The sequence below is a fragment of the Nomascus leucogenys genome, chromosome 4 (assembly GCF_006542625.1).
Source record: "Nomascus leucogenys isolate Asia chromosome 4, Asia_NLE_v1, whole genome shotgun sequence".
Taxonomy (NCBI): domain Eukaryota; kingdom Metazoa; phylum Chordata; class Mammalia; order Primates; family Hylobatidae; genus Nomascus; species Nomascus leucogenys.
Genome location: NC_044384.1, coordinates 56,855,167 through 56,999,345, shown reverse-complemented (window position 1 = coordinate 56,999,345; position 144,179 = coordinate 56,855,167). Strand labels below are relative to the sequence as shown.

Below are 144,179 nucleotides of genomic sequence, written 5' to 3'. Positions count from 1 at the left end.
TGAAATACCCACATCCCTATATTCCTCTTGGGATAACTTTATAGCCTCAAAATAAATCTCCCTTTTTTGTTGTTGGCTAAAGTAGCTCATGTTAGTTTCATTTGTGATTAAAATAATTTTAACTAGATTTATATAATATACACATGAAAGGACATCATAAATAAATAGCAAAACCAGACAGTTATTAGAAGTTTTAATCTGGGCTGCTATTCCAGGGGGGACATTTATACCACAACAATACAGTGAATAAAAGTACTGCCTCATTTTTCCAAACTAGTGTCACATAGAATACTTCACTCAATATTAGGTAGGGGCTAATTAAGTATGCTATAAAAAAGAGTGTTTTGAGGTCAAATACATTTGGAAAATACTAATACAGAATAAATGACTTCTGAGCAGTTGGGGGGAGACTTTTTTTTAAGGGGAGTTGACTATAAGACCCTTTCTTCCCACTGAGTGGCAGAGAAGAGAAGGTACATTATTGGAGGGAACTTAAAAGGTAATTACTTCAACAATAACAAGTTTACACTTGTTACAAAAGTAGCTAAAATAATATAATATCAATGTAAGGACAAAATCTAGTTCATCTCTAAGGCAGTATAATGTAATGGTTAAAACACATGATTTCTAGAACTAGGCTGCCAATCTCTCTGTAACTATTTCCTCATCTCTAAATAATACTTACCTCAATGCTTTGTGAGAATTAAATGAGTTACTATATGTATTAGTCCGTTTTCATGCTGCTGATAAAGACATACCCAAGAAGGTTTATTGGACTTACAGTTCCACGAAGTTGGGAAGGCCTCACAATCATGGTGGAAGGTGAAAAGCCAGGAGGAGCAAGTCACATCTTACATGGATGGCAGCAGGCAAAGAGAGAGCTTGTGCAGGGAAACTCCCGTTTTTTAAAACCATCAGATCTCATGAGACTCATTCACTATCACGAGAACAGTGCACGAAAGACCCGCACCCATAATTCAGTCACCTCCCACCGGGTTCTTCCCACGACACATGGGAATTATGGGAGTTACGATTCAAGATGAGATTTGGGTGGGGACACAGCCAAACCACATCACTATATAAAAAAGTACTTCAGCTGAGCACAGTGGCTCACACCTGTAATCCCAGCACTTTGAGAGGCTGAGGCAGGCAGATCACATGAGGAGTTCGAGAACAGCCTGGCCAATATGGTGAAACCCCATCTTTACTAAAAATGTAAAAGTTAGCCAGGTGTGGTGGTACACGCCTGTAGTCCCAGCTGCTCAGGAGGCCAAGACACGAGAATCACTTGAACCTGGGAGGTGGAGGTTGCAGTGAGCCAAGATTGTGCCATTGCACTCCAGCCTGGGTGACAGAGTGAGGCTCTGTCTCAAAAAAAAGTATGTCAAAGTGGCAAACTTCTGAAAATGCTAGTTATTATTATGAAGAAGCCTCCCTAAATATCTGTAATTTATCAACTTCCAAAACAGACTGAGAACTTCCTAGATTTTATATATCAGCTTAAAGAAAGTGACCCATTCAGGGCCAGGCGCGGTGGCTCACGCCTGTAATCCCAGCACTTTGGGAGGCCAAGGCAGGTGGATCACGAGGTCAGGAGTTCAAGACCAGCCTGACCAAGATTGTGAAACCCCATCTCTACTAAAAATACAGAAAGTTAGCCAGGCGCAGTGGCAGGCACCTGTAATCCCAGCTACTCAGGAGGCTGAGGCAGGAGAATTACTTGAACTTGGAGGGCGGAGGTTGCAGTGAGCCAAGATCGTGCCACTGCACTCCAGCCTGGGCAACAGAGTGAGACTCTGTCTCAAAAAAAAAAAAAAAAAACAACAAAAAAAAAAGTGACCCATTCAGAATGAACCAACTTGAGACACAGAAGAAGACTGGCCAGTGACACTACAGAAGGCCAAAAAGTCAAGAACTCTGATTAGAACCAGGACAAAGGGTTTTAAAATATGCTGTTGCTGTTGAAGGAGTTGGTAGTTAACCTAGAGCCACGACTTAGCTATAGCTTTATAGTATTTCAATTTTTTATGTATAATTATTTTTATCATGTTCTGATTCATATCCCATTTAGATGGTATTAAGGATATATACTGTACCTGGGGACAACCACTTATATTTGCATGGCTGTCACATCTCCAAGGTCATGTTAACAGGGCCTAAATAATTGTTCTAATTTAATGTTAACTCACTTTTTAAAAAAATTTGTTTATTTTTAGTAGAGACACATCTCTCTATGTTGTCCGGTCTGCTCTCAAACTCCTGGCCTCAAGCGATCCTCCAGCCTCAGCTTTCCAAAGTGCTGGCATTACAAGCTAATATTAACTTACTTTAATCATGTGTAGATGACCCTTTTCTTAACTGAGATAATGACTTCGACTTTGGTTTCAGACATTTTTTGACCACTATTACGCAATTTCTTTTTAAATTTTATTTTATTAATCTATTTTTAAATTTTAATTTTAATTTATTTGTATTTGTATATATTCACGGAATACAAGTATGACTTTGCTAGACTGATATATTGTATCATGTAATTTCTTAAGCTAATAATGCTTATCAGAATTATCTCAAATAGTTTTTTACTCTTGGAGGTATAGTAAACTAGTATTAACAAAAATAAATCCTCTCAAATCTCAGAAATGATGTAATTATATACCGAAAGATACCCAACTGGGCTTTTCTTTGTCATTTTAAATAGCAAAAGTAAAACTCAAAATAATTGGTAGAATATTTTAGATATTTCAAAAATATGGAATAAAATTATTGTGATCAGAAATTCTACTTCAAAATATAATTATTTTGTAAAAATTGAGTTTATCTAAAACCATAAAAGTTATAGTTGTTATGTTACATTTGCTTACAATTTTCCTTGAGAATAGGATTCTGTTACCTCACCCCCAAAATTATTTAATTACAATACTGAGATATGTAAGGGTCCATCAGTTATTCTGATCCTATAAAAATTATTTAAAACACTTACAAATGTGAATGCAGAACACTATCTTCCACATAAAAGTTTCTTGAGAGCTCTCCATATTTTACACAGAATTTTTCAGCTATATATGACCTTATAAGCCAAACATTTCAACTCCCTCATTTTAAGCAAACTGAAAATCACAATAACGATACCCAAAGTGACAGAATAGAACTATAATACAGACCTCCAGCTCCAAAGTTCTTTAGATATTTCTTCTGCATTTCATTAATGGTTTTATCCAGGTTTGATTTTTGTGTGTGTGTGTGTGTGTGTGTGTGTGTGTGTGTGTGTGTGTGTGTGTTTTTTTAAGACGGAGTTTCGCTCTTGCTGCCCAGGCTGGAGTGCAGTGGCGCAATCTTGGCTCACTGCAACCTCTACTCCGGGGTTCAAGCAATTCTCCTGCCCCAGCCTCCCTAGTAGCTGGGATTACAGGCATGCATCACCACACCTGGCTAATTTTGTATTGTTAGTAGAGGCAGGGTTTCACCATGTTGATCAGTCTGGTCTTGAACTCCTGATCTCAGGTAATCTGCCCACCACGGCCTCCCAAAGTGCTGGAATTACAGGCCTGAGCCACCAAGCCAGGCTGATTTTTTTTTTTCATTAGAAAAATTGCTTATATAAATCAGAATACAAACGTTTTTTTTGTTTTTTTTTAAGACAGTATCTCACTCTGTTGCCCAGGCTGGAGTACAGTGGTGCAATACAGCTTCCTGCAGCCTTGACCTTCTGGGCTCAAGCAATCCTCCTCTTCAGCCTCCCAAATAGCTGGGACCACAGGCACAGACCACCACTGCCAGCTTCTTTATGTATTCTTGATATAAGCCCTTTATCTGATATGTCATTTGCAAATATTTTCTCCCAGTCTATGGCTTATCCTTTCATTTCTTAACTATGACTTTTGAAGATCAGAAGTTCTTAACTTTGACAAAGTCAAATCTATGAATTTTGTTCTCTTGAATCATTCATTTGGTGTCACATATAGTAAATATTTGTGTAACTCAAGATTACAAAGTTTTTATCCTAAAAATTCTGAAGTTTTATATTTTATATTTAGAACCATGATGTAAGTTAACAGTTGTATAATGCATGGATAGTTCTTTTTTATGTAAACATCCAATTCAGCACTATTGTTGAAAAAACTCTTTCCTTTCTCCTGAATTATCTTTTCACCTTTGTCAAAAATGAATTGGTCATATATGTGTGGCTCTATTTCTGAACTCTCTATACATTCTTACTCAATTTTTATTGTCTATGCCAGTACCATACCATTTTGATTACTGTGGCTTTATGATAAATCTTAAAATCATGTAGTGTAATAAGTGGTGTGCTGAAACTGGCTTGCACCCATTCACAAGAACTGATCTTCTACATCTCTTCCGTACCCTGTGTTCAGTGATGTCACATTAGTAGCTTGAAATCAGCCATGGTGTATTTACACCACAAAAGTATTTCCAGAGAGCTAGTTGTTAAACATCAGCACACCACTAATTATTCACTATTCACTATTCACTATTCACTATTATTCTCTAATTTATTCAAAGTTGTTCTGACTTGGCATTTCAACGTAAATTTTAGAATCAACCTGTCAATTTATACAAAAATGCTAGGATGTTTACTAGGATTGCATAAAATTTATAGATCAATTTAGGAAGAAATTACATCTTTTTTTTTCACAGGGTCTCCCTCTGTTGCCCAGGCTGGAGTGCGGTGGCATGAACACAACTCACTGCAGCCTTGACCCCCTGGGCTCAAGCAATCCTCCCACCTCAGCCTCCCAGAGTGCTGGAATTGTAAGCATGAGCTAGTATTCCCAGCCAAGAAATTACATCTTAAGAAGAGTCCTCCAATCCATGAACCCTGTATCTCTCTCTATTTGAGTAGTCTTTAATGTCCATCAGCAATATTTTACAGTGTTTAGTTACAGTTCTCACACATCTTTTGTAAAATTTATACCAAAATATTTCATAATTTTTGGTACTACTCAATATACTATTATAAATAGTATTGTTTTTCAGATTTTAATTTTAGATTATTCACTGCTATTATTTATTATTGTTTTTGTATATTGATCTTGTTTACTACAAGCTTGCTAAATTCAATTATTAGTTTTAGAATATTTTTTGTAGATGCTACAGAATTTTCTACACAGATACTCACGTTACCTGCAAAGACAGTTTTACTTCTTCCTTTCCAGTCTACACGGCCTTTTATTTTTTCTTGCCTTATTTGTCTCAGTCTTTCACTATCCCCATTAACTATGATGTCAGCTGTAGGTTTTTCATAGATGCCACTTGTCATAATGAGTGAATTCCATTCCTAGCTTACAAATACCTTTTATCAGGAAAGTCTGTTAATATTGTCCAAAATTTTTTTGCACCTATTGAAATAATCATTGGCTTCAATTTGCTAAAATTTTTAGAATTTTATAACTATTTCATAAGAAATATTAATCTATAAAATTCTTTTCTTGCAATGTCTTTGTTTAATTTTGGTATCAGAGTAATGCTGGCCTTATAAAATGAATTGGCAGTTATTTCCTCCTCTTTGATTTTCTGGAAAAGTTTGCATTAAATTGGTGTTATTTCTTCCAGGAATGTTTGTAAGAATTCCAGTGAAACCACTTACCAGTGAAACTCTTGGCTTGGAATTCTTTATGATTAGGTCTTTAACTACAAATTAAATTTATTTAATAAATAAAAGGCTATTTCTTCTGGATTAGCTTTGATAGTTTGTGTTTCTCAAGTAATTGTGTCTATTTCATCTAAGTTGACTATACTGGCATAAAATTCATAATATTTCCTTCTTACACTTTTAATCTGTTGCATCTGTATTGATATCACTTCTTTCATTCCGAATATTCAAAATGTGTGTTTTCTCCCCCTACCCCTAATCCTATCCTCTTTTTTTTTTCCCCTAATCAGTGTGGCTAGAAGTTTAAATCAGTTGTACTGATTCAGTCAAAGAAGCAGCTTTTGGCTGTACTGATTTTTTCTATCTCTGTCTTCAGTTCATTGATTTCTACTCTAATTTTTATTATTTTCTTTCTCTTCTTTTTCTGGTTTCTTAAGGTGGAAGTTGAGGTCATTGATTTGAGATCTTTCTTTTTCCAACATAGACATTTAATGTCTATATCTTATTTAAAACACATTTAGTGTTATAAATTTCCTTCTAAGTACTGCTGTAGCAACATCCCACAATTTTAATATGTTGAATTTTCATTACCATCTAGCTCAAAATACTTTCCTGTTTGATTTCATCACTGACCTATGAGTTATTTACGAGTGTGTTGTTTAGTTTACAAATATTTGGGGAATTCCCCACACATCATTCTGTTATGGATTTCTAACTTAATGCCATTGTCATCAGAAAACATACTTTGTATTACTTGAATCTGTTTAAATTTGAGACTTGTTTTATGACCTAGAATATAGCCTAACTTGGTCAATGTTCCATGTGCACTTGAAAAGAATGTGTGTTTTGTTGTTTTAAAGTGATCTACAAATGTCAATTACTTCTAGTAGGTTGATAGTGTTAAGCCTTCTACATTTTTACTAATTTTCTGTCTACTTACCCTATCAATTATTGAAAGAGGAGTATTGGAATCTCCAGATATAATTACGGGATCTAGTTACAAATTTTTCCTGTATTACTTTCAGTTCTATCAGATTTTAATTTGTGTTTTCCATTTGTATCATTAGACACATGAATGTGTACAATTATATTAGGTACCCTTGATGAATTCACCCTTTTATCATTTTGAAGTGAGCCTTTTTATCCTTAATAATATACTCTGATCTACAACCTATTTTGTCTCATAGTAACATAATTATCCTTTGATTAGTGTTGCCATGGTATGTCTTTTTTGGTCCTTTTACCTTTAACCTATTTGGTTTTTTATGTCTAAAATATGTTTATTGCAGGCAGCATACAATTGGGTCTCACATTTTTAACCAATCTGGCAATCTTTGTGAAATCACTAAATTCTACCTGGGTTACTGACTTCCTTTCTACTATCATATCTTTACTTTCCAATATCTGTTTTTTGTTCTCAAAAAGTTCTACTTTTGGATAGCCTTTCTGTTCTTGTTTTACACAATCAGTAACTTGTCTTATTTCTTTGAACATATTAAGATAGCCAATTTAAAATACTATTCTATTCTCTGCATTGACTGCTTTTTCTACATTCATTTTACCTGTTGGTTTATTTTCCTCTCTCTTTTTCATGTTACATGCTCTCTAATCAGTCATTGATTTATGTTTGGGTGATGTTAACTGATAGACTTAACATTAGGGTAGGATTTCTCAACTTTGGCCCTATTGACATTTTGAACTGAATAATTATTTTGGGGAACAGGAAGATGAGCTTCCCTGTGTACTGCAAGATGGTTAGCAGCATCCTTGGCCTCTATCCCCAAGATGCCAGTAGCACACCTCTGCGCATATCTTTAGTTATTACAATCAAGTATCTCTCCAAAGATTGCCAAATGTCCCCTGTGGGGGGAAATCAGTCCTAGTTTATAACCAATGCATTAGGGTGATCAGGGTCTTGAGAGTTTCTCAGAGAAGTTCTCCAGTTTCCTACTTTGTGAGTGAAGAATATGAACCTAGTCACTAGCATTTGGAAGCCAAGCAGATGAACAGACATAGGTATCTCACCAACCAATACACAGACTCTGACTTAATCTCTCTGGTAGGCAGAATAATGGCCTCTCACAGATGTCCACATATCCTAATCCCAGGAACCTATGAACATGTTATGTTACATGGCAAACGAGAATTTAGATAGCAGGTAGAATTAAGCTTGCTAAAAAATTGACCTTAACAAAGGGAGATTATCTTGGATTATTCAGTTGGATTTAAATATAGAAGAGGAGGGCAGGAGAGTCAGGGACAAAATGATATGATGTGAAAAATCCATTGCTGGCTTTGAAGAAGTAAGGGAGCCATGAGCCAAGTAATGCAGGTGGCTGAAAGGAGCTGGAAAAGGCAAGAAAACAAAATTTCTTTCTAGAGCCTCCATGAAGAAAGACAACTCTGCTGACATGTTAATTTTAACCCACTGAGACTCATTTTGGACTTCTGACCCCTGGAATTATAAGATGATAAATTTGTGTTTTTTTAAACCACTATATTTGAGGAAATTTTGTTATAGAACCAATAGGAAAAATAATATAATCATTTTATTTCAGTATGGTGCTTTAGCATCCACTCTCAGCTCTGCTTAGTATTCCCAAATCTAGAACAAACCTGAGATAATCTCTTCTACCGTGAATCAACAAGTCCTATCTATGTCTGTCAAGGTCGAAGAATCCAGGCTTATTTGTTGAGATGGGACCTACGGAGCAAACTGTTGCTTAAACAGATTTTCAACCAATCCTTCCATTCCAAGCCCACTCTACTCCCCAAGGCTATTTAAGGGTACCTTGTACCTCCAAATCCTGAATTTTTCCAGCATTCTGTAGTAGAGACAGACATGCTTTTATCATGGCAAGTAGTTAGACTTCCTCTCTATTCTGCTAAGTCACCACTCATTCTCATTCCTCCTTGCAAAAATACATAGACGTCTCTTATCCACTATCTCTCTCAATCTTTTTGATCTTTAAGGGTTCATGCAGTTTTGGTTTCTCTACTGTCATTTTACTGGGATTTCAAGGACAACAGAAATAAACAAGTTCAACTGCTATGTTTAACTAGTTTTATTTTCAGCTGACATTTTATCAAGCCCTTACTGTGTATCAGATTTGCAGATAAACCTTTTTATAAATTATTATTTGAATCTTGTAATAACTCCAGGAGATAGGTACTATTATTTTGCTTCCCATTTTATAAATAAAACTGATGTCTGATTCAGGTGACAAGGCTAGGGTGGAACAGAACTGGGATGGAACCCAAGTCTTTATGACTCGAAAGCCAATTTGCCTAGACAATTATGTAATCTTGTTAATTTTTCAATTAACAATTCACAGGTTTTACTCTAGATTAGGGGTCAGCAAACTATGGCTTACTAGCCAAATCTGGCCTGCCACTTGTTCTGTAAAGTTTTATTTGAACACATCCATACCAATCGTGTGGAAAAAAGCACACTCAAACTCAAAGTACTTTTTCTATTCTCTCACTCAACAACAAACAATTAACACAGAAGACTTCTGCAGCCAAATGTGTGGAGATTTTCCCCTACCAACAAGCAAGCAATGAATTCTGCAGCAGATACCAGGTAGGTATCCTCCAATTTAGTTCTGACACTATCTACCCAGAAATCAAATTCCACAAGTTGGGGCTCAGTACCAAAAGACTGCCCCCTACTTCTGATGTCAACAACTCCTGGGTTATTTTTACCTGTGCTTTTAACTGATTGGTTATAAATTGGGGATCCCAAGACCTGCTCCTTGGATTTGATTAATTTGCTAGAGCAACTCACAGAACCGAGGGGAACCATTTGTGTTTACCAGTTTACAGTAAAGGATGTTGCCACAGGTACAGATGAAGAGAGTCATGGGGTAGGCACGTGAGAAGGGGTGTTGCACTTCCATGCCCTCTCCAGTGCACCATCCTCCAGGAAGCTCCACGTGTTCAGCTATCAGAAAGCTATCGTGTCCTTCGGGTTTTCATGAGACTTCATTACATAGGCATGATTAAACCATTGGCCATTAGTGATCAATTTAACCCACAGGTTGTGGGGAAGGGCTGAAAATCCTAAGCCCCTAATCCTGCCTTGGTCTTTCTGGTGACCAGCCCCCATCCTGAAGCTACCTAGGGGTTGCCAGCTATCAGTCAACTCATTAGCATCCAAAGACATCACTTTGGAGAGTAAGGATTTTAGGAGTTGTACACCAGGAAAAAGGGTCAAAGACCAAACACATATTTCACAATATCACACCCATTTAACTGACTATTGTCTATGCCTGTTTTTGTGCTACACTGTTACAACCTAATAGTTGAGACAGAGACAATCTAGCTGACTCTATTAGTCTCTGCTCCTTTAAGGAAAAATCTGCTGAACCTGCTGTAGAAAATAACCTTATTACCAAGTTTTGAGTTCATGGTGTCCTCATATACTTAACACTTTTGTTACTGTTATCAAATCAAAGGCACTATTTTTATTGTTCCTTTAGCCTTTTGTTATCCTGCAGATAGAAATCTTTGGCCATGGTTTAAAAAGAAAAGTCTCTAAACCCATCTCCCATGTGAAGTCTTCCCCATACTTATAGTCATACTCACTCCCATTTCTGAGCTCCCATCTCAATTATTATAATTATAGTATTTGATGGAGTTTGATTCATATAGTCATTACTAGTTGTGATTCCCCTGAGATCTAGCAAGTGCATAACTCTGATAAGCATTTATTAAGTACCTTCTAAGTGTCAGTCAGTGTTCTAAACACTAGAAATACAAAAATAAAAATGGCAACTTTTGGTTCATATGTATTCTTTTTAATTAGGTATAAAAATAGAAAATAAACTGAGCATGGAATATGTGCCTATGGTCCCTGCAATAATTGCATCAGAATCACTAAAAGTGCTTGGGCAACATTCCTATTGAATGTTGAAGCAGAATCTGTGGCAGTTAGGCCCAGGAATCTGTGCTCTTAATCAACACTTCAGATGATTCTTAAGCACAAAAGTTTCAGAAACACTATGTCAGTAGACAGGAAATACTGCTTCTAAATGTGCAAGTATTATGAGAGAGTAAGAACAAATCTCACATGATCTCTCTTAATACGAACCAATTTCTGTCAAAATGTAATGTTTTGCTGCTCATTTCTTCTTTCCAAAAGTTTACTAGACATGCTTAATCGAGAACTTTGATGTTGCTCTCATCTTTACTAATTTTACTTACATTGTGAACCCTGTACCTGGCACAGTTCTTGAAACATAGTTGATATCAATATTTTGTGTTGAACTGTTGAATATTCAGAGCAAAACCTCTTTAAGTTGTCCCTAGTATGTAGAAGCAGGAGTTTTTCCAATTTTAGACTGGAATGGTATGAGGATCATTTGAGAACAAGGAAGATAACACACCCAGGCAAATGTTTGGTCAACCTACACCTTGTTTCTGTCCTTCTAGAAATGCTTCCTTCTAGCTCTCAAGCCCACTACCCTGTGAGGAATATCAATCTCTCTCCTCAAGGCTAAGCTAGATCAAGCAAAGCCAAGCAGACTAGTGGAAAAGGTCAGGCATTATAGGATTCATCTTCATCACAGGTAATCTATTTCTAGAGGCTGTAGTCAGCAGAACGCCCTAGAATACATGTTTAAAAGGATTACCTACCTCTGAAGATAATAGACCACTTGCTTATATATGTCTACCACGAGAGTCTTATAACAATGGACTCTTGCTATACCTGACACAGATCTACCCCTCCCACTAGAACTCTGAATTATTTTGCTGGAGGCTACAACTTTCTGAGTAGTTTGTTGGGAGTTGACGGGAGGTGGGGATAACTCACCCAGTACAAGCTTAGCAGAGCTGAGCCGCTGCAGCACGTTGGGCTAGCCTTTGAAACAGACTGGTTGGACAGGTTCTGGATCTACAGAAGAACCGGTTTTACTGGCCTGTTGTGCCAACATATTCTGGTTTGATTCCATGTTCCACAGACGGTAGAAACCTGCCCAGCCAGTTAAATGAAAGGCATATTAGGTTATCCATTGCACACAGTATATAGCTTAGATGCAGCAGAACTCTTCCACATAGCAGTAGCGTCTAGCAAACCAGTGTGGTCCAGAGAGGTGGTGTTCACTGATTTAATGTTTAAGTTCATAGCTTCAGGGAAAGTGAGCAGTGAAACAATTTCTCCTTTTCACCAAGAGCAGAGGTTTTCTAAATAAATTGAAGGGTAAGTATATTTTTAAAATTTCTCAGTTTTCTATGCATTTTGGAAAGTTAAATTAAGAAATGATGTTTAAAAAGATAATCAATTTTTAACATAGTAATACCTGCATTATACTTTTTCTGTAAAGCTAGATATTGTTTTATAACACTTGTGTTATGTTCATTGATTTGTTTGCATAAAGGTTATTTGGTATATAATATTCTCTTACTATGCTTTTTTGTAAGTTGTGCATGGCTATAGTCATTTTAAAAGCTGGACTGAATAATTTTGCCAAATAAATTTCACATATTAATGATTTATATTAAGCCATCTACTTCTTTCATAATGTAACTATCATGTTTTATAGGCTGTTGCTATATGGTAACAATTTTATATGGTAAATCTAATTGTGGATAAATAATAATTGCCTTTTTAAGGCCAAAAAAAGCATTGGCCGGCTGGTGATCCTAAGTACATTCATTAGAGGAACAATTCACAGCAAAAATTGAGGAGTGTGAAAAACAAAGATTGTGGAATCTGGTAACTGATTAACTATTGGAGCTCAAAAGCACTTGCTGAGCTGAATAGAAAGGAATGAAGACAGGTTTTGTCATGCCTATTAGGTCTGAAAAACTTTTTAGGTTAAAGAATACTTGGATCTTCCTTTCATTTATATTAAAAATCTTCCTTTTATCTCTCTCTTTACGTAATCCAATTAATTTATTTTAGTAGTTTGTATCATGTAAAATGAAAGCTACCAATCCCTTCAGATTTATGTTGGCATATCATCCTACCCCTTTATTTACTGATATTAGATTGAACTGAAGCACATGTCTTCTGGGGCATTTAATTTAACATAACAGCTGACATGTGATTTTATCTGGGAATTTAAAATTTTTTTAACATACTATACTGAATGCTTTCCTGTCATCTTAGTGGGACTTTGCTTTGAGCTGAGCAAGACTGATGCATCCTTTTCATTGTCCCTAGGGTTCCTACTTTGTCACTATGTTCAAACTCAAAGGCTATAATATTATTTTCTACCTCAAAGGCTATAATATTAGTTTTCTTAGGATGTTGACAAAGAATACATTTAAAAGTGTGAATAAATGTTCAGATGAGATTTCATTTTTTGCAGGGAAAACCCTTGAATGCTTCATAGTCCTATTTCTAGGCAGTTCTGCACAGAATTTCTGGTAATCCAGGTAAACTGCTGAAAAGCTATGTAATGTTGTATCTGCAAAAGCAATGTGCTGATTGAGCAAACCAATATTAATTTTATTCAGCACAAATTGTATTTTGACAAGTTTTTGGTAATATGGATCAAAACTTTCAACTGGCTGAATTTTTCTGAATTTACTACATGAAACCTAGTTTTCAGGTAATATATACATACCAGTAGAGCACACTGTTAGTATTTCTGGTGAATATATTATATATGGTAATTTAAAAAATTTAAACCACACCGTGTTTAAAACATAGGGCTTACTGTTTAAAGATAAATTTAACTTGGGATTCTAATTTATTTATTGAGCATTTTTTATGTTTATGGTTTTGAAGAAAGCTATTTAGGAACTAGATATACATTTTATATAAAATCCATGGGCAAAATTTCAACCTTAACTCTGTATTTTGGGAGAGGATTTTACAGTTTTCATTTAATGGAATTTTCATTTTCAAATATATGTAAGTCCTATTAAATATTACTTTCATGTATTTTCCATAAATTGAGTCCTTTAAAATATTGATACATTGTGATATTTTTGTTAAAACTGAGGATATATAAATTTGGCAATCAAATTAGGAGTGTGTATGTATTTTATACAGACCAACATACTTCAGTGCCTAGTCAAAAAGTATTCCACTCATTTAAAATTTTTTTACTCTTTTAGTCGAGGATGCATTTCTTTTTATTCCTAGCCACACAATTTCACATAACTCCTTTTGTCAACAATGCTAGCTTTCTTAATAACGGCAACTTCTTTCCCTCCTGAATATCTTCACGTGTTTTCCACTAAAAGCACTTAGAATTATGTCAGTTTTTACCTGAGGGACATTTAAAGAATAACCAATGAATCCAACACCTCATTTTTGAGTTAAGAAATGAAAAGCCCCAAAATATAGCTAAGTCACTATTATATAATCTAAGGGTAGATCTGGGGCCAGAACATCCAGGTTTCCTGACTACCACCAAGACCAGTAATTTTTCCACTACCCTACATTGACTTTTCTGAATACTACATGAAATCTAGTCTAAAAAGGTAAAATTATGTTGTATAGTGTGTTAATGAATCTTTGGTGAACTAAGAAATCACTTGTTTTTATATTTTAATCTATATCATTATTGCCCCAAACATTTTTGGGACAATGGCTGAATATATATGGCATTGCCATTGATAACAAAGGTGACTACCACTTCAAACCCTAATCGCTTAATGCCATCATATAATTTTGTTTCAAACTGATGAAGGCCTCACTTTCTTTCATATTTGCCCAACTTGTGGATCCCGCTCTCATTTTCTGACTCAATATGGCTTTAAGCTGCCTCAACTGTCTATTTTCTTAGTATGTATATATTTTTGTATTATTTTAGTCATTTTTATATGCTCATAATTTAGGATTTGCCTAAGTTAATATAGTATTCTTAAAATTTGGTTAGAACTGACAGGAAAATTATGTTATGAAGATAGAAATTGCAGGACTTAAAAACCCATCTCAGAGGTGACAGAAGCTGTTATTGAAGGGTTAAGCTTTGCACACAAGTGCTCAAAGAATGTTTTAAACATTTTTAATTAGAGGAATTCCTAGGAAATGTGATTACAGAAAGTTGGAGAACCAAAGGCCCAAAATTTCAATTCTGATTCCTGGTACTAAATGTTAATTCTACTAATTACCTTATCTTATCACAGGTAAAATCCTACCTGGGAAATGCTTCTAAATTTGGTCATTTTAGTTCAGTCCAAGTGGACTCTGAAAAAAATCACTTTTATTTGTTTCTTAACTTTACAAGAGAAAAGGCAGTATACTGAAAAGCATGTGAGCTTTTGAGCCAAATTGACATGGGTCTGAATAACTCTGCTACAAATTACGTTCCCCTTGGAAATTATTTAACTCTCTGAGTTAGCTTTTCTCCATCTAGTTAAGGAAGTTAAGGAAACTAATACCATTCTTTCAGATCTGTTGGAAGAATTAGATGAGATATCATGTAAAACACTTCACATAGTTCCTAGAACATAGCAGGTGCTCAGCAAATGTCAGTATCCTTCTTATCCCTTTTATAGACTATATAATACATTTCAACAAATAGCTTCGGTATTTGCTGAAGTATTTCAGTATTTTCTTTCAGTAAGAGAAGTCAGCTTTAACTTAGGATATGCACGTTTTTGTCAGAAAGATAAACATAAAATCAGCAATCTTGGAAGGCATTAAGATATAATGTTGGGGCCGGGTGCAGTGGCTCACTCCTGTAATCCCAGCACTTTGGGAGGCTGAGGCAGCCAGATCACAAGGTCAGGTGTTCGAGACAAGCCTGGCCAATATGATGAAATCCCGTCTCTACTAAAAATACAAAAATTAGCCAGTGTGGTGATGCGTGCCTGTAGTCCCAGCTGTTCTGGAGACTGAGGCAGAAGAATTTCTTGAACCTGGGAGGCAGAGGTTGCAGTGAGCCAAGATCGCACCACTGCACTCCAGCCTGGTCAACTGAGCAAGACTCTGTCTCAAAAAAAAAAAAAAAAAAAATATATAAAAATATAATGTTGGAAAATATTTTAAACTTCTTAAATTTAAAAAATCAGAAACCCATATAATCCAATCCAATTAAAAATTCACTTCAAAGAAGTCTTTGTTAAAAGTATTGTGAGAGTAGTACACCAAGATGATTAAAAGCCTTAAATACTTTTTAAAACTTCAATTTCAATAATCTGTACTAATGGAAGAAAGTGTGACACGGATAATTCAAATGATAACGCATTCATGCATCAAGTAACAACAAGGATACATTCTGAGAAATGAAAAATTAAGTGATTTCATTGTTGTGTGAACATTATAAAGTCCACTTACAAAACCTCAATGGCAGAGCCTACTACACACCTAGGCTATATGGTATGTCTTATTGCTTCCAGGTTATAAACCTGTACAGCATGCTACTGTACTGAATACTGTAAGCAACTGTAACATAGTGATAAGTATTTGTGTATCTAAACATATACTGACATAGAAAAAGTACAGTAAAAATACGTGGTATTATAATCTTATAGGACCACTGTAGCATTTGTGTTCCACTGCTGATCAAAACATTGCTATTCAGTGCATGGCTGTACCTTACTTATGCCTTCTGAGTTTTCCAATGGCTGTTTTTGTCTATTATTTAACATGACATCAAATTAATTGGCCAAGAATTTATTTTCTTTCTTTTTTTTTTTAGACAGGGTCTCACTCTGTCACCCAGGTTTAGCCTCCCATGTAGCTGGGACCGCAGGCACATGCCGCTACACCTGGATAATTTTTTTAAAGATTTTTGTAGAGATCTGTTCTCCCTATGTTTCCCAGGCTGATCGTGAACTCCTAGCCTCAAGCAATCTTCCCACCTCAGCCTAAGAATTTCTATATGCTCTAAGGATTGTGCTTTTTCTACTACCAAGTAAATTATTCTTTCAGGACTCTGGAATGTGTTTTCTCCTACAAAAAAATTCCCTTCTGAATTAAATTTATTATAGGCTAATATTAAATTATATTGCATTATTTTGATAGCAAGTAATGATGAGCAGAGTGAGTCCAAAATGTATAGAGCACAAGAAGATAGAAGATGATTTAACATTTTCTAAAGATAATATTAAATTAACCTCAGACTGATTAATTGATTAGGGAATGAAGCCGATGAGCAAAGACCACAAAGGAGGGGCTTTTTGTGAAATGTATTGGTCAGAAGGGAGTTCAGAATACCACGACAAACATTCTGAGAGCTTGCTTAACTAAAAAGAGGTCAATTGAAACATCTTCCAATGAATGAATAAAGAGCAAAAAATTGGTTTAGAGTTAACATTAGAACCAACTAATAATCCATTTATAACACAAACTGATCTTATTGAGCTCTTGTAATCAACTTTAATTTCCTGAAAGATGTTTAATCGCTTTACGAAAAGCTTTCTGCTGATGCTATAATTTCAATTTAAGTCCATGCTAAAAGAATCTTTTCACTTAAATTGTAGACACTGTATGTAGACGGTGTGCAGAAAGACAAAAGCATCATTTCACCAATTTAGCCCACTAATTAATCACATATTCTTTTTTTTTCTTTTTTTGAGGGAGAGAGTCTCGCTCTGTCACTCAGGCTGGAGTGAAGTGGTGTCATCTTGGCTCACTGCAACCTCCGCCTACCGGGTTCAAGTGATTCTCCTGCCTCAGACTCTCGAGTAGCTGGGATTACAAGGACATGCCACCACACCTGGTGAATTTTTGTATTTTTAGTACAGATGGGATTTCACTATGTTGGCCAGGCTGATCTCAAACTCCTGACCTTAGGTGATCCACCCTCCGTGGCCTCCCAAAGTGCTGGGATTACAGGTGTGAGCCACCACGCCCAGCCTAATTAATTATATTTTCTTATTAAAACTATTTTATTAGCTACATAAGCAATTTTAGCCTATGTGACTAGTCATTAAAATTAGTATTTAATTTGCATTTACTTTTAAATGTTTACAGTAGATATTACCACAAACAATTGCAAAGAAGGCAGGAAAAAACCAAAAATTTTAAATATGTTTTTAAAATGTTCTGGTGGGGAATGGTGGCTCACACCTATAATCCCAGCACTTTGAGAGGCCACGGTAAGGGGACTGCTTGAGCCCAGGAGTTCAAGACCAGCCTGGGAAACAAAGTGAGACCTCTGTCTCTACAAAAAACAAAAAATAAAAAATTACCTGGGCACAGTGGTACAGGACTGTGGCCCCAGCTACACAGGACACTGAAGCAGAAGGATCACTTGATCCTGAGAGATCAAGGCTGCAGTGAGCTGTGTTCACACTACTATACTCCAGCCTGGGCAATTGAGTGAAACGCTGTCTCAATAGATAAATAAATGGTTTTATACAAATAGCTAATTTGGATAACTCAAGACTAACAACTAAACTGTCTATAAATCCAAAACAGGGAAATAGAGTACATAACAGTTCATTGTGTTAAAGACATACAGCATTAAGAACAACCAGAAACTATTATCTTAGAAGTTATGTACCACTGACAAAGTGAAAATGTAACTTGAATGACAAATTTTTAGTTTCAAAGTTATATCTCAAATCTATTTCCTTGAAAGTTCTTTGCCTATCATATCTACAATGATTCAGATTAGGAGTGAGAAACACTTCCTTCCAACATGAAAATGTTTTAAATCTAATGAATTTCTCAATGACTCTTGAAATATTAAGAAATATAAGATTGATTATAACTTTATGTAGCTAATAATACCCAAGAGTATTACTACTATAATAACGTAGCAGTGTTTCTCAAAGCGCGGTCCATGACCATCTGACTCACCTGGAGGAATGCCTATTAAAAATGCAGATCGATAACTCCATTCCAAACATATCACATTAGAATCTCTGGTTGGTAGATCCTAGGAGAGCAGCAAGAAAAGATTCTTCTGCCTATAAAAGAGAATGAGCAAGTGAGTGAATCTTTTCAAATCTAACCCATTAACATTATCAGAAAAATAACCTCAAATGCACATGTTCAACCAATCTTGGGTCATTAACATTCTTACAAATGACTGATAAAATTAATCTGACTGTCCCATCCATGCATGCAAATTTTTAAAAGTTAAAACTTCCATTAATAATTCAAAAATAGTGAAACAGAAATCTCAAGTTTCCCCTTTTAGTCTAGGTTCTCCATGGACAGTAAGAGCCTGAGACCTCTGGCTTATGTGTGAGTTCTTTATTTGGGAAAGCACCCAGAAACAGGAGTAAGGGATTAGTGAAAGGAAGGAAGGCCAATACAAAAGTTCATCCTTGAGTTCATCCACCACTATGAGCAAACAGGGCTCAAGCCCAGTATCTTCTTAGGAGCCATCAAACTACCCCAGAATAGCCTATCAGAAGACACAAGAGAAGAGTACTTATCCACAACTTCTGACTTCCATCAGTTAAGAGTTGCAGCATGGGTTGCTAATTTCTTACACTTTCAAGTTGCATACTTGTTTCTATTGGCTTCAGAGAAGCTCCTAGGACAGAAAGTCAGGTGAGGGACTATGAAGTTTCACCTGCATGAATGTGGCTGCCACTGAAATACCTGGAGCAAGCAGGGCCCAAGACGTGTCCGATACATGTTATAGGACAAACGTGGTCAAACTGCTTTTCCTTTAGTTTTATAATTCTAATACAAAATACAATTAAAATAGATGTTCTGATAAATGAATACAGCAATTTCAAATGGAGAAGAAGGAACTTTAGCCTATTTTTGTCCGAAGTATTTGATCCATTCCCACAAAACCTGAGATGCACTGAAACTTGATCTTCTGTGAGAAAGGTATTTTCTAATAAACTTCAATTTATTTCCTGAATTTGCTTGCCAATTTTTAAAGGGCCAAACAGCAGCAAAATGGACAATTAGTATGTACTCTGTAAATACTTTTATGTTCAGCATTGATCCAAAGACTTTATTGTTTAAGTTTTTACACTAGTAAAATTATAGTAAAAACAGATTGACTACATTGGACCCTCAAGTAACACTTTTCATTACAGTGAAACACACAATTTTGAATAGTACAAGTTTGTCTTGGACTGTGTCCAAGAGGGTCTAGTTACAAGAAGTAATTCATTATAACCTATAATGTGATCCTGAGGCTTGGCTCTGAAAAACACATTATATGAAGGCTCTAGTCAAGCAGATTAAAAATTTAAAAACTGAACAGTTAAACAGTACTTTAAGTAAATACCATATTTGTATAATATGTAAACTTAGTTCAGAGAAAGTGAAGGAGAGATAGGTGCAAAGAAAAAAGAAATCTGACTAAAAGCACATCATCTTTTTGTTTAACTTGAATTTCTGTTAGAATAATTAAATGTGAGTTTAAAAAAAAATAACACTATCTCCTTAGAAGTTAGGTAAAGTAGCTAATGAATTGAATAAAGATGAAATAGGAAAACTGAAGAGTGCACAGCAAATACAAAAAAGTGGAGACACACGCTGCTGAAAAAAGCCCAATAATAACAGATATTATTTTTTTGAGACAGGGTCTCACTCTTGTCACCCAGGCTGGAGTACGGTGGCAACATCTCAGTTCACTGCAACCTCCACCTCCCAGGCTGAAATAATCCTCCCACCTCAGCCTATGGAGTAGCTCAGACTACAGGCACGCATCACCATGCCCAGCTAATTTTTATGTATTTTCTGTAGCAATGGGGTTTCCTCATGTTGTCCAGTCTGGTCTCAAACTCCTGGGCTCAAGCAATCCGCCTGCCTTGACCTCCCACAGTGCTAGGATTACAGGCATGAGCCGCTGCACTTGGCCAATAAATAATTTCTTATAACCACTAATTCTGAAATAAATGAAGAGATTAGTTTCTCCTTCCTATATAATTTTGCCATTGGGTTAAATGATTTTTTAAATCCCTTGGAATATAATAAAACTAATGACAACAACCATATCATAATACTCTCTAACTTACCTGAACTCAATTATGTAAATCAAGATAATACATGTAAAAGCATTTAACAATATAGTGTAATCCTTTCTATAATTATAAATCTTTCACAATTTGCCTAGCAATTCAATAGTTTCACTATAACTATACAACTTCAGCCATTGAAGAGATCTGATTAGCTGTAGCTCTTAAATCTATCTACCATTAACAACAGTTTCTTACATTGTTAGTTTCTTACATATATATATCTTCTCTCTCTCTCATTTAATTCTATCAACAATCCTGTAAAACATTTAAAATATATATTATTACCTTCATTTCATTGATCAACAACCAAAGTACAGAGAAATTAAATTATTTGCTCAACAAGATTAGAATTAAAAATTAGAATTCATTCAGCAAATTAGATGGTGCAGCTGATGCCTTCCCAATATCAACTTATACAAACACATTACTACACACTTGCAGTTATAGAACTCAACAATGATTCCCCACGGTATAGCCTTTGCACATGCCTTCTGCCTGGAAAGCCTTCTGCCATTCTTCTCCCAATAGGCAAGCTGCTTCAAACTTCTCTTAATTCTTCTTTAAGAAATTTCAAATATATTATTTCATTCTTACAACAACCCCTTTGAGCACAGTGAGTATTAATATCCTTTCAGTGAGGGAAATAAGACTTGTCTAGGAAACATGCAGATAATCAGAGATAGGGTCAGAATTTAATCTCTCGTCCTATCTCCCAGCTCAGGACTCTTTCCATAGTACAAGAAGGCTGGGAATATGGCTATATGCCAGCATTGATTGTAGAATATGATCACAATTTTTTGGAGCACTTCCTACTCTATCCCTTCTGAGATTACAACATAATTTAAGACCCTTCAATCTACTTGATTTTAAATTTAGTACATGAAACTACTCACAACCAGGGCTGGGAAAGCTAGTATAACCATTGTTCTAATTCTATTAGAAGTAAATTTATATTCATTCCTCAAATGTACATATCTATTATAAGGCACGTAAAAAAGCATATGTGCCAAAAATGCTAAGAAATAAATTAGTCTAAAAAATGAAGTGAGATGATTCTAATAGGTGTTTCACTCCAATCCTGACTGAGAAAGTCCGGTTTATTTTCAACTCTGAGGCTAATTAAATTACAATCAAATGTTAAAGTACTTTTAGTTACCTCCTACAGTGTAAAGTGTTTTTTAGTTTGTTTTTGGTTTTTTTTTTTGAGACGGAGTCTCACTCTGTCATCAGACTGGAGTGCCGTGGTGCAATCTCAGCTCACTGCAACCTCTGCCTCCCTGGTTCAAGCAATTCTCCTGCCTCAGCCTCCTGAGTAGCTGGGACTACAGGTGCCCACCACCATACCTGGCTAATTTTTGTGTTTTTAGTAGAGACGGGGTTTCACCATGTTGACAAGGATGGTCTTGATCTCTTGACCTCATGATCCGCCTGCCTCGGCCTCCCAAAGTGCTGGGATTACAGGCATGGGCCATTGCCCCTGGCCAAAGCTTTTTGGAGTAAAAAGAAAAATGTACTTGCTCTGTCACCCAGGTTGGAGTGCAGTGCATGGCTCACTGCAGCCTCATCTTCCTAGGCTCAAGAGATCTTCCCACTTCAGCCTCCTGAGTAGCTGGGACCACAGGCATACACACCATACCTGGCTAATTTGTTTTTATTTTTTATAGAAACAAAGTCTCACTATGTTGCCCAAGCTGGTCTCAAACTTCTGGGCTCAAGTGACCCTCCTGCCTTAGCCTCCCAAAATGCTGGGATTACAGGCATGAGCCACTGCACCAGGCTCTGACCATATGGTTTACAGTCATCCAAACCAGGACATTTTTTAAAGTAAAAGGGAGCTCTATTAATAACTAAGCTATTAATTATTAATAGCTTATCATTTTATTCTAATAATTATTATAGCTCTATTAATAATTAAAGGGAGCAATAGGAATTAACCAGGACTGTCACTGGTAAGCTAGGACATACGATCACCTCACATAAGAGGTCTACTGTAACTGAGAAAACGAAGGAAGCTTTTTTTTTTTTTGAGACAGGGTCTCGCTCTGTCACCCAGAGTGTGAGCAAGGCTCACTGCAACTTCGACCTCCTGGGCTCAAGCAATCCTCCCATCTCAGCCTCCCAAGTAGCTGAGGCTACACACAACACTGAACCCAGCTAGATTTATTTTTATTTTCTTGTAGAGACAGGGTCTTGTTATGTTGCCCAGGTTGGTCTCAAGCAATCCTCCCACCTAGACTTCCCAAAGTGCTGAGATTGTGGGCATGAGCTGCTGCACTTGGCCGGAAGCCTATCTATTTCAACTTTAGTATCCTAAACAGTCCACAAAAACAAACTGTCACCAAGAGTATGAATTGAATTAAAACACAATTTCACTGTACATTTTTAATCTTTCTGATTATAACGTATATAAAACTGAAAACATTTCTAGCTAAAACTCAGGATCTCCTCTAAGAACTGAACTTTGAACATAAAACATTTTTAAATTTTTTATTTTACCTTTGGAAAAGTAACTATCAAAGCTTCCTTAAACTTAGACTAACATGGATTAGGAAAAACAAAAAGCCAATATTTTAAACAAAGTCTATTTTTCTCAAGCATAATTAGAATAAAGACCAAAAAAAGACAGTGTGTTTAAAGATATATCTGTAATCTGTGAAGCACATAATTACATTAAAGATCACAACTATTTGCTGGCAGTGAATAAATCCATCAATTCACAGATGAAAAAAATTAGTGTTTAAGATGCGATGATTTTTTCAAATGGACAAAGCAATGAATATTAAACATGTTTGCTTGTGTGAACCTATCAAAGAATTCTTTAATTAATAGAATCCAAATGTCAGTGACTTGTTCCGACGGTTAGCCCTTCATAATATTTTCCATCACTGTAAATAAATATTACTCCCACAGCTTGTATCACGGTAGCATTATACATAGGTACAATGCAGTATAATACTTTATTTAATAGATAAAATGGTAAAGATTCGTTGTTCGAGATTCTCAAAATTATATAAACTTTTTTACTCTACAGTCTTAGTGATCACTCTTAAACTATCTTATTTTTTCAGCAGTTAAGTTCTGAGATCTTTATAAGTGCCAGGGTTAGAAAAAAGGCCTATGGGCTAACCACCTAACAAAATTCCTGGGCTTCATAAGTTTATATGAATAGATATGAAATATTGTCCAAACAGCCACTGCATTACAAATAGATGACATGGAAGAAACAGGTGTCCCTTTCCATTAATAAGAAATCATTTTGCCGGGTGCAGTGGCTCACACCTGTAACCCCAGCACTTTGGGAGGCCAAGGCAGGTGGATCCCTTGAGGTCAGGAGTTCCAGACCAGCCTGGCCAAAATGGTGAAACCCTGTCTCTACTGAAAATACAAAAATTAGCCAGGCATGGTGCCACATGTCTGTAATCCCAACTACTCAAGAGGCTGAGACAGGAGAATCACTTGAACCTGTGAGGCGGAGGTTGCAGTGAGCCGAGATCGTGCCACTGCACTCCAGCATGGGGGATAAGAGCAAGACTCTGTTATCAACATAAATAAATAAATAAATAAGAAATCATTTTGCAAATAACAGATCAACAACATTCTTCATCACCCCATTATAATTTAAACCTAGGCAACTATGAATATACTGTTTAACCTTCTTTATCAAGTATAAAGAGATAGTTCCTAAATCAGGCAAATTATGTGCCAGTAAAACCTTGGCCATTACTGACGGGAAATGAAGCAGTTTGGTGAATGATGTTTAAAAACAAATAGAAAACTATTTTAACAGCTTAAAAAGGGAAACGAAGAAGGTATGAAGTCCAATGTAGCTAGAGTGAAGATCAAAATAAAGCTTCCTTATCTAAATTGGAAATTGGCCAGGCTACATGAGACTAATCTTTCTAATTAAAAAGCAAGGTATACTCTTTAATGTCCGTTATGAGCATTTAAATGAACACCTAGGATATTGTCAAAATAAAAACTGTGACGCTGACACCTTCCACCAATGTTAAGTATATATTTTTATACAATTATAAAACTTCTCAACCTGGAATGTTGGCACCATCAACTCAAATCATAAACAAAACATTTTGGCACTTGAGGCAAGATCACTGATTGATGTATACTCACACTCACAAACAACACTTGCTAATTACTGTAAATAACTTTTAAAAAATTGAATCAAGTGTTCATTCAAGTTAACACAAATGTTGCCAGTTAAGATACTTTTCTTTTGTCTTAAAGTTTCTTTCCCTCACCTCTCAAACAGCCTTTTGTTGTGTTCTTAAAATAGTTACGACGGCAGGTATAACAATTCACCCCAGTTTACCAGTATTGTGTGTTCATGTCAGAGATACTGGAGAGTTTTAGATAATCATAAAGGATTTAATCACTTATGGTATAACAATTCACCCCAGTTTACCAGTATTGTGTGTTCATGTCAGAGATACTGGGGAGTTTTAGATAAATAATCATAAAGGATTTAATCACTTACTTTTTAATTTGATGCCTGGAGACACAGGCACTTAATGCTGGGTGGGGATGGGATGATGCAGGGAGTGGGAGAGAGATGGGAAATGCCCAGCACAAATAGCAGAAATAAACGAAGAATCGGATACCCATGTCCCAGTTCCATCCTGCTTCTTTAAGTAAATCACACAACCTCATTTGTTCACTCATTGATTATATTATATATGCTGGGCCTGCGCTGTACAATACAGTAGCCACTAGTCACATTCAGACTTGAGAACTTATAATGTGGCTAGTCTAAACTGAGATGTGCTGTAAAGGTAAAATATATAACAGATTTCAGAGACTTAGTATGAAGAAAAAGAATGTAAAAAGTCTCATTAATGTTTATATTGATTACGTTTAAATAATATTTTCGATAAATTGGGTTAAATAAAATATATTAAGTTAATTTCACCTGATTTTTACTTAAAATGTAATTTTTAGAAAATTTAATATTACATATGTGGCTCCGTGGCATAGTTCTGTGCTAAGACTCTAGTAAAAAGTAGGAAAGAACCCAGGAGGCAGAGGTTGCAGTGAGTCGAGATTGTGCCACTGCACTCCAGCCTAGGCAACAGAGTGAGACTCTGTCTCAAAAAATTAAAAAAAAAAAAAGCAGGAAAACAGGGTCAGGTGTGGTGGCTCACACCTGTAATCCCAGCACTTTGGGAGGCCAAGGAGGGTGGATCACCTGAGGTCAGGAGTTTGAGACTAGCCTGGCCAACATGGCAAAACTCCGTCTCTACTAAAAATACAATAATTAGCCAGGCGTGGTGGCAGGTGCCTGTAATCCCCGCTACTCGAGAGACTGAGGCATGAGGATTGCTTGAATCTGGAGGGTGAAGGCTGTCTTAAGCTGAGATCACACCACTGCACTCCAGCCTGGGGGACAGAGCAAGACTTTGTCTCCAAAAAAAAAAAAAAAAAAGTAGGAAAACAGAAGAATAAAGAAAGCACAGTCTGACATCAAGGAGCCTAGCTGAAGATTAAAAACACAAAAATAATTCCAATATAATGCTGTTAAGTGCAATGATAAAGATATATATTGAGGACACGGGAGAATGAGGAAGGCCATTTGAGAAAGGTTATAGAAAGGAAGCATGAAGACAGATGTTAGGTTAGTCTCCTGAAAGAGGTAGTGCCTGAGCTGAGACTTAAAAGAATAAGAAAGATGAAGTGTAACAAATGGGGGTGAAAGTAATTCCAAGAGAAAAACATTGTATGAGCCAAGACTAAGAAACAGCCAAGGGAAGGAGAGAGGAATAAAAGCAGTTTCCTGTTGAAAGAGGAAAAGAGCAAGGGGTACAGCAGAGACTGTGCAAGGATAAGAGCTTGTGTGACATTTTAAAGAAACTGAATTTTAACCTTTAGGCAACAGCCTGTTTTTTTTTTTTTTTTTTTTTTGAGACACAGTCTCGCTCTGTTGCCCACGCTGGAGTGCAGGGTGCGATCTCGGCTCACTACAACCTCCGCCTCCTGGGTTCAAGTGATTCACCTCCCTCAGCCTCCCGAGTAGCTGGGATTACAGGTGCCTGCCACCATGCCCATCTAGTTTTTGTATTTTTAGTAGAGACAGGGTTTCACCATGTTGGCCAAGCTGGTCTCAAACTCCTGACCTCAAGTGATCCACCCGCCTCGACCTCCCACAGTGCAGGGATTATAGGCGCAAGCTACCGCACCAGTCTGGCAATAGTCTTTTGAAGATTTTTAAGCAAAGGAATGCCAGGATCAGAAATAATGGTTTAGATGTTGGGCAGCTGTGAGACTGAATTAAGGTGAACAAGACTGGAAGCAGGGAGGCTGTTGCCTAGGTAAGAAATATCAGGGCCTAAACTAGGGCAATAAGTGAGATTGGAAAGGAAAGCACTAATTCAAAATTATATTTAAGAGGTATCATCAGCAGAATATAGTGCCTGACTCGTCCTGACACCATGGAAAGGAGTTTGGATTTTATTCTAGGGTGATGGGAAGACTCTGAAATGCTTTGAGCAGGGAGTGTGATTTTCTGATAGATTTTAAAGAACCTCTCAGACTGCTGTTGGAGAATATACTGTAATGGAGAACAGAGTGGATAACAGATTATTTATTTTTTTTAAAAGGAGGATATTGCCATAGAAGAGGTTGATGGTAGCTTGAACCAGGGTGGACACAAAGGTGAGAAGCAACTGGATTGTTTGGTGTGTGTGTTGTGTGTGTGTGTGTGTTTGTGTGTGTGTGTGTTTTTAAGAGACAGGTTCTGGCTCTGTCATCCAGCCTATACTGCAGTTTCTCAAATCTCAAGTGAGCCTCCCGTGGGCCTCCCACAGCGCTGGGGTTACAGATATAAGCCACCCTATCTGGCCTCAGGTTGTAATTTTAACTGCAAATGGTATTGCCTAATTCGTAGGGTTGAGAAAGAAAAAAGCAAGTTTAGGAAGATCACACTTGTTGAGCTCAACTGTCTTGTTTAATCAGGAGGCCACGTTGTCCACCTAGAGTGAAAATATCTTCAGAGGCTTGAGGACTGAAAACTAGTAAAGGTCTGGAAGACAGCAGAGAAAATAAAAAGAGCTGAACAAAGGCTATTTTAAGGATTAACTGATGCCCTGCATGAAGTTTGAAACCATATGACTTTAGTGATATCAGTCTAACGTGATATGTCATTTTCCCTTCACAACACTCAACTACCCAGCTGCAGGAGTTAAGCATAGATTCTAGAAACTACAGGATTTCATTTGTAAATGGCTTGAGTTAGATGACTTTTAAATCTACGAGTTCCAAAACTTTACTTTTAAGAATCCTAGAGTCTGTACTGCTATCACACAATTTATTTTAAATTGGTGCCTAGATATACATAACGTAAACTTACCATTTTAACTATTTCACTAGTTTATTTAAATTCAACATTCCAGCCAGGGGCCTCCAATAGGTGTGCTGGGACATTAAAAACCTAGCCCTGAAGGTGGCAGCACTGGGCCTGAGGTGACGGTAGTCTCAACTTCTGTTGCCACGGGATGGAAGCAGCCTCATCTTTTCATTACAATATATAACACAAGTGTTCATTTTCTAAGCATGCTGAAATTGAAATAGTTTGGGAAGTACTGTTCTAAGCCACAAAATATGAGAAACCCAGTATTATGAACAGTTCAAAATAACTGCTTCTGTTAAACATCTGTTAAAGATGTTTTTTCAGCAGATCTTTGGAACCTCAAAATTTATTCCATGTGGTTCTTAAAGCTTTAGAACCTATCTATGAGGAAGCCCGCCATTTCCATTGTTAAAGTGGCCATATAAAATCTCATTTAAAAATCTAAGAATTTTGAATGTACCCAAAGGTTTCCATTTACATAGAAACGGGATCCACCAGGGAATGCCCATTTCATTCATTCATAGAATATTGATTTGGTGGCAGACACTGGGCTAGTTCCTGGAGATAAAAGGGTGAACAAACCTTTTTTATTTTTTAAATTTTAAGACAGGGTCTCTCGCTCTGTCACCTAGGCTGGAGTATAGTGGCACAATCATAGCTCACTGCAGCCTTGAACTCCTGGGCTCAAGCGATCTTCCCACCTCAGCCTCCACAGTAACTAGAACTAGAGGCACGCACCACTGTGTCCAGCTATTTTGTTTTGATTTTTAGAATAGGAGACAAGATTTCACTATGTTGCCCAAGCTCATCTTGAACTCCTGGCCTGAAGTGATCCTCTTGCCTCAGCCACCCAAAGTCTGGCCCAAGACATGGTTTTTTATCTCAAGAAATTTACAGTCCAGTGGGGAGACAGAATTAATTAAATAACTAAAACAATAAAAACTGTAAGATGGGGAGGTTACATGGTACTGTAGGAGGATCTAGTAGAAGAGAATATTGAAATAAGATAAAAACATGATTAGTAGATAGCTAGGGCAAAGAGTGGGGGTAGGTTTGGTGGAGAACTCCAGGCAGAGACAATAGCATGCAATGGCCTAGGAGACATCAAAAGTCTAGGGAGACCAGAGGACAGAAAATGTCTGGAAATAAAGCCAAAGAGGTAGTAGAGGCAATTCAAAGGGGCTTCCTTCACAGAGTAACTGGAAGCCACTGAAAGGGTTTAAGCAGCATAGTGTCATTAACAGATTTACTTTTCAAGATCACAGTAGCTGCAGTATAGAGAAGTGCTCTCAAAGTAGACACAATTTAAGGTGGAGGAGGGAAGACGTATTTTTATTCTATTTTTTTCATCATTTAAAAATGCTTTTAAAATGGATTATAATCATATTAGCTAAGAAATACTAATTATGGCTAGCTTTTGGGCACATAGTATATATCTGAATACTAAGCAGTTTACATATATTCATTTAATCTTAATACCCTGTGAGGTTGGTACTATTCTTATCCTCAATTTAAAGGTAGGTAAAATGGGACAGCGAGCCTAAGCAGTCAGTCCAAGGTCACTCAGTAAGGAAGTATGAGAGGAGGATTTAAACCCAGATGTCTGACTTCAGAGACTGTAACTTCATTAGATCATGTACCATTTTTCAACAGTACATGTATGTAATTTAAAATTAAATATATATATGGAGAATAGATGTTCAAATTTTTTTCTGTAACACCAGTGAAAAAGATTTAGGAGGGGTGGTTGGTAGCGTGGTTGTGGAAAGGAGACTAGCAGTAGACTAGGTAAGAAATAACAGTATCTTGGATTATGGAGGTAGTGATGGAGAGAAGGGGATGGATTTAGATGTTTAGTAAGTAAAATTAGACTGGGTGATGGCTTGGATATGGAAGTTAGGGATGAATAAAGTGTCAAGAATGACTCTGGTTTCTGACTTGCATAAATGGATTAGATAGTGAGACACAGGGAGAGGCCATAGGAACAGGTTGGGTCATTCTGCTCAGTTTTTCTTTGGACCACAGTACAGACCACAGCACACTGCTCTTTCAATACTCTGTTAAGTGACAAACTTATTACAGGTTATTTCTGTCATAAACATAAAAGCTTCACTCTGTCAATTATGTTTCCTATGTTGTGTTAAAAATTACAGTCAAAATTTCATCCATTTGTGGAGTTAAGTCTTATAAAATGGGGAAGTGAATGATAGTTGCTGTAACAGGCTAATAGAAGGTTTGGCACCCCTCTTCTGTATACTAACTTTTTAAGTTATATTTATTCATCCCTTAAGATGTGGGACAGGTGGAAAAATTACCTTTGCATTTTGTATTTATGATTTTCTAAGTACTAAACTTTTAAAGCCTGTTAATATTATCCCTTCCCAGGTCTTAGAATGATTACACAAAAGTACTGGACTGGTTTAAAAGATATTTGATTCTAGTCTATTTTGTTCATTTGCAGAAATTTCTAGTGGTCTAAAAACGATTCTTTTAGAAATCAGGAGAAATAGGAATACCTACTATCGGTTTGAATCTCAAACGAACGGCCACAAGAAAACTGGACTTTTTTAAAAAAAATTATCTAACAGCATGTTGTCCCAATACATAATGCTGAAGGAGATTCCTTCTCGTTTCAAATTCGCCAGAAACCTCCCGTTTAACCTCAGCAAAATACAGATCGTTTTGATCTATGGCGTTACCGCCCAACCCTGTCAGGTCACATCACTAAACTGCAGATAACAGCGACAAGGCCGAAAACTGTTAGACGGATCCGCGTCCATATCCCCCAACAGTTAATTTTAACTCTTCATTCGGTACAGGTCACTCTACACATGCTTCCCTGCAAAATGCTTAAGTTAGACACACTGTACAGATAACTTCCACAGAACCCCAAGAGCTTGACGCTCCGCCGACAGAACGGCTTGAGCTTTCCCCAGCGCATCTCAGAAAAGCTGTGGCGGTCGCCAGACTCTTCGGGTCGCTCCCGGCAGTTCGGAGGTAGCGCTCCCCTCCCCAGCCATCGCCCTCCGGGATGGGCCGCACCAAGGAGCCCGCTCCTCAGCTAGTGCACGAAGTGCGCCGCCGCGCTGGGCAGCGGGAGGAAGGGGCGTGACGCAACTGGAACTCCCGCGTGACGTCGCGCGGGCTCCCGGGCGGGGCGGGTCCGGCCGCCTCCGAGCCCGGCCGGCAGCCCCCGGCCTTAAAGCGCGGGCTGTCCGGAGGGGTCGGCTTTCCCACCGAGGATTTGGCACTCTGCTGAGGGAAAAGGGCGAAAGAGAAAAGCGAGCAGCCGTCCCTTCACAGCCTCAGAAAGTGCTCGCTTTCCTTCGGGGGCTTTCGCGAATCCCGAGGCAATCTTGGAGGCGGTGAGTAAAAGGAATTCTCTTTACCCCACCCGGAGCTCTGGGTCGTAGCGGCTGCTTCTGGTCTGGAGCTGCGCGCTTGGCGAAGGGCTCCCGGGGTAGGGGGTGGCCCCCCGGCTCTGGGGCTGTGCCTGAGGAAATAGGCCGGGCCCGAGCTACACTTGGTGGTGGTGGACCGGCGGGAGGACGAGCGCTAACTCAGGACTACTTCTGGGTCTCCCGCGCGGGCTGAGGAAGCGCCTTTCACCGCCAAGCCCGCCCCGCGCATGCGCCGACTGCGGCTCTCGCGCGCGCGCTTGGGAGATTTTTTTGGCCAGACCCTCACGCGGAACCGGCGCGGGCACCTGGGGAGAGGCGGATGGAGAAGGGACCTGGCTGGAAAGCCTTTGCCCAGCTGCTCTGCTCCGCCCATAAGAGGACCCCTGAAATGTCCCGTGCAGTTTGTTCAAGTCCCCTGTGTGACGAGATGTGCCTCTCGCCTTACCCATGTGAGAATACCTGTGGTGTGGCAGCGAGTATTTTGGTGAGCACCTGCAGTGTGGTGGTTTATACTGAGGAATATACACAAATGTATTAAACAGTTACAGGCCTTTGAGCCCATAATGCAACTTGAGAGGTAAGACGTGGCGTTCTGAGAGATTGAAAAATGTACATTGTCGTCGTGCTTCGAATAACGGTTCATTGCAGAGAGAGATGCTAACAAAAAGTGCTGGGCATGCGGGGTAGGTGGAAAGGGTTTTGCGAGCCAGAATTTGCAAGTTGAATGTTTTGTTTTTATGTTTTGTTTTTAAAGCACTGTACATCACTTACTTGAAGATAGATACGTAAAGGATGCTTATTTTACACTCTTGGCTTTAAACGAATATGTTAATACTTTTTCGATCATTAAAGTAATTAAACCTTCATTTTAAACTGTTGATTTAATAGAAATCGTTTATGTCTTCCTTTTTTTTTTCTTTTTTCTGCAGAGAGGTATTTTTTTCTTTATTTTGTTTTTTTAATACTTTAAGTTCTAGGGTACATGTGCACAACGTGCAGATTTGTTACATATGTATACATGTGCCACGTTGGTGTGCTGCACCCATTAACTCGTCATTTACATTAGGTATATCTCCTAATCCTATCCCTCCCCTGACCCCACGGCAGGCCCCGGTGTGTGATGTTCCCCTTCCTGTGTCCAAGTGTTCTCATTGTTCATTTCCCACCTATGAGTGAGAACATGCGGGCTACAGAGAGGTATTTTACAGTTACTGGTCTCATTACTTGATTTCCATCCCTGACATAGCCATGTCCCAGCTGTGTGACCTTGGACAAGTCATTTACTGCCTTACGCGTCTTCCCCCAACTCTAAAATGAAATTATAGTAGCTGTCTTACAGAGTTTTTCTGAAGGTTAGGTAGAATATAAATATTCTATAATATATAATTATATATTAAATAATATATAAATACAAATATTAATAATAATATTCTACAGCAGTTTCTGGTATGTGGGAAACAAATGGTGACTTTTATTCGCAATTATATATATGCCCATTTGTTTATCTGTTAGAGTTAAAAATAGAATGAAAACCTCTTTGGAAACAAAACTGATGCAGTGCACCTAATTCTACTTTTAAAAACTTTTTTACAGAAATAAATGTACACAAGAGAAATACTGGAATTATGAACCCCATTGTATACCCATCCACCCAGCTTCAGAAATTGTTGAAGTTCAGCCCTTGTTTCATCTCTTCACCCAACATCCATCATATTTAGTTTCTGCTGATTATTTTTTAAAAGTCTAATCACAATTTTTGCAAAGCTTGATGGTTTATTTTTGTAGCTCTTTTACGGTTCACCAAGTGGCTTCACATATACTCTTGCTTCCTTCAGAATTACTGTTTCAGCCCCTTCATCAGAGACCTCAAGAAACGGTTAGCAGGAAACAATCAGTTTGCACACTTGTTAGAAATGATACTACTTTGGCTAAGGAGCCAGATGTGAGGTTTAGTAGACTTGCTGATCACTATGCTTTTTAAGTTGTAGCTAATTAATGGTTTCATTTTAAGGACACATATTAAAATATTTGCTAATCCATTCAAACTTCTTAACCCATTGGTTTCTTCAAGGACTACGTAATAATCATTCACCTTTATTCTAAGAGAGGCATGAAGTAACGTTACCCTAATTGTCTTATAACTCTAAGATGTTTCTGTATTCATAGATCTTTGCTGTGTTTATATCTTACTGACTTCTCTTGTTTTTGGAAAGTTATACAGATCCTTATCTGTGTTAATACATCAGTCGACTGTCTCTTTTATAAAATACATATAGATACGTGTATATATGTGGATGCTTGTTAAGTCAAGACTATCTTAGAATGTTTTTCAGTTTTGGGCTCAGTATATTGTTGCACCAATTCAAAAGTTAAAAAAAATTTTTTTTTTTTTTTTTAATTGAGACAGGGTCTCTGTCGCTCAGGCTGGAGTGCAGTGGCACAATCTCCGCTCACTGCAAATTCCACCTCCCAGTTTCAGGCAATTCTCCTGCCTCAACCTCCCAAGTAGCTGGGACCACAGGCACGCACTACCACACCTGGCTAATTTTTGTATTTTTGGTAAAGATGGGGTTTCACCATGGTGGCCAGGCTGGTCTCAAACTCCTGGCCTCAAGTGATCCACCCACCTTGGCCTCCCAAAGTGCTGGGATTACAGACAAGAGCCATCTCCCTCAGCCAAAACAATAAATTAGTTTATAGTGGTAAATTAATATTGACCATGAATGATAAAAACCCCTCAATATCGGAATCCTTTCTCTTTAACATAATTTAGATAATTTCTTCCTCTAAGAGAAATAAGAAAATTTGCCTGAAAATTTACCTTATATAGCCAAACAACTGAAATCAGGACTTTTCTCACCATTATCATCTTTCCTTATTCTTTCCTTCCCCTCCCAAATTCTAAAAATGATTGATTATAGGTAAATAAGGAAATGGTAAATGAGGATATCTGGGCTTGTGTTTCATCCTGATTTCAAAGTACATAAAGATAAATGCAAAGTTCATTTATGTTGCAATCTGTCATTTCAGGTATTTGACCTGTCCAAAGACTACTTGATGCCTCTATAATGTAACAGAAAAGGTCAGAAAATATTAAGCAAGTAGAAGTGTGGGGCATATTAAGCAAGATGAACATCTCAGGAAGCAGTTGTGGAAGCCCTAACTCTGCAGATATATTGAGTGACTTTAAGGACCTTTGGACAAAACTAAAAGAGTGTCATGATAGAGAAGTACAAGGTAAAATCTTTTCTTAAATACTTACAGCAGTATTTTGTTGAGATTGTAGTGGCTTTGTATACTTTTGTATGACAGTTCTGTTTATTTTTTCTATTTCAACTTTTAGGTTCGGGGGCTACACGTGCAGATTTGGTACATGGGTAGATTGTATGTTGCTGGGGTTTGGTGTACAAATGATTTCATCACCCAGGTAGTGAGCGTGGTACCCCATAGGTAGTTTTTCGATCCCCACTCTCCTCCCACCCCCCGACCCTCCACCCTCACGTAGGTCCCAGTACCTGTTGTTCCCCTCTTTGTGTCCATGTGTACTAAATGTTTAGCTCCCACTTATAAATGAGAACATGCAGTATTTCTGTTCCCTGCTCAGGGTAATGGCTTCATCTGTATCCATGTTGCTGCAAAGAAAATAATTTTGTTCTTTTTTATGGCTACATTGTATTCCATGATGTATATGTACTTTTTTTTTTATTCAGTCCACTATTGAATTTTGTACATTTAATGACCATCTTTAAGTTCAAAGATATCTTCTTTTTTTTTTGAGACAAGGTCTCACTGTGTCACCAGGCTGGGGTGTAGTGGTGTGATCACGGCCACTGCAGCTTCAACCTCCCATTTTCAAGTGAGCCTCTCTCCTGCAGTTGGGACCATAGCCACATGCTTCCATGCCTGGCTAATTTTTTATTTTTTGTGGAGTCAGGGTCTCACTGTGTTGCCCAGGCTGGTCTTGAACTCCTAGCCTCAAGTGATCCTTCTGTCTCTGCCTCCCACAGTGCTGGGATTACAGACATGAGCTACTGTGCCTGGCCCAAAGATCTCATTATTTATGTATTTATTTATATATTCATGTATTTATTTATTTACTTATTCATTTTCAGAGAGGGTCTTGCTCCATTGCCCAGGCTGGAGTGCAGTGATATGGTCACAGCTCACTGCATCCTTGACCTCCCAGGCTCAGGTGTTCCTCCCACCTTAGCCTCCTGGGTACCTGGGACTATAGGTGTGCACCACCATGCCCAGCTAATTTTATGTATTTTTTGTAGAGACAGAGTTTTCCCATGTTGCCCAGGCTGGTCTTGAACTTCTGGGCTCAAGCAGTCCACTGGCCTCAGCCTCCCAAAGTGCTAGGATTACAGGTGTCAGCCACCATGCCCAGCTGATCTTTTTTTCTTTTTCTTTTTGAGACAAGGTCTTGCTTTGTCACCCATGCTGGAGTGAGTGGTGCAAACTTGGCTCACTATAGCATCAACCTCTCAGGCCCAAGTGATTCTCCCACCTCATCCTCCCAAGTAGTTGGGACTACAGGTGCACATACCATGCCCAGCTAGTTTGTTTTTTGTTTTTTTTTTTTAAACTTATACTTCACCGTAGAACACCTACCTAGTTTTTGTATTTTTTGTGGAGACAGGGTTTCGCTATGTTGCCCAGGCTGGTCTCAAACTCCTGAGCTCAGGTGATCTCCCGCCTTGGCCTCCCAAAGTGCTAGGATTACAGGCGTGAGCTGTGCCCAGCCAGATCTCATTTTTAGAGGACATTTACAATTGTAGTTTTTGTGATTCATTTTTATGGTCAAATTTGTGCTTTTTAACCACAGAACATAGTTTGTATACAACTTGCTGTTATTTACTTGTGGTAATATGTATGAGATAGTGGAAAAGATACAGAATTTGTTGACTGAAGACCTGGATTTGAATTCTGATTCCATTTACCCACTTTCTCTGTGATCTTAGCCTAATTACCTAACCTCTATAAATTCTTTATAGAATTTTCTTCTATAAAATTCTTTGCAGGATATAGACATAAAAATACTACATAAGTCATTTGACAAACCTGTAGCACTGAAATACAAAAGTGAATGACAGCTTACCCTCAGACAGCCTGCAGTCTTAATAGAGATAGAGTTGTGTAAACAGATATTTACAATACAGTGAAATAACAGTTAAAAGGTTTTTATGAAGTGCAAGGAGTTTATAGAGGATTAAGCAATTGTGGTTGAGATTCGTAAATATTATTTGCGTTAAAAGATACACCATATGAAGCTAAGCTCAAGGTTTTGATACTAAATTTTAATATGCTTTAATTCTGTAACTTTCCCTATGTATGAGAAATGCTTCATATTACATTTGTTTCTCGATTACCTATTATAAGTTTAATACTGCAGTGCTTTATAGCTGTATCATTACACTGGAGTACTGTTAAAACATAACCTGAATCTAAAGTGTAGTATGTGGGTCTGTATTGGAACTTTCTTATGGTAGGCCGGGCGCGGTGGCTCACGCCTGTAATCCCAGCACTTTGGGAGGCCAAGGTGGGTGGATCACCTGAGGTCAGGAGTTCAAGACCAGCCTGACCAACATGGAGAAACCCCGTCTCTACTAAAAATACAAAATTAGCCGGGCGTGGTGGTGCGCACCTGTAATCCCAGCTACTCAGGAAGGCTGAGGCAGGAGAATTGCTTGAAACCCAGGAGAATCACTTGAACCCAGGAGGTGGAGGTTGCAGTGAGCCAAGATTGCGCCATTGTACTCCAGCCTGGGTAACAAGAGTGAAACTCCATCTCAAAAAAAAAAAAAAAAAAAAAAAAAAAGAACTTTCCCATGGTAAATTTAGTTTCTGGCAAAACTTCTGGTGATACCCTTATTAATTAATGAGTTTTGAAATATGAACAACCCCAAAAGTATTCTTTCAAGCCCCAGTATTCATGGAGACACAAACAAATGTTCAAGAAATGTTTTTTGGGCACTTACTATTTGCCAGACTTTGTGAATAAGAATGAATCCTATATAGTGCTAGCTTTAAGGGAATTTCTAGTCTAGAATTTTAATGCAGTATACTATGCTATTATCTGAAAACATGAAGGAAGAACTGAGGGTGTGTGTGGTTGCATGGGGAAGTGGGTTTGTGCATGGTTTATGTCAGACCAGGCTTGATAACTGATTAAGCCTAATTAGCCAGGCAAAGAAGATGGTGGAAGGCGAGGGAATTTTCTGAGTAGAGAGAATAGCACATGCAAAAGTTTGCAGATAAGAGCTTGATTTTATTCAAGGAACTATGGATGGTTAGGTTTAGTTCTAAGAGGAAATGGGATGGGAGATCGGAGTTTTGAGGGAGGTGGATAGGATATGATGCTAGAAATGTACATAGATCCATGTTATGTAAAATGGTATGTACTATACTGAAGAGATTGTCATCTTACCTTGACTTTAGGACAGATTTCTCTATTTCTGCAAAAAATGTTGGGATTTGGGGATTTGGGATTTTGATAGGTAATGCATTGAATCTGTAGATTGCTTTGTATAGTATCGACATCTTAACAGTATTGTTTTGTAGTCCATGAACATGGGATACCTTTCTATTAGTGTCTTCTGTATTTCTTTTTAAGATTTTTTAATTTTTAATTACTAATTTTTAGAGATGAGGTCTTGCCTCATTGCCCAGGCTTGAGTGCAATGGCACAGTCATGGTTTGCCATAGCCTCAAATTCCAGGGTGCAGGCAATCCTTCCACTTCCACCTTCAGAGTAGCTGGGACTATAGGCATGCACCACCACCCCTAGCTAATTTATTTTTTTATAGAGACAGGGATCTCATTTTGTTGCCCAGGCTAGTCTCAACTCCTGGGCTCAAGCGGTCTTCTGATCTCCTTGGCCTCCAAAAGTGCTAGGATTACAGGTGTGAGCCACCACACCTGGTCATTCTATAATTTCTTTCAGCAACATTTTCTGATTGTCAGTGTACAGGTTTTTTGTCTCCTTGGTGAAATGTATTCTTAAGTATTTTATTCTTTTGATGCTACTGTAAATAGAATTTTCTTAATTTGCTTTTCAGATTGTTCATTGTTAGTGTATAGAAATACAACTGGTTTTTGTGAGTTGATTTTATATTCTGCAACTTTCTTGAAACTCTTGATTTCTATTTTTGTTTTTTATGTTTTGAAACGGAGTCTCACTCTGTCACCCAGGCTGGAGTGCAGTGGCATGATCGCAGCTCACTACAACCTCTGTCTCCGAGGTTGAAGCAGTTCTCCTGGCTCAGCCTCCCAAGTAGCTGAGACTACAGGCACGCACCACCACTCCTGGCTAATTTTTGTATTTTTAGTAGAGATGGGGTTTCACCATGTTGGCCAGGCTGGTCTTGAATTCCTGACCTCAAGCAAGCTGCCCATCTCGGCCTCCCAAAGTGCTGGGATTACAGGCGGGAGCCACTGTGCCTGGCTATTTATAGGCTATTAATTTAATAGAAATAAAATATTTGACAGATTTCTTCTTCCTATTCTTTGGTGTTACAGGATCTTCATGAAATCCCTATTTTACAATGAGGAAGCATCAAGAAACAAATGATATACTCTTTAATAGGAACAATATGCCATATTTATCAAATTATAGAATATATAAAGCTTGCAAATATTATGTAATAGATAATTCTTTTAAAATGTACTCCTCATGGTTATGTTCTAATCACATTCCCACAAAAGTTTCTATACTGTGAATAACTTTAAGGGAGGAATACAGTAATTGTTGTATATGATAAAGTCCATGTGTTTTATGAATGTTAGGTATTGGATATATGAGCTCATAAGAGAAGATAATCTTTGGTACATTATGTTGATGATGCCACTTTCCCAATTTCAAAACGGATTCTTAAAGGTATTAAATGAATAAGTACTATTTTTTAAGTAGATATGTCATTTTAAAACGTTTTGGTTTGGGCCATGCCTTCGTCAATATGTTCCACATAGTTCCATATAAAATTAGAGTCTCTGTGTGATAACATCAAAGACATGCCTGAGGGGAACTTAATTTTTTTTAAGGAGGTGGGGAATCCATTTGTAGAAACCAGTATAGGAAGCTGTTTGAAAGACATCAAACATGGACTTGTCTGGACATTGCAGGTTTTAAGGTATATATAGGAATCAAAATTGACTCATTACTTTTAAAGCTTCATGTCAGTAAAAAATAAAAGAGCAATGTTGGGAATGGTAATATTTGAGATACATAGTTTTTACTTAGCTACAGAAATGCACCCATAGGAACTTGCATGCATCTGAATGCTCTGCTACATGTGTTTAGAATTTTTTTTGCATCTTTTGCCAAAACAATAAAATGATAGCAAAATATGACAGTATGTGCACTGATCACAACAATATAATAAACTGCATCCATGTCTTTTAAAACTAGACAAGAATAGACAAAATACTCTAATTTCTATTAGAGACTAGCAATATGCAAACCAGACCATTTTTGTTGAAAAATTCTGGAGTCATTTATGACCAGTTTTTATATCCTTTAAGATAATTGTATGCTTTTATGATTGTATCATTTCATGATATGTTCCTTTTGTGACAAATGCTGCTAGTATCAGTATCACAGATTGTTACTGATAATATACAGTGTTTATGCTTTAAATTCAGAACTCACAGAATTTAATGGAAACTTCAGAATTCTTTAAATTTCAAAAGTCTTAAAGCGTATTTATTTGGGTACAAAATTTTATTGCCTTTAAAAATCTTTTTCAGTATCAAGTTTATTATCAAAAGCACAGGTAATAAAATAGAATTTAAAATATTTATTTTCAGAATACCACTATTTTAATAAATGATCTTTTGTCTATGCCAGCGTCTGCTATTAACATCTAGCTAATATATTTTCTGTGTCTAGTAAATATGGTAATCAGTTTCAGAGAAAACTAGGCAGGTTTCGTGAGGCAAAGTTGGAACACCTTGAAGAAATGGGAAAGTTTGGGGGCTCTAATAGGACAGGATAAATATCTCTTGATTCATTTTTTAATTGCTCCATTTATTTTCTGTACATAGAATCAAAAATTCTAAAAAGAGAACATTACCTTAAGACTACACAAATTAACAGTGAAAGGAATTGTGCCACTCATTATTAAGAATGCTGTCAGGCTGGGCGCAGTGGCGCACACTTGGGAGGCCAAGGCAGGAGGATTACTTGAGTCTGGGAGTCTGAGAGCAGCCTGGACAACAAAGCGAGACCCTGTCTCTACAAAAAAATTTTTTTTAATTAGCTAGGCATGGTGGTGTGTGCCCGTGGTCCCAGCTACTTGAGAGGTTGAGGCAGGAGGATCGCTTGGGCCTGGGAAGTCAAGGCTACAGTGAGCCGTGATTGCACCACTGCACCCCAGCCTGGGTGACAGAAATCCTATCTCAAAAATAATAATAATATTAGTAGTAGTAACTCTCACACCTTTTATTTTTTATTTGCATTCACATCTGTAAATAATAAAATCCACAAAAATTAATTTACCCATTTTGAGACAATTAAATCTTAAGCAAAGTGAGCAGAGCTTAAGTATGGCCTTGGAATTTAAGTAATTTGTTAGGCAATTATAGAAATGCTAGCAGTAGTAGTTTTGGTTGAAGTTTGATTACTTCATTTGTATATAAAGCCCTCACTGTCAAGAAAGTGATGTTACGTGTATTATTTATAATTCAGAACCATAAATAACTTGTTTAAAATGACAGTACATACATTTTATATATATATACATGGTTTGTTCTGGGTAGAGAACTAAAATAAGAACATAGCAGTGATTTTTGTTAATGCATAAGGAATTCTTGCCTCATTTCTGAACTCTTAAATTTGCTTTGTTTATTATAATATACAGACTCTTGATTGTTTCATTTCCTCCAAAATTTATGTATGAGTGGGTGTAGGGTTAATTGTAGCACAGTGCTTGGTCTTGTGAACACTGTTTCCTCAATAGGTATCTTAGGTTGCCAGTGTTACAATCCCAGATACCTTGTTCAACAGATTACCTGTTCCTACAGGAGCCACATTGTTGTATAGCCTCATTCCTTCCGATGGGTGTGGAGCAGGATTAAAGCACACTTTATAGGGGTTCTAATTGTAGATTCCTAATTGACTTGGTGAATAGCAAATGCTAAAATTTAAACACACACATACACATATAAACCTGTTTCAGGGTGATCTACGTGACAGAACAAATGCCTCACAGGTGTTGAATGCTTGCTAGATAAAAGAGTAGTTCTTCCCCTGTTTCCCAAGGATTTTCTTTTGAAGTTTATATGGATTTTCTATCTCATTGTTTCTTTTCTTAAAATGGTTTGTGGCAAGAATCCATTTCATCTTTGGCTGCACTTTTCACTTCTAAAGGCAGAACTCATTGTTAGAAGTCAGCCAAAATTAAAAACAAAAAAAAATCTGTCAAGTAAAATTTCACACATTTTTGAGAAGGGAAAAAATGTGCATGGATGCACCACAGGTTTTGGCTTTTTAAACAACTCACTTATTGAAGGATATTTGGGTTGTTTCTAATGTTTGGCTAAGACCGCTGTGAACATTCAGTACAGGTTTATCCGTAATATTTTTTTCACCATCTTATTTATAACATTTTATTTATTCAAATTATAGAGCATAGAATCAAAGATAAAATGTGTCATATCAGTTGGACATTTTCTAAAGGTGAAATTGGAGACATAAGGAAAAAATGTAACATCCAAAAAATTCTCCAGGGCCTTTATTTTTCCACAATATATAGATTTCCTGGCAGTAAATCTACAATGGAGGGCAATAAGAAGAGATGACTTCTTCATTAGTGTCTATGTGACCATGGTTGGGAAATGTATATAGGTTTGTTTTTAAAATTTCTATTTGTCTAAATTATGTTATCCAAAAGATTGTATCAAGTTTAACAGATAAAGAAAAATTATGTTCTTAGAAATGATAAATATTAATGTTTCTACACACATATATGAAAAATTTTTCTGATTTATAACTCTTAGGATCTGTGAACTACTAAAGGCACATAGTAAATATTCTTGGATTCTTCAGGAATTAGTCAACTAATAACTATTTATTGGTAACTAATTTCCACCAGATAAAAATTCTTGAGTAGATCTATAATTGGGTAAATTGTAGAATAGTAAAAGCACTGATTGAGAAATTAAAGAGTAAATATTGCGGGCTTTTTTCCCCTTTATGTTAGTCACATTGTAGAAAATAGGGAGCATAGAGAAAATAGAGGGCAAAGCAATATTCAACTAGAAAAAAAATTTCTAGTTTTTTACTATTTTAATATTTGATTAAATAACTTTATTTTATTTTATCTTATTTTATTTATTTATATTTTTTTGAGGTGGAGTTTCGCTCTTGTTGCCCAGGCTGGAGTGCAATGGCGGGATCTCAGCTCACTGCAGCCTCCGCCTCCCGGGTTCAAGCGATTCTCCTGCCTCAGCCTCCCAAGTAGCTAGGATTACAAGCATGTGCCACCATGCCTGGCTAATTTTGTATTTTTAGTAGAGACGGGGTTTCTCCATGTAGATCAGGCTAGTCTCAGAACTCTTGACCTCAGGTAATCCGCCCACCTTGACCTCCCAAAGTGCTGGTATTACAGGCGTGAGTCACCACGCCCAGCTGATTAAATAACATTTTTAAATCAATATTGGGTATTATAATTTTTACAATTTTGCTAAGTAATTGTTTTGGTTTGACTTATATTTAGTTGCTAATGATGTATGTATTTTCATATTTGTTCAGTGACTTTTTTCTTTTGTTAATTACTGTTCATGAAAATTAGAAATGTCACCCTGTTTTGTCCATATCCTTCATTGCAGTTTCAATGCCTGTCAGTCTGTTTTCTTCTCAGTAACTACCTGAGTCCATAGGCAGTGGTCTTCTCTTATGTTTTGTGTCACACTTAATTAAAATTAAAAATTCATGTAATAGATATCTTGAAATAAAACATTCATGCCTTTTGTTAGGTACTTTTCCATAAGGAATTTTGCTCCTAGTCCAGGACTTCCTACTATAGTCTAGTTTAATCCCAGAAGATTTGTGCCTACATAAACACCATTGCTGTTAGCAAATACGCAGGCTACGTCAGAACATAGACCTTCATTTATAGTGAACTTCTAATTATATGCTTACCCTGCTATTAGAAAGGAAATAACTTACTTTAGATGGGGAAAATGTTATTCCATGTGACTGTCATATGATAGACTAAAAGCAATATGTTGCAGATATGCTTTTGTGACTGCAGGGTACAAATAACGGGCATATACTGTTAACTAATGAGACCTGGTTTATTATTTAGAGGCCAGACTGATGTGACTTAATAATGTAGCATTTGACTCATAAAGGAACTGTTGTAGAAGTAATACCTTTTCTTTTTACTTTTCAGGTTTACAAGTAAAAGTAACCAAGTTAAAACAGGAACGAATCTTGTAAGTATCAGTATGTAATACTCATGTGTTATTTATAGAGTAGTTGATACTGATGTCCAATTTGACATTTATAGAGTAGTTGATACTGATGTCCAATTTGACCTTAATGTCTTATTTATAAAAAAATTAGCCCTACTTAGTATGGGCCTTGGATAGTCAGCAGCAATTTTTTTTTCAAACTGTAAACGAAAAAAAATAATTTTGTAATTTTAAGTATAGCCTTAGTTAATTATGTTTATATTGTAATGCAACTTACATATGTAATCTTTTCCCATAAAGTATTAAAATGACAATTGATCTGTTGTCTCATTTTGATTTGTCAGTGGAGTTCTTTTTTCAGCCATAATTAACACCTGGAATTCAACGTGCTACAAGATGGGGAGCAGAATAATTCTGGGATTTCTAAACTCATATGAATGGAAACTAAATGGGAATTTTAGACTCCTTTTAGGTAGTTTGAAATTACTCGAAGATTCCTTGAATTGTTTTGCTTATAAAGTTCTAAATCAGATCTGATTTTTTAAGTTTCAGAACATATTTTACTCATGATTCTCTAGAGCTTCCACATTCAGGAATCTGAAACAGATGGCAGAGTAGCTTTGTAACACTTACTAAGAAAATTCTCTTTAGCTGCTGAGAAATTTAGAAATTCTAGAATATAGGCTACTCACCTTCAGATAAACCCTTGTTTTCTTTTAAAATTTTTTTAATTAAGAAATTTAAAGAATTGTAAAGACAAAAAAAATTTTCCAGTTGTGCAACACTGTTTTCATACTTTTGATTCCTTATCACAAAGTTTCTTTGTAGAGAGTATAACTCGAGCATAATGTTTTGTCCATTTTATTCATGGTAATTCCTATCTCTCCCTATAGATTGCCCCGCCCCAGCCCCCATATATGACATTTGATTTAAAAGTAATGAAAAAATTGTTGTATGTGCTGCATTGTAAAAGAGACAGGAAGGTTTGTTATCTTATTGCAGTTACATTTTCAAATACAAGTTTTACCCAGCTTCCTATGCTAGTTATATTTAAAATGTTCAGTTACCTTAGAAAGACAGAAGGCCACCAATTAGGAAAATGATACTGAGTTTTTAGTAAAATGCTGCTAATGGCATTGAGCTTGCCTTAGAAATGAAGTTAGTGATTGGTGTAGTAATAACTCTAACTTAGGATGAGGTCCAGGGTAGACCTGTCTTTAATATATTAGACACTTCCCTGTTTTTGAAATTGCATGACTCTTTTTGCACTGTCTGGAATTCATCAATTTGCTTTCTTAAAGACCTTGTTAAATTGTTTCTGCAATTAGTAAAAGCTCTTTATGTTACCACTTTCTTGACCTGAATATCTTATTAAGTAATTGAAGTTAGTTTTAACTTTAACTTAGGTTATTCATCTACATAATAGTTTAGCTTTAAGACAAATACTGTCGTGCTCTGCGTTATTCTAAATAGAACAGTAATGGAATATATGAATATGGGCAAATCAGATAACTCAGAGTTCTGTTCATCATTTAAGAAAAAACCCTTTGCTATTCTCACTCCTTAAGAGTGAAAATGTATATGTGTGTAAATCTTCAATGTGCGTGTAAATCTTCAATTTAATATTTACTGTATTTATGATACAGATTATTTAAGTTAAATGCGTGTAAATCTTCACTTTAATATTTACTGTATTTTATGATACAGATTTAAGGTAAATATTAAATTTGAATAGATGTTGGCAGTCTGTTTTAGAACATGACTTTAATCACACCTCCAGGTTTAGACAAGTTATCTGGTTATATTTACCAAATAGGATCAGTGAAAACCTGGGGTTCCTTCTGAATTAAATACATTTTCTAGAAGTATTAGGAAATATTTTATTTATTTATTTATTTATTTTTGTTAAATGAGAAATGGCCAGGTTAACAAGCTTCAATGATGTATTACTATCTCTTGTTTTCAAGTTCTCAGATGGCCCTACATGCTACCGTAACTATATTTGTTGTATAGCAAGAAGGTGTTGCGCTCACGTGTATTGGTTTTTCCATTAATATAAACTGTTCAACAAATATTTAAGAAATATCCTCTATATTTGATATCTGACATTTTGACTTAGTTGTTTTACTCATCTATTTTGGTGCCAGTGACACTATATTCTAGCCACTTTGACACAATCATTTTGACATCTACTTTTTATGACAGACTGATTTGCCACTCTGATTTGATATTTTAGACCCTTCAAGGGACTGGGAGAAGGTGTTTGAATGACAGTATTATCTCATATTTTCAGCTTCAAGATGATACAGAAAATCCTAATCAAATTTCTAATGGATTTTCTTAGAATTAAAATATGTGCATACTATATATAATAAGGTGATTTTTAAAAATAATGATAGAGGGATAAAATATGACAACTTTGGAAGGTAATCAGGTTTAAGTAGAAGAAAATTCTCGTTGTCTTTGTTAGTTTTTTCTCACTGTAAAGTCATAATGGTAAACACTTAACATAGAGCCTACCGTGTGCCACACTGTTCCGTATCCAATACGTACATTAATACTTATTCCTCAGACCTTTTGGAGTAGATATTAATGTATCCACACTTTGTGAGGCACAGAGAGTTTAGGTTAATTGTATCAGGTCACACAGCTGGTAAATGAAGAGCTGGACTCAAACCCATTTTGCATCTGGGCATAGGGTTCGTGTTCTTCCACTTCACTGTAAGCTCTGACTTAAAAGCAAGACCAGGTAAAAATTTTAAACAACACAGAAATTAGTAAAATAGAAAGTGCGAGTTCCCCATAATTGAAAGAGATGATATGAGTAGAGAAATATTATTTACAATAATAAATATATGCAAAATAATAAAATAATATACATTTTGATAGCTATTTTGACAAAGTTGAGTCAATAGTGGCATGATACTTTTATGGTATGTAAGAGCTCTGCAGAGAAAATTCTGGTATAATTTGAACTGTGATTTACAAGATATTCCAACCTGACCTTTTCGTTGTTTTGTTTTGGTAAAAGAAATTCGTGATATAAACACAGTGGAGCTCTTAGAATTATCCTGTTAAGAGTATTTTTATCTGAAAAACTTATTTATTTTTTGACCTTTAGAGATGCACAAAGACTAGAAGAATTCTTCACCAAAAATCAACAGCTGAGAGAACAGCAGAAAGTCCTTCATGAAACCATTAAAGTTTTAGAAGATCGGTGAGTCTGGCAGTTAGGTCTTGAGTAAGAAGTGATTTCCTCCATAATAAGGAGTACATTGACTTTCATTTGTAATTCGTTTTGGGATTGAAAGTGATCTTTCCCACAGCCTTCTCTCACCTTTGAATGAATATGAAAATAAGAATCTGTTCTTAAAGATTTTCATTAATTCTGAGATCACATCAGTTTACCCTTTGAATGATACCTTTATCTGGTGTTTGATGTAGTGGAAGCTCAAGGGTAGCAATGTTCTAATTCATTTAATGCTTTAATTCCAGTTTTACTTCTAAGTAGGTGGAAACTGCTTCACAATTCTGTTTCTGTCGTCTTTTCTTGCTCTTGCTGTTCTCTTTTCTTCTTTGCAAGTTTCCTCACTTGGAGGGAGTCTAGGGATCTTCTTTCTGAGTATTCCTGAGATAATATTATCACTTACTTCCATACACAGACTTCTTTCTTTCCCACTCCTGTGAGGTTAACACTGAGGATTAGAAAAAGCTTCCAGCATTTGCTGTTTTCCCTTTTCTGAATTGTAAGTGCTATTTAGGACCCATAAACTACCTACCTACTATAATAAACAATATTCCAGCCAAGCGTGGTGGCTCACACCTGTAATCTCAACACTTTGGGAGGCTAAGGCTGGAGGATCGCTTGAGGCCAGATGTTCAAGACCAGCCTGGACAAACAAAGCGAGACCCTGTCTCTACAAAAAATTTTAAAAGCTGAGCATGGTGGCCTGAACCTGTAGTTTCAGCTAGAGGATCACTTGAGTCCAAAGTGTTTGAGGCTGCAGTGAGCTATGATTGCACTGCCGCGCTCCAGCCTGGGTGACAGAGCAAGACCGTGTCTCCAAAAAAAAAAAAAAACAAACCCACAATATCCCATACTTTCTTTACAGTTTCTCTTTTTCCAGGGTAGGCATAGTGGCTCATGCCTGTAACCTCAGTTCTTTGGGAAGCCAAGGCAAGAAGATGATTGCTTGAGTCCAGGAGTTCAAAACCAGCATGGCAGTATAGCAAGAACTCATCTCTACAAAAAATTAAAAATTAGCCAGGCATGTGACTGGAGTCCTAGCTACTCAGGACACTGAGATGGGAGGATTGCTTGAGTCCAGGAGTTTGAGCAAGCTATGATTGTGCCATTGCACTCCAGCCTGTGTAACAGAACAAGACCCTGTCTCTTAAAAAAGTTTTTTTCTTGGTATTTTTGTATATGTTACAGAAGGGTAGGGTGATTTGAGTTTGTCTCTACCCTTTTAGTGGTGAAATAATTTAATATGCTTCATATATGCAAACTGAAATTGAGTACTTTCTACAACTACCAAGTCAATGGATGCACATTTGTTGGAATAGGCAGTGTATTGTGGAATAAAGACCTGTGTGCTTTAGAATCACATATGTTTTTGAATTCCAGCTTCACCCTGTGTTCTTAATTCAGATTCCACAACAAATATTTGAGTCCTTGCTGTCTTAGGTGTTGCTCTAGGGGGCTAGGGATGATACTTTTCCCAGTTTGTCATGGATTAAATGAGACAGTGCAAGTAACAATACATAACAGAAGTTGAATAAGATTTACATATCTTAGTTGGTGAGTATGATTTAGCACTCCTGTCTGTGCATATATTTAATTTTCAAAGGTTGGAAGTGAGCCATACGACAAACAAATGAGACAATTTCAGATTATAAATGCTATGAAGAAAATAAAATTGAATTATGTAATTGAGTAACCACAGGATCTGTGTAGAAAAAAAACCAAATGCAACTTTTCCCACTGTACTCGTACAACATGCTTCAGACACCAGATGTGAGGAGGAGTTTCCCCTACCAACAAGCAAACAATTAATTCTACAGCAGACACTAGGTGGGTGTCATCTTAATTCAATTCCTACACTGGATATGGCATCAGGTCCCACAGGTTGAGGGCTTTGTCCCCATGACTGTGCCCTTCCCTCAATTCTGATGCCAATTGCAAACCCCAGGTTGTTTACTCATGCTTTGGACAGATTCTAAATTGGGGTTCCCACAACCCCCTCCTCAGGTTATAATTACTAGAGTGACTCACCAAACTCAGGAAAACATTTATATTTATCAGTTTATTACAAAACATTCATTAAAGGATACAAGTCAACAGCCAAATGAAGAGATACATGGGGTGAGGTCTAGAAGGATCCTAAACACAGGAGCTTCTGTCCCCATTTAGTTGGGGTGCTGTCTTAACCGAGACTTGATTGACAAAAAGGAACCATCCACTTGAAGAACTAGAGACAAAAGGAAATAGAACAGACAAATGTGGAAGTCTAAGGTAGAAATAAACTTGAAATATTTGAGGAACAGAAAGTCTACTGTGGTTCTAGCTTGATGAGTAAAGGGGATGAGTGATAGGAGTGAAATTGGAAATCTAGTGGGGCAACAACTAGATTTCTTAGGGACATAGGCAAAAAGTTTGGATTTTAATTGTGATGGAAACCATTTAAGCAAGGGAATAACAAAGGGATATAAATAGGTAGCAACAGCCTCTCTATCCAAAGGGAAATGTCAAGTAGATAGATGTATATGTGAGTCTAGAATTCAGTGGATCTCTTAAGGACATCTTTGAATATAGTATAGGAAGAAAGAAGAGGTCTTAGGGCTGAATCCTTTGGCATTCCTGATTAAGGTTTAATGAAGAATAAGGACCCAGCCGCAAAAGATTGACAAAGAGAAACTATTAAAATAGAAGAAAAGCCAGGAACATAGGGCTTGACCACTAATAATACCTTCTTTGCAGGGCTATTTTGAAGTTTAAATGAGATAATGGAAGCAGCAGTACATAATAGATATTTAATAAGACATGTACTATCTCCTAACTGGAAGATGATTCCAACTTTTAGCACTCTAGTCTGTGTTATATAACACAGCCATGTCTAGGCTGTCTAGCTGAGAAGCCAGGAAACTAGAAAGCCATCTCTCCCACTCACCCTTTCCCAGGTCAGCATTGGAAAGGAAATCATTAGTTATTCATCTGTAGTGTGGTGAGGCACTTCCTTCTGTTCTCTCTGGATATGTAGTAAAGGATTTTAGGGAACATATCTCTCTCAGCCTTTAACTCCAGCCATTGAAGAGCTTCCTTCTCTTATTTCACCACGTTTTTTTCTCTCATTTCTACCATTACACCACTTTCTACAAGCAGTGAGGTTGGAGTGAGTAATGGCATTAACGCCAAGAGATTAGGAATGCTTTTTGTTCCATGATTCCTATGTAAAGAAAATTTCAAGATTGGTATTAATAACTAACTATGTTAGCCTGAGTTCTCTGAGAAGCAAACATCAATAATACCTTGGACACTGAAGAGATTTATTGGGAAAAATACCTGTAAGAAATGAGGCAACTGGGAGAGCTGTCAGACCCTCATGCCTCTAACTCTGTGAAGAAGAGAGGGAAGAGGATACTGTACTTGTAAGAGAGCTTTGACAAGGCTAACAGGGAGTCCTGGAGCCATAGTTGCCCTGCTTTCCTCGTTTATGGCAGGATCTGACTATGGGAGGCCTGGTGTATTCACCTATGTGGACAGGTGAAGGATTTCACAGCACAGAAGGTGGAGCCAGGGATTTTATTCTGCTACTGTGGTAGGAGACAGTAAGATGACTGGCCGACTTATATTGACTTCCAGTACCCTTCCTGTTTAGTTGTTCCTTAGCAAGTTGTTAAGGCCCAAAATTATTACACTCAAATTTACCAGATAACATTTTCATTATGTTTTGCTTGAAACATTGGCTTAATACAATTGGCTCTCCATTTCATCACCAAGATAGTATTATTCATCCTGCGCCTTGAAGACATTGCTTTCCAGTGTCTTCAAAGCACTCTTCATTTTATGGCTTAAAGTTTGAGCTTCCTGCTCTGGTAACCTTTGCAGTCTTGTACTTACTTTTTAAGTAGTTTTTCTTCTCCAGGCCGTTTCAGAGAAGAAATCAGTGGATGAGTGCCTCATCTCCTTCCCGTTAAATTACTTTCTTTTATGTAGTCTATATATATTTTTTTATTTTTATTTTTCCCTGTATTAGTCCATTTTCATGCTGATTTAAAGGACTGCCTGAGATTGAGTAGTTTATAAAGAAAGGAGGTTTAATTGACTCACAGTTCTGCAGAGCTGGGGAGGCCTCAGGAAACTTACAATCATGGCAGAAAGGGAAGCAAACACATCCTTTTTCACATGATGGCAGGAAGAAGTGCCAAGCAAAAGGGGGATAAGCCCCTTATAAAACCATCAGATCTCATGAGAACTCACTATCCACAAGAACAGAAGCATGGGGGTAACCACCCCCATGATTCAGTTACCTCCCACGGTCGGGATTATGGGAGCTGCAATTCAAGTTGAGATTTGGGTGGGGACACAGCCAAATCATATCATTCCACTCCTTGCCCCTTCCAAATCTCATGTCCTCGCATTTCAAAACAATCATTGCCTTCCCCACAGTCACCTAGAATCTTAACTCATTACAGCATTAACCCAAAAGTCCAAGTCCAAAGTCTCATCTGAGACAAGGCAAGTTCCTTCCACCTGTGAGCCTGTAAAATCAAAAGCAAGTTAGTTACCTCCTAGATACAGTGGGGATACAGGCATTGGGTAAATACACCCATTCCAAATGGGAGAAATTGGCCAAAACAAAGGGGCTGCAGGCCCCATGCAAGTCCAAAATCCAGCAGGGCAGTCAAATTTTAAAACTCCAAAATGATCCCCTTTGACTCCATGTCTCACATCCAGGTCATGCTGATCCAAGAAGTGGGCTCCCACAGTCTTGGGCAGCTCTGCCCCTGTGATTCTGCAGGGTACAGCCCCCTTCCCAGCTTCCTTCACGGGCTGGCATTAAGTGTTTGTGGCTTTTCCAGGTGCACAGTGCAAGCTGTTGGTGGATCTGCCTTTCTGGGGTCTGGACGATGATGGCCGTCTTATTATAGCTCCACTAGACAGTGTCCCAGTGGGGACTGTGTGGAGGCTCCAACCCAACATTTCCCTCCCACACAGTTCCACATGGTTGGGGAGGCCTCAGAAAACTTAAAATCATGGCGAAAGGGGGAGTAAACACGTCGTCCTTCTTCACATGATGGCAGGAGGAAGTGCCAAGCAAAAGGGGGAAAAGCCCCTTATGGAACCATCAGATCTCGTTAGAACTCACTATCAGGAGAACAGCAGCATAGCATTAACTGCCCCCATGATTCATTTACCTCCTACCAGATCCCTCCCTCCTGACTTCAAGCAGTTCTCCCACCTCATCCTCCCAAAGCGCTGGTATTGTAGGCATAAGCCACTGTGCGCAGCCAGTTGATATATTTAATTGTTAAAATTATGTCTTTTATTCTGCATTTCTTAAAACTAATTATTTTCTCTTTAATATCTATTCTACCTGTGGTGGATGCCATGCTGCTTTGGTATTTCTCGTTCTAAATATTCCCTTGCCTTTCATTCCGTTCACCTTTACATCCTTACATACATGGACCTGTAATTCATTAGGTGGTATTAATTTGGTGGCAGGGAGTCAGGGTGGGATGAGGGATATGTAGCTCATTGTTTTGTAGACTTGCTTTTGCTCCCCTTTCTTCAAATGCAAATCCAAAATTTCCTCTGGGCACACTTAAAGATTTATCTCTTGTTTCATGAAGCTCCATTTAATTAAGCTGAAGATCTGTTTTTTTAAATACAGTAGTTAATATGTATTGAGGATTCACTTTGTACTTAGGCATCTAGCGCTAAATCTTTCTATTAACACTACAGGATAGATGATAGATCCATTTTGCATGTGAGGAAACTAGCTGGCAAAGAGCAAAGAAACTTTCCCAGGACCACATAGTTAATACATAATTAGGTTTATATCTTTTTTTTTTTTTTGAGATGGAGTCTTGCTCTGTCACCCAGGCTGGAGTGCAGTGGCGCAATCTCTGCTCACTACAAGCTCCGCCTCCCCGGGTTCACGCCATTCTCCTGCCTCAGCCTCCCGAGTGGCTGGGACTACAGACGCCCACCACCACGCCTGGCTAATTTTTTTTTGTATTTTTAGTAGAGATGGGTTTTCACCGTGTTCGCCAGGATGGCCTTGATCTCCTGACCTCGTGAACTGCCCACCTGGGCCTCCCAAAGTGCTGGGATTACAGGCGTGAGCCACCGTGCCTGGCCAGGTTTATATCTTAAATCCGATCCCCGCTTCCATTTTTACTATTTCATGATGCCTCCCCTTTATATTGTCTTAATTTTATTAATGTTATATAAATTAATTACATCTTAAATGATCATCTCAAAGTATTAGTGCTTGACCTAAAGTTTACCAAAACAGACACTCTGAAATATCAGGTCTTCATCATTGCCTATTATATAGTCTGTTTCCTTGGAAGGTTTTTGTTTTTGTTTTTGTTTTTTTAATTGTTGCTAACTAAATACTACTTTTAAAGGACTAAGTAGGTAACTTTTGGTGAATTTCCGCCTTATTTAAAATTTTGTTTTAGTTCTATGTCATATGTAAGAATGATTAGAGTAAGCTTTAAAAATTTGTGCAAATTAACGTTTTGCTGAGACCTTTAAAAAGCAACATGTATTTTGTTAATTTTTTTTCTTTTGTTCGGTCGTTTTGTTTTGTTTTTTTTTGTTTTGTTTTGTTTTGTTTTGTTTTGTTTAGAGACAGGGTCTCACTCTGTTGCCCAGGCTGGAGTGTAATGCCACCATCATAGCCCACTACAGCCTCAAATTCCTGGGCTCAAGCGATCTTCTCACATCAGCCGCCCAAGTAGCTAGGACTACAGGCAAGCACCACGCCATGCCTGGCTAATTTTTTTGTTTTTATAGAGACTGTCTTGCTGCGTTGATCATAGGCTGGTCTTGAACTCCTGGCCTCAACTGATCCTTCTGCCTTGGCCTTCCACAGTATTGGGATTACAGGCATCAGCCACTATGTTCAGCCTATTTTGTTAAAATTTCTCAACAGTAATTCAGCCTACTCTTCATAAAACAAAGCAATTCTTAGTATGTTAACGGGAAAACACTGAGATATTTCAATGAAGGGAATTACCTAGTAAAAGTAAATTAGATAATAAAAAGTTCTAAGTTCTAATTTTATATGGCTCATTTATGTTTAATTATTATGTTTTATATTATGTTTAATAATTATTATTATGTTTAATAATTATTACTATGTTTAATGACGATATTTACAGACTTTCCTTCAAGGAACTAAAGTATTTCACTAAATCTAAGAAATAGTCACTGTGCTGGAGAAGTAGATAGAACGCACTTTTTAAAAAAATCTCAACAAAGAAGTTAAAACACAGTTGTCTAATAGAGTTTAATATTTTTTAAAGCATTTTGGCAGTCAGAGAGCTCATTTTCAGATGTTGTTAAAAGGAAAATTGATACTTATAATCAAGAGATTTACGGTTCTGCAACTATTTTTCAAACACTGAAGCAAGTATCCACTTTTGTGTTGCCGTTATTCATAGATTTGAATTTAAACATCATATTCTTCAGGAGACTTTCTCTAACTTCCTAGACTAGGTTAAGTTGCTGTGTGCTTTCATAGTACTCTGTATTTCTGCTGTCACAGTATGAATGATACTTTGTTGTAATTACTTTTTTTTTTTTTTCTTTTTTGCCTGTCTTTCTCTGGTAGACTATAAGCTTTTTAAAGAAATGGCATTACCTTCATCTCTGTTGTATTTACAGCACTGAACACATTGTAAGTAAACAGTGAAACCATATTGAATGAAAATGAATAAATGTCAATAAATCTTTTTGGGATATAGCAAACAATTGAGCATAATTGTTACTCTGATAAGTTTTAGTAGCAAATGGAAGCTTTTATTTCTTCATCCTTGTGAACTGGAATAAACTCAGAATGCATATTGCTTTCTGCCTTTTGTGGAATTGCTCTTTTTTCCCTTTACCTGTTACATAGCTACTGAAACTGCATTCTCTTTTGAAATTGGGAGTGTTTTTTCTTTAGCAGCAGTGGAAGATAGGCAAGAGGAAAGCAATGGAACCATGCTGATGGAAACAGGAGCTAGCACATTTTCTTGCATCTATTTAAATTTAAACTAGGATCAGCAATCAAAAATTGACCCTTTTTCACAGATACTATTATCAAGAATGGTAGGTGATAAGAAAAACTGAAAGTAATAAGCTAGGGAGTATTGCTTCATTTTGTAACCATCTAGCCAGTGATATTTTAAAACTCCCTCTCCTGTATTTGAAAAGTTATTGTTTTAGCTCTTCTATTTTACCTTTCAACCTTAATGTATATATTTAGGTCTTTGTTTTATATTGCTTTACCTGTAAACAGTTTCCCTGTTCTTACCATTATGTTACAGGAAGATACTGGTTTCTTACCCTTTCCTCTATCACTTTTCCACTCTTTCTACCCTCTGCCTTTGATCAGCTGAACCTTTACAATATAAATATGGTCAAGGTTGACAGTAGTTATATTCTTTTCTATTACCAGATTTCAGTCTTTCTTGTATTTTGTTTATAAGCTGATTCTAGAAGTTGGAAAATAGTAAACTGAGTTTATTTATTGACTGTATAAATATTCACTGCAGAGCTAGGATTGCATTTCTTTACATATCTGATGTCATGGCCTTTCTGCCACTCAAGGAAATTGTTTCTAATGTCCAGATCAAATACATTGTTTTTTACTTTGTCCCCAATCAGTTGTTCAAATCAGCTCATAATTGTGTTATGATAATGACTTATTTACATGTTTTTTTTCTAGAACTTCTCACTACCCTTTTTCATGTTGAGACAAGAACTATGTTTCCTTACATCATTAATATTATTTAAAGCCTTAGTTATTCTACTCATTCATTAATGTTTTTTTGTTGTAGGTTTTGTTTGTTTGTTTTGAGGCAGGGTCTTGCTCTGCTGGAGTGCAGTGGCGTGACCTTGGCTCACTTCAGCATCTGCCTCCCAGGCCCAAGTGATCCTCACACCTCAGCCTCAGAGTAGCTGGGACTACACGTATCACCACACCTGACTAGTTTTCTGATTTTTTTGTAGAGACGAGGTCTTCCTGTGTTGTCCAGGCTTGTGTTGAACTCCTAGGCTCAGGCAATCCTCCCACCTCAGCCTCCCAGAGTCCTGAGATTACAGGCATGAGCCACTGTGCTCAGCCAGTTCTTTTCCTTGAAGAAATATTTCTTGGGCTAAAAAACTTTTTGTACTAATTTAGGTCATTCACTTTCTAAACTATTCTGGAAAGCTGTCATTCTGGATTTCTCTTCATTACATCCCTGCATTAATTCAGTTATTTCATTTCTTTCATGTTAAACAGTCAGCAAATACTTATGAACCACCTGTTTTGTTCCAGGCACTGTTTTAGACCTTGTGATCACCAGTGAATGTGATCAATAAATGTGGGCCTTTCTATTGGTTTTTTAAGCTCATTTTGTCACAGCTTACCCTCAAGTAACTGCTGAAAAAGAAGGCACAGGAAGTAAATTTTCAAAGGGTCCTTGCGTGCTTGAAAATATTTTTATTCTACTGTTAAATATAGTTGATATTTTGACTGGATATAAATTTCTAGGTTTAAAATAGTTTTCCCTGAAAACTTTGAAGGCATTTCTCATTGTTAGCACTCCAGTGCTGATACAGTCTGCCATTCTCGTGTTAATTCTTTTGTAGGTAACAGATTTTCTTTTCCTTTCTGCAATTTTTCCTTGTTCTGAACCTTCGTGATGCTCTGTGTGTATGTGTTTCCTTCATTGCGCTGGACACTCAACCTGTTAACCTAAAAACTAGCATCTCAAAGTCTGGTAATTTTTTTCTGCCACTTTCTCTATTTTTTAATGGTCTCTCTTTCTGGAGCACTTCTTAGTCAGAGACTGATTTTTTATCATCTTTTCTCTTATTTTCTATTACTTGTTTTTCTTCCATGTTCTGTGAGATTTCTTTTATTTTCCAACCCTACTATTGAAGTTATTTTGACAATCACGTACGTAATATCCAAGAACTTTTTATTATTTGTTGATTGTTGCTTTATATATGTGTGTGTGTGTGTGTGTGTGTGTGTGTGTGTGTGTGTGTGTATACTCTTGTTTCATGGCTGTATCATTTCCCAGATTTTTCCAGGAATACTAGATAGGTTTTGCTTTTCCCCCTCAAGGTCTTTTGGTGTGGTAAAAATCTATATAACAGGAACTTTCCTTTTTTTTTTTTTTTTTTTTTGGTTGTTGTTGTTGTTTTGACAGAGTCTCGCTCTGTCACCCAGGCTGGAGTACAGTGGTGCAATCTCGGCTCACGGCAAGCTTCGCCTCCCAGGTTCACGCCATTCTCCTGCCGCAGCCTCCGGAGTAGCTGGGACTACAGGCACCCGCCACCACGCCCAGCTAACTTTTTTATATTTTTTAGTAGAGACGGGATTTCACCATGTTAGCCAGGATGGTCTCGACCTCCTGACCTTGTGAACCTCCCACCTCGGCCTCCCAAAGTGCTGGGATTACAGGCATGAGCCATCATGCCCAGTCGAACTTTACTATTTTTAAAAAACAACTTTATTGAGATAAAATTCACATAACATACAGTTTACCAACTTAAAGTGTACAGAGGCCGGTGCAGTGGTTCACACCTGTATTCCCAGCATGGGAGGCCAAGTAGGCAGATCACTTAAGCCCAAAAGTTCGAGACCAGCCGGGGCAGCATGGCAAAACCCTGTCTCTAAAAGTACAAAATTACCCAGCATGGTGGTGAGTGCCTGTAGTCCCAGCTACTCAGGCTGCTGAGGTGGGAGGATCACTTGAGCCCAGGAAGTCAAGGCAGCAGTGAGCGGTGATCATGCCACTGCACTCCAGCCTGGGCAAAAGAGCAAGACCCTGTTTCAACAAAAAAGACAAATGATTATCAATGCTTACATTACAGTCTCCCTTTATAAAAAAAAATTTTTTTTTCTTTAGACAGTCTCATTCAGTCGTCCAAGCTGGAGCGCAGTAGCATAATAATAGCTCACTGCAGATTCTCCTGCCTCAGCCTCCCAAAGTGCTAAGATTATAGGAGTGAGCCACTGTGCCTTGCCTATAAAAATTTTTTATAATGTAATTTTTCGTATCCTGAAATGAAATTTAAATGATCTACCTACATACCTAATTATTTTTTAAATATCACAACTATATAGAGAAAATTGATTTGTGATATATCAGAATGTAAATAATATGGGTATGTCTGTTCTAAAAGATGAATTGTTGAGGTACTTGTTCCTTTGTATAAAATGATCATTAATGTGACTGATACAAGTATGTTTATTGATGATTCAAATAACACTAACTGCGTTTTTCATCAGTGACATGATTTTTCAAAATTGTAAGGATTATTGGTAAATAGGAACAGTTCCAACAGACCTAATCATTTTTGTTTGTTTAACTAAAGTTTTACTAGCTCCTAGTTTAACTTGTAAAAAGCATTATATGTATGTGACTAGTAATCAGCAAGAAGTGAGGAAAAGTGAATGACAAAAAAGAAAAACTTGCATGTGTAGTTAGGACATTAGCATCAATATCAGATGCCTGTTAGCTTTGTTTAATTCTTCTCTTAGCTGTGAGTTTAAGCCAGACTTAAAAGCCAAGCATGAGTGGAAGAGCTGGAAGCCCAGCTATACGGGTAGGAAAGCTAAGCATGTAATGAGTGCTGATGATGATACTTATTGCAAGCCATAGATGGCTCCATAGGTTCAAGGCATACCATACTTCTTACACTCCAGAGTGAGTGGTAGGGCAAGTGTATATACTTTAAGTACTCAGGCATTAGATTTTCACTGTTAACAAAATGGCTCAATGTAAGGATAAGACATGAAAAGAACATAGGAAGGAGAAGATGAGAGTGCCTTGTTCTAAAGCAAGCCTGTCTAACCCACGGCCTGTGGGCTGCATACGGCCCAGGACAGCTTTGAATGCAGCCCAACACAAATTTGTAAACTTTCTTAAAACATTATGAAATTTGTTTGACGTTTTTTTTTAAGCTCATCAGCTATCATTAGTGTTAGTGTATTTTATGTGTGGCCCAAGACAATTCTTCTTCCAGGGAAGCCAAAAGATTGGACACCCCGTTCTAAAGCTTTAAGGATCGATCTGTGAAGAGAAGCTTCTAAGCAGATTCCTGGGCCCCATCCCTGCAGATTCAAATTCAGTTGGTCATGGGTAGACTTACAGATCTTTTTCCTCTCTTTCCCCCTCCCTCCCTTTTAAAGCTGCTCAGGTGGTTTTGAGAAATAGCCAGGTTTAGGGACCACTGATCTATTCAACATGTGTTTAAAAGTACCTTCCTAATTTCTGGGTGATCATCTTTTCTGTGCTTAAACATGTTCAGTGACAAATGAAATCACTCCCTTCTTAGGTAACATATTCCATCCTTAAATACTGTAATTGGAAAGTTTTCTTTATACTAGGTGGCTATCTGTAGAATTGCTGCCCGTTGGTCCTAGTTTTAGTCCTTTAGATCATAAATCTCTTTCACATGATTAACTTTTCAGATATTTAGACAGCTGACAGCCCTCAGTACCTTTCTGACTTTTTTTTTCTCCTGCTGATTTTCCTCTTTATTTTACTCTACTGAAGTTATACTGGCCTCCTTGACATTTCTTTAATAGTCCAGGCACTTTTCAGCTGTAGGAATTTTGTACTCTATCCTCATTCACCTGTAACAGTCTCTTGCAGGTATTCTTAAAACTCACTCCCTCTCATCATTTACATCTCCTCTGAAATGTTAACGTCACAGTGAAGTTTTTCTTCAATAGCCTATTTAAAATTACACCAGGTTCCCCAACCTAACTGGGTCTTCTGTCTCCCTCTGTGATTTGTTTCCTCCCAAAGCACATATCACCTTGTTTTTTTTTTTCTTTTTCTTTTTTTGAGACAGAGTCTCACTCTGTCGCCCAAGCTGGAGTGCAGTAGCATAATCTTGGCTCACTGCAACCTCTGCCTCTCGGGTTCAAGTGATCCCCCCCAGTTCACACACATACACACCCCCTCCTGTCCACCCCCCTACCTCAACCTCCCTAGTAGCTGGGACTACAGGTGTATGCCACCATGTCCAGCTAATTTTTCTTATATTTTTTGTACAGACAGGGTTTCACCATGTTGGCCAGGCTGGTCTTGAACTCCTGGCCTCAAGTGATCCACGTGCCTTAGCCTCCCAAAGTACTGGAATTACAGGCATGAGCCACCGCACCCAGCCCCAAAGTACATACCACCTTCTAATACGCTATACAACTTACTTTACTTTCTCTTTTTTTTTTTTGGTCTATTTTTTATTGTGTCTCTTCTACCAGATTCCGAGTCAAACAATTGTACTGTTCTTTCTCATCTTTATAGTTTCAGCCAAAAGAACAGATGTTCATTCAGAGTAGGAGATCAGCAAACATAATGAAGTTCTCCTTCTTTCCAATTTCCCCTTCTTCAGAAGCAGTCATTTTCAGTTCTTCATATTGTTTTGCTGTTTACTTCAAAAATCTCTTTTTAAAAATGTTTATGGGCTATTTACAAATTTTTCTTGACTTAGGTGTTTTTTTTTCTTTTTTCTGCTTTCTACATAGATGCCATTCCCATTTCCCTCTTCCTCCCATATAGTGTATAATAATTTTGGTTAGATCACTATTCAGTTTTTATTTTATGATAATGTAAATGCAGTTCAAAGCTGAAACATACTATAAACTGTGATTTTTCTTGCTGTGCAAATTTCTACTGTCCATAGTGTTTATGATGGACCTTTTTTTCATATGCTTAGTGTTCTTACCAACCACTAGTTCAACCACAACATTCCAACATTTATCTAAATATATCAAGGTGTTTAGATGGGTTATATCTTCTGTCATTTCACTTTTTGAACAGATCTGTCTCGGAGGCTCTGATCTGCTTCAATTTGGACTCTCCTCTTTACCTGCTATGTAGTGGTCATCAGAGGTTCCTTTTACTGCTTTTCTTTATCATATATCTAGGACTTCTTTTCTATTTTTTCTTATTTTGGTAGAATGCCTCCTCCAGTAGATTTCTGAGATGGAGTGTATGAGACCTAAAAAAAGTTTATTTTAGAAAATCACACATATATAAAAGTAGACATAATAGTATAACCAACTCCAGTGTACCCATCACTTGGTTTCAACAGTTAATTAACTGTGGCCATTCTTGTTTCATCTTTGTTCCGATTAGTCCCTCCCACTACCATTTTGAGACCTTGTCTCAAAAAAAAAGTACCATTGTCATGCTTAAAAAAAAATTAATGATAGGAGGCAAAATTTTTGAGATTTTTACATGTCTGAAAATTTTTGTTGAAGTAATAGTTGGAGAATATAGGTTTAGGTTGGAAATAGTTCTCTTTCAGAATTCCAAGTCACTTCTTTTAGTTTCTAATGTTGCTGTTGAATTCCCACACTAAGTTCTGAGTTTTCTTTTTTCCCCCACAATCCCCCACCAAAACAGTGCTGTTAGGCTTTGTTTGTTTTTGAGATGGGATCTCATGTTGACCAGGCTTGTTTAGAACTCTTGGCCTCAAGCGATCCTCCCATCTCTATTCTGATTTTTTATCTTTTCTGTGTACTCTTTTTTTAAAAAAAAAAAAATTTCTTCTGAAAGCTTATGGGCTCTTATCTTTGTTTGCAGCATCCAGAAATTCCATAATGATGAGTTCTTTTGTATAGATCTGTTAACACCCATTGTGCTGGAGACTTAGGTTTTGTTTTTTTATTTTTCTTTTCGATCCTTTAAGTGGTGGGCCATGTTCTTGATTTTCTTCACTGTTCCCCACACTGCCTCAAATCCCCTCCTACGCTTCCTTGCTTTTCCTGGAACTCCTATTCTTTAGATGATAGACCTTCTAGAATAATTGCCCAGTTTTATCTTTTCTATTTTCTCTTTACTTTTTGAGTATATCTTCTTAGCTTTACTTTCTTACCTTCTATTTATAGTTTTGTCGTTCTTAATATTTTTAATTTTTAATTTTTTTTTTTTTTGGTTTTTGTTTAAATAGTGACAGGATCTCACTATGTTGCCCGTGCTGGTCTTGAACTCCTGGCCTCGAGCAATTAATTCTTTTGCTTCAGCCCCCAAAAATGCTGGGATTACAGGCATGGGCTGCCACACCTGGATACTATTTTTAATTTCTAAAGTCTCTTTTTTGTTCTCAGAATATTTCCTTTTATGGCAATCCCATTCTCATTTTATAGTTTTCACATCATTTCTTACCTCTAGAATATAGTATGTCCTCACTTAACATTGTAGATAGGTTCTTGGAAACTATGACTTTAAAAGAAATGACCTACAGCAGCCTTTGAATAACATCCTTTCCTTTAACATCATTTCACTTTAACAGTGAGGGGGAAAAATTAGCTTGCTTATACATCATTTAACTTAAAGTCACAGTTTCCAAGAACCTATCAATGATGTTAAGTGAAGGCTTACTGTATTCTTTACAATTTGATGATTGTGATTGTGATAGCGTTGGCATTTTTTCTTTTTCTTTCTGTATAGCTTATTATTTCTTCCAGATTTTTTCTTTTTTTTTAATGTTTTATTTGCTATGGTTTCTTATAATTTATAAGCATTTCTCAGATGCCTTTTGATACTTGGTTATTTGTTATATTTAAGAGATGAGAATAAAGTAATTGGAAGCTCTGAGAGCATGGGTAGAGCTGTAGACTGTGAGCTTCTCTGTTAGAATGGTCTGGCTGGTCTGTTTCCTTGAAGATGCCTTAATGTCAGTATTTTTAGGTCTTTCCTGTCAGATTGGTCAGATTTCCTAAAGAAGACTCCTTAATTCTATTTTCTAGAATGTGTAATAGGGCTGACTCCCAGTGTTCTTGGAGCCAAGTAGATGACGAGGGCCTAGGCTGGAATCTGAGAATTTGGTGTGTATATATATTCATTTCATTATTGTACTCCTACTCCTAACTGAGCCTCATGGCTCCCAGACCAGGCGCTCTCTGTTTTAGGCTGTCTGGATATTAAACCTCCAGTCTGCTGCTGGGATGTCAAAGGGGTAATCACTTGACTGCTCAGAATATAGGAGAGAATGTTCATATAATAATTTCTTTGAAGCAATTGTGAATGGGAGTTCACTCATGATTTGGCTCTCTGTCTGTGATTGGTGTACAAGAATGCTTATGATTTTTGTACATTGATTTTGTATCCTGAGACTTTGCTGAAGTTGCTTATCAGCTTAAGGAGATTTTGGGCTGAGACAATGGGGTTTTCTAGATATACAATCATGTCATCTGCAAACAGGGACAATTTGACTTCCTCTTTTCCTAATTGAATACCCTTTATTTCCTTCTCCTGCCTGATTGCCCTGGCCAGAACTTCCAGCACTATGTTGAATAGGAGTGGTGAGAGAGGGCATCCCTGTCTTGTGCCAGTTTTCAAAGGGAATGCTTCCAGTTTTTCCCCATTCAGTATAATATTGGCTGTGGGTTTGTCATAGATAGCTCTTATTATTTTGAGATATGTCCCATCAATACCTAATTTACTGAGAGTTTTTAGCATGAAGAGTTGTTGAATTTTGTCAAAGGCCTTTTCTGCATCTATTGAGATAGTCATGTGGTTTTTGTCTTTGGTTCTGTTTATATGCTGGATCACATTTATTGATTTGCATATGTTGAACCAGCCTTGCATCCCAGGGATGAAGCCCACTTGATCATGGTGTATAAGCTTTTTGATGTGCTGCTGGATTCGGTTTGCCAGTATTTTATTGAGGATTTTTGCATCAATGTTCATCAAGGATATTGGTCTGAAATTCTCTTTTTTGGTTGTGTCTCTGCCAGGCTTTGGTATCAGGATGATGCTGGCCTCATAAAATGTGTTAGGGAGGATTCCCTCTTTTTCTATCGATTGGAATAGTTTCAGAAGGAATAGTACCACTGGTAGAATTGTACCTCTGGTAGAATTCGGCTGTGAATCCATCAGGTCCTGGACTCTTTTTGGTTGGTAAGCTATTGATTATTGCCACAATTTCAGAGCCTGTTATTGGTCTATTCAGAGATTCAACTTCTTCCTGGTTTAGTCTTGGGAGGGTGTATGTGTCGAGGAATTTATCCATTTCTTCTAGATTTTCTAGTTTATTTGCGTAGAGGTGTTTGTAGTATTCTCTGTTGGTAGATTGTATTTCTGTGGGATCAATGGTGATATCCCCTTTATCATTTTTTATTGCGTCTATTTGATTCTTCTCTCTTTTCTTCTTTATTAGTCTTGCTAGCGGTCTATCAATTTTGTTGATCTTTTCAAAAAACCAGCTCCTGGATTCGTTAATTGTTTGAAGGGTTTTTTGTGTCTCTATTTCCTTCAGTTCAGCTCTGATTTTAGTTATTTCTTGCCTTCTGCTAGCTTTTGAATGTGTTTGCTCTTGCTTTTCTAGTTCAAGGAGAAAAAACCAAACACCGCATGTTCTCACTCATAGGTGGGAATTGAAGAATGAGAACACATGGACACAGGAAGGGGAACATCACACTCCGGGGACTGTTGTGGGGTGGGGGGAGGGGGGAAGGACAGCATTAGGAGATATACCTAATGCTAAATGACGAGTTAATGGGTGTAGCACACCAACATGGCACATGGATACATATGTAACAAACCTGCACATTGTGCACATGTGCCCTAAAACTTAAAGTATAATAATAATAAAATAATAATAATAATTTCTTAAAACGTGCTTTTAATCAGTCACTCTCAGAACCAATTTTTGATCCTTTTGGGAATTTTACAGCGTGAATCAGGTTGGTTCTAGGTCAGTACTGTCTAATAGAATTTTCTGTGATCATGGAAATTGTTCTAAATCTGCACTGTTCAATATGGTAGCAAGTAGATATGCGGCTGCTGAGCACTTGTCTGCAACTGAGAAGCTCAATTTTTATTTTATTTATTTAAATTGAAATAGCCACATGTGGCTGTGTCTACCATACTGGACAGTGCAATTCTCAACTTTTCCCATCATTGGCTTAGGATTTAGCATTCTCAGGTCACTTTCTATTTGCCCACCAGCTGCCTTGCTTTCGTTTTTTTGTTTTGTTTTCTCTTCCATTCTTCTTGTCCTCATGTGTTTGTATCTTTAAAATATAGATATATCTTTACTGTAATTTTATGAGATTCTAGAAACGAGCAGAAATAGTTGCAAGTGTTGACTTTACCATCTTTAGTTAAGTGGTGTTCTTTATACAGTGTGATTTTAAGGCTTCTGATCTAATTCCTGTCTTCAGACTGTATTCCACTTAAATCATGATGCCTAGCTGTATGTTCATTCATTCTAGAAATTCTGATTCTATTAATGCTACATATGACTTCCTATCTTTTGTTTTTACATCTGTATCAACATTGTTTCATGTGAGTTTTACTTTTGTATAAAAAGGTCTGGGTTCTGGCCAGGCACGGTAACTCATGCCTGTAATCCCAGTACTTTGGGAGGCCAGGGTGGGAGGATCACTTGAGCTCAGGAGTTTGAGACCAGCCTGGGCAACATAGTGAGACCCCATCTCATTAAAAAAAAAAAAGAAGAAGAAAAAGAAAAAAAAAAGTCTGTGTTCTTTTATTTTGCTTTGCTTTAGTTGTATACTTTTCATGTTTTATCTCTAACTTATTTTAAAATTCGTGGCATATGCTACCATGCTGTGACTTCCACTGACTTCCACAGACACTTAAATACTATCTTTTTTTTTTTTTTTTTTTTTTTTTTTGAGGCAGAGTCTTACTCTGTCACCCAGGCTGGAGTGCAATGGCGCTATCTCGGCTTACTGCAATCCCTGCTTCCTGGGTTCAAGCATTTCTCCCACCTCAGCCTCCCAAGTAGCTAGGATTACAAGCATGAGCCACCACACCCGGCTTTTTGTTTTTAGTAGAGGTGAGGTTTTGCCACATTGGCCAGGCTGGTCTCTTAACACCTGACCTCAGGTGATCTGCCCACCTCGGCCTCCCAAAGTTCTGGGATTACAGGCGTAAGCCACCATGCTCTGCCAACACTTAAATACTTATTATCTTATTGGCTTAGTTATTGACTTGAAATTATTATCTTTGGGCCAGGTGCAGTGGCTCACGCCTGTAATCCCTGCACTTTGGGAGGCCGAAGCAAGTGGATCACAAGGTCGGGAGATCAAGACCATCCTGGCTAACGCAGTTAAACCCCATCTCTATGAAAAATACAAAAAATTAGCCAGGAGAGGTGGCGGGCACTTGTAGTCCCAGCTACTCGGGAGGCTGAGGCAGGAGAATGGCGTGAACCCAGGCGGCGGAGCTTGCAGTGAGCTGAGATTGCGCCACTGTACTCCAGCCTGGGTGACAGAGCAAGACTCCATCTGAAAAAAAAAAAATATATTATCTTCGAATATATTTCCTGAATTCTTAACGTGGGGTATGTGTCTCCTTTTTAACTGTATTTTTTTCTGATTAGGTAAATAATGAAATTGGAAAATGTTTCAAAAATATGGAAAATGAAGAAGAGAAAATCTCCCATAATACTGTCACCTACAAGATAACTATTATTAACATTTTGGAATATAACTCTCCCTCACCTGGTTGTGTGATATATGTGTTTTTCTCTTCAACAGTCACAAATAATTAGTAAAAGCTATTTTGTATTTGTTTGTTTTTTTTTTTTTTTTTGAGACGGAGTCTCGCTTTGTCGCCCAGGCTGGAGTGCAGTGGCGCAATCTCAGCTCACTGCAAGCTCCGCCTCCCAGGTTCACACCATTCTCCTGCCTCAGCCTCCCGAGTAGCTGGGACTACAGGTGCCCGCCACCACACCCAGCTAATTTTTTGTATTTTTAGTAGAGACGGGGTTTCACTGTGATAGCCAGGATGATCTCGATCTCCTGACCTTGTGATCCGCCCGCCTTGGCCTCCCAAAACAGGCATGAGCCACTGTGCCCAGCCTGTAATTTTTTTTGTTTAATACATTGTGAATTTTTACTAATAATTTTTTAATGCCAAAAGGAAAATATGAGGTGACTTTTTCTCCCTTGTATTTCTTGACCTTTATTCAACAATATTGACAAAAAAAAAAAAGTTTTTTTTTTTTTTGAGTTGGAGTCTTGCTCTGTCCCCCAGGCTGGAATGCAGTGGCATGATCGCAGCTCACTGCAACCTCCACCTCCCGGGTTCAAGCAATTCTTCTGCCTCAGCCTCCCGAGTAGCTGGGACTACAAGCGAGCACCACCACACCTGGCTAATTTTTGTATTTTTTTAGTAGAGATGGGGTTTACCATATTGGCCAGGCTGGTCTCGAACTCCTGACCTCATGATCCTGTCGCCGCAGCCTCCCAGAGTGCTTGGATTACAGGCATGAGCCACTGCGCCCTGCCAATATTGACAAATAAATTTTGATGAATTTAATTTTTCATCAAAAATATTATTGAACACTATGGGTGATATGCTATGCTGAGCAAAGCAGCTGCAAAGTTGCTTCAGGTATAATTCTACCCCTTGGTATTGGACTAGAGTTCATATTTTGACCATAATAAATTAAAACAAGGTCAGCTTCTTCAATAAGTTCCCTTAGCATGAGTTTAAAATTGGCAGATTTTTATAGAATTGCAATCTGAAGAAAATGGTGGTAAAACATGATTTCAGCCTATGTAAGAATATGTTAAAGGTATAATAACATCATTAGTCTAGTTGATTTTCACAGTATTTGCCAAGTCAGTTCCTTAAATCTTCATAAAAGTCTTGGAATTCCAAAGAAGGAAATCTCTTTTAGTGGATGAAAAATACTTTGTTTTGTTTCATAGGTTAAGAGCAGGATTATGTGATCGCTGTGCAGTAACTGAAGAACATATGCAGAAAAAACAGCAAGAGTTTGAAAATATCCGGCAGCAGAATCTTAAACTTATTACAGAACTTAGTGAGTTTCCTTTCTTCATTTATTAATTATTTAAAGTATATAATGTATTGTTGTTAAGACCGATTAGTAAATTGGTTGTAATTAAATGGATGGTTTACATGTATTTTTCCTTATTTAGTAAAAGTTCAAATGTCCTTTTTTGTACTTTTTGTAGATTTAATCTCATGCTTAATTTAGTAAGAAATAGGGTACAAAAAGGTTGTGCAAATGCTGTCCACATTGGTCTTAAGTCATCAGTTGTAAGACAAGAAGCAGGTGGTGTTTTTTTTTTTTTGGACGTGTCCATATTTGCTGCTTTGGTTTTATCTTTATTTCATGTAACCTTAATACTTAGTAAAGTTAAATACAAAGTGGACAATTTATTGTTCTACACTTGTTTTCTCTCTTGGTATTTATGACACACTGTTTTCATAAGTATACTATTTTCAGCTTATTCTCCTTACCTATTGAGTGTAGAGTTTTTCTGCATTCTTAGCTGCCTTCTTTTATTCTTTTAATACTTCTGTTAACCTTATTCTCTTATAACTATTTATTTCTTTTGGTGGCCATTACTTGGATTTCCCATAAGCAGCTCACAGTCAATTTATTCAAAATATAATTAATTATCTTCTTTTCCAAACTAACTCTGTCTTCTATTTTTTTCTGTTAATTATATTGCTATCCTCTGGTTATTCAAGCAAGAATATTGAATATATGCTCATTGTTTTTAAAAGAGGTAAGAAAGAATATAGCTTTATTCTGCTCCCAGAGGTAACTACTGTTAATAGTCTGATACATATCTGTCCAGGTCTGGGTTTTTCTGTCTCTGTCCCTTGTTAGACTCCGCTTCCCTCCCTTCTCTTTTGAATTTTAATGGGATCATACTATACTTTGTGTTCTAATGTGTTATTTCACTTTAGACTATGTCTTGGAAGTCTTTACATGTTAATATGTCTATAGATTCTGTGGTGTATATGGGTGAACGTGTGCATACATTTATTTAGGAATGTAAGAATATTATCAATGAGTAGAAAATTGTTACATCTCAATAAATATGTAGTTGTTCCTTGTCATGTGTAGGGTATTGGTTCCAGGACCCTGACACATACCAAAATCCTTGGATGTTCAAGTACCTTATATAAAGTCAAATAGTATTTGCATATAACCTACCCACATTCTCCTGCATACTTTAAATCATCTCTAGATTCCTTATAATACCAAGGAACGCATCACTTCATTTGTGTGAATTAAATGTAGTATTCGGTGTCTGGCAAATTCAAGTTTTGCTTTTTGGAACTTTGTAGAATTTTTTTTTCCCAAATGTTTCCCATCCACAAATTTAGAACTCACAGATATAGAAGGCCAACTGTAGTTGAGATCCATAGTCATATTATTGTTAGTACTACTGGAAATAATCTCCAATAATGTCTACATATCTAATAGATTTCCAGCAACTTTATCTAAAATAGAGCCAAAAACTCCAAGCAAGCAAAAAAGCTTGTCTAGGTGTTAAAGTATAAGACAACGTTTTTTTAAATGGCTGCATTGTATGCCATAGTATAGGTGTCAATTTTTTAGCTATTGTCACTTTAATGGACTGCTCAACTTTTTGTTTGAATGTTTGAGAATTTTTTTCTTACATCCTCTTCAGATTTGGGCAAAAATGTATTAATAATATTCAATCTGGTGGGTGAAGAATGATACCTTTTTAAAATTGGCATTCCCTGTTACTGTTCCAGTCAAGTTTTATTTTATATGATCGTCTTCTTGGGTGAATGGCTTATTTATTCTTTGCCCAGTCTCAAATTGCCCTATTTGCTGTTTGTATTTTTTAATTTAGTGAATAACTAAGAGTTATTTATATATTATGGAAGGATTATTACACTTTGGTAGATATACTGTGCATATATTTTCTATCTTGCTATTACCTGTTGACTTCATTTTATAACTACTTGACAAGTGGAAGTTTTGTATATTTTCTTACCTTGTTTAGGAAGGCTTTCTCTATCCCCAAGAGTATAAAAATATTCTCCAATTTTTGTACATATGATATATATATACACACACACACACAGAGACATAAATTTGCATATTTAATCCATCTGGAATTTTTAACATGGAATGTGAAGTAGAAATTTACCATCTTTAGAGTTTGCAGGCATTCATCCTCAAGCTTATTGTCTCATCGTCAGAAGATGGCAGGTTTTTTCAGGCCTCGTGACTGCATTCATACAAGAAGGAAGAAGCAGCAGCAAAAGGCTGAAATGAGCATGCCAGGAGAGTCTTTAAAAAAAAAAAAGCTTCTTTGAACACCTACCCAATAACTTTTGCTTCAGTCTCACTAGCCAGGAACCACCCCGGCCCTCCAACTCACTCCATCATTGGAAGATGACTAAGGATTTCCGACATCTTTCATTAGCTTTATTTTGCTGCAGATTGTCTGGGTAAAAATATTTGCAAATAGTGACAACTTCATCTTTTCTTTCAATTATTTTTAGTTTCTTTTGGTGATTGTTTTTCTTTACATACGTTATTGGCCTAAGGGGCTTTAAGATACTGTCCAGAATAGCAGTTGATACATAAGGGAAGACTAGACTATATTACATTTAAGTGTGCTGTGGCCTTCTAGTAGATACGTGAAATTAAGTTATGGATATTTCCTTCTGTGCCTCTTTTGCTAAGTTTTGCTTAATAGCATCTGTTCGTATAGTGAGTTTTACTGATAACTTTTCTAGGGTGAACCAATGTTTAATTTCTCTCTTGTTTTTTTTTTTTTTTTTTGAGACGGAGTCTCACACTGCCACCTAGGCTGGAGTGCAGTGGCGTCATCTCTGCTCACTGCAACCTCTGCCTCCCAGGTTCAAGCAGTTCTCCTGCCTCAACCTCCCAAGTAGCTGGGATTACAGGCGCCCACCTCCACACCCAGCTAATTTTTTGTATTTTTAGTAGAGACGCGGTTTCACTATGTTGGCCAGTCTGGTCTTGAACTCCCGACCTCGTGATCTGCTCACCTCGGCCTCCCAAAGTGCTGGGATTACGGTTGTGAGCCACCGTGCCTGGCCCCAGTGTTTAATTTCTAAAACAGACAGGCTTGATATGTTAATGTTTTAATTGGGGAACATACATTTAAATCATCATTTTGTTCATTCAGTTTTTCTACTATCAAGGTTCTGTTACGATCCAAAGAATTAGGGCAGGCGCGGTGGCTCACGCCTGTAATCCCAGCACTTTGGGAAGCCGAGGCGGATGGATCACGAGGTCAGGAGTTCAAGACCAGCCTGGCCAAGATGGTGAAACCCCGTCTCTACTAAAAAAAAATACAAAAATTAGCCGGGCATGGTGGCAGGCACCTGTAATCCCACCTACTCAGAAGGCTGAAACAGAGAATTGCTTGAACCTGGGAGGCGGAGATTGCAGTGAGCCAAGATGGCGCCACTGCACTCCAGCCTCGGCGACAGAGCGAGACTCCCTCTCAAAAAAAAAAAAAGATCGAAGAATTAGCTGGGATGCTTTGAATCACTTTTATATATATATATATATATATTTTTTTTTTTTTTTTTTAAGAGATGGATTCTTGCTCTGTCCCCCAGGCTGGAGTGCAGTGATGCTATCTCGGCTCACTGCAACCTCTGTCTCCTGGGTTCAAGCAATTCTCCTGCCTCAGCCTCCCCAGTAGCTGGGATTATAGGCACGTGCGACCACGCCTGACTAATTTTTGTATTTTTAGTAGAGATGGGGTTTTGCCATGTTGGCCAGGCTGGCCTCGAACTCCTGACCTCAGTTGATCCGCCTTACATGCATTTTTAAAGTTAATATCTTAATTCTCTTCTGAATAATGCAAGAATTTTAAAGCACTGAACTATGATCTTCTTCTCCACTTACATGCAGCTTTTGCCCAGTATTTCATTTCTGTATAGTTTTGGAGTTTTTTAGCCCTACATGCTAGATACTTTTTTAAAAAATTACCTTTAAGTAAAATTACCTTTTAATTAGCCCAAGGGAGAATCCTTGCTTTGCTGATAGTAAATCTTACAGGGACCCTACTCCAATGACTGAAAATGGGAGGGAAAGACCTTGCTAGAGAGCTTTTCCGTATGGATAGTTCGTCTTCTGAGCATGAAAGTGCCTTCTCTCATATCTACTTTAAGTTACTTGGGAGCACTGCTCTGATTTTCTTGTCTCGGTATTTATTAATGACTCCTATGTCAAAACTTTTAGAGATCTATCCTCATGACTTTAGCCTAAGGCAACTATTAGGCACCCTTTATTTACCCATTTAGCAATTTGTAGGCCATGTTGCCTCTGATACTAGAATTGGTATGAGATTCTGCTAAGAAAACTCCCTTTTTTAAAGGCACTTTTTCATTGGATTTTACCATCAATCTGAGCCTATTTTTAAATAATTCAGATTTTTTTTTTTTTTTGAGACGAAGTCTCGCTCTGTTGCCCAGGCTGGAGTGCAGTGGCACAATCTCGGCTCACTGCAAGCTCCGCCTCCCAGGTTCACGCCATTCTCCTGCCTCAGCCTCTCCGAGTAGCTGAGACTACAGGCGCCCGCCACCACACCCGGCTAATTTTTTTGTATTTTTAGTAGAGACGGGGTTTCACCGTGGTCTCGATCTCCTGACCTTGTGATCCGCCCACCTCGGCCTCCCAAAGTGCTGGGATTACAAGTGTGAGCCACCGCGCCTGGCCCAGAAATTTTTTATAGTCCTGATCTGTTAATGACACCCTTTCTGGCTTTTTAATATTGCAGTAGACTTATTTTAGAGTGTTGTCATGTTATTTGGATTTGGAGAGGGAAAATCAAGTAAACCATCTTAATCAGAAATCTAAGGTCATCTTTGACTTCTGTCAACCCTACAAAGGATGAGTTGCCAAATACTACGATTCTGCCTCTGTTACAGTTCTTCTACTGGTCTTTACTTCCTATTTATCCTCCTCTACATAGGTCCAGATACTCATTTCTTTTAATGACTACCTGACTTTTTGTCTTGTCAATACTTTGTTCTCACATTGGTATATGCTATATGTACTAACAAATCAGTCTTCCCATCATTCATCTATGAAAAATGATTCCTGGTAATCTATAAGATAAAGTTGTAATTTCTTAACCTGTATTGAAAGCTTTCTACCATTTATTATACTGAAGTCTTTGTTCCACTGATTCTCTCTGTAGAATAGTCTCCTGTCCAGCTCAGTTGCCATTTTTTTGATGAATGCCTTCCTGATATTCTCAAGGGGCCAAAGTAACGTCTTCCTACTTGGAAATTTCCTTAGTACTTTATTTGTACTTCTGGATTGCCCTTGTCATTTTTAAACCTATAAAACACGTTTATGTAATATCTTGTCTCCTTTGTTAGACTGCACATTGCTTTAGGTCACTGTCTATATCTTAATTTTTTTGGATCCTCCACAAAAGTAGTTGAATAACCTCACATGTAGGTAGTCCAGAAAATTTACTCAGTGTAAGAAAATATGTTTTAGATTTATAAACCACTAAATTATTAACAAATTTGAGAATACGATTAACCTTTGGTAAAAGTTCATTGTATTTACTGTGACCTGATTTCTGGGATCTACTTCTTTTATTAAAACACATGCTTAACCAGTGACATCATACTAAGCATTGATGAGAGTTTTATGCTGGTTCCGGTAGAAGTTACAGCCCAAAACTGGATTTCTGCTTTGTAAATTAAATAAATACAGATAGGAAAATTTGGTGGAGATTCAAACAAACAGATACTGCTTCAATGGATATATTTAAGTTACTGATACCATAATTTATGAAACCTAGAGTATGACTGGGAAGAAAATTCGATTTGATAAATGTGCTTGTTACAAAAATTACACTGATAATCAGCGTTTTTGGTGTTTTTTTTGTTTTTTTTGTTTTTTGAGACTCTCCACCACCCAGGCTAGAGTGCAGTGGCACTATTTTGGCTCACTACAACCTCAGCCTGCCAGGTTCAAGTGATTCTCCTGCCTCCACCTCGAATAGCTGGGATTACAGGCATGCGCCACCACGTCCGGCTGATTTTTGTGTTTTTAGTAGAGACGGGGTTTCACCATGGTGGCCAGGCTGGTCTCGAACTCCTCACCTCAAGTGATCCACCCACCTCAGCCTCTGAGTGCTGGGATTACAGCTGTGAGCCACCGCGCCCGGCCTATTTTATTTTTATGATCAAATTAATTTCAAGATAGAGACTCTTGCTAAAATGGTATTTGAAATTAGTAGGACTGAGTAACCAGATGGAATGCTTTCTTGTCCTCAGTATGAATAATTATACTCTCTAGTACATGAAGTACTCTCTTTTGCCTGCAAGCATTACATAAAATTATCAGTTAATCAGTTACATGGAACTGGCACGGTGTGAGATGTAGTACTCCCTATCTAGTAACGAATTAGTTTTGCACACTAGTGTTAACCCTGAATAAACATTATGATTTAGGATTAGAAGTACTAATTTCTTCATACATGCTGACATATTTTATTTGAAAGCCTGACATAAATGTTAATATAAATATATTATTTGCCTTCTTTTTCACATTGTTTTTAAGTGAATGAAAGGAATACTCTACAGGAAGAAAATAAAAAGCTTTCTGAACAACTCCAGCAGAAAATTGAGTAAGTATTTTCCCCCGGCCTTGTTCTTTTATTTTACTTAGCTATACAAACCATGAAGATACTGTAAGAGTTACAGATTTCATTTTAAAAATTATGAAGTGTTCTGCAGTTAAAAAATACAATCACTACATTCTTGTGTTTTGAGAGTATAGTGTGAATGCATCTCTTAGATTAGTGCTGGAAGAAAGTGTCAACATTGTAATTAAAACATTTTAATTTTTATAATGATTTATTATAAATAATACATTATTAAAATACTTATATTTCAAACAGATGTTTGAGTTTGGTTAGCTCCCTTCCAGCCCTGTCCCAGAAGCTTCATAAGGGCAAGCTGAATAAGTGTTTCCTCTTATATAGTACTCAGGCCTGTAGAACTTCTTTCTTCCTTTATTTTTTTTCCCTTTTCTCCCCATTTCTCTTAAAGAATAAAACCAGTAACTTTTATCTTGTGTGCCACTTCCTCTTGTGTTTTATGTTTATTATTTCTAATTCTCACTGTGACTTTGCAAAGTAGTTTTATTATCCCCACTTTACAAATGGGGAAACCAAAGGTCACAAAGTCAAATACCTTGCCTATCATCTTACAGCTAGTAGGTAATAGGACTGTCACTCAGACCCATATTTTTTCTGAAAAGCCTCTTCTTTCCATTATCCAACAGTGTCTCAAAAAAAGAATATTTTTCTAGATATGATCTGACTGATGCAGAGCAGAGCAGAGATATGACTGACTTTTAGTTCCCATTTATATAAAGCTTATATACTATTTTTGAAAACTTAGGATTCAGGATAATCCTAATGGCATTACAGCATTCCTAAAGATCCTGTTGCGTTTCAATAGACATCTACAAAAACTTCAGTAAAACTATGTAGATGTAACATTATTTTGGCTTAGAATAGCTATGTTTGGATGAACACATCTCACAAGTAGAATTATCATTCTTACCAGTATACTTTTAGGATAATGGATATCCAATAGAATTCTGATATTCCTCCCATGTGATCGGTCTACTGAATACTGATAGCCAAAGGGAATTTTGAGGAGAGATAATAGTCAGATGAGGAAAGGAACCTATGAGATGAAACTGATGTTATAAAATGTTTATAAGAAAACGTCAACACTTTCTAATTTTAATAATGCTGTATAATGAAGAGAGAACACAGGACACAGATCCACAGTCTGTTACATACAATTCCAAAACCCAAAAGGTTATTTTTGAAATGTTATTCACAACCTAACCTCACTGCAATGGCAGAATGCTGTTTATAGTTTTTATCCCACTTCATGTTAGTATTCACATGTTTTGCTGTGAAAATATCAATGTGTTTGATTACAGGATGATGCTTCAGACTCCACTGGAGCTGTTATGTAATTATGTATATATGTTCTGTATTACTGTATTACTTTCATTTTTTAAAAAATCTGAATTTGGAATCCTGTCTGGTTTTAGATAAGTGATTGTTGACCTACATTAATTTATGGGAAGTGATTATGTATGTACGTAGCTTATGGTATTTCTAACACATCAGCCTTGATCTTTATGAGTACCAAAGGGATGAGATACCAAGTGTGTAGAAGTTAACACAGAATTAGACAGACGATTGCCTCAAAAACCAATGTGTATAAGTTAGGTTGAAACTGTATCGTGTCATTTGCTTGGTAGAAATATGAATTCTAGGCCGGGTGCGGTGGCTCACGCTTATAATCCCAGCACTTTGGGAGGCCGAGGCGGGCGGATCATGAGGTCAGGAGATCGAGACCATGGTGAAACCCCGTCTCTACTAAAAAATACAAAAAATTAGCCGGGCGTGGTGGCGGGCGCCTGTAGTCCCAGCTACTCGGAGAGACTGAGGCAGGAGAATGGCGTGAACCCGGGAGGCGGAGCTTGCAGTGAGCCGAGATTGCGCCACTGCACTCCAGCCTGGGCGACAGAGTGAGACTCTGTCTCAAAAAAAAAAAAAAAAAAGAAATACAAATTCTAATTAGTTTAGAATTTATTTTTAGTGTTCTCAAGCACATTTTTCCTGTTGAAACTCATATTTTAGAAAAGAAGTGAAGATTAAAGTTTGAAATTACAGGAAAGAGTAATCATATACATGAGCTTAAGGCATGTATGTTTATTTAGGACATGCTTAGTCAAAAGAGTATAGGAGATGATCTGATTTTGTCTTTTATTCTGTTCTGAAATTTAAGATAGTTGTGATTCTCATGAACCAACTTCTTTTGTAGCTTGGTCGCAAAGAAATTGCATTTTGCCCAGCAGTTTTGTTTTGTTTTGTTTTGTTTTGTTTTGTTTTGTTTTGTTTTGTTTTTAAAAAAGCAAGTATCATCTTGTAAAGGCAACCTAATTTTCTCTGATCACCTAAACCACTGTCATATTATGCTATTTGTGCCTGAAATTCCCCTGAACTTTAGAAGAAAATATTATTTGACTTCTGCTTGTTAAATGCAGTAACTCTAACTCCTCTGAGCTAGTTTTGATGTTACAGATGGCTTACTGAGCTAGTTTTGATGTTACAGATGGCTTATGTGATAGGGCGGTTATTAGTGACACCAAAATTATTTAGTAAAATTTTGCCACTATAAAGTTAAAAATGTGTATAAAGCTAGGTATTGAGGTCATCATCTCTTCGTTTTAGAAAATAGATGTGATGGGTCAGTGAAAGTCCAGGGAGTCTATACATGTAAGAGTTCAAAGGACTGTAGAATTCATTTCATTCAACCCTCTTCTAAATTGAATTCCTTATATAGTTTCTTTAACAAATAGCTATTGTTTGAACACGTCTAGTAGAAATTTACTGTTTCCCAAGCCTGTTTAAATTTAGTGAGACAAAATTATTAGAAAATTCTAAGTTTATAGAAATTACACTGCTTATAAGTTACATTTCTTGATTATGACTTTGCCTTCCGGGACCATCTTAAGCAAGTCTATTCTCCTATGCTGCTTGATGTCTCTTTTGATACATGAAGACAGCTATCATGGCCCTCCTGAGTCTTGTTTTCTCTAGAGTCAATATCCTCTGTTCATTAACTGTGGCATTAAATATCCTCTGTTCATTAACTGTGGCATTAAATATCCTCTGTTCATTCATGTGGCATTACTTCAACTCTTCAAACTGTGAATTTTAAAAAACGTTTTAGTTTGTCAATATCTGAATTAAGAAATCAATATTCTAGGTATAGCCCGATCAGTGGAGCAGTACTGCCACCTCCCCTACAATGGCTATAACATTACTTCATTAAGTTTAAATTATGTTTTAACTGGAAATGTTAAGTTCTTCAGAGTAGAAAAGGAAAAAAGCTGAATATTTAAAACTTTTTTACAGACTCATGAAGGGAAACCCCAGATCCATAATTATAAGTCTTTGGGGAACAAACCAACTAAAACAGTTTTGACAGGAGTTTAAGAGGGAGCAGGGGTCCACAAATCAAACAGCTGAAGCCATCAGAAGGAAAAGTGAAAGGAGGACAAATGTACATAATTAATTTAACCAAAAGCTGTGGCATGAACTCTTTCTCTCAGAAAATCAGTGAGACTAATGTTTTAAAGAATGAACTTGGTTAACGTGTGGAGTTTTGTTTTTTCCTTTTATGACAAAGGAAGACAAAGCCAGCACTCATTTACTTAGTTTGGGCACCTCTAGTTAGAGCTAGTTTTGTTTTTTGTTTGTTTGTTTTTTCCTTATGTGATCCCAGCTCCTTCCACATTGACTCTGCCAGGAAATCAATTGCTTCTCGTGACTCATTCATGTTTCAGGTTGAATTTTTATGACTAATAGGCAAGCAGGCTGTGACGTGATTAGTTAAAGCTAGGTCAGATAGCTTTCACACTCCATTAATTTATAAGCCTTTCTCATATGACTTTAACTTACTGTTTTTCCAGAATAAGAGAATTACAGGAAGAGATTAAAAATTAGATACCAGATCTATTGCACAGAATGGTGACTTAATAAATAATGATTGTATATTTCAAAATTGCCAAGTTGATTTTAAATGTTTTTTACTACAAAAAAAAGATAAGTATGTGAAGTGATAGATGTTAATTAGCTTGATTTAATCATTCTACAGTGTAAACATGTATCAAAACATTTTGTTGAACCCAGTAAGTAGATACAATTATTATTTGTCAATTAAAAATAAAATTTGGCTGGGCACAGTGGCTGATGCCTGTAGTCTCAGCACTTTGGGAGGCCAAGGTGGGCAGATCACTTGAGATGAGGAGTTTGAGACCAGCCGGGGCAACATGGTAAAACTTCGTCTCCATTAAAAATACAAAAACTAGCCAGGTGTGGTTGCACGCGCACCTGTAGTCCCAGCTACTCGGGAGGCTGAGACACAAGAATCACTTGAACCTGGCAGTGGTTGCAGTGAGCTGAGATCGCACCACTGCACTCCAGCTGGGGCAACAGAAAGAGACTCCGTCTCAAAAACCTAAAATAAAATTTTAAATAATTTTATGTTTATTTTATTTTATGTTTATTTTATTTATTTAAAATTTAAAAAATTTTAAATAATTAGACATTAGCTCTAAAGATTGTTCCTTGGTATAAAATGTAGGATTAAAGCCTACAAATAATATTGGTATCATTCAGGAAATTAAAGTGTAAATCTTTGTTGGGAAAAATTAGTCTTTGTCTTCCAATTAATGTGTCTTAAAAGTCTCTGTTGGTCATAGTTCATACAGTTCTCACTATATAAGCTTTTATTTGGAAATAGTATTGCAAGTTGATATGAGTCTAACAGGACAGACTGATTTGGTCACGTAAAGCCTAGATGTCTGACAGACTGGTAACAATTGGTTGGCAAATAAGGTCAGTAATGGTTTGACATGGGAAAGTCAATTAACTTTATTTTTACTCAACATTCACAATGCAATTCAAACCCAATCTTTCAGTTACAATTGATCCTGAATTGAGTTGGGCAAGAACATATGCCTAGATCCACACAAATTTATTCTCTAGTAGAATCTGGGAATGTCTCATATTCACTCAACAAATGTTTATGCCATACCTACTATATGTCTACTGTGGTAGGCTCTTGTGATTCATCAGTGAACCAAAGATCCTATCCTCTTAGAACTTACATTCTAACAAGTGAGCAATAGATACAATAAATAAATTGCAGCTGGGCGCCGTGGTTCACGCCTGTAATCTCAGCACTTTGGGAGGCCCGAGACAGGTGGATCACTTGAGGTCCGGAGTTTGGGACCAGCCTGGCCAACATGGTAAAACGCTGTCTCTACTAAAAATACAAAAATTAGCCAGGCATGGTGTTGTGTGCCTGTAATCCCACCTACTCAGGAGGCTGAGGCACGAGAATCACTACAACCCAGGAGGCAGAGATTGTAGTGAGCTGAGATTGCACCACTGCACTCCAGCCTGGGCAATAGAGCAAAACTCAGACTCAAAAAAAAATCTAAATAAATAAAAACGAGTAAATTGCATACTATGTTAGAAAGCAGTAAATGCTGTGGATAAAGTTTATAGAGCAGAATAACAGGGAACAGGAGTACTAGGGTGTGTGAAGGGAGGTTGCAATTTTAAACAGTAAAATTTTAAACAGTAAAATTCCAGCAGACTTGAAGGAGATTAAAGAGATAATTAGCTATGTAGATATCTGGGGATGAGCATTCCAAGCAGGTGGAACAATTGGAGCGAAGAACCTAAGGTGGGAGTATGCTTGGTGTGTTTGGGGAACCTCAAGGAAGAGAGTGTGGCAGGAGTAGAGTATAATAGGAAAAAAGGTCAGAGAGGAAATATGGGAGGGGCACCATCAGGTCATGTAGGATCTTCATGGATCAAAGGACTTTGGCTTGTGTTCTCAGTGAAATGAGCACATGTGACAGGGTTTTAATGAGATTTCATCCATATGACTGAAGTCTTTTTGGGTTTTTTTTTTTTTTTGGAGACAGGGTCTCACTGTGTTGCCAAGGCTGGAGTGGGGTGGCATGATCATAGCTCACTGCAGCCTCGACTTCCTGGGCTCAGGCAACCCTCCCACCTCACCCTCCCAAGTGGCTGAGACTACAGGCGTGTGCCACCACGCCTGGCAAATTTTTTAGTATATTTTTTTTTGTAGCAATAAGGTTTTGCCTGGGCCTTCCAAAGTGCTGGAATTGCAGGTGTGAGCCACCATGCCTGGCCCGACTTAGGTTTTTTTTTTTTTTTTTTTTTTTTGAGACGGAGTCTCGCTGTGTTGCCCAGGCTGGAGTGCAGTGGCACGGTCTCAGCTCACTGCAAGCTCTGCTTCCTGGGTTCATGCCATTCTCCTGCCACAGCCTCCCGAGTAGCTGGGACTACAGGCACCTGCCACCACGCCCGGCTAATTTTTTGTATTTTTAGTAGAGACAGAGTTTCACTGTGTTAGCCAGGATGGTCTCGATCTCCTGACCTCGTGATCCGCCCGCCTCAGCCTCCGAAAGTGCTGGGATTACATGTGTGAGCCACCACGCCCAGCCCCAACTTATGTCTTAATAGGACTCTTGTGACTGTTGTTGAGAGTAGACATAAGGGGGCCTAGATAAAAGCAGTAACAGAAACTCAAATTTTGAAGCCTTCTTGTAGACTATGGATAACACATTTGGTTAACAATGTGTTATTGTTAGGGTCCGACTGCTGAGATTTAAATCCTGACTCTGTTACTATTTTAGTAAATGACTTCTATATCTTCATTTCCTCATTTGTAAAATGAAAGTAGTAATACCTCACAGAGTTGTGATAATTAAACTCATAATTTAAATAGTGCCAGGCAATGTAAACACATAATAAAAATTGGTTATCGGTGTTAGTGTTCTCATCCTGTATTTGTCAAGCATGCTAATTCTACTACCACGATGTTTAACGTTCTTTCCTTTCCATATGTACTTAAAATATTCTAGTTCAGACCACAGACAGAGCGGCTTGCCTGGACTATTATAGCCACTGTCTAATTGATTTCCTTGCCTCCTGTCCTTCTGTCCCAATCTTGCACAATACTGTTAGATTGTCACATTATATCCAAGCTCTAAAACCTTAATTTCTTTCCTCTTGCTTTCTACATTATGTGCACACTTAGCTCATGGCTCTCGTTCATGTAATTCCAGCTTTCCCTTCTCCAACATAAGTACACAGTACTACATGCCTTTCCTCAGACTGTGGGTTCTGCAATTTGAAATACTTTTAATTTCACCTGAAGTGCTATTGACTATACTTTCTACTTCATGTCTCACATAGTATTCCCCACTGGGGTACTGTAATTATTCGTGTACTTATCTACTTAGGTTTGGAACATTAGATGCAAGGGATTACATCCCTTAGAGCTTCATGTTTGTGTTCTACTGTAACTCCATGCCATGTAGTAAATGTTTTAATACTCATTGAATTGATTTTCTTTCCATTGTCATTCTTCTCTAGGAATGATCAACAGCATCAAGCAGCTGAGCTTGAATGTGAGGAAGACGTTATTCCAGATTCACCGATAACAGCCTTCTCATTTTCTGGTGTTAACCGGCTACGAAGAAAGGAGAACCCCCATGTCCGATACACAGAACAAACACATACTAAATTGGAGCACTCTGTGTGTGCAGATGGTAAGAGTTGGAGTTGTATTTTATTTCTCTGGTTTTGTAAACCAGTGTTCATCTACTAGTTTTTATGTTATTCAATCTAGTGGTAAGAAGATAGTCACTATTCCGGTATCCCATGGTACAACTATGAGTTTAACTTCTATTCGTAAAGTGACTGAGAAGGCATTGTCTGCACGTGTTACGTATAGATACGTGTCGTCTATATGACATGTAAATATACCATATTTTATAAATGTAGTAAATAGTTTCTTTTTCCTTTTTATTTTAAAAATATTCCTATGTGTGGCTGGGTGCGGTGGCTCACGCTTGTAATCCCAGCACTTTGGGAGGCCGAGGCGGGTGGATCACGAGGTCAGGGGATCGAGACCACGGTGAAACCTCGTCTCTACTAAAAATACAAAAAAAAAATTAGCCGGGCATGGTGGCGGGCACCTGTAGTCCCAGCTACTCGGAGAGGCTGAGGCAGGAGAATGGCGTGAACCCGGGAGGCGGAGCTTGCAGTGAGCCGAGATTGTGCCACTGCACTCCAGCCTGGGCGACAGAGTGAGACCCTGTCTCAAAAAAAAAAAAAAAAAAAAAAATTCCTATGTGTATATATCCAAGTGGGATAGAAGGAAAAAGGAAAGGAACTTAATTTCTACCTCCTGTGTACCAGGTATTATGCTGAGTGATTTGCATGTATTATTGCTATGTTTTAATTCTCGTAACAGGCTTGTGAGATAACTATCAGCTCTTTTGTTTTATCGATAAGGAAAGATAGTTTAGAAAGGTTAAATAACTCACTCAAGGTCAGCTATTATGTAGATGAGTCAAAATTCAAATACAGATCTTCTTAGCTGTGAACTTTCCTACTCTCCAGGTCTTGCCACATGGGTACTCCTGCCATTGGAGCTGTCTGTAACTGGCTATTTTTATTTGTTGTAATTTGTAGGAGTTAGTGGTAATCAAGAAATGGTGTTATAATGTGTCCACTTTGTGGCTTTTCAGTGGCATGTTTCTAATTCCAGCCTAGTTTATCATTTCTGCTAAATGCTTTAAAACTGTCTTTTCACATAGTCCCAAAATTTGTTATGTGTCATGGTACAAATATTACTTTTAGTATTAATCTAAAGCAAACAGTAAAGACTTTAATTTTTAACCTAAACTATTTGCAACAAGGAAAGCATGGGGGGCGGGGGATATATACGTAGTACTATATTTGTATAATACAAATAAGTTGTTGACAGTAAATATGCCTTTAAACAAATAAGCAGATCTTATTCTTAGATGTTGGAACATTGACAATTTTGCCACATTTTATAAGCGTTTGTATCACCATCTAGTGGAAAACAAAAGAACTGTTAAAAATCCTACACTTAAATAGGAGCTAAGTTAAAATGCAAAATCATAGATCTAAAATGAATATCCATTGACTTTTTAGTTTGCTATCAGACAGGACATGAATCATTAAAGATAATCACTGCATAATTTAGATCAGGTTTAAATTCACAAATAAGAGTATCTAGAAAACAATTTCATATTAGGAAAGTCTTTTCTAACCAATGTAAATGCTTCTGGTTTATTCTTTGTATGAAAGCAGCATGTAACTATTTAGAAATTTAATTCACTTGCATTAACCTTGTTCTGATCATTTTTTACTTGGAATCTGAAATTTGGTTTTAAGATGTACGATAACTTTGAGCCATACAAATGATTTTAAAATAATTTTAAGGCTGGGCACGGTGGCTCACACCTGTAATCCCAGCACTTTGGGAGGCCAAGGTGGACGGATCACGAGGTCAGGAGATCAAGACTATCCTGGCTAACATGGTGAAACCCTGTCTGTACTAAAAATATAAAAAATTAGCTGGGCGTGGTGGCACACGTGTGCAGTGCCAGCTACTCGAGAGGCTGAAGCAGGAGAATCGCTTGAACCCTGGAGGCGGAGGTTGCAGTGAGCCGAGATCATGCCACGCCACTGCACTCCAGCCTGGGTGACAGAGTGAGATTCCATCTCAAAAAAATAATAATAATAATAATTTTAAATGCTTTAATGACTAGTCCTGTTCTCTAACTTCCCTTGCTTGCTTATTTTAAGATTTATAATGCTTTTTAATATTACTCTCAAGTTATAAATAGTAAAACCATTTCACTTTACTTCGTCCTTATTTTGGTTTTCTTTGAACTAAATCTTTAAATATTGGAGTGATTTCTGATAAAGCATGCTTCAGAGTTTCCTTCCCGAAAATAAAAACTCTAAAACAAAGATCATGGAGATAAATGATATAGTATACATTAGATTGATTGATCATTTGTTTATTGATTGATTATTTGAGATAGGGTCTCACTCTGTCATCCAGAGTGGAGTACTGTGGTGTGATCTGTAGCTTACTACAGCCTGGAACTTTTAGGCTCAAGAGGGCCTCCTGCCTCAGCCTCCCAGGGTGCTGAGATTACAGTCATGAGCCACTGTGCCCAGTCCAGTATACCTTTTTAAATTAACCTGCTGATTTGTAACAAATAGAAAAGTAACACCAAAATGTTACTACTCTAGGCAATTTGGGTTAGAAGAAGCTGTCTGTTCTAGTCCCCTCTCTCCCAATGTCTTAGCTTAAACAGCTTTGTTTCTTAGTGAAATTAAAGGAGCTTACTTCTTAGAATACGATAATTATGTCAGTAAAACAGTAGTTATATTGTAGTTAAATACAGATGATACATAAAAATTTTAAATATGAATAAATAAATATAATTCGATAATACTTTTCATCATCATTGTTTATTATGTAATCTCTTATTTTTTTTCTCCCCTTAGAATTGAGAAAAGTTTCCAAGTCTTCAACTCATCCACAACATAATCCTAATGAAAATGAAATCCTAGTAGCTGACACTTATGACCAAAGTCAATCTCCAGTGGCCAGTAAGCAAGATACTGAGATTACTTTACAAGTTTAAAATTGTGGTTATTGGTGGGTAACAGTGACCCACAGTCTAACTTAGACAATATTTTAAAGGTATTTTCCATATGATTTTGTTTATATTACTAGTTTACTATCTTTTTCATATTGGAAAGTAATGTTATCCTATTCATATAAATATCCCTAATCATATTAATATAAATTACTCATAATTTTAAGTAAAGAAGGCTTTACTGTGATTTACTTATTTGTTCAACAAATATTGAAGCATCTGTTGTATACCAGGCACTGAATAAAACAAAGCCCTTGTCCTCATGGAGCTTATGATCTAGTTGAGGGAGAAATAAAATTTATGTCAGGTAGAAGCAAGTGCTCTGACGAAAAGTAAAGCAAGGTAAGAAGGGATATTAGAAAGCCTCACTTGTAAAGTGACGTTTGCATAGGGACTGAGGGAGGGAAGTGAGTCACGTGGCTATCTGGGAGAAGGGCACCCACACAGAGAGATTAGCAAGCCCAGAGGCCTTGCAGTGAAGATGCCATTTGGTTTGTTTGAGGAACATTAAGGAACCCTGTGTGGCTGGAGCAGAGTGAGTAAAGGGGAGATTGGTTTGGACAACAGGAAAAATAGAGTTACCATTTACTGAGATGGAAGAGACTGGGAGCCGCAGGTGTATAGGTTGGGGTGGGGGTGGGTAGAAATTAGAAGTTTGGTTTCAGGAATATTCTATTTGAAATGCAAACTCAACATTCAAGTACAGTTTGGATTCATGAGTAGATGTGAGTTAGAATTTAGAGAAGTTGAGGATGGAGACACATATGGAAGTCATCAGCATGTAGATGGCATCTAAGCCATGAAACTAGATGAGATTACCAAGCAAGTGATAATAGATGGGGATGAGAAGAAGTCCAAGTGTTGAGCCTTGGGGAACTTCATTATGTAAAGCCATGATTTTCAACTTTTCTTTTGTTGAAGAACCCCCACCCCAGCATTTTTAGACATTTCCCCCCTCCCCCCAATCCCTTCCCTGCTGGAATTTTATTACTGCAGACCTACTGTATATCTGTTTAGGTGATGTGTGTATGCACGTATGTCCGTGCTTTATACGTAGTAAGGTTTTTTTTGCTCCCCCCTGCCCCGAACCATTTTTCACCCCCTTAGAGAAAATATTGTAGCTGTTGAGGTTGTGAAAATGAGTAGGAACCAACAAAACAGAGAAGGAGCTGCCAATGAGATAGGAAAACTAAAAATGATATCCTTTAAGCCAAGTGGAGAGAGGACGAAGGGGTGATCAACTGTGTTTAACAATGCTAATAAGTCAAGTAAGATGAAGACTTCTTAGAATTGACTATGGGATTTGGTTACATAGAGATCATTGAATGTTAAACTAGTAACATGATAAAAATTGTTAAGGTGTAATGGTGACCGTCTGAGATATGTCTCATGTTCAAAGGAAACTAAGGACAGAGAAAGTGGAAAGAGCACACACAAACAAGTACTCCCAGACATTTTACAGTAAAGAGGAGGAGAGAACAGGACAGTGGCTAAAGAAGAACATTGGTCGAGGGAGGATTTTTTCAAGATGGAATATTATAGCATGATCAGCATTTATTTATGTTGATAGGATGATCAAGTAAAGAGGAGAAAATTAGTAATTCTGGAGAAAGAGGGAACAATTGCTACATCCTTAAAAAGGTCAGAGGAGAGATGAGATCCAGAGCCCAGTTGGGAGGGTTGGTCAAGGTTAATCACTTATTCATTTTATAATAGTGTAAAAGTTACATTCTGAAAGCTACAAATCATTTTATATTAACGTGTGTGTTTGTCTGTCCATGAGTATGTGTGCATGTGCATGGAGGCTCAGGGTCCAGCAAAGGGTGCTAGGGATACAACACGGAGTGTGGCAGATCCTTGCTTCTCAGCTCTCTAGAACCAATTCTCTTCTGCTGCTGCCAGGTCTTTGCTCCATTATTTGTCCTATCTTCATTATACAGTATCTGCAGCTTCTCTGCTGGCTTATTCTTAAATATATACACATATATGTTATCTTCCATCTTTAAAAAATAACCCCCCTTTTAATAATCTCCACCTTTAGCTAAGCTACTCTTCAGAGGTGAAAAAGTATTAATAGTCTATACTCAATGTCTCTACTTTCCTAATTCCCGTTCACTCCAACTCACTGTAGTATGGATTCTACTCCCTAACCCCCACCTGCAAGAGAGGAAGAGAGAGCAAGAGAGAGGGAAGGGGGAGGGAAGGAGGAAGGGAGGAAAGAGAAAAGTGCTAGAGGAGTGGGGTACAGGGGAAGGGAGGGAGGGAGACTTACAGGGATTGAAGAGAGGAGAATGCATTCACAAACCCTTTCTTATTCCCTACACTGGAACTGATTCTGACTGTAAACGTCATCAGTGTTGCTGTTCTCCAAAATATATGGTACTGTGCCTGTTCTATCTATCTATCTATCTATCTATTTATTTATTTATTTATTTATTTATTTATTTATTGAGACTGGGGTGCAGTGGCACAAACACAGCTCACTGCAGCCTTGACCTCCCAGGCTCAAGTGATCCTCCCACCTCAGCCCCTCAAGTAGCTGAGACTACAAGCACACATCACCATGTCTGGCTGATATTTGTATTTTTGTAGAACAGTGTTTCACCATGTTGCCAAGGCTGGTCTCGCTCTCCTAGGCTCAAGTGATCCACCTGCTTCGGCCTGCCAAAGTGTTGGGATTACAGGCGTGAACCACTGTAACCAGCTTCACTTTCTATCTCTTCCTGGAGGAATGTCACCTATAGTCAATAGTCTTCTCTGACTCATACACTAATAAATCCCAAACCTGTATCTCTGTCCAACTTTTTTCCTGGATTCCCAATCAGTGTATCCACCTGCTGTTGGATACCTCTACAGGGATATCCTTCAACTTCAGCATGTCTACAGTTGACACTTAACCTGTCAAACCAACTCTTCATCCTTGCATTTGCAGTCTCAGTGAATGACACTATACATGCCTCTTTGAGTCATCCTAGATTTCTGCTTCATCTGTTTTTGCTAAACAGCCTCTAAGTCTTACTGATTCCACCTCCTACTTATCTGTTTTACATATTCTTCTGTGCCCCATTATACTAGTTTAGGCTACTAGCATCTCTCATCAAGACAACATGTTCTAGTAATCTAATTAGTCCTCTTGCCTATTAGTGATTGCTTCTTGCCTAATGAGTGTGTCACAGCCACTAATACCTTTTCAGCCCACACACTGCATTTGTTTTATTTAAAACTCTTAGATATCTCTTCATTGTCTACAGGATAAATTTGAAACTCCTTAGCATAATCTGACCCCTAACCAACCTAACTGGGTTCATGTCCTACCCCCATCTTCTGCAGTTTGACTTCTAGCAGTCAAACCACGAGTAGTTCCCCGAACAAGCAATTTTGTTTCACTTATCTAGACTCTTAATTATACCTAGAATTCTATTTTCTGTCCCCAGTGCAGTTAACTTGCCATATTCTTCCTTCTCTCGAGTCAGCTTAGGCATCACTTGTAACTTTCCTTAATTTCCCAAAAGAGATTTAGGAGTCCTTATTCTGTGTTTAAATCACCCCTTTTATGTACCTTTATTATAATGTTTATCACATTCTGTTGCAGTTCTCTTATTACCTTTCAACTGTATAAGCTCCTTGAGAACAAGAACTTTCTTTTTTCATCTAGTGCTTAGCACAATACCTGGAACATAATGAGTGCTCCATAAATATTTGAGTTAACCTTTATAAAATACTAGAACATAGGTGATTTATGAATATGTGTTAGCTTAACCTGAAACATGCAGTGCTGACAACCTCTCCTACAAAGTATGTTTTCATGAAAGATACTGTAAATATAGTTCGATATTCATGCTGTAACATAAGTCACAGTAATTCCACTGTAAATCCATTTTAACATTTTTTTCCCCAGTGGCAATAAGAAAAATTATCTACCTATTGCATTCAGTTCATTTAGGAAAAACATAAAATTTACTTGAAAAATTTTAGCACGCATAGACCTGCAACTTATTGCCATTTGTGGTAGGTATTTTGGACTTTTTGCACAGAATTTTAAAATGTGTCTAGTGCCATCCTATGAAGTGTGAGCCTTTTCCTTCCTCTTTTGTCATTTTAATATGTCTAGCTTCTACAGTTTTGTAAAATTGGTTTTATTATTTATTAAAATGGTTTATTATTTATTCTTAGAAACACATGGAACAAGCAGCTATACCCCTGATAAGTCATCTTTTAATTTAGCTACAGTTGTTGCTGAAACACTTGGACTTGGTGTTCAGGAAGAATCTGTAAGTAATTGTTTAGTTTGGCAATAACGTGAATTAATTTTATGTAAAAAGACATAAAATTAATTAATTAAAACCTGAAAAGAAGTCAGTTCTTAGAGAATTAAGCAAGAGAATTATTTTATCTAAAGATCTTGGGTAAAGGCCTGAAACAAAACTTACATTGTTAGAAAGTCCTATTTCTGTTGTCCAGCCCAGCAGTCTCAGAAATCTAGAATCTAGAATTCTTGAGATACAGGTTGAGTCAAAATTTAGGGGAGTAATTATGGCATAGAGATTTTGTCAACTTTCTTCCCTTCCCCTTCTCTCATGCACCCTCCCTGCCCTCATCTAAGAGAAGACCTAAACCTTTAGGTTGATTTCAGAATTATTGTTTTATTTTTTAGAGATAGGGTCTCACTGTGTTGCCCAGGCTGGAGTGCAGTGGCTATTCACAGACACAGTCATAGGGCCCTATAGCTTCGAACTTCTGGCCTCAAGTGATCCTCCCATCTCAGCCTCCCAAATGGCTGGGACTACAGACATATACCACCATGCCTAACTAATTTTTTTTGTAGAGATGGGGGTCTCAGCTATGTTGCCCAGACTGATCTCAAACACTTGGCCTCCTGCTTCAGCCTCTCAAAGTGTTGAGATTACAGGTGTGAGTCACCATGTCCAGCTGTACTCTTATTAAGTTATCTTGCTGTTGAATTTCTAAAAATTGAAATAGTTTTTCATTACATATGGATTTTTTTTGTCCTTTCTAGTTTTAAATTCATTCTTAAATGATAATGGGTAGTTTTTAACCTTTGAACTTTGAATGTGTTTTAATAGTTTCTAATTCCCTCCTACCCATAAACCTGGCAAGTCATAGCTTAGACACCAAATAGATTAAGGGAGCTGAAATCTAATGACTTGCTGCTTAACATGTGATCCGTGGGCCAACAGCATCTGCATCAGTTTTGAAGTTTGGTAGAGATGCAGAATCTCAGACCTACTGAACTTGGATTTTAACAAGATCTACAGTTGACTTGTATGCGTGTTAAAGATTGAGAAGCACTGTTCTCTAAAGGATTACTTTAAATTCATCTCCTGTCAGTATGAATAATTATCTCTATTCCCTTCCCCACATCTTAATGTTGTTTTTTGGAGTTGGAGTTTCATATGCAAGTAGTAGAATATACTTGTGTAAGACATTGAGGCTTTTCTCTTTAGACTTAAAATGTGCTTCATATTTTTCATTGTGAAATTAACATAACAAAATTAATCATTTTGAAGTGTACAACTCAGTGATATTTAGTACATTCACAATATTATGCAACTATCACTTCTATCCAGTTCCAAAGCATTTTTATCACCTTCAAAGAAAACCTCATACCCATTAATCATGTATCCCCATTCTCCTCCCCTCATTCTTCCACCTCCCACTTGCATCCTCTGGCAACTTCCAATCTGCTTTCTGTCCCTAGAGATTTACCTATTCTGAATATTTCATATAAATGGAATAATACATTATGCGGCCTTTGTCTGGCTTCTTAGTATATTTTTGAGGTTCATCTACATCGTAACATATATCAGTACTTCATCCCTTTTTAAGAATGAACAAATCCCATTACATGGGTGTGCTTCATATTTTACTCTTGAAGGAAACTCAAGGTCCCATGCGCCCCCTTGGTGATGAGCTCTACCACTGTCTGGAAGGAGATCACAAGAAACAGCCTTTTAAGGAATCTACAAGAAATACTGAAGATAGTTTAAGGTAATTAAGGGCACGTTGGTGAAAACTTATAAGGTATTGGTGAGATCCCATTACAATGAATTCCATATAATTAAGCCATTTCTCTCCTTCAACATATAGTTTGTTATTGTGGTTATATAAATTTTTACTTTAAAAATTGTCTCCCTAGTTTCTGACCAATTGAGAGCTTTTTTGCATTACAGTAGAAAGGCGGATATCATTTTTAGCTACTTTCTGTGTTTCTGTCAAACAGTACTTGTTCCCAGTACTTGTCACTCTGCTCCTTTAAAGAGCCAGTCATCCCTTCGGGGTTTATATTTCCAAAAACTGGATGTGCTACAAAATGCATCTAGAAGCTTGGATGAGCTTCCAAGATTGTGTTGCATCTCATTTTTACTAATTTCAGAATATCTATTAACTAATAATACAGCCATTCCATAATATCAGTGGGGGATTAGTTATAGGACCCCCTCCCCCGTGGGTACCAAAATCCAAAGATGCTCAAGTCTGTTACATAAAATGGCCATCATTATTGCATATAACCTGTGCATATCCTCCTGTATATTTTATGTAATTTCCAGATTATTTATAATACCTAATACAATGCCTACATATCAGTCCATTTGCAAAGATTCAACATAGTACTTGGCACATGGAAAATTCAAGTTTTGCCTTTTGGAATGTTGTGAAATTTGGATTTTTTACCCAAGTTATTTTCTAGCCACATGGTTGAATCTACAGATGCAGAACCCACAGATAAGGAGGGCCACTGTACCTGTATTTATGTAGCATTTTGCTTTTTAAAAGAGCTTTCGGTTTTTAGATATATAGATATCTATCTATATATGTATATTACAGTCTGTCATCTTAGTAACTGATTAAAGTAGATTTTGTCACCCTCATTTTTGGTTTATTTTACAGATTACAAAAATGCAGCTCCAAAAAGGTTAAATGTCTTGTTTAAGGCCACATAGCTATTAAGTGGTGGAGCCAGAGATCTTACCCAGCCCACATCTTCAAACTTAAAACTTACTGCTCTTTCTACGCATATTTCCTCTGCTAGAGACAGGCTGAATCTTAATTTATGTTCAATTCTGTAGTGTAAGAATTTTGTTTCTTGGAGTTACTCATGATCAAATGTCATAACAAAAGAACTTAGGTTCTCAGTGGAATTTATTAAAATATGATTTTTGTTTGTTTCTTGAGACAGTCTCACTCTGTCACCCAGGCTTGGCTCACTGCAACCTCCACCTCCCAGGTTCAAGTGATTCTTGTGCCTTAGCCACCAGAGTAGCTGGGATTACTGGTGTGTGCCACCACACCCAGCTAATTTTTGTATTTTTAGTAGAGACGGGGTTTCACCATGTTAGCCAGGTTGACCTCAAACTTCTGGCCTCAAGTGATCTGCCCACCTCGGCCTCCCAAAGTGCTGGGATTACAGGCATGAGCCACCGTGCCTGGCAAAAGATGATTTTTTGTATAATAAAGTTATTTAAAGTACTTAGGAAAAATTTTTTAAATATGAATATTATGGTATTGAGAAATACTTCCTATTTCATTTTCCTCTGCTTTTCCCCTTCTCTTTTGTCATCTAAATGAAGAGAAGCCAAAAGCTGTACCTTGTCTTAAATTTTGGTTAATCATTTGCTTCTAAGAGGTAGATAAGACCTTACTATTAATTCTGTATTAAAGAATTGTTATCACTCTTTATTTAGATTTTCAGATTCTACTTCAAAGACTCCTCCTCAAGAAGAATTATCTACCCGAGTGTCATCTCCTGTATTTGGAGCTACCTCTAGTATCAAAAGTGGTTTAGATTTGAATACAAGTTTGTCCCCTTCTCTTTTACAGCCTGGGAAAAAAAAACATCTGAAAACACTCCCTTTTACCAACACTTCTATATCTAGATTAGAAAAAACTAGATCAAAATCTGAAGATAGTGCCCCTTTCACACATCATAGTCTTGGGTCTGAAGTGAACAAGATCATTATCCAGTCATCTAATAAACAGATACTTATAAATAAAAATATAAGTGAATCCCTAGGTGAACAGAATAGGACTGAGTACGTTAAAGATTCTAACACTGATAAACATTTGGAGCCCCTGAAATCACTGGGAGGCCGAACATCCAAAAGGAAGAAAACTGAGGAAGAAAGTGAACATGAAGTAAGCTGCCCCCAAGCTTCTTTTGATAAAGAAAATGCTTTCCCTTTTCCAATGGATAATCAGTTTTCCATGAATGGAGACTGTGTGATGGATAAACCTCTGGATCTGTCTGATCGATTTTCAGCTATTCAGCGTCAAGAGAAAAGTCAAGGAAGTGAGACTTCTAAAAACAGATTTAGGCAAGTGACTCTTTATGAGGCTTTGAAGACCATTCCAAAGGGCTTTTCCTCAAGCCGTAAGGCCTCAGATGACAACTGCACGTTGCCCAAAGATTCCCCAGGGGAGCCCTGTTTACAGGAATGCATCACCCTTCAGCCCTTGAGTAAATGCTCTCCAGACAATAAATCGTCATTACAGATAAAAGAAGAAAATGCTGTCTTTAAAATTCCTCTACGTCCACGTGAAAGTTTGGAGACTGAGAATGTTTTAGATGACATAAAGGTTTGTGTTAAATGTTCAAGGATTTTGATTAAAATGGTTGCTTGTGATTTCATTTAGAGCTAACAATTATTTCTGTTTTAGGGTGCTGGTTCTCATGAGCCAATAAAAATAAAAACCAGGTCAGTCCATGGAGGATGTGAACTTGCATCAGTTCTTCAGTTAAATCCATGTAGAACTGGTAAAATAAAGTCTCTACAAAACAACCAAGGTGTGTACACCGTAAACAGGATCTCCACTTTTTTAATGACTTTAAATTGAATGTCATTATTTACTTTTTTAAATAGATTGAATTGTTTTGGAAAAAAACTTATTTCTTCCTTCAGGTGTCTGTATTTATAGGACGATTCTCACATTTTACCGGTGATTTTTCTGTTCTTACGCTTTTTGAAAGAAATGAATTGAGATCTTTTAATACCTACTTTTATATACGATTTTGTAGATTTATTTTATATAGTTTATTTTCTTTACAAAAGCTTTAACAACTTTAAACTATACAGAATTTTTAAAAATAAAAGTTAGAACGTTCATTATCTAAACTTTGTTCTTCACCCCATAGGACATTTGTCGTTTTTCTTTGCATTTACATGTGTATCTGTAAACATATTTATGTATATACTTGTATACTTTTTTTTTTTTTTGAAACAGAGTCTCGCTCTGTCTCCCAGGCTGGAGTGCAGTGGCACAATCTTGGCTTACCGCAAGCTCCGCCTCCTGGGTTCACACCATTCTCCTGCCTCAGCCTCCCAAGTAGCTGAGACTACAGGCGCCCACCATGCCCGGCTAATTTTTTTTTTGTATTTTTAGTAGAGATGGGGTTTCACCGTGTTAGCCAGGATGGTCTCGATCTACTGACCTCATGATCCGCTGGCCTCAGCCTCCCAAAGTGCTGGGATTACAGGCATGAGTCACTGCGCCTGGCCACTTACACACGTTTTTAAACTCCTTTAAAAACATTGTTGGCCCGGGACGGTGGCTCACGCCTGTAATCCCAGCACTTTGGGAGGCCGTGGCGGGCAGATTGCGAGGTCAGGAGATCGAGACCATCCTGGCTAACGTGGTGAAACCCCATCTCTACTAAAAACACAAAAAATAAGCCAGGCATAGTGGCAGGCACCTGTAGTCCCAGCTATTCGGGAGGCTGAGGCAGGAGAATGGCGTGAACCCGGAAGGTGGAGCTTGCAGTGAGCCGAGATCGTGCCCCTGCACCGCACTCCAGCCTGGGTGACAGAGCGAGACTCCGTCTCAAAAAGAAAAAAAAAAAAAAAAGAAAAAAAATTGTTTGCCTTAAGATATATAGGCATCTTTTCATAATTTTGCTATCTTTTATTATTATTATTATTATTATTTGAGACAGGGTCTCACTCTGTCACCCAGACTGGAGTGCAGTGGCATGATCATGGCTCACTTGCAGCCTTGACCTCCCAGGCTCAGGTGGATCCTCCCATCTCAGCCCCCTGGATAGCTGGGACTACAAGCATGCACTACCACACCCAGCTGATTTTTTTATTTTTTGAAGAGACTGGGTTTCGCCATGTTGCCCAGGTTGGTCTCGAACTACTGGACTCAAGCCATCTGCCTGCCTTGGCCTCCCAAAGTGCTGGGATTACAGGTGTGAACCACCCATGCCCAGCCTGCTATCTTAAAAAAAGTAATTTTTTTTTTCAGCCACCAAACATTTCTATAGTTGAAGTGCAGTATTTTTTCTTGTATTCTTCATTGGCAAGTTATTTCTTTATTCTGGGTTTATTTTCCCTTTTTCTTGAAGCACAGTCATTAGTTGTTTTTCCAGTGAGTATTTTAGTCTCTATATGAAAACATTTTTTTCACTATCATTCATGATTTTTTTTGAGCTTTTTGTTTTTATTTTTTTCATGGTTGCTCTAGGGATTACAGTATACCTACTTAGCCTTTTACAATCTACTTGAAGTTAATGTACTATTTCATGTTCTGTAACTACACTTTATGTATTTCCTGTGTATTATATCTACATATATTGAAAACCCCACCAGTGTTAACAGTTTTTAATTTAAAAAAATTTTAATTGAAATATAAATCACATACCATAAAAATCACCCATTAAAATGTTCAGTTCAGTGGTTTGGTATACCCACAGAGTTGTGCAACCATCACTATAGTCTAGGTTTAGAACATTTTCATCACTTTCCTTCCCCATATTCCCTCCTCAGTCCTAGGCACCATGAATCTACTTTCTCTCTTTGTAGATTTGCCTATTCTGGAGTTTTCATATAAATGGAATCATTTAATATATGATCTTTTGTTACTTCTTTCACTTGGCATAATGTTTTCAGTTATCTGTGTTACAGCATATATCAATATTTTATTTCTTTTTATTGGATAATTTTTTATTGTATAAGTATACCATATTTTAGGCATTTATTGGCTGACATTTAAGTTGTCACTTTTTTGCTATTATGAGCAATGCTGCTATGAACATTTGTGTACAGGTTTTTGTGTGGATGTATGTTTTCATTTTTCTTGGATTATACCTAGGAGTGGAATTGTTGGACCATATGCCAATTCTACATTTTACCTTTTGAAAGACTGCCTGTTTTCCAAAGCAGCTACACCATTTCACATTCCCACCAGCAGTATGTGAGGGTTCCAGTATCTCCACATCCTCACTAGCACTTGTTACAGCTTTTTGATTTTTGTCATCTCGTGGTTTTGGTTTGCATTTCCTTGATGGCTAATGATGTTGAGCATCCTTTCATGTTTATCGGCGATTTATATATCTTCCTTGGAGAACTGTCTATTTAGATCCTTTGCCCATCTTTAATTGGGATATTTGTCTTTTTATTATTGAGCTGTGAGAGTTCTTTATATATCTTAAATATAAGTCCTTTACCAGATATATGATTTGCAAAAGTTTTCTATTCAAGGATCCCATAATATTTTAAAGTGATGAGAATTTTTGAAATCAGTTTTTTAATTGCATGCTCTTTCCCTTTACCTAAGATGTATCCTTTGAAAATATCCAGTGGAGTATAGATCCGGGAGCAGACCTTTCTCAGTATAAAATGGATGTTACTGTAATAGATACAAAGGTAAGTTAAAAAGTAAAACCAAAACTCATTTGACTCTTATTCTAATGAGTTGTTAGTCAACCTCCTCTCATGACTCACTGTATCACCTTAAAATAATCAGATACCTCTTAAAACCTACATGTATTTATGCAGAAAATTAAGAAATAAAAATGCTTATTCTTCTAACTTTATGGTATTTTTTAAAGGGTAATACTTTCTGGCTTTAAAGGCCTTTGCTGAAAAATATTAATATAGTTTTTAAAAGAATGCAGTGGGCAAGCGCAGCGGCTCATGCCTGTAATCCCAACAGTCTGGGAGGTCGAAGAGAGAGAATCACTTGAAGCCAGGAATTCGAGACCAGCCTGGGCAACATAGCAAGGCCCTGTCTCTATAGGAAATTTTAAAGTTAGCTGGGCATGGTAGTGCATACCTGTAGTCCTAGCTACTTGGGAGGCTGAGGTTGGGAGGATACCTTGAACCCAGGAATTCGAGGCTGCAGTGAGGTATGATCACACCACTGCACATCCAGCCTAGGCAACCAGAGCAAGACCCTGTCTCATAAATAAAAATAATGCAAAATGCTGCATATCTTATATAATTTTATCTTTCATTAAAATAATTCATCATGTCTTCATTAGCTTTAAAATAATATACTATACAATTTATTTTCCAAGTTGACTATTTTTAAAAATTAAAATTCATCGTGGAAATAGTTTTTTGTCTTGTATTTAGCTTCTGTGTAGTTTCACAAGTTCCCTTTCATTTGGTAGCATATTAATAACAAAATATTTAACATTCGCTGAGTAATATATGCCTATCAAGAAATTAAATTTAATTTTTGAAAGTGTTCTTAGTGTACACTGATGTTCATTACTATGAGGCAAATTGGAAAAGAAAGGCAGGAAAAGTTCAAGGGTGTTTAGTAGTAAATAATTCTCCCTTTCCTTGGCAGCAGTCCGTCTTTTCCTAGGCTTGATTATATTGAAGCTAAAATGTTTTATAAGCAGTAAAACCTAAATCCTTACCTGTTTGTAAAGTATAAAAGTAAATATAGCTTAATGCTTAAAAGTGGTAAAATGTATGTTATGTGTATTTTACCAAAATGTTTTGTAAAAATTAAATATAAGACCATAAAGGAATAATTGTTAAAATTTTTGATTTTTAAAATATTTATTCAGGATGGCAGTCAGTCAAAATTAGGAGGAGAGACAGTGGACATGGACTGTACGCTGGTTAGTGAAACCATTCTCTTAAAAATGAAGAAGCAAGAACAGAAGGGAGAAAAAAGTTCAAGTAAGATTTGTTTTTGTTTTGTTATTTTTTTTTAATAATATTGTGTGAAGTTTGTAGTTGTACCATTGCACTGATTAGCTCAAGTGACCTCTTCACCATAAACCAGGTTTTTTCCTGCTCTGTTAACTTTATGTTCCTCTTAGGAAAGCTCAGTTTCAGTGCGTCAGGAAAAAAAAAGTCTTTAACCAAAATAATTTCATTTCAGAAAAGATTCATATGGCTTCCAGGGATTTGCAAATGACAGCCAGCTACCAGTTTTGTGAATAAAGTTCTACCAGAGCACAGCCTTATTCATTTCTTTATGTATTGCCCATCGCTGTTTGTTCCATATAGCTGCAGAGTTGAGTAGTTGATGCAGAGACCTTATAGCCCCACAAGTCTAAAATAGTTATTTTCTGACCCTTTAAGAAAAAGTTTGCTGATCCCTGGTGTAGACAATTTTTTATAAGTGGTATAACAGGAAGTCTTGAGTCCTGTGTTAGAATTAACGTTTTCTAAAGCAATTTGATAAGGAGAGAAAGGAGAAATCTACCGAGAAGTGTTAGTATGGTTTTACAGGTTAACATTCAGAATGATAGGTATATGCTGAGTTAATCTGCTGTATTCCACCTCTGCTGATAAGGCAATTTGGCCAAATTAGTGGTCTACAGCCCTTTGTAGTGAGAAACTATTAATTCTTCACCCAAAGTCTTGATTTTCCGGAAGAGATGAGAACAATAGGAGGATTCTGGTTAGCACTACCTTAGCAACATTCCTAACTGTAGAGGCACATGACATGAGAACAGCTAGACTAGAAACAGTTGTCATTTATCATCCTTATATATTGAAGAGTGAGGGCCTGCCACATGGGGAAGCAGTGCTAAAAGCAGAGACATTCCCCAGTGATCATTTGTTAGAAGCCGAATACATTGAGGCTGGGTGTGCATTCCTTATCTTCTGCTGAATTTTCTATAGTCTACCTGCTCAGAGCAAAAAATAAAATAGTCTTGCCCTGGCTTCTTTTGAATCAACTTGTCTATTGCTGCCTTAAATGCAGTAAATGAAAGAAAACTTTAGTAGTCTTTGCCTTATTTGTTCTTCAATGACAAATAACAAATCATATGATGAAGCAGATGGTTGCCTAGGTAGAGAAGCCAATACCTATTAAAAGACCATCACAGTAGTTTATTGCCATTTTATGGCTTATATGACACTAAATAACTCTTCTTAAGAGGATACTTTGCTTTTAAGATTATTTTGTTCCTGGTACTAGCCTCTGATCATGTTTTTCTCATTTTTGTAGAAAAGAGAAAATCTGAAGTATGACCACTGTAAATCTATTCAGAAGACAATAGTTTCTCAAATTTATTTGACGCAAGTATCATGTGAAAGAGAAATTAGCACTTGGACTAATGAGGGGAAATTATAGAGATAATTTTGGCTAATAAAATGCTATGGATACTATTGCTACATAATGAATGAATCACTTAAATAACTCAGGATTCAAACAATAGCATTTTCTTATCTTCATAGTTTCCGTGGCTCAGGAATTCAGGAAAGGCTTGGCTGGTCAGTTCTGTTTCAGGGTCTCATGCAGTGGTAGGCAGATGGTGGCTGGAACTGAAACAGCAGAGGGCTGGGCAGCTGGAGAGTGACTCGGCATCTCCTCATTCACTCTCAGGGCTTACTCACGTAGGCTCATTTGAGCTTCCTCTTCACATGGAGGATAAGTTCCCAGAGTCGGCACCCCAACAGAACAAAGCAGAAGCAGGTGACATTTTTATTACCTCAGAGGTAACATAGTGTCACAAAGATCTGCACAGGCGTAAAGTGAAATGAACAGGCCCTCAGTGACACTCAGTGGGAGGAGTGTTGACATCATGTTGTAAGAATAGCACATGGAATAGGAGACATTAGTGAGGTTATATTTAAAAAAAAAAAAAAAAAATCTACCCCATAAGGTAAAACTTTTCCAACACTTAGAATTGGTTTAAAATGAAATATACCAATAAAAATTCCATATTACTGCCAGTATTTCAATTCAGAAAATTTTCACACACCTACTCTGTTAGACTTACTAGGTGCTGTGACAGAAAGATCAACAAGGATATACTCTCTGCCTTCAGGTATTTCGCAATCACAAATCAAACAAAAATAAATCAGCAATTTAACATTTTGCTTTACAAACAGCATACACAGAATGTTCTGAGGATGCCTAACACAATACCTGGTGCATAGAAGTTGTATTTTACTTACATATTTGACCTTCAGCATGAAGAATAAATGTTTAATTATCAATAAATATCAAGCAAAAATTTTGTAGTAGGAAGTATTTTAGGAACTAGAGATAATGAATAAACAGAACAAAAGTACTTACCTTATGGAACTTACATTCTAATGAGAGAAATAAGCAATCCTATATATAATAGATGATGGTAAGTCCAGGAGAAAGCTAAAGCAAGGTAAGAGTGAGAGAGTGCTGTGGGTTGGGAGAGGTGGTACTTATATCGAATGATCTTAGCAGGACTCTTTTCTGTCATATTTGTTAGCCAACTGGATTTAAACTCTGGTGTTTTTTAAATGTGATTATATAATGGGAAATGTAGTTAGATCTGTGAAGATGAATTTATCACTTTCCATGTCAAATATGGCATTGAATTCCTAATTTCTAGTAATACCAAACTACCAGATGCTTAATGATGATGAAAGAAAATACTTTTTTGCTACTTCATTACAAAAAGTAAGCATGAGAGGTTGAGCACAGTGACTCGCACCTGTAATCCCAGTATTTTGGGAGGCCTAGGTGGGCAGATCACTTGAGGTCAGGAATTTGAGACCAGCCTGGCCAACATGGTGAAACCCCGTCTCTACTAAAAATACAAAAATTAGCCGGGTATGGTGGCACACACCTGTAATCCCAGCTACTTGGGAGGCTGAGGCAGAAGGATTGCTTGAACCCAGGAGGCAAGGTTGCAGTGAGCCAATATTGCATCACTGCACTCCAGCCCGGGTGACAGAGCGAGACTCCGTCTCAAAAGAAAAAAGCATGAGTAAAGGACATTTAAAGCCATAACATAAAGCCTTTGTAAATGTACAGTAACTACCCAGAGTTGGGAGTTTATTCTTACCTCATACACAGATTACAAGAATTAAACCTCATTATAGGAATCATGATTTAAGAAGTGTCTTTAAGCACTTCATTACATACATTACAGTTTGTTACTCACTTAGAGTAACTGAATTAACCCTCAGCCTTACAGCTTGCAACTAATATTCTTAGAATCATGTTTAGCATGTGTCCACAAACACTTCACTACATGCATTACATCTACACACCAAAAGAACACTCTTCACAGCTAGGCCTACAACCCTCATTGTAATAATCATGTCTTTAAACACTTCATTACATACATTATAGTTTGTTACTCACTTATATTCACTGAATTTAACACTTAACAAGACAGCTGGCAAGTAACATTCTTAGAACTATCTTTTACATATGTGTCTACAAGCCTTTCACTACCTATATTACATCTATTCACTGAAAGAATACTCTTCAAAGTAAGGCCTGTAATCCACATTTTTTTTCTTTTTTTTTGAAACATTTTTTAAACTATCAAATTTTTATTTTAGGTTTGCAGGTACATAAGAAGGTTTGTTACATAGATAAACCACGTGTCATGGGAATTTGTTGCACATATTATTACATCACACAGTTATTAAGCTCAGTACCCAATATATAATCCATATTTTAACAACCATGTTTTAAGAAGTGTCTTTAAAGGACTGCATTCTATTATTGTGTGGTAGTTACTACAGTTCATGATGGTCTACATATTAAGCAAAAGCTTGCTTGTTGCCCTAAGCCAATGCTCTTTTACATAGATGAAGAAAGAAAAATGAACGATAGCTTCGAAGACATGTTTGATCGGACAACACATGAAGACTATGAATCCTGTTTGGCAGACAGTTTCTCCCAAGCAGCAGATGAAGAGGAGGAATTGTCTGCTGCCACAAAGAAACCACACAGTAAGATTTTTTTCTGTTTAATTATGGCTTTTCAGTTGCAGAATTTAGTAAGTTAAGTTACCAAGCTAATTAACAAAGGTTTGATGACATGTCAACAATTAAAATTTCATATTTCTTGTATAAATTCTTTCAGTTTTTTAAAATTTTGAGATAATTTTACACTGAGTTCCAGAAAATTTTTCAGCATTCTCCTGTACCTTTGACTCAACCTCTCCTTATGTTAATGTGTTATATAGCTATAAAATATTTATTAGAACTAAGAAACTAAGATTAGTTTGGTATTACAAATTTCTTTCTAAATACACATAAAATTGATAAAATTTTTGAGAAATGTCTATTAATTATTAAATTAATTGTAATAGAGTAGAAGGAGAAAGTTTTGTAGAACATTCAGATCCAGCCAGGCACAGTGGTTCACACCTGTAATCCCAGCACTTTGGAAGGCCAAGGCAGACAGATTGCCTGAGCTCAGGAGTTCAAGACCAGCCTGGGCAATATGACAAAACCTCATTTCTACAAAAATTAGCTCGGCATGGTGACACGTACCTATAGTCCCAGCTACTTGGGGGCTGGGGCGAGAGGATCGCTTGAACACCCAGGAGGTCGTGGCTGCGTCAGTGAACCACCCACTGTACTTCAGCCTGGGCGACAGTGTGAGACCCTGTCTCAAAAAAAAAATAATTAATTAATTAAATTCAAAAAAGGAAAATTCAGATCTGTTTTCTGCTGTGAATGCTTTATCTTACTAGACAAAATACCGAATGTAACTATGTGTATTAGTCTTAATATTTCTTTCATTAGAAGCAGTAATTTTATAATGTAGGATAGCAATCAGAAAAAGAATACTCTAATTGAAAATCTAAGTAGATAATCTGGATTGAAAATTGTAATTTTTGTTAAATCTCTCATTTTTCTCATTGTTATTAAATTGGTCTGAATTTTTAATTTTGTGCAAAGATTGTTTTATGCTGGTTTAAATGAATATACCTTCTACTGTGGCACAATCTTGATTATGCTCATGTTTCCATCAGGTTTTTAAAACAACAAACAGCCCTTAACTCAAAAGTGAATGAAACCCAAACCAAAGATAGAAGACAGTAGGCTTTTGCTTGCTTAGTCCATGGCAAAAACTCCATCAAGTAAATTTTGAAATAAAAATTTACAGCTGTTCAGTATCCTTTTTACCCCCAAGAAGGACCTTTTGCAAATAGCTTTCACCTCGAAGAAAAAGACTATTTTTTGCAAAGGTGTACTTATTAATTTCTGTTCCTTTTCCTTGTTTTAAGTTACATTTGACACTGACTATCCTAGAATTTCTTCTCACTTAGCTTTTCTGACGATGCTGCATCGTTCCTTTTATTTGTCACAGCTTGTTTCCCAGAATATCCCCAAGACTCTTTCTTCCTCACAACTTGTTTTCTGTCACAACTTTTGTCAGCCCTACCTCTGAAAATGATTCCAAATCTGCATCTCTAGGTTTGACTTCTCTGATGAATCCCAGTCTTGCATTTCTGAGTACTGTGAGATACTTTTATGTCTCTTCAGCTCAAACGTAACATGTCTGAGCCAATTTCCATTTACTTCCAACCAAATAATCTTCAGACGTTTTTATTTTTCTCAGTCACCCAGGCATATAATTTAGGATTTGTTATGTACTTATTTTATTTTCTCAACCCAGTTACTACCTTATATGTGCTTTCTCACATAACCCTTAACTGTCTACCTGCTTAATGTTTAACTCTCTGCTTGCTTAATGTCTATTTTCCTCATTGTAATGTAAACTCCATGAAGACAGGAGACCTGCTCTCTCTTGTTATACGTTATATGTCTGGAACTTAGCACAATGCTCAGTAAATTTTGATTCTTTGAATAGATGCTAGCGTTTAGCTATTTGAGTCTAGACATCTTAGGAGTCAGGTCCCAAGTTCTGAGCTCTAGTTTTTAATCTGTCACCAATTTTCTGATAAAATCTTTAATCTGTTTATTCCCTAGTTATAACTTACCTTAAAGATGCATTGTAAAAATCAACAGGATTGGTGACAATGTAAATTAGTATAGCCATTTTAGAAAATAATATGAAGATTCCTCAAAAAACTAAAAATGGCCAAGGTGGGCAGATCACAAGGTCAGGAGATCGAGACCATCCTGGCTAACATGGTGAAACCCCGTCTACTGAAAATACAAAAGAATTAACCAGGCGTGGTGGCGGGCGCCTGTAGTCCCAGCTACTCAGGAGGCTCAGGCAGGAGAATGGCATGAACCCGGGAGGCGGAACTTGCAGTGAGGCAAGATCGCACCACTGTGCTCCAGCCTGGGCAACAGCACGAGACTGTGTCTCAAAAAAAAAAAAAAAACTAAAAATGGGACTCTCATAGACCCAGCAGTCCCACTACTGGGTGTATATAAAGGAAAGGAAATCAGTGTGTTAAAGAGATATCTGCACTCACGTTTATTGCAGCACTGTTCAGAATAGCCAAGATACGGAATCAGCCTAAGTGACTATTTACAGATAAAGAAAATGATATATAGATAGATATTAATAAATTAAAATTATTTACTTTATGGTCATAAAAAAGAGACTCAAGTATAAAATACATATACATACACACACAAAAATACTATTTAACCACTAAAAAGAACAAAATTCTGTCATTTGTGCAAACATTGATGAGCTTGGAGAACATCATATTAGGTGAAATAAGCCAGGCACAGAAATATAAGTACCACATGTTCTTATTCATATTTGGAATCTAAAAAAGTTGATCTCATAGAAGTAGAGAGTAGAATAGCAGTTACTAGAGGTGGGGAAGGCTGGGATAGCCAAAGGTAGGTTAATTGATATAAAAATATAGCTAGCCAAGCAAGGTGGCAGGCACCCATAGTCCCAGCTACACAAGAGGCTGAGGCGGGAGGATAGCTTGAGCCTTGGAGTTCTTGGAGTAGTGCTGTATTGGAGTTCTGAGGTATGATGCATATTAAGTTTAGCATCAATATGGTGACCTCTTAGAAGCAGGAGACCACTAAGTTGCTTAAGGAGCAGTGAACTGGCCCACTTCAAAAATGGAGCAGGTCAAAACTTGCATGCTGATCAGTAGTGGTACGGTGCCTATGAATTGCCCCTGCATTCCAGCCTGGGCAACATAGCAACACCTGATCTCTAAGAAAAATAAATAAGGGGGCCGGGCACAGTGGCTTACACCTGTAATCCCAGCACTTTGGGAGGCCGAGGTGGGCAGATCACAAAGTCAGGAGATCGAAACCATCCTGGCTAACACGGTGAAACCCCATCTCTACTAAAGATACAAAACATTAGCCAGGCATGGTGGCGTGTGCCTGTAGTCCCAGCTACTTGGGAGGCTGAGGCAGGAGAATCTCTTGAACCTGGGAGGCGGAAGTTGCAGTGAGCCTAGATCATGCCACTGCACTCCAACCTGGGCAACAGAGCAAGACTCTGTCTCAAGAAAACAAAGAAAAATAAAAAGCTAAATAGAAGGAATAAATTGTAGTTCAATAGCACTATATGGTGACTATAATTAACAACAATATATTATATGTTCTCAGATAGCTAAAAGCACAGATTTTGAATGTTCCCAACACAAAGAAATGACAAATGTTTGAGGTGACAGATATGCTAATTACCCTAATTTGGTCATTACACATTGTGTACATAAATCAGAGTATCACACTGTATAAAGATGTATAATGATGTGTAAATTTTTTTTATTTTTTTGAGACAGAGTTTTGCTCTGTTGCCAGGCTGGAGTGGAAGTGTCACAATCTCAGCTCACTGCGACCTCCAACTCCCTGGTTCAAGAGATTCTCCTGCCTCAGCCTCCCAGGTAGCTGGGATTACAGGCATGCACCACCATGCCCAGCTAATTTTTGTATTTTTAGTAGAGACAGGGTTTCACCATGTTGGCCAGGCTGGTCTCAAACTCCTGACCTCAGGTGATCCACCCACTTCAGCCTCCCAAAGTGCTGAGATTACAGGTGTGAGCCTCCGCACCCAGCCAAAATTAATATTGAAAGCTGTCTTTTGTTGTTGTTTCTTGTCAAATGATAATAGTGGGCATCTGAGTATTTCTTTTAAACTCTAAAATACTTTCTGAGATAATGACTTTTAGCTGTCTAGTAATTTTGAGGTAAATGAGACAGCACCCTCCTCATTATGCAGATGCAAAAGAAAGAAAAAAGTAGTTACAGAGGCAGGGCGTAGTGGCTCACGCCTGTAATCCCAGCACTTTGGGAGGCCAAGGCGAGTGGATCATGAGCTCAGAAGATTGAGACCATCCTAGCTAACATGGTGAAACCCTGTCTCTACTAAAAATACAAAAGATTAGCCTGGCATGGTGGCAGGCGCCTGTAGTCCCAGCTACTCGGGAGGCTGAGGCAGGAGGATGGCGTGAACTCGGGAGGTGGAGCTTGCAGTGAGCAGAGATTGTGCCACTGGACTCCAGCCTAGGCAACAGAGCAAGACACCGTCTCAAAAAAAAAAAAAAAAAGTAGTTACATAGTTGCAGAAAATTTAAATGAGTTGCTCAGAGGCCTAGAGCATGAAACCCAATAAAAATGGAAGTTTGAGTACATGTCATTTTCTTCCAAGCTAGTTAATTATTTCTCATTAAGTTCTACATTTAGTTTGTAATGTGCATGTTTTATTTATAGCTCATGGTGATAAACAAGACAAAGTCAAGCAGAAAGCGTTTGTGGAGCCATATTTTAAAGATGTTGAAAGGTAAGTTGGTTTTTATTTGTACCAGCAATGTGACTGGAAGTACAATAGAGCTGTCTTTTATTTCTCTTTTTTCTTTTTTTTTTTTTTTTAAGACAAGGTCTTGCTCTGTCACCCAGGCTAGAGTGCAGTGGCGTAATCTCAGCTCACTGCACCCTCTGCCTCCTAGGCTCAAGCAATACTCCCACCTCAGCCTCCTGAGTATCTGGGACTACAGGCACATACTACCACACCCGGCTAATTTTTTTATTTTCTTCACCGCGTTGCCAAGGCTAATCTTGAACTCCTGGGCTCAAGCCATCCATCTGCCTCGGCCTCTCAAAGTGCTGGGATTACAGGCTTGAGCCACCACACCTGGCCAATAGAGCTGTCTTTGTCAGAGTATCTCTAAACTGCTAAATTGCTACTTTGGTTAAATTAAAATTATTTACTTTATGGTCATAAAAAAGAGACTCAAGTATAAAAACGACAAATTTTACAAATAAGGAAATTTTTACCACCATCACCTTTTTCTGGCAGTGGTAATATTTATTTTCTCTGCTTTATTTTATGTGTGTGTATGTGTGTGTGTGTGTTTGTATTTTTTTTTGAGACGGAGTTTCACTCTGGCCCCCAGGCTGGAGTATAGTGGCGCAATCTCGGCTCACTGCAACCTCTGTCTCCTGGATTCAAGTTATTCTCCTGCCCCAGTCTCCTGAGTAGCTGAGATTACAGGTGCCCACCACCAGGCCTGGATAATTTGTGTATTTTTATTAGAGATGGGGTTTCACCATGTTGGCCAGGCTGGTCTCAAACTCCTGACCTCAGGTGATCCACCTGCCTCAGCCTCCCAAACTGCTGGGATTACAGACATGAGCCACCACACCCAACCTGTGTGTTTTATTATTTTTTTAAAAAATGTCTTTTCTATCTTTTCAACTTGGGGCATTTATTAAATTGTTTAGATTTTATGTAGTATAAGACTTTAGGTAGGCCAGGCACGGTGGCTCATGCTGTAATCCCAGCACTTTGGGAGGCCCGGGCGGGGGGATCACAAGGTCAGGAAATCGAGACCATCCTGGCTAACATGGTGAAACCCCATCTCTACTAAAAATACAAAAAATTAGCCTGGCGTGGTGGTGGGCTCCTGGAGTCCCTGCTACTCAGGAGGCAGGAGAATGGCGTGAACTCGGGAGGTGGAGCTTGCAGTGTGCCGAGATAGTGCCACTGCACTCCAGCCTGGGCAACAGAGCGTGACTCTGTCTCAAAAAAAAAAAAAAAGACTTTAGGTAGTAAGACTTAGGTTTATTATGCTTCAGAATTATTTTATGAGGATTTTTGAATCTTTAAAAACAAAACCTTTAAGCATGGGTTTTTTTTGGGTTTTTTTTTTGTTTTTTTTTTTTTGAGATGGAGTTTTGCTCTTGTTGCCCAGGCTGGAGTGCAATGGCGTGATTTTGGCTCACTGCAACCTCTGCCTTCTGGGTTCAAGCAATTCTCCTGCATCAGCCTCCCGAGTAGCTGGGATTACAGGCGCCCGCCACCACGCCCGGCTAATTTTTTGTATTTTTAGTAGAGACAGGGTTTCACCTTGTTAGCCAGTATGGTCTCGATCTCCTGACCTCATGATCCACCCACCTCGGCCTCCCAAAGTGCTGGGATTACAGGCGTGAACCACCATGCCTGGCGCTAAGCATCTTGATTTAACCATAATGTGACTTTCTGCCTTTCACAAAGACTGCAAATTCTGTTACTTACAGTCACCTACTATTTGTTCTTAAAGCAAATTGAAGACATAGTAATTCATTCAAAAAAAATTATTTTTTTCTTTAAGTTAAGATGTTGGTAAAATTGAGTTACTCAGTAAAGTTATTCCTTTTATTTTTATTTCTGTTGAGAATTTTAGAAATCTAACAGGCCAAGATTTTTTTTATTCCTGTGAAACTCTTGAGCTGTCATTTTGTTAAATGCTTAATTCTTCTTTTTTAGTTACCAGTTTTCCAAACAAATGGTACTCTAGCATTCCAAATGTGACTAGGTTGTTTTTTATTTAGGTGTCATTATATACTCATCAATTTAAGTATATTTGATGTTATAATCCATTGCAGTCATTATCCTTAGAGATACCCAGATTGTCCCATCTTTGCCTAAAGGAAAAGGAAGCTTCTTTCATAGCTTTCTTGCTTCTGGTATCTGGAATCTGCCATTTTTCCTGGAGCCCTAGTTCCTTTTAGTGAGAAATGGTGTTTAGGCCACAGTCTGGCTGCTAGGGTTGCACTTTAGTCATTGTTTCTCAGCCTTTTAGGTGGACAGAGTTAGGAAAAAGGTTTTTTGTATCACTTTGAATTTTTTTTTTTTTTTTGAGACGGAGTCTCACTCTGTCGCCCAGGCTGGAGCACAGTGGCACAATCTCGGCTCACTGCAAGCTCTGCCTCCCGGGTTCACGCCATTCTCCTGCCTCAGCCTCCTGAGTAGCTGGGACTACAGGCATGCACCACCACGCCCGGCTAATTTTTTGTGTTTTTAGTAGAGACAGGGTTTCACCGTGTTAGCCAGGATGGTCTCGATCTCTTGACCTCATGATCCACCCACCTCGGCCTCCCAAAGTGCTGGGATTACAGGCATGAGCCACCTCACCCGGCCATATCACTTTGATTTTTTAAGGTAAACTATACTTCATACTGATCGCTCTAACTCAAATTCAGGACCACAGGATATTTATGTAAACTCCTCTATCTTACGTCTGTATTTACTTTCCCACCTACTGAAAATCCGACTTCTCAGTGCCACCAACATAATTCCTTAATTTATTTTATTCCACAATACACATAAAGCAGCTTCAGAATAATACCATCAATAATATAATTAATGAAAATAGTTTGAAAACTTTTTGTATGCTCTTTTGTCCTTAAAATATATTCTATTAGAAATGTACAGTCAAATCACTGTGTTTTTTTTAAAAGTCATTTGGGATAATTATTTTTTGCAGTTATGCCACCAACTCAGTACCCAGGTTTATTTTGCTTTTGATTTTTTAGGAATTGGGTTTTTTTCTTTTCATATTTAATTCTTTTAAAAGTATATAAAGTATAATGTATTTTATATATATATTATATATATATATTATTTTTTTTTTTTTTTTTTTTTTTTTTTTTTTTTTTTTTTTTTTTTTTTTTTTTTTTTTTTTTTTTTTTTATTATATATATAATGTATTTTATATATATATAATATATATATAATGTATATGGTAGACACAAAGTATGTACATTGTACCAGACTACAAGTATATTCAGATAAATCTCACTTCTATTCTTGGCCTCTATATCTTACAGCTCCCTATCCCTATAGGTAAACATTTGTTTAAAATTTATGATTTTTCTTCTATCCTAAAAACTAGAAGCAAATACATGTATATAGTCATGCTCTCCATGACTCATATAGAATATACTTTGCTCTACTTTGCTTTTTTAGATGGAGTCTCACTCTGTCACCAGGCTAGGGTGCAGGGGCGCCATCTCGGCTCACTACAACCTCCAACTCCTGGGTTCAAGCGATTCTCCTGCCTCAGCCTCTTGAGTAGCTGGGACTACAGGCACGCACCACCACACCCAGCTAATTTTTGTATTTTTAGTGGAGACAGGGTTTCACCATGTTGGCCAGGATGGTCTCGATCTCTTGACCTTGTGATCCGCCCGCCTTGGCCTCCCAAAGTTCTGGGATTACAGGCATGAGCCACGGTGCCCGGCCTGCTTTTTTTATTTAACTATAGATCCTGGAAATCACTCAAGTTGTATATAGTGATATTCCTCATTTCTTTTTAGCTCCATAGTACTTCATTATGTGACTCTAACGTAGTTTATACCCTAGCAATGGACACTTGGGTTGTTGACAGTTATGCCTAGTAGACACAGTGCTGCAGTGAATAACCTTTCACATTCCCTTATCATATTTTTGCCTGTAGATCATGGAGATAGATTCCTAGAAGTAGGACTGCAGAGTAACAACTGTCATTTTCCAGGTGGCTCATGCCTGTAATCCCAGCACTTTGGAAGGCTTTGGCGGAAGAATCGCTTGAGCCCAGGAGTTTGAGACCAGCCTGGGCAACACAGTGAGACCTCGTCTCTACAAAAAATTAAAAAGTAGCTAGGTGTGATGGTGTGTGCCTATAGTCCCAGCTACTCAGGAAGCTTAGGTGAGAAGATCACTTGAGCCCAGGAAGTCAAGGCTGCAGTAAGCTATGATCACACCACTGCACTCCAGCCTGGGCAACAGTGAGACCCTGTCTCAAAAAAAAAAAAAAAAAAAAAAAAAAACTGTCATTTTAAATGTTTCATATTAAAGGTTCACTAGTTTTTTAGAAAATATGTATGAGTAGTTTTATTTATTCTGAAGCAATTAGATAGCTGGAGAATAAGAGGTGAATGGAAGTGTGGGGATGGAGGCATGGAGATGCTAAAATTCTCAGTTACATTGTTGCTTTTCCCACTGAGAATACTAACACTGCAAACCTGGGAAGATGGATTGTGTAGCATCAGGGACAAGAAGCTTGTTTAAGTGATGCTTTGAGGTCTACTACAGATGCCATTCTACTAGGAGATTCCCTACATCATGATAAGACACTACAGAAGTGGAGTAGTTAATATTCAGAGGAAAGGATATGGCCAAAATGTGATCTGCATAATCTTAGGATTCCATAAACTCTTTGAAAGAAAATATAGTTGTGGCAATATTTTTTGTGTGTACTTTCTTGGTTTCCCTTTTCTAATTCACAGATCACACCAGAGTTAAGGGTTCTTGAGTTGAAACAAAAAAGGACTTAGAAATAGAGTGACTAAAACTTTTCTTTTTGAGGGAACATGCTTGCCAACTAGAGGGGCATATGTGTGATCTTTTTATTACACTTCCATTTAAGGTATACATTCTATTTCACAGTGCTTTATTGCACTTTGCAGATACTGTGTTTTTTACAAATTGAAGGTATGTGGCAACCCTGTTTGAACAAATCTGTCAGTGGCATTTTTCCAACAACATGTGCTTACTTAATGTGTCTGTATCACATTTTAGTAATTCTCACAATATTTCAAACTTTTTCATTATTGTATCTGTTAACGGTGTTCTGTGATCTGTGATCTTTGATGCTATTTTTTTTTTTCGAGACAGAGTCTCGCTCTGTCGCCCAGGCTGGAGTGCAGTGGCGCCATCTCGTCTCACTGCAAGCTCTGCCTCCCGGGTTCATGCCATTCTCCTGCCTCAGCCTCCTGTGTAGCTGGGACTACAGGTGCCCGCCACCACGCCTAGCTAATTTTTTTGTATTTTTTTAGTAGAGATGGGGTTTCAACATGTTGGCCAGGATGGTCTCGATCTCCCGACATCATGATCTGCCTGCCTAGGCCTCCCAAAGTGCTGAGATTACAGGCATGAGCCACCACGCCCGGCCTGATGCTATTATTATAATTGTTTTGGGTCATCATGAACGATGCCCATATAAGACAGCAAACTCAATCAATGAATGTTGTGTGTGTTCTGGCTGCTCCACCAACCGACCATTTTCCCATCTCTCCTTCTCTTCTCGGGCCTCCCTATTCCCTGAGACACAGCAACATTGAAATTAGGCCAGTTAAGAACCCCGCAATGGAAGCAGGCATGGTGGCTCATGCCTGTAATTCCAGAACTTTGGGAGGCCGTGATGAGCAAATCGAGACCAGCCTGGGCAACATGGAAAAACCCCATCTCTACAAAAAATACAAAAAAAAAATAGCTGAGCATGGTGGCACACGCCTGTAGTTCCAACTATTATACTGGGGGAGGCTGAGGTAGGAGGATCGCTTGAGCCTAGGAGGTCGAGACTATAGTGAGCTGTGATCGCACCACTGCACTCCAGCCTGGGAGACAAAGTGAGATGCTGTCTCAAAAAAAAAAAAAAACAACTATGATGCCCTCTAAATATACAAGTGAAAGGAAGAGTTGCACATCTCTTACTTTTAAATCAAATGCTAGAAATGATTAAGCTTAATGAGGAAGATATTTCAAAAGCCAAGATAGGTAAAAAGCTAGGCCTTTTACGCCAGTCGGCCAAGTTGCAAATGCAAAAGAAAGTTCTTGAAGAAAATCACAAGTGCTACTCCAGTGAACACATCAATGGTAAGAAAGTGAAACAGACTTACTGCTGACATGGAGGAAATTTCAGTGGTCTAGATTGAAGATCAAACCAGCCACCGCATTCCTTTAAGCCAGTGCCTAACCCAGAGCAAGCCTCTAACTCTATTTAGTTTGAGGAAGCTGCAGAAGAAAAGTCTGAAACTAGCAGAGGTTGGTTCATGAGGTTTAAGGAAAGAAGCCATGTCCATAATATAAAAGTGCAAAGCAAACAGCAAGTACTGATAGAGAAGCTGTAGCAGCAAATCATCTAGAATATCTGGCTGAGATCAGTGATGATGGTGGCTGAACTAAACAACAGATTTTCAGTGTAGATGAAACAGCCTTCTATTGGAAGAAGATGCCATCTATGACTTTGATAACTAGAGAGGAGAAACCAGTGCCTGGCTTCAGAGCTTCAAAGGACAGGTTGACTCTTGTTTGGGTTAATGCAGCTGGTGACTTCAAGTTGAAGCCAGTGCTCATTTACCATGCTGAAAATCCTAGGACCCTGAAGAATTATGCTACATCTACCGTGCCTGTGCTTTAGAAATAGAACAACAAAGCCTGGATGACAGCACATCTGTTTACAGCATGGCTTACTAAATATTTTAAACCTATTGATCAGAAAAAAAAAAGACATCCTTTCAAAATATTGTAATCATCCAACGGTTGTTTTTTCTTTTTTTCCCACCATACAAATAGAGCTGATTCACTGAGACAGTGATACTATAGTAGAGAAAGAGTGTAATAATTGCAGAGTTAGTCAAGTGGGAGGACTGGAGTTGTTATTATTTAAATCACCTTCCCCTAAAATGTGGAAGCTATGGTTTTTTAAGGATAGTTTGGCAGAGAGGGAGCTGGGAACGGAGAATGGAGATTGGTTGGGTTGGGGATGAAATTATAGGGGGTCAAAGGTGTCTTTTTGCACTGAGTCAGTTTTTGGGTGGGATCACAAGATCAACTGAACCAGTTTTTTGGTATGGGTTACCAGCGCAGGTGAGCCCACCTGGTCCGTCAGAATGTAGGGTCTGAAAAATACCTCACACCCTAAGGTTTTATAATAGTAATATCATTTGTATGTAGGAGCAATTGAGGTTAGAAATCCCATGACCTCTGTCTGCATGACTCCATTCCTGAGCCGTAATTTTAACCTCTTGACTGATTTGCTGGTTTTGCATTAGATGGTTTAAGTCTCTGAGAAAGAAGGAGGAGTTAGTTTTGGGAAGGAGCTGATAATCATCTTTGTTTTAAAATAAACCTTGTGGCTAATTTGTTAGTTTTACAAAGGTGGTTTCAGTCCCTGAGCAAGGACAGGGCTGATTTCCAGAAGGGGCTGTTATCATCTTTGTTTTAAAGTTAAACTAAATTTTTCTCATAGTTAACTTGGCCTATGCCCAAAAATAAATAAACACAGCTTAAAGGTTAAAAGCAAGATAAAGTCAGCTAGGTCAGATTTTTTCCGCTGTCATAATTTTTGCAAAGGTGACTTGAATACTACTGTTCATTGACGAAGCACATTGTCACCCAAGAGCTCTGATGGAGATGTACAGGGAGATGAATTTTTTATTTATGTATCTATTTTGAGACAGAGTCTCACTCTGTCACCCAGGCTGGAGTGCAGTGGTGCGATCTTGGCTCATTGCAACCTCCGCCTCCCGAGTTCAAGTGATTCTCATGCCTCAGCCTCCCAAGTAGCTGGGATTACAGGCATGTGCCACCACGCCTGGCTAATTTTTTTTTTTTTTTGTATTTTTAGTAGAGACGGTGTTTCACCATGTTGGCCAGGCTGGATGAATATTGTTTTCATGCCTGCTAACACAGTATCATTCTGCAGACTGGATCAAGTAGTAGTTTGACTTTCAAGTTCTCTTATTTAAGAAATACAGTTTGTAAGGCTACCCCTGTGATGGGCAAAGTAAACTGAAAACCTTCTGGAAAGGATTCACCATTCCAGATGACATTGAAAACATTCATGAGGCCAGGACTTCAAGACCAACCTGGGCAACATAGTAAGACCTCATCTCTACTAAAAAGCAAAAATTAGCTGGGCCTTGTGGCTTGCACCTGTAGTCCTAGCTAACTCAGGAAGCTGAGGCAGGGGGATTACTTGAGCCCAGGAGTTCAGGCTCCATTAAGCTATGTTCATGCCACTTCACTCCAGCCTGGGCAACAAAGCAAGAACCTGTCTTAAAACAAACTAAATAATAATGAATAAAATAAAATTTTGTGCTTCTTGATTGCTTTTTCTTCCCAACATACTCCATAGCATATTAATCCATACCTAGTGGCTTTGACCCTCCTAGGTTTCCGTGATTCACAGTAGGATCTTACTCATTTAAAGATAACCACAAATGATAATTATGCCTAATATTTTGAAGAACTCATGGTAGGTGGAGCAGCATAAGGTAATTTTTCTTTTTTCTGTTTTTGTTTGTTTGTTTGTTTTGTTTTGTTTTGAGACAGGATCTCACTTTGTTACCCAGGCTGAAGTGCAATGGCACAATCATTATTCACTGCAGCCTCAGACTCCTGGGCTCAGGCAGTCCTCTCACCTCAGCCTCCTGAGTACCTGGGACTATAGGTGTGTGCCGCCACACCCAGCTAATTTTTTATTTTTATTTTTTGTAGAGACAGGGGTTTTGATATGTTGCCCAGGCTGGTCTCAAACCCCTGGTGTTGGTCTCAAGCAACCCTTTTGCCCCAGTCTCCCTAAGTGCTGGGATTATAGGCATGAGCCTCTACACCTGGCCAGTAATGTTTCTCATAAATAGGATGGCAAATGGCATACAAACAGATGAATCTGTTCTCTGCGCAGAAGAAGTTAGTCCTGAAATCTGGGTTCTTAGTACTGGAAAACAGTTGTTGTTTTTTTTTTTTAATGTTATACAATGCCAATTTATGAGTTTCATAATACAGTGTTCATTTTTAAATAGGTTATTATATTTTACCTCCTAATTATTATTTTCAGCCAGTGAAAGGCAGAAATAAGTAATAGTAATTGCCTTTCAGTATAATCCCACTTGTATATTTTTGCTTTTATTGTCTGTTATTTTGAGGTCTTATTCATAAAATCTTTTCCCAGACCATTGTCCTGAGACATTTCCCGCATATTTTTTTTCTAGTAGTTTCATAGTTTTGGGTCTTACATTTAGGTCTTTGACTCATTTTGAGTTGATTTTTATATTGAGTGAGAAATAGGGGCCTATTTTCATTCTTCTGCAAGTGGATATCCAGTTTTACCAGCACCATTTATTAAATAGACTATCCTTTCCCCAATGAAGGTGCATGGTGGCTCCTATGTAAAAAAATCAGTTGCCTATAGAGGCATTCATTAATTTCTGGTACTCTGCTCCATTGCTCTATGTGTCTGTTTTCATGCCAGTACCATGCTGTTTTGGTAACTGTAGCTTTGTATATTTTGAAGTCTGATAGTATGCTGCCGCCAGCTTGGTTTTTTTTTTTTTTTTTTGCTTTTTTTCTTTTTTTGAGACAGAGTCTCACCCAGGCTAGAGTGCAGTGGCGTAGTCTCAGCTCGCTGCAACCGTTGCCTCCCGGGTTCAAGTGGTTCTTGTGCCTCAGCCTCCTGAGTAGCTGGGATTACAGGCCTGTGCCACCACACCCAACTAATTTTTGTATTTTTAATACAGACATGGTTTTGTCACGTTGGCCAGGCTGGTCTCGAACTCCTGACCTCAAGTAAGCCACTGCGCCCATCCAGCTTTGTTCTTTTTTGCTCAGGATTGCTTTGGCTATTGGTATGTCTTTACTGGTTTCAGCCTAATTTTAGGATTTTTTTTAATATTTCTGTGAAAGCCTGGGCACAGTGGCTCACGCCTGTAATCCTAGCACTTTGGGAGGCTGAGGTGGGCAGATCACCTGAGGTTAGGAGTTCAAGACTAGCCTGACCAACATGGTGAAACCCCGTCTCTACTAAAAATAAAAAATTAGCCTGGCGTGGTGGTACAGGCCCGTAATCCCAGCTACTCAGAAGGCTGAGGCACAAGAATCACTTGAACCCAGGAAGTGGAGGTTGCAGTGAGCCAAGATCATGTCATTGCGCTCGAGCCTGGCCAACAGAGCAAGACTCTGTCTCTAAATAAATAAATATTTCTGTGAAGAACATTATTGGTATTTTGACGGGGATTACACTGAATTTGCAGATCACTTTGGATAGTAAATAGTTTTAATTTTTTAGTTAGAAAAAATACCCATAAAAATACTTGGTGTATAGTAAGCACTTAATAAGTATTTGATGAAGCAATATTTTTCTAACGTACTGAATAAGCATTTCAAATAAAAATGAATGAATGTTTTTGGGATTATTTCTCCTCTGAACTCTAAGCTTTGTTAATTTAATTCATTTTTCCCCCAGAGAGACTAGCTTGCAAAATTTTCCTCATATTGAGGTGGTTCGGAAAAAAGAGGAGAGAAGAAAACTGCTTGGGCACACATGTAAGGAATGTGAAATTGTAAGTACTAATGTAGATACTAATTTTTTTTAAGTACGGCTTTATAGATAATAAATGCATGATTTTAAAATCACATATACAAACCATATTGGTTATAGAAACCTCTTATTTGAGCCAGCATAACAGAAGGAGTAAAGAGTATTCTGGGTCGGGTGCGGTGGCTCATGCCTCTAATCTCAGCATTTTGGGAGGCCAAGGAGGGCAGATCACTTGAGGCCAGAAGATCGAGATCAGCCTGGCCAACATGGCGAAACCCCGTCTCTACTGAAAATACAAAAATAAGCAGGGTGTGGTGGTGCACACCTGTAATTCCAGCTACTCAGGAGGCTGAGGCAGGAGAGTCGCTTGAACCCGGGAGGTGGAGGTTTCAGTGAGCCAAGATCATGCCATTGCGCTCCAGCCTGGGCAACAAGAGCGAAACTTCATCTCAAAAAAAAAAAATGCCAGGTGCAGTGGCTCACACCTATAATCCCAGCACTTTGGGAGGCCAAGGCGGGCGGATCACAAGGTCAGGAGATCTAGACCATCCTGGCTAACACGGTGAAACCCCATCTCTACTAAAAACACATAAAAAAAAAGCCAGGCATGGTGGCGGGCACCTGTAGTCCCAGCTACTCGGGAGGCTGAGGCAGGAGAATGGCGTGAACCCAGGAGGCAGAGCTTGCAGTGAGCCGAGATTGCGCCACTGCACTCCAGCCTGGGCGAGAGAGTGAGACTCCGTCTCAAAAAAAAAAAAAAAAAATTATTTTTACCAACATTCTCAGGAAATTAGGTATACTCATAATTTTTGAAAAATAATTGGTACCAATATAAGTTCTATTTTTTTTTTTTTTTTGATACGGAGTCTTGCCCTGTTGCCCAGGCTGGAATGTAGTGGCGTGATCTTGGCTCACTGCAACCTCCGCCTCCCGGGTTCAAGCAATTTTCCTGCCTCAGGTTCCCGGGTAGCTGGGATTACAGGCACCTACCACCATGCATGACTAATTTTTGTATTTTTATTAGAGACGGGGTTTCACTATTTGGCCAGGCTGGTCTGGAACTCCTGACCTCAATTGATCCACCCGCCTTGGCCTCCCAAAGTTCTAGGATTACAGACGTGAACCACCACGCTGGCCAAGTTCTTTTTTTTTTTCTTTTTTTTTTTTTTTTGAGATGGAGTTTTGCTCTTGTTGCCTAGGCTGGAGCACAATGGCGCAATCTCAGCTCACCACAACCTCCATTTCCCAGGTTCAGATGATTCTCCTGCCTCTGCCTCTGCCTCCCAAGTAGCTGGGATTACAGGCATGCACCACCATGCCCGGCTAATTTTGTTATTTTTAGTAGAGACGGTTTCACCATGTTGGTCAGACTGGCCTCAAACTCCCGACTTCAGGTGATCTGCCCACCTTGGCCTCCCAAAGTACTGGGATTACTGTTGTGAGCCACCGCACCAAACATTTTTCTTCCTAAACAAGATATAATGAATAAACACTTAAACACTTATATTTTTCCTTTTATACATTGGCTGTCTTGGATGTTGAAGTAGATGGTACAGACATCCCTTTGTATCTGTGGGAAACTGGCTTCAGGACCTACTGTGGATACCAAAATCACAGATGCTCAAGTCCCTGATATAAAATGGCATAGTATTTGCCTGTAACCTATGTACATGCTTTCATATGCTTTAAATTACCTCTAATTATTTATAATCCCTATTACAATGTAAATGCTTTGTAAATAGTTGTTATACTGTATTGTATAGGGAATGACAAGAAAAATAGTCTGTACATGTTCAATACAGATGAAGGTTTTTTTCCTGAATATTTTTGATCCACAGCTGGTTGAATCCATGAATGTAGAACCCAAGGATATGAAGGGCCAACTGTACTGATTGTCCTTTTACTAAATAGTCCCAGGCAGGTTCTGTTTTGACCTGGAACATGCTGTTTTTATTTCTTCCCTCGTTGTCCATTAGCTCTGAGATGCCTGCCCCCAGCAATTTACTTCCACTTTTAAATTTCGTTTTTAACATATGGGCTAGAAAATTTAATAACCAAACACATTAAAATTATATGTGAAAGTATGACTAGATTGTAATGCAGGTAAGCATTGGGTAAAAATATGCTCTTATGTACTAACAATGGGAATATAAATTGGGATCACTATTTTGAAAAGCAGTTTGGCAATACAAGCAAAAGCCTATAATGTGAGTTCGTGAGTTTTCATTACACAAGTTGCATATATCATGATTTCTTAAAGAATATGGTCCACATTGAGTAAATCCCTGGTTTTTAGTTATAACCATAATTCTGTGATCTAGAGTTAATCCTACTAGTTAGAAAAAAGCTCTTTTGCTAGAAACACTGTTAAGTTGCATTCATTCTCAATAATCATTTCCCGTGCTTTCTGTTATCCAATCTCTGAAAACCATTATTGTATACATTTTCATTTTTCTAATTAATTTACATAGGAAGGTAAATATGTTCCGTTACTCCGTCATGACCAGAAGTAGAAGTGCCAGTCCCATGTACTTAAATACTAACCATATGCTTACAGTTCTTAAATTTATCCCATTGCCTATTCTGCAAGTGGAGTGTGCAATACTCATGTGGATCTGTGATAGTGATCTCAAATTTCACACATCCAAAAACAAACATACAATATCTGCCCTCAATTCCCAGACCTCACTGCTGAGTCTTCTGTATGTCCTGAGATCTTACAGTTATTCACTACTTTTTTCTTTCACATCTCAATAACTTTTGTACCAACAAACCCCATTGATTCTTCCTTCAAAATATATCCCATATCCATCCACTTACTATCACCACCACTAATGCCCTGGACCAAGGCAACATTTTATAATTTTTTTATTTTTTTTTTTTTTAGATGGAGTCTCACTCTGTTGCCCAGGCTGGAGCACAGTGGTGCGATTTCGGCTCACTGCAAGCTCCGCCTCATGGGTTCATGCCATTCTCCCGCCTCAACCTCCCGAGTAGCTGGGACTGCAGGCACCCGCCACCACGCCTGGCTAATTTTTTTGTATTTTCAGTAGAGACAGGGTTTCACTGTGTTAGCCAGGATGGTCTCAATCTCCTGACCTCGTGATCCACCCACCTCGGCCTCCCAAAGTGCTGAGATTACAGGTGTGAGCCACTGCGCCCGGCCAACATTTTATAATTGTAATAGCTTCTAAGTGCTCTCCTGGTCATTTTCTTTTTTTTTTTTACTCTAAAACTTTTATTTTGGCTGGGCACAGTGGCTCACACCTCTAATTCCAGCACTTTGGGAGACCGAGGCAGGTGGATCACCTGAGGTCAGGAGTTCGAGACCAGCCTGGCCAACATGGTAAAACCCCGTCTCTACTAATAATACAAGTATTAGCTGAGCGTGGTTGTTCATGCCTGTAATCCCAGCTACTCGGGAGGCTGAGGCAGGAGAATCACTTGAACCCAGGAGGCAGAGGTTGCAGTGAGCCAAGATCGCTCCATTGCACTCCAGCCTGGGCGACAAGAGCAAAACTCCATCTCAATAAATAAATAAATAAATAAATAAATAAATAAATAAAAACTTTATTTTTTAGAGCAGTTATAGGTTCACAGCAAAGTTGTACAGAAAGTACATACAGTTCCCATGTACCTCTGTCCCCATTCTCTTACTTTTCATTCTTGTCTCTTAACAATGTATTTTCAGCTCAGCAATGAATGGCCTTTTTTTTAATAATCTTTTTATTTTTTTTATTTATTTTTTTTTTTTTTGAGACGGAGTCTCGCTCTGTCGCCCAGGCTGGAGTGTGGTGGCGCAATCTCGGCTCACTGCAAGCTCCGCCTCCCGGGTTCACGCCATTCTCCTGCCTCAGCCTCTCCGAGTAGCTGGGACTACAGGCGCCCGCCACCACGCCCGGCTAATTTTTTGTATTTTTAGTAGAGACGGGGTTTCACCGTGGTCTCGATCTCCTGACCTCGTGATTTGCCCGCCTCGGCCTCCCAAAGTGCTGGGATTACAAGCGTGAGCCACCGTGCCTGGCCTTTAATAATCTTTTTAGAATAAAAGTTAAATCATGTCATTCCCAGAATCCTTCAATGTCCTCCCATCCCACTAAGAAAAAGAATCTAAAGTCCTTATCAAGGACAATAAACTCTGGCTCTGCACTTCCTCTCTGATTTCTGTTCGACCACTCACCCATTTGCTTGCCATGTTACAATTGCACTGACCGACTACTGTTTCTCAAGTACATTTTAATTCAGTGGCAGTGTTTTTTCCAATAAGCCCTGATTTTCTAAGGTCATCTCATCTCATCCCAAAGCCCAGACTAAGGTAACAAAGGCTTATACTTAGGGCAGTGAGAATGATGAAAAAGATACCTGAATGAAGTTGTTTCACAGCTTCTTTAAAGCCTTTAATCTACTTAAAATAGAAATGTATTAAAAGCTTTTACTTCAAACTTAAATTCTAGTTTTAAGTCTATCACTTTGAATTACCACTTTCATTTTCAGTTTCTCAAGTGTAAAGTGAAGGAATTGGCTGGATTAAATATGTGATTCTGGGTGGCTCATGCCTGTAATCCCAGCACTTTGGGAGGCTGAGACAGGTGGATCACTTGAGGTCAGGAGTTCGAGACCAGCCTGGCCAACATATAGTAAAACCCCGTGTCTACTAAAAATACAAAATTAGCTGGGTGTGGTGGCGCATGCCTATAGTCCCAGCTACTTGGGAAGCTGAGGCAAGAGAATCACTTGAACACAGGAGTGGGAGGTTGCAGTGAGCCAAGATCGTGCCACTGCACCCCAGCCTGGGTGACAGAGCAAGACTCTGTCTCTCAAAAAAAAAGTGATTCTGTCGTCTATGTTCTATTAAACCTTAAACTACTGCTTTGTTTTCATTAAGTCTAGGCCTTAAAAACCTGTACAATTTTTACGTATAATTTATCCTTGTGTGCATGAAGTTCAAGTTCTTTGTTTTCACAGTTGCCAAAAAATAGTAGGCTTTTGATCCTAACTGAAATTTTTTTTTTTTTTTTTTTTTTGAGATGGAGTCTCGCTCTGTTGCCCAGGCTGGAGTGCAGTGGCGTGATCATGGCTCACTGCAAGCTCCGCCTCCCGGGTTCATGCCATTCTCCTGTCTCAGGCTCCGGAGTAGCTGGGACTACAGGCGCCCGCCACAGCGCCCAGCTAATTTTTTGTATTTTTTTAGTAGAGACGGGGTTTCACCGTGGTCTTGATCTCCTGACCTCGTGATCCGCCCACCTCGGCCTCCCAAAGTGCTAGGATTACAGGCGTGAGCCACCACACCCGGCCGATCCTAACTGAAATCTTAAAGGGAGAAGTCATGGAGACTACAACATTCAGATCTAAATTATTTTTTAAAGCCGTAGAGATAGGAAAATTACTTTGAAACACACGTTATATTCAAATAATAATTAAGAAACATGTAGACCTCTGAATTTTTTTTACTGGCCTAATAAGGATAAAGACTTTGTACCAGTGTATAAATCAGCTGTATCACTAAACACACTGTCAAGTTCAGCTGGCTTTTTTTTTTTAATTGCAAGACTTTATTGATAAAGGAAGCACTTTATTGGTTTACATTGTGATACAAGCTCCTTTTCTCATCAGTGAAGCAGACACTTCACAGACCAACATCAGCAGTGATTACTGTTAGTAATGAATACTGTCTGTAAGATTTAATCACTAATAGTATCATCAATGAGGATTAAGTTTCCTTAGAATGCTGAATATCTTAGTAAATGGCTTTTTTAGCTTCTAGTTTATAATCAATAAGCATAACACTCCATTTATTATTCTTCACTGAAAAAACTTACCAGTTTTTATTATTAGTATTATGCAGATATGCCAGCAGAAGAAAGAGAAAAGAAGTTGGCTTCCTGCTCAAGACACCGATTCCGCTACATTCCACCCAACACGCCAGAGAATTTTTGGGAAGTTGGTTTTCCTTCCACTCAGACTTGTATGGAAAGAGGTGAGAGTATAGATTGTAACATTTTATAATTAATTTTTTTAAATACTTCGTCAGGCACAGTGGCTCACACCTATAATCCCAACACTTTGAGAGGCCATGGTGGGTGGATCACCTGAGGTCATGAGTTCAAGACCAGCCTGGCTAACATGGTGAAGCCCCATCTCTACTAAAAATACAAAAAATTAGCCAGGTGTGGTGGCACATGCCTGCAGTCCCAGCTACTCAGGAGGCTGAGGCAAGTGAATCACTTGAACCCAGGAGACGGAGGTTGCAATGAGCCAAGATTGTGCCATTGCACTCCAGCCTGGGCGACAGAGCAAGACTCTGTCTCAAAAATAAAATAAAATAAAATAAATTAAAATAAAATAATAAAATAAAATACTGTATATGCCCAAATGTGAACATGCACCTTTTTTTCTGTGATTCTCTTTACCTTTTGCTGCAGGTTGGGTGTTAGTTTTGTGATATAAAAACATTCCAAAAGATAAAAGGACTCTTCAGTAATTTAGTTGGAATTAGAGATTGGTAATATCACTTTAATGTGATTGTGCTTATATTAATTCTGGTTTACCAAATTTCAAAAAGCAATTTCTCTTTTATTCTATCATCAAAATGACTTTTTTTTATAGGGCCTCACTCTGTCACCCAGGCTGGAGTGTAGTGGCACGCATAATCATGGCTCACTGATGCCTCCGACTTATGGGCTCAAACTATCATTCTACCTCAGCCTTCCAAGTAGCTAGGACTACAGCCTTGTGCCGCCACACCCAGCACTTTTTTTTTTTTTTTCCCCTAGAGAAGGGTCTCACTGTGTTGCTCAGGCTGGTCTTGAACTCCTGGCCTCAAGTGGTCCTCCTGCCTTGACCTCCCAAAATGCTGGGATTACAGCCATGAGCTACTGCACCCAGCCAGAATGACTTTAAATAAAATAAATAACCTAACAAAAACTACTAGCAAAGTTATATTTAAAAAGAGAGAATCTTTTTAAATCTACTACTATGAATTTTGGATTTTAAAACCTCACTTACCCAGAATGCTGGATGTTTATAAGTTGTATCTGAATAAAAAAGATGTTTATTTGTTAGGTTGTTGACATGCAACTAGCTTGTTTAGATATGACACTTACATTTAATATAATTTGAGAATATATTCAGCTTTTAGGCTGTTAATAAAAAGTCATGAGTAGTAATTTTTATTCTATGTTACCAGCAGCATAATGCTAAAAAGTATAGATCCACACTTTTCTGGTTTTATATTTTCTACCAAAGTTAAGTTAGTGGGGTATGTGATCTGAAGTCTTCATGTCATAGTCTTTGGGGTAGTATACTCCCATTTCTGTGCTCAAGCTAGGACTATCAATCTGGACATTAACCACTATTCCAGGCATATAGTAATTCATAGTCACTAAGGTCTAAACTTTATTGTAATCATTGGTTTAAATGAAATGAAATGCTCAAGTCCTTAGCCTTAAAAGAGCTATTTAATTAAGCAGGGTCCATTTCACAGACTCTTTGTTGTGAAAATATCATTCCAGAGGAGCTCATAAGAGCATTTAATAGCTAGTTTTTATGAAGGGGCCTTTTTTTTTTTTTTTTTTTTTTTTGAGATGGAGTCTCACTGTGAGGCCCAGGCTGGAGTGCAATGGCACAATCTCAGCTCACTGCAACCTCCATCTCCCAGGTTCAAGCGATTTTCCTGCCCCAGCCTCTTGAATAGCTGGGACTACAGGCACATGCCACCATACCCGGCTATTTTTTTTTTTTTTTTTTAAAGTAGAGACGGGGTTTCACCATACTGGCCAGGCTGGTCTCGAACTCCTGACCTCAAGTGATCCACCCGCCTCAGCCTCCCAAAGTGCTGGGATTACAGGCTCGAGCCACCACACCCAGCCTGAAGGGGCCTCTTTAACTGAAGATTTTATTCTCTATGTTATTGTATTCTTAGACTTTTTTTGTATGTGGCACATATAGTTCAAAACTCATTTGTTATTAAATGAATGTTGGTACAGACATTCAAACATTCTTTTAATAAGACAGTATACTCTTAGTTTTATGAAGAATTTTAATTCAAAATCATCCTAAAACATAAGAGCTAAATATTCACATTACATGTGTACAGTTTATTATATACCAAGTATACTTGAATGAAGCTGTTCAGAAAAAAGCCATAAGAGAGGAAGAATATTAGCTAAGCAGGGACTTATTTGACCTCTTTATTATTTTTTTGCTATTTTCTCCATGGTCCAAAGACCGCCCAGTTACAGACGAAGTCTTACCTTGTGGTTTAAAATACTGAGTTTTAGCTGGTCCAGAGGCAATTAGTTGTCTCAGTTGATCATTCAGTTACAGATTGAACTGCTTCTTTTACTCTTTCCCTTCATTCTCACTACTGTACCTGACTCGTCTTAAAAAAAAATACTGAGTTTTATGAAAACGAGATATGTTTTCTGGTAGTGATTGAAAAGTATAGTAGTGTTTAAAATATTTATGATTTGACTTTTTAACTAATTAGTAGCCTTCAGGCTTCATGCCTGTATTTGTCAGTTACAGATAAACGTCTAAAATTTTTACCCACAAGAAGATAAAATAGCATTAAATAAATGTCAAATGATAAAATTATACCACCTAGAATTTCAGTTCAGCCTTGCCATCTTATAGAAACTATTCTCAGCTGGGCACAGTGTCTTACACCTGTAATCCCAGCACTTTGGGAGGCCAAGATGGGAGGATCTATTGAGCCCAGGAGTTCGAGACCAGCCTGGGCAACAGAGTGAGACCCTGGCTCTAGATGAAATAAATAATAAAATTAGCCAGGTATGGTGGTACATGCCTGTGGTCCCAGCGGTAACTAAGGAGGCTGAGATGGGAGGATTGCTTGATCCCTAGAGATGGAGGTTGCAGTGAGCCGTTACCGCACCACTGCACTCCAGCCTGGGCAACAGAGCAAGACCCTGTTTCAAAAAAACAATTAATTTAATTTAATTTAATTTTGAAAAGAAACTGTTCTCAATGAAGAGTTGTGATGATTTAGCTGCACAACAAGGAGGGAGAGACCTTCTTCACTTTTGGAGACGCTCCAGATGTTTAACTGTAAGATAGTTTTTCCAAAAGATGCAGTCTCTGACAGCTTTCACTATATTTCTGCTTTCCCCATTAATAAGCCAGATTGAGTCAACTTTGATGTGATATCTCACTGCCTGGTCGCCAGATAGAATCAGTCTGGATAGAGCCTGTGACTGCACCCCTATGCGTATGGCAGAGCAAATACTTCCCCTGAAGATTACATGCTTAGAGACACCTTAGGAGATCTAATAGTCTGAAGGGTATAGAGGGATTGTCATCTATTGAAATAGCTACTGTAAAAAGTATTTTTTTGATAAGTACCTGAAATTTATAATAGTAGAGTTCATGTTTAGCACTTTGTCCCCCTTTGCAACTACCTATGGGAGGCAGAATAGGAAAGTGTTGAAGAGTTCTGGTTCTGGAATAAGAAAGAGCTTGGGCCAGGTCCCAGCTCCTCTACTTTCTAGCTTTGTGAACTTGAACAAGTAATTTAACTTCCTTGGGTCTCTATTACCTCATCTGTCAAACAGGTATAGTAGAAACTATTTCAAAGGAATGTGAGTTATATGAGATGATGTATGTAACCATTTGGTAAATGTTTGCTGCTATCATTATTATAAATGAGGAAACTGATGCTAAATAGTGAGATCAATCATCAGCATCACACAGCTAATAATCAGAAGAATCATGTAAACTTACAAAGCATCAAATAAATGTTTACTAGATATAAACTGAAAGAAATGCATGTTGCACATACAGTCTTCTAAGTTTATGATTTGTTTTTAAGGTTATATTAAAGAAGATCTTGATCCTTGTCCTCGTCCAAAAAGACGTCAGCCTTACAACGCAATATTTTCTCCAAAAGGCAAGGAGCAGAAGACATAGAAGTTGAAACAGAAACAGAAGGAGGGAGGACAGTTTTCCTTCTTAGTTATTTAAAGTTGATACTAAACATTGATTTTTTTTGATCTTCTGTAAATGGATTTATAAATCAGTTTTCTATTGAAAATGTTTGTGATATTTTGCTTTTGCACCTTTAAAACAAGAAGGCGCTTTCATTTTGCACTCTAACTTAAGAGTTTTTATTTACTTTATGTAGTGATACCTAATACAATTTTGAAAATACAATAGTTGTAGTCTGTGATTTGTTGCCTTTCAGTTCTTTTCTTTTTACTTCATCTTTCCTTGGTATTGACACTGAGCAGTGACTTCATGTTAATCATTACAGATTTTTCTTCATCAGTTGCTTTTCTCTAGGTCATACCAGTGTCTAGCATTTAAGTCTTTTCTTTTTTAACAAAAAAGAAAGACTATATTTTAATAGTTTTTTAAACTCTCCAGCTTTTGTTGAATTGGAATCAGGTACTACATTGTCATAAATTCCTTTCAAGGTGACCACAAATACCGACTTTTTTTCCTTTCTCATATATTGTAAACATTATTCTCTGATCCGGTCCTAATTTTCCAGCTCTTCACATGTTTTCTTTTCATCATACTTTTTTTCTTTTTTTTTTTTTTTCCAAGAAGGAGTCTCACTCTGTCGCCAGGCTGGAGTGCAATGGCACAATCTCACTCACTGCAACCTCCGCCTCCTGGGTTCAAGCAATTCTCCTTCTTCAGCCTCCCAAGTAGCTGGCACTATAGGCGTGCGCCACCATGCCCAGCTAATTCTTGTATTTTTAGTAGAGACAGGGTTTCACTGTGTTGGCCAGGATGGTCTCAAATCTCTTGACCTCATGATCCACCTGCCTCGGCCTCCCAAAATGCTGAGATTGCAGGCATGAGCTGCCATGCCCAGCCCATACTTTTTTTTTTTTCTGGTGCAGTTTTGAGGTTAAATATGTTGAGTTCTCTGCCCATTTGTTCAAATTCTATTGTATTATTTCTGTGGATTGACAAATGTTATGAACAATTTGGTTTCAAAATAGATTTTTCTATTTAGCAACTTTCTATTCCTCTAGGACCTAGTATATGAGTCATTAAGATGGCTGACCAATCTGCCATTTTTTCTAGTGACATTTTGTTTATCAGTGTCTCTTTTGTGTATTTCTTTGATCTATATCTTGACAGTATTACATAAGCAGGAATAAAAGAGACATTGAATGGAATGTCTTGCTCAAATATAAATAACCTTATAAATACAATCTTTACTTCTCAGAGTCCTAAAATCTTCTTGCTTAGTCTGGTCTTCCTTGTTGATCAAGGTTCTCATGAATAAATGGCATTAGTTTGTGTTCTCACAGATAGGATAGGAAAAGGAATTACACATATTGATTATGTACTATATGTCAGACCACTTACGTACCTTGTTTGGCTCTATGATTCTGAATTTTTTGTCACCCTATCATCACTTCTGTTCAGCCCTTTTCTTCCCTTCCCAAGTTGTTTATTCTGTTTGATTTTTGTTCTCTGCTGGTAGTCAGATAATCTCCCCAAAATAATAGTTATCATTGATTGGTCACTTACTGTGTGTCAAGAACTGTTTTATACTCTTCACATAGATGATTCTCTTTCGATCCTCAAATAACCCTGTGAACTTATCACTTAATAAATATTGTTAAGCTGCAAAGAAAAAAAATGGATCCAAAAAACAGCAGATTAAACAATAAATTACTGGCTTTATTTTTCTCACCTTAAAAAGTCTAGAGGTCAGCAGTCCATTGCCACTAGTGCAGCTCCATAATGGCCTCAGGGACCCAGATTTCTCCTGGTTTTCTGCTCTTCCATACTTTGTATTGGTGTTCATCCTGGTATCTGTAAAGCAGTCTATGCCACCTCTAGCATCATGTCCATGTTCTGCACAAAACGAAGAAAAAAAGCACATGCCATTTGTTTTTGTCCCCTATAAAAAAAAGTTTCCAGAAAGCCCTACCTCATAACTTTCCTGACTTCTCAGAGGTCAGAATTATCCATCTCATTGCTACCTCTATTAACTAGTAGGGATGAAATTAGAACCTATGATTGCCTAATTCCAGAATCTACTAATTCATCTTCACTATAGTATAGTCCTAAAGGCCAGGAGTTTGAGAGACACCTGGATTTGAACAAGGCACCACAGGATATGTGGTTGGAGTTATATACTTCCAATGGATTTTGCTTTTTAAGAGGCAGCCTAAGCAGAAAGAGAGGTAGGGTTTGTCCACTTGATGGTAGCTTCACAGCTATCCATCCCATTTATAGCAGTTTTCATTTACTCTTCAGTTACCCTGTGAAGTTGAGTGAGCTGAGGTCTCTCTCCCATTTTATCTGCTGTGGACCAACTTCTACCTTTAAATGGAGTAAGGAAATAGACACATTTTAAAAACATTTCAGTGGCGGGACACGGTGGCTTATGCCTGTAATCCTAGCACTTTGAGAGGCCAGGGTGGCTGGATCACTTGAGGTCAAAACCTTGAGACCAGCCTGGACAACATGACGAAACCCCGTCTCTACTAAAAATGCAAAAATTAGGCGTGGTGCATGCCTGTAATCCCAGCTACTCAGGAGGCTGAGGCAGGAGAATAGCTTGAATCTGGGAGGCAGAGGCTGCAGTGAGCCAAGATCAGGTCACTGCACTCCAGCCTGGGCAACACAGTGAAACTCTGTCTCATAAAACTAAAAAACATTTGAGTTAGATACATTTAAATGCAAAATGGCTGTTTATGACAGTGCACTCAAGCTTTTCTTTAAAAAGATAACGTATATTAAAGGGCTTTATACATTTGTAAAGCATTTGTATAATAGACATGTTAGATAATATTTTCATAAGAATGTATGTCATTCACTGGTTACATAGTTATATATAATTTCAGGTTGCCAGCAAGCTTTTTTTTTTTTTTTTTTTTTTTGAGATGGAGTCTCTAGCTCTGTCACCCAGGCTGGAGTGACAGTGACAGTCTCAGCTCACTACAACCTCCACCTCCTGGGTTCAAGCAGTTCTGCCTCAGCCTCCTGAGTAGCTGGGATTACAGGCATGTGCCACCATGCCCGGCTAATTTTTGTATTTTTGTAGAGATGGGGTTTCACCATGTTGGCCAGGCTGGTCTCAAACTCTTGACCTCAGGTGATCTGCCTATCTCAGCCTCCCAAAGTACTAAGATTCCAGGCACAAGACACCACACTTGGCCACTAGCAAGCTTTTTAAAGTTAGAGACTATTGATTTAAACTTTGGAAACATGCAGAACCTAAATGTCGCACTTAACATTTGACTGACAGCTTGCCTACCTTTAGTAAAGAGATATTCTGATTAAGCCGTTTGAAACCTAAGACTGTCAAATGGGACAGTCTGAATGAGTTAATCATGGATACCTAAATATGTGTAGAAGACATAATAATGTTACCTTAGGCCGGGCGCAGTGGCTCACGCTTGTAATCCCAGCACTTTGGGAGGCCGAGGCGGGCGGATCACGAGGTCAGAAGATCGAGACCACGGTGAAACCCCGTCTCTACTAAAAATACAAAAAATTAGCCAGGCGTGGTGGCGGGCGCCTGTAGTCCCAGCTACTCGGAGAGGCTGAGGCAGGAGAATGGCGTGAACCCGGGAGGCGGAGCTTGCAGTGAGCCGAGATTGCGCCACTGCACTCCAGCCTGGGTGACTGAGCGAGACTCCGTCTCAAAAAAAAAAAATAATAATAATAATAATAATAATAATGTTACCTTGAGAGAAAAGCCAGATGAAACAGAATATTCCCTAAAACATTTCATGCGGTGAAAAGTTTTCTCAAAGTCCAACTGGGAAGGCTGCTGCCAATAGGCTCAATATATTAGTAACTCAGTTTAAACTGCATCTAGGCCCAGCATGGTGGCACAGGAGCTACTTGGGAGACTGAGGTGGGAGGATCCCTTGAGTCCCGGGAGGTTGAGGCAGCAGTGAGCCAAGATCGCGCCAGTGCACTCCAGTCTGGATGACAGAGTGAGACCCTGTCTCAATAAATAACAAAATAGGCCAGGCGCGGTGGCTCACGCCTGTAATCCCAGCACTTTGGGAGGCCAAGGCGGGCGGATCACGAGGTCAGGAAATCGAGACCATCCTGGCTTGATTTAGTAGAGACGGTGAAACCCCGTCTCTACTAAAAGTACAAAAAATTGGCTGGGCGCAGTAGTGGGCGCCTGTAATCCCAGCTACTTGGGAGGCTGAGGCAGGAGAATGGAGTGAACCTGAGAGGGAGAGCTTGCAGTGAGCTGAGATAGCACCATTGCAGTCCAGCCTGGGCGACAGAGCGAGACTCCATCTCAAAAAATAATAATAAAAATAAAAAATAATAACAAAATAATAAACTGTAACTAGCATGTATTTTTAAATGTATGTAGGGCATTCTTAGACCCTCTGAAAGAAATAACTTTGAAAGAGGGCAAAGATTTCTCCCAAGATTGTCTTTCTTTAAATTTTTTGTGTTTTCTTTTTATAGAGATGAGTTTTCACTATGTTGCCCAGGCTGGTCTTGAACTCCTGAGCTCAAGTGATTCTCCTGCCCCGGCCTCCCAAAGTGCTAGGATTACAGGCATGAGCCACTGTGCCTGGCTCCAAGATGGTCTTTCATTTGTAATTCAGTTACATAAAAAGACTAATGTTACATAAACCAAATAACACTAGTTCATTTATTTAACAAACATTTATTCAACGCTTTATCTTTACCAGGCATAATACTAAATACAGTGTCAGAATTACACAAAATTTGACAAATATTCTCTAAAAGAGCAAGTTTTTAAAGAAACACCTAAGAATCTTACTTTGTCATCTTTGTCATCTCATAACATCCATGAGTTTAATTTTGAAAAATGCCACTGCAGAAATAAGCATTTGAACTATATCCCAAATTTTACTATCCAACTGTGTATTTTCAGCATATCTAGCAGTTTAAGTGACACCTCAGTCTTTCTCTTTGCCAAGTTGAACTGTTAGAATAGTCCTTAGAAAGCCGAAGTGTTGACTGGGCACAGTGGCTCACGGCTGTAATCCCAGCACTTTGGGAAGCTGAGGCTGGAGGATCACTTGAGCCCAGGAGTTCAAGACTAGCCTGGGCAACATGGCAAGACCTCGTCTCATAAAAAAATAGTAATAGGCCGGGCGCGGTGGCTCACACCTATAATCCCAGCAGTTTGGGAGGCCAAGGCGGGCGAATCACCTGAGGTCGGGAGTTTGAGGACCAACATGGAGAAAACTCGTCTCTCCTAAAAATACAAAATTAGCCAGGTGTGGTGGCACATGCCTGTCATCCCAGCTACTCGGGAGGCTGAGGTAGGAGAACCGCTTGAACCTGACAGGCGGAGGTTGTAGTGAGCTGAGATCATGCCATTGCACTCCAGCCTGGGTGGGCAACAAGAGCAAACCTCCATCTCAAAATAGTAATAATAATAACCAGGTGTGGTGGTGTGTGCCTGTAGTCCCAGCTACTCAGGGGGCTAAGGCAGGAGGATCACTTGAGCCTGGGAAGTCGAGGCTGCAGTGAGCCGAGGTTGTGTCAGTGCACTCCAGTCTGGGTGACAGAGCAAGATCCTGTCTCACAGAAGAGAAAAGGAAAAGAAAAGAGAAGACAGACAAAAGAAAACTTAAGTGTCCTTACACTTGAATTCTTTGGCATGCACTTAAGCAAAGAATGAAACAGTTGTCTGCTATCACACCAGCAGAGGCCAGAAGAGAGCTATTTTTATTTTATTTTATTTATTTACTTTTTTTTTGAGACGGAGTCTCACTTTTATAGCCCAGGCTGGAGTGCACTGGTGCGATCTTGGCCCACTGCAACCTCCTCCTCCCAGGTTCAAGCGATTCTCCTGCCTCAGCCTCCTGAGTAGCTGGGATTACAGGCATACGCCAACATGCCTGGCTAATTTTTTTTTGTATTTTTAGTAGAGACGGGGTTTCGCCATATTGGCCAGGCTGGTCTTCAACTCCTGTCCTCAGATGATCCACCCGTCTCGGCCTCCCAAAGAGCTGGGATTACAGGCGTGAGCCACTGTGCCTGGCCGAGAGCTATTTTTGGAGAAATAATTAGTTGGAAACTAGGGGCTGAGCAACCAAAAGAGAATTTCTAGGATATATAGGATATGAATTAGATACCTTTGGCACAGTAATGATAGCTTATCAGGCCAAAAAGAGTTTTCAACATAGCTATTGTTGAAATATAACAAAGGGCAGAGGCAAGAATTCATGGTCTTGAGAGGAAAAAAAGTCAACATTGTGTACCTATATATTGGGCATTTAGGAATACAAAGAAATGTATGAGATCCTATTACCCAGGGGGAGAACAGGCAGCCATAAAAAGATGCCTAAGAGGTCAAAGAGGCTTAGGCTGAGTGCCAAAGAAATCTTAAGGCCAATTAGAACCCAAACTATGGCTTAGGATAAGTTAACCTAGAGAAGCAAAGAGGAGGAGACAATGCATTCTAAGTTGGGAAACCAACTAATTGGAATGTGGAAATGCTAAAATACTGAGTCAGAAGGGGCCTTAGAGATCATTTGATTCAAGCCCCTCACTTTGTAATGAAGAAACAGGAACCCAAAGAGTCAGTGATTGCCAAGGTCCCAAAGGGCTAGAACCAGAATATATGGCATCTGGGACCTCAGTTTGATGTTCTTTCCCCTTTGTAGGTGTATGCATTAGAACTAGGGAGTAGAGCTAGTATGTGGTTTTAGTAAGCGAGGCAGTAAACTTGGGTCCTGAATGCAAAATTAAGACTTTAGACTTGAGTGTAGTACTGTGGTTTTTCAGACCATTAGTAGCAGATCCCTTTCTTCAGATTAAATCTTATACAGAACTTCAGTAAACAATGATACTTTAATAACATGAATTTATTTCAAGCATTCAATTTTATCGCCTTTACTTATAAGTCCACCTAGTCAAATGTTTTCTGCACCTCAGGCCAATTATGTCTGAGGGTAAGTTCCAGGCATCAGTAATTTTGGGGGAGACAGACTGTCACCCAGGCTAGAGAGCAGTGGCACGATCACAGCTCACTGCAGCCTCAGCCTCCTGAGTAGCTGGGACTATAGGCGTGCCACCATGCCTGTTTTGTTTTGTTTGTTCTTGTAGAGATGAGGTCTTGCCATGTTGCTCAGGCTGGTCTCAAACTCCTGGGCTCAAGCGATCTGCCTGCCTTTGAGCCACCACACCCGGCCCATCAATATTTCTTTTAAAGCTCCCTGTGTGATTCTGGTGTGCAGCCAAGTTTGAGAACACTGCCCTAAGTCATTGCTACAGGCTACTACAGTGGCATTCAAACTTTGGTGTACAATAGAATCACCTGGAAGGCTTGTTAAACCACAGATTGCCAAGCTCCACCCCAAAGTTTCTGATTTTGTCTGAGCATGTATATTTTTAACAAGTTCACAAATCAGTATAAGGCAAATTAAGAAATATTGCTATGACAACAAAGAAAAGTAGTAAAATGTTAAGCTTCAAGACAGTAGAAAATATTTTGAGCTGTGTAGTAATGCATTAATTTAGATGGCATCATCAGGCCTGCACTATATATAAAATGGATTTGGTGAGGGCGTGGTCAGGCATAGAGTCAGGTGTGCAAGAAAAGCATTTAGTAATCTATTATAATATTCCGAATATGAGGAGCACCTGGGCTAAGACGTGGCAGTGCAATGGAAAAGAAGAAATTTAGTAACCACTTAATGATTGTTACATACCAGAACTAGCAGCTGAGAGTACAAAGATGAATATGACAATTCTCCTCAGTGAGCCTATAACCAACGCACTTGTCACAAGGAACATTGCAAAGTTAGAATCATTAAACTAGGTCTCCTGCTAGAAATGGGGAAGGACCCTTGTTCTACATGTCGTTTATAATTGTAACACTTTTTAAAAGAGAAATTATCAGTAATTCTACAGTGAACTTTGTTTTTACATATTTAAGAATCCAGGGACAATTATGTAGTGGATATTTGCCCAACACATTCTGCACTCAAATTTGAGGCTGCCCACTATCCCCTTGGAGATTTGTCCAGGAAATTGCTTTTTCTTTTCTATTTATCCTCTAACCATTTATTCAGAAAGATAATTATCCATTATTCATGCTTACTGAGTCCGGGCCCTTTCATTGTTTATTAACATTTCCACCAAAGTTTGGCAGGACAAATAAAGAATGAAACTCAGATTAACCTTAGACCATCAACGTATCAATTTTGATAAGATATTTGGGAGAAAATATAGAAAGTGGACTCAAAATTTGAAAGACATGTATTTGCAGTGAACCGGGCAATATCTTGAGTGGATTTGATAGGAAGTTAGCATTAAGCTCAAGAAAATCACAGATAACAAGCTGTGCAAAAACGGCCTGAGCATGCATTTGATTGACAGTTTCAAAAAATCAAAGAATAAAAAGTTAATGCTTGAAATAATCTATTCCAACCTCTCATTATAAGTAAATTGGTTGGGGGTACAAGTTTACTTGTCTTTCTTTTTTATAGATGAACAGATAAATTTGAAACAGTTACAAATGACAGCTGCAGTGTTATGCCAACGTTAGAAGTAAAGGTATTTCTGTATTTTGACTGCTCAGCATCAGGATTATCTTTACTCACACAGATAATGTTTTGCCAGTGGTAAAGATCTTTTTATTTTTGAGATGGAGTTTCACTCTGTCACCCAAGCTGGAGCGCAGTGGCACGATCTCAGCTCACTGAATCCTCCACCTCCCGGGTTTAAGCAATTCTCTGCCTCAGCCTCCCAAGTAGCTGGGATTATAGGTGCCCACCACCACACCCGGCTAATCATTTTTGTACTTTTAGTAGAGATGGGGTTTCACCATTTAGCCAGGGTGATCTTGAACACCTGACCTCGTTGTCCACCTGCCTCTGCCTCCCAAAGTGCTGGGATTATAGGCGTGAGCCATCGCACCCAGCCTGCCAGTGATAAAGATCTTTAACATCTGTCTTCCATCACAAGATATTCTTATATTAGATTATTCCAGAATCTTGAAGAAAAGTAATAGATCAATTTCAAGACAAAGTTGAATCATTTACAACAACATCATGTAAGTAGCCAAAACTTTCAAAGACTCTGTGCACTAATATTCACATGGATTGGCCGGGCACAGTGGCTCACGCCTGTAATCCCAGCACTTTGGGAGGCAGGTGGATCACCTGAGGTCAGGAGTTCGAGACCAGCCTGGCCAACATGGTGAAACTCCACAAAAATTAGCCGGGCATGGTGGCAGATGCTTTTAATCCCAACTACTTGGGAGGCTGAGGCAGAAGAATCACTTGAACCTGAGAGGCAGAGATTGCAGTGAGCTGAGATCACACCACTGCACTCCAGCCTGGGTGACAGAGCGAGACTCCGTCACATTAAAAAAAAAAAAAAATCACATGGATTATACTGATGGTAGCAAATACAACTGAGCCTTGCTTGCAATTTCAGTTTATATAGTATACTTGCGGTATATAGTGTATTTGGTTTGTTGTTGTTGTTGTTGTTGTTGTTTTGAGATGGAGTCTCACTCTGTCGCCCAGGCTGGAGTACAGTGGCATGATCTCGGCTGACTGCAACCTCTGCCTCATCGGGTTCAAGTGATTCCCCTGCCTCAGCCTCCCAAGTAGCTGGGACTACAGGCACCCACCACCACGCCCGGCTAATTTTTTGTATTTTTTGTAGAGATGGGGTTTCACCGTGTTAGCCAGGATGGTCTCAATCTCCTGACCTCGTGATCTGCCTGCCTCTGCCTCCCAAAGTGCTGGGATTACAGGCGTGAGCTGCTGCACCTGGCCCCGGTATATAGTGTATTTGTTGTGCAATTTTCTGTGAGCAGACATACTAGGCCAAATTTTTAAGATATTTGTGTAGAGATACAACCTTTCTGATTGATTCCACATTTTTTTTTTTTTTTGGTTGTTGTTGGGTATTTTGTTTGTTTGTTTTGTTTTTCAGTAGGGACAGGGTTCTCGCTATGTTGCCCAGGTTGGTCTCCAACTCCTTGCCTAAAGTGGTCCCCTTCACCTTGGCCTCCCAAAGTGCTGGGATTACAGGCACGAGCCACCATATTGGCGTGATTCCACATTTCTAAGAACTTCTAATATATATCCAGAGATCATAGGGAAAGCTCTAATCTGAGTTAACACAAAATTTGAGTTAATCTGACAGCACAAGTGAACTCTATGCTATCCAATTTATCAAAATTTTATATATAATATGTTTGCATGGCATGTTTTTCTAATTATCTCAATAGTTTTAAATGTGTTTTTTGTTTGTTTGTTTGTTTGTTTTGATACAGAGTCTTGCTCTGTCACCCAGACTGGAGTGCAGTGGCACTATCTTGGCTCACTGCAACCTCTGCCTCCTGGGTTCAAACAATTCTCATGCCTCAGCCTCCCAAGTAGCTGGGATTACAGGCAAGAGCCACCATGCCCAGCTAATTTTTTTTTTTTTTCAGATGGAGTCTCGCTCTGTCACCAGGCTGGAGTATAGTGGCGCAATCTCTGCTTACTGCAACCTCTGCCTCCCAGGTTCAAGCGATTCTCCTGCCTCAGCCTCCCGAGTAGCTGGGACTACACGTGTGTGCCACCACACCTGGGTAATTTTTGTAATTTTAGTAGAAACAGGGTTTCACCATGTTGGCCAGGATGGTCTTGATCTCTTGACCTCATGATCTGCCCACCTCGGCCTCCCAAAGTGCTGGGATTACAAGCGTGAGCCACCGCGCCCAGCCTAATTTTTGTATTTTTAGTAGAAACGGGGTTTCACCATGTTCTCCAGGCTGGTCTCAAACTCCTGACCTCAAGTGATCCACTTGCCTCGGCCTCCCAAAGTGCTGGGATTACAGGCATGAGCCACCGTGCCCAGCCACCTGTCCCATTTTTAAAGGATTATTCAAGGTGATGTGAAGGAGAATGAGATAATCAGGGTGTGAAGGTGGGAGCAGGGAGTGAGATCATTGCAGCTGTCCTGTGGAAGATCATGGTTTAAAATGGGAGCAGCTGAAGTGGTTATTTGAAGGTAGAGCATCAGTAGGATTTGCTGGGTGATTTTTTTTTTTTTTTTTTTTTTTGTAACGGAGTCTCACTCTGTTACCCAGGCTGGAATGCAGTGGCGTGATCTCAGCTCACTGAAAGCTCCACCTCCTGGGTTCATGCCATTCTCCTGCCTCAGCCTCCAGAGTACCTGGGATCATATGTGCCCACCACCATGCCCGGCCAAATTTTTTTTTGTATTTTTAGTAGAGGCAGGGATTCTCCATGTTAGCCAGGATGGTCTCGATCTCCTGACCTCATGATCCACCCGCCTCGGCCTCCCAAAGTGCTGGGATTACAGGCGTGAGCCACCGCGCCCAGCCTTTTTTTTTTTTTAATAGAGTCTCACTCTGTCACTCAGGCTGGAGTGCAGTGGTGCAATCTCAGCCCACTGCAGCTTCTGCCTCCAGGGTTCAAGCAATTCTCGTGCCTCAGCCTCTCAACTAGCTCGGACTACAGGCAAGTGCCTCCACGCCCAGCTAATTTTTGTATTTTTAGTAGAGGTGGGGTTTCACCATGTTGGCCAGCTGGTCTGGAATTCCTGACCTCAAGTCATCTGCCCGACTTGGCCTCCCAAAGTGCTGGGATTACAGGTGTGAGCCACCCCACCTGGCCTACTGGGCAATTTTAAAGGGTGTAAAGGAAAATAAAGAATCAAGGATAACTCCCAAGTTTTTTATTTGAGCAGCTAGGTGAATGGAGGAGCAGTGGATTTGAGGTAGAGTGGCAGAAATGCGTTTGTTTAAGACAGATTAAGATTGGGATCCTATCAGACATCCAAGTAGAGACGTTAGGTGTGAAGATATGACTTTGAAGTTCAGGGGCAAGGCCACAGTGGGAGATATAAATGGAGGGGTCGAGTCATCAATTTCTAGCTGCTATTTAAAGCAATGGACCAGCATGAGATCACCAAGTTTTGATTGTAAATAGAGAAGAGATCTGGGAAGCTTGAGTTAGATTAAAGCTATATAGAACTGTAGACCTAGAAGAGTCCAGGTGAGGAGGATTACCTGTAATTTAGGCTTCTAGTAACAGAGGTGTAGGGTTATAGGGCTTCAGTTCCTGACAATCCCTTAGGGCAGGGGGCTAGTCACTTGTAAATATATTCTCCTCCTTGGACTTACCTCTCAGGAAGTTTGTATTGATAAGGCAGGGACTGGTGAGAGTTGGAGGGGGGTCAACCTGAGTCATACTGAGCTTGGAGGGCCCTTCGGTCCTGCCAGGGCTACTGTTGAGGCCAGGGGAGAGGTACCCTCCACGGGAGCACAAGTAGCCCTGTTGCCCCTGCTCCAGGTGGGGTCAAGGCTGGGGGCCAGGCAGTGCTACAGGAGCAGCTCCTGCCCCTTTCCACTTTGCCATACCCATCAAACTTCCCAAAAGCCTGTACCCCCGGATGCTCCTGCACCTCAGCTGTCTCCAACAGGGAATACAATGCCCATTTTGCCTTCCTGTGCTCACCACCAAATTTTACCAGCCATTCTCTTGAGGGTCCCCACTTGGGAGGATGAGGTGGTTAGAAAGACATGTAACTAGGCCGGGCGCGGTGGCTCACGCTTGTAATCCCAGAACTTTGGGAGGCCGAGGCGGGCGGATCACAAGGTCAGGAGATCGAAACCACGGTGAAACCCCGTCTCTACTAAAAATACAAAAAATTAGCCGGGCGTGATGGCGGGCGCCTGTAGTCCCAGCTACTCGGAGAGGCTGAGGCAGGAGAATGGCGTGAACCCGGGAGGCAGAGCTTGCAGTGAGCCGAGATTGCGCCACTGCACTCCAGCCTGGGCCACAGAGCGAGACTCCGTCTCAAAAAAAAAAAAAAAAAAAAAAAGAAAGACATGTAACTTTTCCCATCTTGTGGGGCTGAAGGCAGGGATGCTGGAAAATACCATCTTGCAAAAATACCTTATCAGAGGCACCTAGGTAAGCAGCATAGGGTTAACTGCCATGGGAAGTGCAGCCAGTAGGGGGCTCTGTGAGAAGTCAAGGCAGGGAGGGTTTTAGGCCCCAGTGTATCATCAGAGCTCGACGAACGCAACAGCCTGTTGTCTGGTTTCTGGCAAGATACACCTGTAGGACAGACACCAGACCTGTCTTTCATAAGGAGCTTGAGAGCCTCGGTCCAAACAACCTCCAAACTCCAAGACTTGGTCATACTCAAAGTCCAGATCACTTCAAGGGATCTCTAAAATGTAATGTCCATCAACAAATTGCTGTCCCCTCACTTCTCATGGCTGATATGTTCCTTGAAGGAGTTGGTCGCTTGCAGAGATCCACAGAAACCCAGGTCAGCCAATCCTGGTAGAATGCTAAGGTGACAGTTTCGTCTTTCTGATCCTTCCTGTACTATAGCTGCAACCACAAGGCTTCGCCTCCCATCTTTCTAAAAACACCACGGGAAGAGCTGGTGCTTTTCCAGCTGATGAAGGCTGAAATGACAGATTAGGACTAGTGGCCAAGGTTCTGTCACATCTGCTGATGCGTCTCAACTCCTAACACTCCAGAGGAAGGACTGACACTTCCCAACCACAAAGTGTAAAAGCCATGCAGCCCAAGGGCTAGGGCCCCTTTCCTACATGCTATTTCTTGGCCTTTGTGGATTGTCACAGTCTACACCAGAATGTCATGGACATCAAGGGAAATGCACCCCAACTGCTGCTTCTGTGCCTGTGAGTCTCCACTAAACAACCATTTCAAAAGCCCTGTTGATGTGCTGTCTGCTCAGTCACCTGCTTGGGTGGCAGGTAACAAGGTAAGTTGCAGTCAAGTGCTTCTAACCTAGTAGCCATCTTTCTCCATTGCATAGATATGCTTGTCTATCCACTATGAGCTAGTACATGTTGATATTACTGTTGAACTCTCAAAGAACAACTGCATTTCTTTTCCTTCCAAGTTCTCAAAGAGGACCTCACTGTGGCCCCTAAGTCCTATCAGCTCACTTCACAGGGTTTGTTGGGAATCTCCAAGGATTCTCAGATAAAATCTTCCAGGCAATAAATAATAATAGTGATAAAACCAGGTAGTGGTGCCAGGGTAGTAGATACCTAAGAGGACAAGCTTGGTGACTTCTGCATACATACACACACTACAGCAAAAGAGAGATACGTCTTTTGGAATTGGATTGGACTTAGTTGGTGAAACTAAGAGTGATGCTTCCTGTTTTCTAATGCTTGTTCCTGAAAGAGTTACTTAGGCCATGTTGAATCATCATCACAATCAGGGCCCTTCTCCACTTTCCATGCTACTCTATAAAGGAATAAATAGCTGTATTCAAACACCCTCCCCTATGGAACTGCAATTGCTCTGAGTGGGAGTCAGGCCATGGTGCGTAAACACCAATGGCAAGGACGTCATGTCAGTGCCATTAGTGGTGCATGGTGCATCTGCACAGAGCTGTCCTAAGAGGAGGCAGGGGTTTACTTGATCCTGCATCATAAGGCAGTTTTGTGTGTGGACTCATTAAACTTGCAAAAGGAGCACCCAGGGAAGGTGCAGCAGCCCAACACAGTGCCTTAAACATAGTAGGCTTTAATGAATGTTTCTTGAATAAATATATGATGAATGAGTCTGGGAACAGGGAAAACCGGTCTAGGCTCTGCCAACATGTTTACTGTGTTACCTTGGTCAAATCTCTACCTTTTAGGACTTTAGTTTCCTCATCTGTGAAATGAGAGGCTTGGACTGTGATATGGTTTGGCTATTTGTCCTCTCCAAATCACATGTTGAAATGTGATTCCCAGTGTTGAAGGTGAGGCCTAGTGGGAGGAGTTTGGGTCATGGGGGTAGATGTCTCATGAATGGCTTGGTGCTGTCCCTGTGGCAATGAGTTCACACAAGAGCTGATTGTTTTAAAGAACATGGTATCTCTCTCGCTCCCTCTCTCTTGTTCCCTCTCTCACCATGTGATACACATGCTCCCCCTCCACCTTTCACCATGACTGTAAGCTTCCTGAGGCCTTCACCAGAAACAAATGCTGGCACCATTCTTCTTGTATAGTCTGCAGAACCATGAGCCAAATAAACCTCTTTTCTTTATAAATTGCTCAGTCTCAGGTATTCCTTTATAGCAATGCAAAACTGACTAACACAAATGGTAAGAAGGAGTGGGGTCTCCAGCCCACATTTCTCCTCAGCACTGCCCTAGTAGAGCCTCTCTATGAGGACTCTGCCTCTGCAGGAGGCTTCTGCCTGGGCACCCAGGCTTTCCCATACATCCTGTGAATTCTAGGTGGAAGCTGCCAAGCCTCCTTCACTCCTGCATTCTGCACACCTGGAGACTTAACACCACATGGAAGCTGTCAAGGCTTACAGCCTGTGCCCTCTGAAGCAGCAGCCTGAGCTGTACCTGTGGCCCTTTGAGTCATGGCTAGAGCCAGAGCAGCCAGGATGCAGGGATCAGCCTCCCAAAGTGGCAAAGTGCAGTGGTCCCCACAGGCCTGGCTCACAAAACCATTCTTTCCTCCTAGGCTTCTGGGCCTGTGATGGGAGGGGATATCTCCAAGATTTCTGAAACACATTTGAATGCTCTACTTCCCTTTTAATACCAAGTTCCAACTTTAGGTCATTTCTTTGTTCCTGTATCTGATTGTAGGCTGTTAGAAGCAGCCATACCACGTCTTGAATTCTTTGCTGCTTAGAAATTTCTTCTGCCAGATACCTTAAGTCATCACTCTTAACTTCAAACTTCCATGGATCCCTAGCACATGGACACAATGTAGCCAAGTTCTTTGTTAGGGCATAACAAGGGTGACCTTTCCTCTAGTTCTCAATGGGTTCCTCATTTCCATCTAAGACCTTATCAGCTTGGCTTTCGCTGTCGATATATATATATATATATATATTTTTTTTTTTTTGAGATGGAGTCTCGCTCTGTAGCCCTGGCTGGAGTGCAGTGGCACGCTCTTGGCTCACTGCAAGCTCTGCCTCCCGAGTTCCCACCATCCTCCTGCCTCAGCCTCCTGAGTAGCTGGGACTACAGGCACGCGCCACCACACCCAGCTAATTTTTTGTATTTTTAGAAGAGACAGGGTTTCACCGTGTTAGTCAGGATGGTCTCGATCTCCTGGCCTCGTGATCCACCCACTTCGGCCTCTCAAAGTGCTGGGATTGCAGGCGTGAGCCACCGCGCCCAGCCCACTGTCCATATTTCTATCAGCATTTTGGTCACAATCACTTAACAAGTCTCTAAGAAGTTCCAAACTTTCCCTTGGCTTCCTGTCTTCTTCTGAGCTCTCCAAACTCTTCCAACCTTAGCCTGTTATCCATTTCCAAAGCTGCTTCCACATTTTCAATTATCTTTATAGCAATGCCCCACTCCTCAGGACGAATTTTCTGTTAGTTTGTTTGTGTTGCTATAAAGCAATGCCTGAGGCTGAGTAATTTATAAAGAGAAGAGGTTTATTTGGTTTCTGCTCCTTCAAGCTGTGCAAGAAGCATGGCACCAACATCTACTTCAGGCGAGAGCCTCAGGTACTTTTTTATAGCAATGCAAATGGATCAACACAGACTGCATGATCTTTGAGGTCCCGTCTAATTCATCAGCTTCTCACAATTAGATAGCTAGCACTTTTCAGGAGAGTGAACTGGTGAGCAGTTAAAAGCACGGTCTTCAGAGCAAGGCAAACTAAGGCTGCAATTCAAGCTCTGTCACTTAGAGTCTGGCATGGTCAGTGCACCCAAATTCTCTTAGCTTTCCACACCCACAAGTACAAGCTTCTTATGATAATTAAATGAAATGATATTGGGGTTTGCTACAGTTGCTGATATATAGTAACTGTTCAATAATTGATACTTGTCATCATTATTGGCAGTATTGCAGAGATAATGATGATGAATTACAAAGAAAGTCTCAGAAAAGTCAGAACCTGAGGCGGGCCTTGAAGACTAGATAAGATTTAGAGGGGCTGGGCCAGGTGCTGTGGCTCACGCCTGTAATCTCAGCACTTTGGGAGGCCAGGGTGAGCGGATCACGAGGTCAGTAGTTCGAGACCAGCCTGGCCAACATGGTGAAACTCTGTCCCTACTAAAAATACAAAAAAATTAGCCAGGCGTGGTGGCAGGCACCTGTAATCCCAGCTACTCGGGAGGTTGAGGCAGGAGAATTGCTTGAACCCAGGAGGTGGAGGTTGCAGTGAGCCAGGATCACACCACTACACTCCAGCCTGGGCAACAGAGCGAGACTCCGTCTCAAAAAAAGAA

At 38.6% G+C, this 144,179-nt stretch overlaps 1 protein-coding gene across 3 annotated transcripts; it reads left to right on the top strand.

Moving 5' to 3' along the window:
• The first annotated feature begins 30,943 nt into the window (after positions 1-30,943).
• RBBP8 (RB binding protein 8, endonuclease) lies at positions 30,944-127,184 on the top strand. Of its 3 annotated transcripts, none has more exons than XM_030810021.1 (19): positions 30,944-31,180; positions 34,247-34,453; positions 43,612-43,654; positions 46,755-46,850; positions 67,552-67,664; positions 74,205-74,271; positions 81,661-81,836; positions 84,625-84,729; positions 88,953-89,050; positions 90,676-90,788; positions 92,483-93,374; positions 93,456-93,582; positions 96,351-96,439; positions 97,597-97,711; positions 101,576-101,719; positions 106,385-106,454; positions 116,941-117,037; positions 122,851-122,992; positions 126,842-127,184. In XM_030810021.1, exons 2-19 carry the CDS (start codon positions 34,345-34,347, stop codon positions 126,937-126,939), a joined length of 2,694 nt encoding a protein of 897 aa, XP_030665881.1. In that variant the 5' UTR covers positions 30,944-31,180; positions 34,247-34,344; the 3' UTR covers positions 126,940-127,184.
• Positions 127,185-144,179: the final 16,995 nt, after the last annotated feature.

Excerpts from the sequence above, each read along its gene's own strand:
- RBBP8 (XM_030810021.1), top strand. The coding sequence starts at position 34,345 with ATGAACATCTCAGGAAGCAGTTGTGGAAGCCCTAACTCTGCAGATATA. Across the intron at positions 43,655-46,754 it reads TTAAAACAGGAACGAATCTT|AGATGCACAAAGACTAGAAG; the intron begins GTAAGTATCAGT and ends TTTGACCTTTAG. Across the intron at positions 84,730-88,952 it reads AAGTCAATCTCCAGTGGCCA|AAACACATGGAACAAGCAGC; the intron begins GTAAGCAAGATA and ends ATTTATTCTTAG.